The sequence below is a fragment of the Gallinula chloropus genome, assembly GCF_964237585.1.
Source record: "Gallinula chloropus genome assembly, chromosome: 19".
Taxonomy (NCBI): Eukaryota; Metazoa; Chordata; class Aves; order Gruiformes; family Rallidae; genus Gallinula; species Gallinula chloropus.
The window spans coordinates 5,635,863-5,757,874 of NC_140104.1; the positions used below are offsets into that span (position 1 = coordinate 5,635,863).

Genomic DNA, 122,012 nt, shown 5'->3' on the forward strand with positions numbered 1-122,012 from the left:
CATGAAAGTCACTGGAAGGCTGTGATTGCATCCCCTGGGTCCTCTCTTCTCTGGGCTGAACAAGCCTGGTTCCTTCAGCCTCTTCTCATAAAGCAAGTGCCTCAGCCCCAATCATCTTGGCAGCCCTCCAATGAACTCACTCCTTCTGTACTGGAGGCCCAAACTGGACACAGGATTCTAGTCATGCTGCTTTTCCTGCCTCACTCTCTGTGGGAATTCCAGGCTAGGGACATACTCTTTAACTTGTTATTCATTCAGCGAGCAAACATGCTGCTTATTTACACGACTGCTGATGCTACTGACAGAGGATAGCCTTCAAAGCTGCACTTGGAAGGGGGAACAGCACTTTGGAGTTTGAAAAGTCACTTATGAAGAATAAAAAATAACAGATATGGAAGAATGTGTGCTGCTGTATGATAAGGTCAGACACAATAAAGTGACAGATGGCTTCATGAAGTGGCTTAAGTCACAGTGCTTATTCTACACTAAGCAGCCCTAGTACAAATATCAAAGGATGGTTAAAGCGTAATTACCAGGTATTATTATTATCCTTAACAATTTTTATCTATTCCCAGTAGGATAAGAAGCAAACCAACAGTTTCATGCAATCTAAACGTTTCACCTAACTGCTGCAGTAAGGGGGCAGTCGGACCAGAGCCACCAAAGCAAAAGGATCTGATGTAGGCTGTGTGCTTCACTGTTAAGTGACAAAATAGTAAGTATTTTGGTCAAAAGCATGTTCTTGCCTCATCTTGTTTTATGATGACTAATTATGGCTTAGTCATCAGAGAGCTGGCAGAAGGGAAGGTAAAGGGGAATTTTCTGTGACTTTACAGCACTGTCTGTAAGGTAGAAGCAACTCAAGAGAGCCCTCTGACCAGCACACGCTGAAAACCACTGTATTATTTCTTTCTCTCTTCTCATCTGTGAGCTTCTAAGACTTACTGTCTAATAACTCCCCAGAAGAACATACTGTTCATCTTCCTAGTTGGGCTTTTAGGGATCAACATTTCCTGTGTTTCCATGAAGTGTCAAAACCCTCATCCAACACTGCATCTCTGATCCTGCTTTCCTCCCATGCCTTTGCTGTTGAAATACTGTTTCTTTTCACTGAAAGAGCAAATCTGGGTGTATGACAGACAGATGACTGGTATACTGAAATGACTTCCCAGTGATAAGAGGTAAGTCCTCACAATTAACAACATCTTGACTGGGTAGAGTGACTATAACAGGAACGATCACTTCAAGTACATGATGACACACCCTCAATACCTGATTAAGAAGTGATAGCTCCTATGTGCTTTGGTAGGGTTTTGTATTAAGTTCCTCACCTCAGATCGATTCCTCTCCAGTTAGATGATCATTTTGTATAAAACACACCACCCCATCTCTGATTAATTAGCAGCGAATGTGCCACAAAGAGCGAGTTACCCTTTTCACCAAGAGGTATTCCAGGTCAGGTATTGTATTGTCTTGATCTTTTCATCGGGAGGCATTGTGTTGATACACACAAATGATCAGCAATCCATCAACTCATTTTTAAGCAGACTGCAGGTTTTAGATAAGGTTAAAAACGAGGAAAAGGGAAGGTAGTTCTTCAGCACAAAGACAGCAGCGTGACTTACTTCAGTATTCTCTTTGAGTCTTCCTCTTATTTAGCATTTGCAACTAGGAGTAATGCCTTTGCTTCCAGTCTCCCAGCTGACTTGCCAACACATCCTTGACATCAGACCCATGTCTGGACTACTACAGAGATGACACACTGTAAGACTGGAGAAAGAAAACATTCACTTTTAGTTCTGGTAAACATCATGAAGCATGGTATGTTTCTCTACGTATCTGAGGTAGTGGAGAACATTTTAAGATGGTGAATGCCCACTGAAGTATACAGGAATCTTCCCTTTGATTGCAGCGGCTTTGGCTCAGAGCCCACAAACAGCATGACAAGCAAATATCCTGACAATTTTCTGTAATGCCTTTGTTCTTATAGACCAAGACAGAATTTGATAGAGCATAAAGGCAAGATCTGTGTTTCCCTCCCAGCTTTTCTTTTAACAGGCAGTCCCTGCGAATTCATTCCAGAGGTTCTTAGAGTGCTGGAGTTCTACAGAGCCAAGTTGCATACTTAGGATCTGTGATTTCTTTCAGATACTTATTTAAAACACTTTCTAAATAGTAAATGAAAAAATCCCACACATATAGCACAATAAAGTCAGCTGAATACAGGTTCAGTATGGCACCCAATCTGTTCCTTTCAAAGTGTCCTTGCCAGATAAAAGTTTATGGCTCTGTTCCTTTCAACCAGACATGGATTTACATAAAATTTACATTTTATGCCATATACCACCCATATTTGTGGTGTACATTCTTCGTATTCTTACATCAGCTAAAAAAGTGCTTACAAAGTAACATTGGGGATAAGGAACAAGTTAGAGGGCAAGGATTAGCTCAATTAGAATTTTACAGTCCCAAGTGAAACGCCAAGTCCAGGAACTTCTGTCGGCTGCATTACAGAGTTTGGAGATGTTTATTCTTCAGCTGTGCTTCTCAAACAATTGTAAATAATCATTACCTTTTAGTGTCTTCCTAATCATGCTAGCAGGGGAATAGCCATCTTACTGCTACTTTGGAGCAGAGTCCCAACCAGTCAGAGAGGTGTTCTATGCACGGAAACCATCAGGCTGAAGGAAGATGGTGAACTCAACACCAGGAGTGTTCGTGAGGTTCGATGAGGTTCATGAGGTAGGTTAAGAACCCTCATTAGTTCTTTAAAAAACCCTAACCCAACACTGAGATCCACTACAAGTGTTGCTGTTCAGTCTTTCCCTGCCCATAGCAACCCAACTTTTAACGTCAGCGATGCATCCCCATGTAGACTGAGCCACAGACCCTTGACTGTAATCCAAATGGACAGGACAGAATTGGAAATGCCAGTACAGAGAAGGGATCTTCTTTTCCTGAGGTTATACACAACACAGAGGAATCTGTAAGACTATCACCAAGTGTAGTTTTTAAGGTCTCCCAAATTAGGCACCTAAAAGCAATGTGAGAATTTCTTTTGGAAATCTCAACCGTAAAGCTGTGACATAGTCCATGGGGTGCTTCCAGCTAAAAGAGGACAAATTCTGTAGAGCTCTTTGGGGAGACAAGTCTCCAGAACTCACCAGGTGTCTGCATTCTGTGCTGTGAACTGTGGTTAAACACACCTTTTTCTGGCATCTAAAAAGAGGAGGAGAAAACAGAAAGAAAGAGCAGCCCATGCAGTTGCACAACTGTGGAAGACAAAACACTCCATTTTTAGCTATGATCAGCCCTCAGATTGGTGAATATCAGGGAGGTGTCTCCAGTAAATACAGCCTTTGCTTGTACTCACCATCATGATATAATATTTTCCAGACTACTAACATCTGTTTGACGTTTGTTTTGAAACACTGTTTTCCTTGTTCCTTGTTTCAGGAGATACAGATGACTTTGTGGATGAGAAAATGAAAGTAAGACTGAGAAAATCGCTGATCCTGTGCGATGTTACTTAGCACAGACCATGAATCAAACCTACCAGTTGCAAAAATTCATTGTCAATTTTATATCTTTTTAAATCCATTCTGGAGAACGGCGGGAAATGTTAATCAAAACACCAGCATTAAAAAAACTTCTATCAAGAGGGATACCAAAGGCTGTGCAAAAAATAAGCTGCAATAATAAAGGAGATAAAGTTCACAAGTTTTCAGGCATATGAAGCTGAACCCCAGCAGAAGCAGCCCATGGGTAATGGGCCGGCTTAATCTAACCTTGTGGAGCACCCAGACAGACCTGTCTCAGAAGTCACTGATTAAAAAGTCAAGTTAATCCTTTTCAAAATGGATTAATGCAGAATATGAAGGCAGATTCTTTTGAGGAAAAAGGCACCAAGGTTGACAGTTACAATAAACAACAGTTCCAGAATTGCCCTCTTCATAGATGTGGAGCTTCCTTAAGTGTGCAGGATTACTCCCTAAGTGTGCGATGGCCCGGACCTCTCCCACAGATGATAAACAAACATTGTTAAGCTCTTAGCTGCAAACAGATGCCTCCATCTGCTTCTAAACTTCTAAAAACTATTTTCAATATCAAACACAATTATGAGAACAGAAAATATTCTTCAAAGAACTGCTTTTTCTAAAAGTTACTGTGCCTGCCCTGATTAATCACAAGCTGAAAGCAGTACTTGATAACTAGTCTATACTTCAGTTAACACTATTTCATAAAGCTGTCTTGACAGAAGTAGAAGATAAATTAATCAAATAATACAAAAGCTGAAAGATGCCCGAGCTGGCTCATGCTCAAGCAGACAGTGCCTCGAACAGCAGGCAAGGCTGAGGTGCAGCCACTGACCCAGCGGGCACTGCCGGAGTTACTGGCTGGCCTCAGAACACGGTTCCTGACAAAACCCTACTCACATCTTTCAAACAAACACATTATATTTGGGTGACACTGATGGACACTGCACTGTGGAGCATAAAGCTCTGAAGTTCTTACAGTTTCAAGTCACTGGCTGTCACAATGAGTGGACATTATGATACTGAATGTCTAAGACTCACAGCTGCCGTGCTGCCTCTTTGGTCTGCATCTTAGCAGAGCTTATATAAAGACACCATTTGTAATGCCATGTTACAAGCTATTGACAAAAAAAAGTTTCCCTTTAGAAAAGATCACAGAGAATATTATTTGTTTCTCTCAGAAATATGCACAAACGTGTTTATTATAGTATTACAACGAAGACCACTTCCTTATGACACACACAAGTCAAACACCACAGAGATGTTTTTGTTTAGCATCAAATTCCTAAACTCACGTGTCTCTACACAAAAAGCAATGCCTGTGACATAATGAACCAAGTGAAAAACAGTTCACAAAGTCCTGAAGCTAAAGAATGACTTAAAGACTATTCCATTATTGACAAATGGTGCTAAGCAAGACCTGGCTTGGGATGGCAGTATGCTACTCAGCACCCACAGGGCTCAAATGACTTTCAGTAGCAAGAGTGAACTGAAATCAATAACACCTCTGACATAAGAATGTGATCAGAAGTACATACATCTTTTTAACCATGTAAAGTGCAGAATGCTATTCTGTATCTTAGATAAGCCACAAATTTACAATCTTTTCCATACCAAACCTTGATACCCACAATTTTTTAAAAATGAAAAACGAGGTTCCAAGGCTGGGAGCAGCAAAAGCAGAGCCTTTAATAGTTGTTGGGGGGCTTAAGAACAAGAACCTATAGACTAACCAAAACACATCAACTAATCCATTGGAAAACTGCCTTTGTTCCAGTCCTAGTCACCTCGTCACTTCCCTACCTGTAGTGTACAGACTGTTTCCATTCAATTCCAGCTTTAGGTTCCTAATGTTTTATATAGAGAGAGGGAATCAAGTATAGCTCCAAATTTGATCTTTGGTGGTAAGCCTACAACCAGACTCTGGACTTTTTTCTAGTTTTCCTTACGTAAAATGTGATCTAAATAATCTTTCTCCATACTTCAAGAAGTAAAAGCGAGTCCAAATCTCATAAATAGAAGTTTCTCAACTGTCTTTTCTTTGTTCTCATGTTTGTCTTGCATAAGAAGCCTCCTGTGAAGCTCACTAGCTTAACTGACAAAGTTGTCTGTACACAACCTTTGAACAGTTAATTCCTAATTGTAGAGGAGAAGTTATTGACCCAAGGACTTACAGTAACCAGCTACAAAACTGTTGCTTCCTGAACGCAGCTATTACAGTTGTGTAAACACAATGAAACCCCTCAGGCTAACAAATTGCCAGGTCATACTATTCCACACAAAGTGAAGCTGGTAACTCAGTTCTTCCTACAGTTGTGTTAGTGAGACAAAAGCAAACTGGAGCTCTGATAACTATCTGATGGGCCCTTAATCATTCCATTATTGCAAATATGTAATAACAGTCTATTACTTACCGGAATTGGCATGATGTGCAAGTACAGAAAGGGGTTCCTCATTTCAGTAAAAAGAAACTAGACTCTATGAATAGAATACACTTGTCCATTTTCACTAACAATATCCTTTGTTGTATAAAGAGTTTAATGAGCAGTCAGATTTTTTCTTTTAAACCTTGCAATAGTAATTATAGCATACAACAGTCTCTTATCCCCTATTATTTAATCTGCAACCAACACCTTTCTTTTCAGGTAGTCTGGATGACTAAACAGGGAAACAGATGCACCAATCTTTGATATTGATTACTTTCTTTACAACTGCCTGAGAGCCATGGAGGAGACTGACAACGCCTTCCCCTCTGAGCAGCAGAAGAAAGTTGTGCCAGCACCTGAGTAAGTCTTTCCCACAGTGGGCTGTCGGGAAGTCAGTGAGTGGTAAATTAGAGCAACTCCGAGTTTTCTGGATAATAATAATAATTTTGGTCAAAAGTATTGAAGTTCTTTCGAAATCCCTTTTAGAGCTGAGATTCTCATCAATATCTAGGCAAATATAATGGCTTTGGTCTCAAATTATGCTGCTGAAGATCAGAATTTGTATAATATCTTGAAAAGGTGAAGACCTCAGCAGCATAGCTGAGTCATTCTTCAGGTGACGCATTAGAGAACCATGTCTGTCCTGGTCATTGGGGTTAATTTCACTATTATAAGGAAGTAGTTTGCATCTCATCTGCCTACCACCAAGAAAGTTACTTATTCCATAACAGAGTAAATAAAGTTATCTTTACATTATATATCCAGTCTATTAAAAGATTTATTATTTCAAAAACCAGATTATGTTTGCATGAGGAAAAAGAAAAAAAAAAAAGGCTGAAACTTCTCATCATGCTTTATAGCTGAATCACTACTGTCGAAATATTTAGTCATGATATCTCCTGCCTTAGCAACTGTGGTACCTCCCTGCAGCCTGCCAAGAACTACATGCTCCACCAGTCTCCAAAACCTAAAACACACAGATCTTGTTCCTATCCTATCAGTTACATCTATCATACCTTTGGTCTGATGCTCCCACATCTCAGCTGGCACCTCAGACATTTGCCACAGTTCACCTTCCAGCTCCTTGGTGCTTTCCCTCTCGAACTATCCATAAATTAAATAACATGCATGTAAGAATTATTTAGACACATGCAATTATCTTATTTAGCAATTGAACAAACTATTATGTCACACACTACAAAGAACCAGACAATTCCACCAATAGAGGTTTGTTAGGCACATTATATTTTAAGTTCAGGAAACCAGTATGTTTCCACATGCTGCTAATCCTACTGACTCTTAGATGGGTTTCACTGTTGCACTGATAGAAAGTTCAGTGCATCTTCATGCTACAGACCAAATATACAAAACAGAACTGTAGTGTAGCATGGGTCATGTGCTTGCTCTTCTTGATTAAGAGTCACACAATCAGGTATCTACTATCAGATCTGGTTGAATATTTGTATTATGGCTATTCCTTGTCAACTGCCAATTTGAAGTTTTCTATGCTCTACCTTGCAACAAACTATTTTTGAAAGTTTAAACCAGAATGGCTGCACTTTCAAAAAGAGTATTTTAAGTCAGAAGACAAGTGGTTTTCCTCACAGAAAAACCTTACTCCTATTTTGTCGAGAAACTATTACCTTCATGCTCTCTCTGAAATTATGCAGAAGGATGACCCCAGCATAAAAAGCCAAGTATCTTCAGATGCACCTATTAGAGAAGGATTTGAGGAGGAGAAAGAAGTGGGGTAGAGAGACGAGATGAGAGAGAGGAGAATTAAGGAATGTGTGGAACAACAGAACTTGAAGGTGTATAAGGTGATGTGAGATGCAGAAGGGGAGAGAGGAACAACAGTGGTGATAGCAGAGGACAGAAGAGGGCAGGGATTCTAGAAGAGAAAGGTTTAGGGTGGGCAGACACAAAGGAAACATTGATTTAATAACTGTATGGTATTAAACATTCACCTACAGCCCAATTCTTTTACAGTGCTTTTCAAATTCTTCAACTACTCTGTGCTCGGATTTTCTTTCTATTTCTTTCACGGCTGAATGAAAGAAAGAAAATCTGGTGCCTGAAAGAGATCTGCTTTAGCACTGGAGTTCTATTTTGGCAGGTGAGAAAGCGGAACAATTTGGAAACAGTTAAAAACAAATCCAAGCCCCAAATGCCGGGGATTTCAGACAGGCACCGCAGCAGGCACTGCCACCTCGAGGCAGAAAGCTCCAAGTACAGCTAGAAGCAAAGATGTTTCAAAAGGAAACTTTTTATCTCTAAATTAATTTTATTTAAGATAGCTAGTATTTCTAGGGAGTTTCCCCCGATGAAAGTCTAATAAGAAAGTGAAAAGAGTATTTTAAAAAAGGACATGGGACTCTCATTTTTAAAGGACATTTATTATATGTTGCAAAATTTGTGACGACCTTAACTCTGTACGGACACTGTAATTCATCAGGTATGAACAGACAGGGCACTAGTAATTATTTGCTAACGACATTTTTATTCTCAGTAAGATTTCTTGAGAATCTCCCTGTGTTACTCAAATCTTAGAGAACTTTGGGCTTTAAGCTAAAGTTTGTGATAATGCAAGGCAATGCTTTGAACCTAGACTGTGTCTTTTAATTTACGGACTCAAATAGCTTCAGAAATAATAATTTAGCTTCATGCCATCCTAATGAGATATTACTGTATTATCTAAGAGAAAATTCCAGGCAATAACAGTAATATAGCACTGGGCTTGACTGCAAGTGCTCTAAGGATGTTTACCAGCGACATTCTTGTCTTCATCATTCCTCTTCTACTTCTGTTTATTATACTAAATAAAGAAAAAAGAAACAATTACTTGTGGGGATGAGCACGTAACAAAAGGCAACAGTTCATTCTGACAAGGATTTACAACCCTCTGCGTGATCTACACAAAATTATCTGCTTCCTTTAAGTTAGATTGAAATTTGATAGGCTTTCCCTTTACAGTAGAAAATGATGCTTCTTGGCAGGCACTATGAATCCAATCCTCCTCTCACACAGTCCAATTACCAGCTTTCCAAAGAAGCAGACTACAGTCCTCTGTAGCAGAATCAGAATGTGGCTTTTCATAATTGTAAGGAGAGTAAAATCAGATTCAGGCACAGACAGCTATTTACTAGGCTGTAACTGCTGGGATTTGGCTACTGCCATAATTTTATAATCTATGAGTAATCTGTGCTTTCTCCTGTAACAGTTCTCATTTGGATTTCATGGACTGGCAGAGAGAAGGACTTAACAGTCATTTAGTAAATTAAATCACAGATATTTAGAGCAAGCTGAACTTTTGACTTGTTTTACCATACTCTGAGAAATCCATGTTAATGCATCACGGTCCCAACCAGATTTAAATCCCAGGAAGTCTAGGTGATTCTCAGCTCTCTAGTGGTAAACAATCTTCATTCTTTCATGCAAGTAAACAGTTTGAGTGGTGTCTTTCAGTGCGACGACAGCAGAGAGATGGGTGACAACTACTGCACAAGTAAACCATATTTTGCTGTCTAACCCTGAATTGCTCTGGGAGTTTATGTAAACTGACTAAACAGAGGGTAGATTCCTGTAAGAAAAGCAACTGATGCATACCAACAAACTGACCTCCAAATAACTGTATTTTTTTTTCTCTGTAATAGAGTTTACTAGTCATCACTGATGAAATCTAATATCATTCTTCATGGAAACAAAGTTTTATACAGAGACCAACTGAAAGCATCATTGGTTCTAAAAAATACACTTCAGTTTGTATTGACAAAGAAGAATTTTAAAACTACAACTATCATAATCATAAATCCCTACTGGGTAGTTGTATTTCCTTCAACCTCCAGAACAACAGAACAGTTTGCTGTTCCCAAATTGCTCTCCTATGTTGTCTTCTGTAATCTGAGTGCAAAACTTTGGCAAGCTGATGCACTTACTTTGTTCATGACCCAGTCAGCGTCTTCAATGGCTCTCTTAATAATCTGCTGGATTCGCTCAGGATCGTCTTCATCTGCATGAACTTTGAAACTCTGCAACATTTGAAGCGTTACACTCACTACCCAACAGTTGCCAAAATAAGGATCACCTCTAAATCTCAAAGAATATATTTGATGCAAACAGACTATTGATCTGAAAAGGTCAGAACATGCATTGTGGCACCTCACTGGGCTATTTCCACAACAGGTCTGGTCAAATGTAATTTCACAGTAAGATTTTTTTACTCCTTTCATGCATCACCAGTAAAAACCATCAGAGAACTGCAATTCAGGACAGTTGAAATTGGCTGGTATGTTAAAACTACAGGCATGGGAATACTACAATTTGAACAATCAGATGAGATTTACCCAGTTGGGGGCAGGATATATATATAAATGACCAACAAGCAACCAGTAAGTCACCCTAAAAGATGTGATTAGGTGAGTAAGAACTAGCCATGAAAGTGAAGGAGAACAGAATGTTTCAGATTCAAAGCAGACCAAAAGAAAGGCTCCTACACACACTCTCAGTATAATCCTTCAAAACCACTAGTATTTCAAGCTTGCAGAAGAATATTTTTTAAGTTGGTCCAAACTGTAAGAGGAGAAAAACAAAACCAAAGCAGCCCACTACAGCGAATCCCACCAACAGGAAGGCAATGTGACTCTCACCTGCCTGACAGCGTGTCTGTAATGCTGACGGATATTCTCTTCAGGCAGCTGCTTGCAGCACCGAAGCAGGTAGCGATACAACTGCAACGCGTTCTGAACCAGTTCAGCATTCGGTAGTGGGGCCATTACCAGGCTGCTCGGCTGTTCAACGCAAACAAGTCGAAATACTTAGTTACTGTTATTAAAAACACTGAAATAAAACTGTCATTGTTCAGCCATGAAAACAGGGCTAGCAAATGAAGGTTTAGCAGTGTAACTTAAAGAAAAACACAATAGGAAATGAATGGGAACTCAGTTTATGGACAGATGGGGATTAGTTGTCGTTGCCTGAGGTATCAAAATACACAAGTGTGTGGTTCATGCAAGACCACCACCTTATAATGGCACTGTTAAGGTGTATCACAGTATTACTTTTTTTTTTTTCTAGTTTACAGAAACACGGACAGCATAAGCTGCAGCATCACAGTCCTGAGTTTTCTACTTGATAAACCATGACCCTTAGATTGATGCAAGCTTCCAGTGCTCTCCTTGAGCCCCAGTCAGAGTCCGTCCCCATGGGGACATCACAGAATTGCTACAAGTGGTGGTGGAATTTAACAGTATTTTCTTGCATTGCCAATCTCTGAAAGACACCTTGTGACCAGATGTCAGGCTTTACCTTGCAGTAACATCTACAAATACAGGAGACAGGCGGAAATAGTGAAAGGTTTGAAATTTGCTTTTGCTTTTTTTTTTGTAACAGCAACGGGAAAAGAACAAACCTACAGAGTTTCACCTCCACAACTACACTTACACATTGTAACAATAAGTCCATCCCAGCTATAGAAAGTGCTAATCAAACACTGTAAATGACTTGTCATTTAACAGATGGTTGCCATCTGCAGAGAACTAAATTAACATTTGGAAAAATGCACTTTTACATCATTACTCTTAAGAATGCAGATAATAAGTAACTGAATAATGAAGTAGGTGTATGGCATTATTTTAGAACCCGTTATGATACTTACTCATCATTTGGAATATTGTTTTTCTTTTTTCTTAAGTAATTTGAGTCCTTTGCTCAAATTTATTTCAGAACAGAACACCACAGATATCACATGCCTAGGCTGCATCTTCGCACAGACTAGTGAGAGAACCTCCTCTCTGTGCACCTAGGAAGTGCCTGTCAACAAGGAGACATGCGCTGGTGCAATCTCTATTTTCATTAAAACAAGACTCCATCTCAGTAGATATAAATAAGCATCCCTCTGTAGTGCTAACTAGAGCTATGCTGATTTACAGTAGCAGAGATCACTGGAACTCTGTAATATTTTAGGCATAAAAAGTATGATTCTTCTATGGGAAGAAAAGTAAAGAACTCTATGACAAAACCAGCGTGTCTTATTCTTGAGCCATGGGGCCTCCAAAACATCGCTCATGGCACGAAACCACAGCAGTGTCATACCTGAGCACCTCACAGTACTAGGTTTTCCCCTGTTCATTACTGAAGGATTGGGTAAAATCTATGCTATATATTGATTTTTGTCATGCTATCTTTTGTCAAAGCTCTCGCTGTGTAAAGTAGAGGGAGCTGTTCTGTGGCAGAGCTGCTTGGCGACAGGAAATGTGTGAGAAAGGGCGATATTAGTGCTATTATCTGCACCGGCACTGTGCCCAAACTCTTCGGTTGGGGACTCAGGCTCTGCCCTGGCAGGTACTATATATACAGACATCACCAATGAAAAAGTTTCTGCTGCAAAGAGTTTCCAAGGCAGGCTAGTGACAAGGCATGAGATGAGGCAGAACAAGGCAGATGAGCCAAACAGGTGGGATGGGAATGGGGAGGAGGTGACAGTAATAGGAGCCTGTTTTTGTGTAGCCTAATAGAGCACACAATATAGCTCACCACCTGCTTTGCTGGTAGCAACAGGCAAGTTTTATAACTCTATTTTTTTAAGGACCTGCAGAAACACTGTGAATTACAGCTGATGGCTGTTACGGAAGCCCCTGAGAAAGGCTCTGATGACACTTTGGAAAAGGCTTTTCTAGCCCCCAAGGGAAAAGATGACTGCCTTAGGGAAGTACCTACCAGGGTTACTATCACATGAGCTGATGTGATGACTGCAGTGAGCTGAGGGATCATCCTGGCTCTGAGGGCTTTCATTTGCCAGGATACAGGCAACACTCCAACTAGCTCTCTAGGTGCTTTTCTCGGCCGCTGCAGCACTCACTTCAAAACATGCCAAACATCCAGCAAGAGCTCCCAAGCCAAAGGAGCCAGGACTGAAAGACATACCTGGCCTGACACCTCCCCAGGCAGCCCAAAAGCAGACCCTAGCATCCTGGCTGTCTTCTGTGCATACAGCATCTCCAAACACTACAGCACGCCAATAACCTCGGGAAAAGTGGGTACTTCAGAGTAAGGAACAAACTCTATAAAAGGCCCAGCTTAAATTTCTTTCCCCATTGCCATCATTTTTTGCATTTTTTATCTTTCATGTAATATGCACAAATGTAGATTAACAACAAGATGACAAAAGTGGGCTCATTCCATAACCCTGAGTGTGGGCAAAGTCAGGATCTAGATACTGTATTCACAAATTAAGCTTTCCTGAAGTAAGATAATAATAATTACGAAAAAAAAAAAGTATCTGAAACAACAAAATTCCCTTACTTAGTACAAAGCATTCATGGAAGGAAAAAACTGCTGCAGTAGTAAATTCTACTTCTCAAAACAAGAAATGAAGCTCTACAGTGATGGACACTGTAATCACTTACTGCAACATACCCACACGTAAGTGGTGCTACGAGTGGTCAGAACATAGAGGCTGTGTAAGACGTATGCTAAGCCCTCACTCCACTGCGTGGCAGATCACTATATGCCCTGTATCTACACTCAGCTCTCTGAACTGGGCACAGGATTCAACTTGTTAGTTACCGAGCCTACGTGAACATGGGTTTTTATCATTCAGTACAGCAACCTAGAAGATGCAGCTGGATTCAAGTGACTCTGAATTTAAATTTACCTTCACACATAGATTTTTTTGGGAGCTAGATCCTTAGCTAGTAAATACAGTGCCAGTGTCCCTAAGAAGCTGACCCTGTATTTCACATATTATCATGAAATACATTGAAACATCCCAATTCAATACAGATCCCAAAATATACTTTGGGACTAGAGCCCATTTGTTGAGTTGTTTCCAGGCTTTGATGTGTAAACTCATCATATGTCATTGTGGTCTAATTAAACCTAAGTGGTGCAATAGATTTGCTGTCACAAAAGCCAAGATCCCTCATGTGTTTGGAATGTACAGAACAGCTTGCTTCAGCATAAAGAAACTAAGCAAGGAGGAAAGCAAGACACCAGTCACGTAAACATGGAAGGATTAAACTGATCAATGGAATTGAAAATGTTGTTTCACTACAGATAATTAGGAATTTTCCACTGCAGTAATTTTTCATAGGAAAGTGATGAGCTGCTGAATCCACATCATGCAACATACATTTACACTGACAAATTTAAGACAAAAAAATCCTTTACCTTCCACAAACATTGGGCTTCCTAATAGATTTTAAGTATTCCCCAGGTCTAATTATCAAATATACACTGTACAAGGCTCGCAGAGTAAAAGAATAAAAGGAAATCTCCTCAGCTCTGTCATAGACTCATAGCTGCAAAAAAGCTACAAATGCTGTGACGTGGGTACATTTCACAAGGAAGGTTATCACCAAGGAGCTGTATTTTTCTAAGCACTAACTCCAGTGTTTGCATTGTCATTCCCAGTGAAAACTTGACATCTATTTTGGTAAAAGGCTGTATAATCAGAAATAATCTCATGACCTGACCCACTACAAGGTGAAGGTACTGGGGCGCTGTACAAGTACAACTCAACAGTGAATAAAGCTTGGAAACAGGTAAGGCTAAACTCTGCACTTGTACACACCATGGCACTGGAGAATGTGCGTAGTTACTACTGATAATCTTCCCCCTGAACAAAAAGGACAATGAAACATAGTAAGACTCTACACTATTGCCTTTGTTCTAAAAGCATCCCCCTCAAATCCCACAAATGTTACCAATTTTATCTGCCAAGAAAAAACCCTCGACCTCACAAAATCTGACTAATAATGTAAATCTCCTTCTGATAACTTAAATATCATGCATAGCACAACAACCCAACTATCTAAACCAAGAACTGTTGAGTCAGAAATAAAATAATCTGTTAATTGTGCTTTTCGGGAATGGATGACTGTATAATGTCCTAATCAGAAGGCTGAAATCACATTTGCATTTAGATAAAGCCCCGTTTAAAGAGAGACAAGTATAAATGGAGACACTGAGACTATTGTGGCATTTCTCTGCATTGCATAATCGTTTACATTCCTGATAATGATATTCAGATAGTGCAGCAAAGGCTGACCAAAGCCAATTAATCTTGCAATCCCCATTAGCAAGTTTGCCAACTGACCCAGTGCTCAGCCGAACCCATGACAATACCGACACGGTGCTGCTGCTCTCGGATATTTTTTTCCCGTTGTGACTGCTTTTCAAGCAAATCCCCGTGGTGCCACAGTTAGGATCTCAGTCCCCCCAGACCAGTTAAGCAGCCAAAGCTGGGCTTCAGAGACTAGAAGCGTTAATTAAAGGGCTGCAAGAGTTACCTGAGCTGTTTACAGGCTGGCTCCCTCTCCCCCCAACATGCACACTGCAGATGTGTTTTCTTACTGCTTCAAAGCGTTACATCTTTAGAAGTCTAACTCAGGAATCTGTGATTCCTTATCCTAGTCATACCTTGTGATCTTTAAGGTATTGATTTTACAGTGTCCTAGTAAAGTAGTGCAGTAGCACTGCATTCCTTTTTAACAGCGAGTAACTAAGGCTGGGATTCCACTCCCTGGATTTGGCCACAACGCCAATGCAAAACTAACCTGGAACAGCACTCACTGCCACAGGGCAACAAAGCTCCTAAGCTGCTGAATACCAACCACTAAAGAGTATTCAGCAGGATGGCGCTGGGCTCCCACAGACTGCCTCAGCACTCTGAGCACTGACCCATCTGCCATAAATTTATCTGTACAATCAGGTTCTCTGCTGGGGAAGCATCGCCATTGACCGCTGCCATCCCACACAAAGCCAGCCACACAAAACAGAAGCTGGAGGGAAAAGAAGCTCGAAATGGAGAGATAGAAGCGTTCAATACTATTTTTTTTAGGGTTGTCTCTGTGTTACTGAAGGTACCTCTGGGATGCAAAAGCTGGTACAAGAGGTTGCAGCTGGCTCTGGGCTCTTGCTCCAGACTGTCTGTTATGAGCTGATCGCACTACATGTTCAAGAATAAACTCCTCAATTAAAGAAGACAAACCAAAACCCAAACCATCTCCCTGGGTGATAGTAGGCTGTGTGTGGACTCCATCATAAAAATCACGGAGAAGTACAGAATTAATTCTGCAAATTAAAATTGAGCGACATGTCGCTGCCCACCTAACACAGGTGAGGTGTGAGCAGGTGGAAGATCTGCTTAGCAGGGGGGCAGATCTCAAAGAAGGGGTGGAAAGACTGAGAAGCATTAGGGAGTGTGAGAGGGAAATTGATTGGTGGAGCAACTCGCTGGCATGCCAGAGAGAAAGTCACCAGTGAAATTTTCCCCAAAAAAGCATGGATCTCCAGCCCTATCAGGCAGAATGGGGAAAAGTCAGTGACCAGAAAGATGGAGAACGTTGAAGATAGTCCCAGCTCGGCGCCGTGGGAAAACCTCCTCCCTGCCTACCTTGGTTCCTCAGGTCCCTCTAAGCAATAGGTTTGAGGTGCTGGGAGTTGAAGAGGAGGCAAATGGAAAGGTGTGGGACAATCCCCCTAATAGGAGGCCAAGAGTGAGGAAGTCAACTCCACGCCTCATGACTGACTCCACTAGGACAGACAGAATGGTTATTTTGGTTGAGGATTCTCTTCTCAAGGGAACAGAGGGCCCCATATGCAGGCCAGATCCTACCCATAGGTCAGTGTGCTGCCTGCCTGGGGCATGGATCAAGGACATAACTAGAAAACTTCCGGATCTGGTTCGTCCCTCTGCTTACTACCCATTACTTGTTGTTCACGCAGACAGTGATGGTATCTCTCAAAGAAGTCTGAGAAGTATCAAAAGAGACATCAGGGGTTTAGGGAGGCTGATTGAGGGAGGGGGAATGCAAGTGGTGTTTTCTTCTGTCCCATTTGGGGCAGCGAAGAACACAAAGTGGGCCAGGAAAACAGAGGTGTTAGATAGCTGGCTGAGGGGCTGGTGCTGCCTTATGAACTTCGGGTTTTTCAATCACGGGCTTGGCCTGATAGCAGTGGATGGGTGCCACCTGTCTCCAAGAGGGACAAGAATCCTAGCTCAAGAGCTGGCAGGCCTCATTGACAGGGCTTTAAACTAATTAGGAAGGGGGGAGGGGATATAGTGAGGCTTGCTAGGGTAGAGCAAGTAGCCTCTAGCTTTATACTAGATTCAAAGTGTGAAGACGGTGAAATTCAACAAGATAGAGAAGGGCTTGGGGATGCTGAAATTCTACAAGACTGTAGGGAAATACTGCTAAAGTGTCCCATAGGAACTTCTGGGGACTCCTCAGAGGAGGTAGTATTGCTGACCCCTCTTCCGGAACCTTTTAGTGTCCCTTTAGGAGGCAGTGGGGAAAAACTTCAGATTCCTCCCAGAGGTTTGGGGGAGGGCTCCTCACAAAAGGTATTGAGTCAGAAAGCCCAGCTGAAGTGTCTTTACATGAACACACACAGCATGGGTAATAAGCAGGAGGAACTGGAAACCGTGATGTCACTGGAAAATTATGATCTAGTTGCAATCACGGAAACATGGTGGGATGATTCCCACAGCTGGAATACCCCTGTAGAAGGGTATCACCTTTTTAGAAGGGATAGGCTAGGAAGGAAGGGTGGCGGAGTTGCCCTCTATGTTAAAAAGTGGATAGACTGTGAGGAGCTCTCTCTGAGAAGTGGCCAGGAGCAGGTTGAAAGCCTGTGGGTCAGAATTAGGGATGGGGCTAATAAAGAGCAGCTGGTGATAGGGGTCTACTACAGGCCACCTGATCAGAGAAACTACTGATGAGTGATTTAAGGTAACTTGGGAATTTGCTGTTGAATTTGGGATATCTTATATAGTTATCTTACCTAAGGTGCCAAAATTAATTGTCCTCCTTGAAAACGTAAATCTAAGTGTGCAAAACAAACTCTGCAAAGAAAAGACAGCAATCAGTAGTGAAATAACTATTAACAATTCATAGCCAAGTTCTGTAACCTGACTCATGCTGCCTTCACTGGACCTGCTTTTATTAGTATAAGTACAGATTCCAAAAGTGGTGCTTGTGCAAAATGAGATGGTAGCATTTGCTGCAAAGTAATAATCAAACTGCCAAAATAAGAATTAAATTGGAAGGCTCTTGAAACCTCTCTAACCACAAAACATCTTGGTCCATGTTTTGACATCAGTCCAGGAAGACACCCAAATGGACTGCTGCAGCTCAAAGGATTCTTACTCCTTTGCCTGAGTGGTTGGCTAGCTCAGCCCTCCCTTTCAGGTCTCCCAGGTTCCCAGCTGGTAAGTACAGGAAAGGCGTAGAACTTTGGGCTCTGACTTACTAAATACACTTACAACTTCCTGCAGTGAGCAGCAGACCTCTCCAGTTTCAGCGAACTGCCCGCCTTCTCTGGTTAGTGCACCGCAGTGTGTTTCCTTTATTCCCTAGTAGGTCACAGGGGAGGGCCTGGTTTGCGGTGATGAAGGGTGCACTGTGGTCCTGCTGCCCCAGGCAAACCAGCCCCTGCCTGCCCCTACCAAGTCACATTGGCTCATAGAGCTACTGACTCTTTCGCAGCCCTGGGCAATGGCCTGCCCTGCAGATCTCCCATTCGTGTGTGGGTGAGCATGCACAATGCTGAAGTCCCTTGCTAACAAACACATCTCTCCAGCACGCTGGGCTTTTGTTAAGATCTGCTGTTTTGATGTGATCACTTCTGATGAGCTGTGGTCTGCCATTGTTGTGGATTTTGTCCTTTCTAAATATGATCTGTAAAGCCCAACTGCACGAATGCTGATAGCCAGCCTTGTCCTGTTCACTTCTATTTCTGTCCCTCTCCGCCTGATGCGTGAGGCAGGGCAGCAGTGTCAAATGACAGCACAGCAGCAGCACACTTTAGGGACACAGTCCTGCAGCATAACCTCAGCTTTGTATCCATTACCCAAGCATATAGGAGATTAAGGACTAGCTACACGACAGGTCTCAGAGCTGTGTACCAGTATTAGGCTCGCTGCTATTCAACACTATCAGCAGCTACCTCCACGCAAGTAAAATACTATAACTGGTAAACCTTGAGGATGACAAAGACTGCTAGAGCACTACATGTGGCAATTGGAGGGATTGTGGTACATTTCAGAATGAGTGGGGTCCAAAGTTGTGCCTTAATACAACTGAACTTTACACAAACAATTGGGAGAGCAGGTTGTACCTATGCCACAGGGAGCTGCACCCAGCATCGAATAGTCCTGGCAAAACTACTGGCCATACTGAGCATCAGCTCCCAGGCAGCTTAAACAAGGGAACTAGGAATTAAAAAGCAACATTACCTCTGAAAGTGGAATAAAGCTCCACTTTATTTAGTACCTCCACATTCTTAACCAAAAAGAAAGAAAAAGACCAAGGCTGCCACTCTCACAGCACCCCATCCAGCCCTCAGCTGCCACTGGAAGCCTGCAACAAAGCACCTTCCCCAGCCCAGGGCCTGCCAGCCCAGCCCTGCGAGTCCCAACGCAGCTCCCTGCATCAGGTTTAACAGCACATCATTAAACTCTATGACCCAGCCATCCTTCTGGACCCAGCTCCTCCGGCCACGGGCAGGTGCTGGACAAGGAGCCGAGCACCCCAGGTAGCCCAGGATGCTCAGCAGGGTGTAGGGGAACCGCAATTTCAGGCTCTGAGCAGCACGGTTTTCTTATAAAATATAATCTACATTTGATCCCTATTTGTACTTGCTTTATGAACCCTTTACTGCTGATTCAGTGTAAAACAACTAAGGCAACTGGAAATCAGCCCTATAACGTGTTTTTGTTAGGGGCTGAGTGAAAGTTGAAAGCATACTGCATGGTAACGGAAAACCAAAGGCAGGTATGATCACCGGGATTATGAAAAGGCACAAAACTTCTAGGTTTGGCCTTAAAAAGACATCCAATTCTTGTCATGCTGACGACTGCTTACATAAATGAACAGTGCCCCAGGGCACATGTTTTATCTCACACTCCATATCACAAAGCAGAGCTTTGCTGCACATCAAACCCAGCACACAGCCTGCGCCATTTTCAGTGCTGTAGCACCAGTGGTGCACACCCTGACACCAGATCACCCTGCGCTGGATAATTAATAAAAATGCCCAGACTAATTACAGTGATATTCTTTGGAGCATGCTCACTAAATGCCAAGGCAGCAATAGGGGCATAACACCTGGTTTAGGTGCAATTCAAACGTCTCTACACATTGAGTAGAATGAGTACTTATGAATTGAGTTATCCTGGTGCCTTTAAAACAAAACTGTCTGTTCACTGGTCCCTTTTTTAAAAAGAAAGTTCATTTGGGCATAATATAAGTTACCACAGATTTTCTTAGAGGATGGATACCCAGTTAGCAGCACAAGGTATGACAGTTCAAGCATGCTGGCTTTGATTAATGAAAATACTAATTCTATGAAAGGTGGGTCACAAAAGCACAGGAAGAAGTACCTTACAGCAGGTCCTCCAGAGTCAGTACGTTTTCTAAGGTTCTCATCACAGCTCCTAACTCAGCTCAGGAAGGACTGAACCTGGCTAAAGTTTACTTTACCATTATGCTTTAAGATAGGCATATATTGCTCAAGCAATCCAACATTATTTTTCAAAGGCAAGACAGTAGAGGCACATAATTCAAACCAGCAGCTACTGCTTAGTGCAGAAAGGGCTTTATTTAGGAAGGTAAAGGTACGAAAGTTCAACAGAAGGACAAAGCCATGAGAAGGCAGAGTCAGGTTTTAAAAGCAGCAAAAGAAGTCAGTGTGACCACACTACTGACTAAATATTAAAAAAGGGGTTCATTAAATCAATAACGCCTAACAAACACCTCCTAACACTTCTTTAGTGCAAACAGCATATCCAGCCTACAAGGGAACCAAACGTGCAGTGTAACAGGGCTTTCCAGCACAACCTCTCATCTTCCTGACCTACCGCAGCCCTAACTATACACACATAATCCCTGGGCTAGTGACGGTGGTACTTGTGCAATGCCCTGGTATCTGCAGCATGCCCTGTAGCTGTCCCTCCCAATTTACATTATCCTGTACAGCAGCATCAAGAACCAGTTGCTGTCTGTTATTTCCAAGCCACACTTCCTGAAGTTTAGCATCTTTCCATCATTTGCCCTAAAGCCAGGTAAAAACTGGAGCCAAAACCTTCCCTTGCATAAACCTTGTCCGTAGTGCAATTATCCCACGGATGAATTTGGCTCAGCACATCTCCAGCGAAATACATGCCTGCTCATGGGAGAAACATTTATAAGCAGCAGTATTACAGAACATTTAAGTCTAGGAGCCTTTAGCCTCTTAAGGAGGATTTTAACTTGTACAGTTCACTAATCAGGGATTGTTACCATACCAACAGCTAATCATGTGGGCAGATGCCCACCGCATCTTTGGAGCGTTTCTGAGATCTTAAAGCCATATATCAAGCTTTTCCCAAAACACTACTGTTACTCTCCACAGCCTAGCCTAGCTCAAAGGGAACCTGTTCCATAGGAAAAACCAAGTCTGGCTAGCGTATTGCAAAGGAAGAGTTCCTAGTCCAGCAACTATTTTTTGAGAAAGGACCCTTATCCCTTAAAGACCGGTGCTGCCTGCAGTAAGGTGCCACAAGAGAGAGCTCCTCACACAGCCAGCTGCGGTATCAGACTTGCAGGTTCTCCATGCTTTGGATGGCAAGAGAGTGATATGCTCCCCTTTCAGTGACCATTCTCTTCTACGTGTTATAGGACACTTATTTTAGAAAGTTATAAGATATTCTTTTGAGATGAAAAGCAAAAGACTGAAGGAACTCCATCACCCAGGAAATTGGTACCTGGCTCCAGAAAGGCTACTTAATTGATTCCAGCGCCTCATGCTTTGACCCAATTAAAAGAGGGAAGTAATTAAAACTAGAGCTGACACAGTGATGGCAGATGTTAGCTAGCATAATGCATTTAAATTGCAGGCCTACACACTGCCTGAGCACAGGACTAACTGTGTCATTGCCTGCATCAGCTCAGTCCTTGTTGCTTCCCCTGTTCTGACTGAGCACAGTGTTCCCAAAGGAATCCAGCAGCTCTGCGCTGGACAAGGCCAGTTTGGTACACTCTGAGCAGGATTGGAAGTCTACTGATTGATCAGATTTCTAAGAGTATCAACAGGCCAGCACAGTTCTGCTGACTTTAACAAGCCTGCAGCCATTTCCAGCACAGGATGTGACCTTCCAGGCCCACAGTTGTCCCTGCAGTGCCAAGGGGGCACTGTTCACCCCAGGGTAGAAGGAAGCTGTTTGCCATTTATTTCCATAGCAAAGTCATAGCTGTAGTTTTGATAAGATGAGAAAGTCTATGTTGAGTATTTCCATGTCAGCAGTATGACTTCCCTCCTCCTCCCCATCACCACCTGGATTTAAGTTAATATCAGTTAAAGTCATTATAAAAAACCCCAAATGTACTCAAAAAATTCTTACAGATTTCTATTTCTTATAGATCCTGGATATCCTGTTGCCAGAGTAAGAAAAATCCTACAACTAGGCCATGAGTTTTTCAAATTTTCACTTCCCCTACTGCCTTTTCGCTATTTTTGTCAGGGAGCCAGAACAATGTACATGAAAAACACTCTCTAGAACTCCACAGGACATTTGTTTTCAGAGTTACAGAGACTGCTTTTAACTGATCACACTCAACGCACCAACTATATGAAGTAACTAATTTATAGCTCTGGCTGCAATGAAGTTGGAGTTGGGGGGAAAGGGGGAATGTTTTAGTATCTGTCGAGTTCAAGCCAAAACTTTCGATGTGAGTGTCCAGCTCAGAGCTTATGCTACAGTAGATTAAACCCAACCCACAGCATGTTGCAGAAAGCAAGAGCTGGATCACAATTTTGGTGCAAAAGGTAAAAGCTTGCTTTCACCCTTGGCACAGGTAGAGTTCTTAGTGTCCTGGGGCAGAGATCCACTGCAATACATCGAGACACCAAGTGATTGAACTGTCCCACTGCACCATGCCTAGACCATGGACAAACACGTAGGAAGAGACAACTCCAGCCTCGTGGATCTAAGAGGGAAAATACCTGAGAAAAGAAACTGTGCTCCAGAAAATTAAGCAGCCTATGCAAAGTCACACGATGAGTCAATAGCAGAGCTGGGAATAGAAACGGTATCTTCTGATTCTCATGCAACCACCTTAATTGGAATAATGCCATTGATTAGGTCTTACACAGTGATTCACAACAGCATCCCTAATTCAAAAAGCTATTCTCTGACTCTTTGGAACCTATGCCTCAATTCTTTTGATGTATGTCAGCTAAATCTGATTCAATATTCTCTACATATTTGAATTTTTATTAATGATTATTCTATCTTTCTGGTTTTGACTGCACAGCTCTGGGGTGATTAAAATATTTCCTTTTTCTAAAGTACTGGATGTTGATTGAGCCACAGCACTCCTTCCTCTGAGAGAATGGATGTGGCAGTACAGTCCTTCAACTGGCAAAAGCACTTGATGGTAACGGAGCTGCCTTAGGTTTCATCCACAATTCCCATTTGTTTACATTTTGTGAAACTTCAGGAAAAGGGGGATAAAAGCTTCAGTTCAATTGAAGCCATGTTCTTAACCTCCAGTGCTAATAATTAACTCAATTATGCTGAATTAATTTGATGTAATTATTAGTGATGGCACAAAGACAGTGGCCCAGAGAAAGTTTGAGAGACAGGAGGAACAGAAGTCTTAACAATACAAAACACCCCATAAATAGCATCTTTTTTTTTGCCAGAATGAGTCAAAGACACGAAATTAGTTCATTACAGTTATCTGGCTTCACTCAACCCTCCAAATTACCCCAATACCCAGACAAATCGCTGTGAAATCCAGCAAGTGAACTAGAATTAAAACATGCCCTGACGAATCTGACACAGCACTCAGCACAAGTGTCTTTCCCCATCCTATTATCTAAACAATACACATTTAATAATATATTTAGGAGAGCCACAATGCCTTTCCTTCAACTGAAGACATTAATTAAGAACATTTTCTTGTTGTAGTGTTGTCAGTTGGGTGTTTTTTTGATGAACAATCTGGAGAATGCTTATGGAGTCTTTTCATTTGATCTGCAGTTTTTATCTAGTATTTTCAGACTTATTCAGTTCCAAACAAACAAACCCCAACTATAAAACAAACATCTATATTTCTCCTTCCCCATTTAATATCTCTGTGACTCACTTTGAAAGACTTTAACAGAAATGCATTCTTTGCTATGAAAGGCACATATTTTACTGAGGCATTTTTAAATTTTCCTTAAGTACTAAAAAGTAATTGGAGGAAAAAAAATCAGATGTGATTGTTTTAAATCTTGGGAAGTGGATTAAACAGAAATGAAAAATAAGTAGTTTATGCAAATTAAAGTTTTAAGTACCCCCAGACTCTGTACAGGACTCTGACCTCCTCCCTCCACTCCTCAAGGAAGCCCATCTACACTCCAGCACATGGGCTAGTCAGACACTACACACAAGGGCTGCAGGTACCAAATAACAATCACAGAAGACAAAATACAAAAGGTTGCAGGCAAGCCAACAACACAAGCTTTTACTGCTCAAGCTCAAAGCTGTCAGCAGGAGACCTCTTCTCCCACTTGTGGGCCTGGGTCCCTTGCATGCAGGGACTCCCACACCCCACAGTTGGTATATAAAGCCCAGCGAAAATCTTTCATTGCCTCATTGCTATCAGGCATCACTGTGCATATGGATTTAGCACCAGAGGATGTTATTTTCTTATCATAAAGAATTGAAAAAAATAAGAGTTTAGACTACAGCATCACTGCTGGCCCTGGAGGACCAGCAATACGTAGCCACGAAGAGCTGGGTGCCTTTTCCTGTCTAGCTTCAGTCTGAAACACTACTGACTTCTACTTGTCATAATGCTGTAAATATACAAGCTTCTAAGCTTCATGGCATTTTTATTATCCTTGGTGACAAGAATAAAAGTATTACCTCTAACATCACCAGATACTTCTGAGGAGAGAATCCAAGTGCTTAGCTGTAAGAAATGAATAGTATTTCTCTAATTTGATAAGTAGGTGCTGCTAGCACGCCTACATATCATATCCGCATCGAGAGTTCTGACGATTCTCAAACACAGCTGATCTTTCAGAACTCAGTTTAATTGCCATCAGGCTCTGATCAGACTCATCTTTTCAAAGCACGTTGTATTACATGCATAATTTATGCATTTGATTTCAATAGATCAATTTCTGCCCAGTTCTGAGAGGGTGAAAAAGTGTTTTCATTGGGGAAGCTGCTAACATCTTCTGAAGAACCAAAGTGGCTTTCCTCAAGAACAATTTTAAAAACACTATTTGGCAAGAGACACTACATTTTAAAGTAAATTTAGTGTAATGGATTGTTTGAAGCCTCCTACATTTATTTGGACAGCCACTGCAGACTTTCTCTATGCCTATTTACTACAGTCTATTTAGTGAGCTGAGTGTTATTGCTGGAAGTAGTTAAGGGAAATAAACCGAAACAGTGAATGTTGCCATAAGTAAACTTCTGTCTAACATGAGAACCTGGAATCCTGGTATTGTGTCTGTATCCAAACTCAGTTTGGAGGATTTCATTTTTCTACCACAGCTCCTCCAGGCAAACACCACTGGATACAACATTAAAATCACCACTCCAAGTTCCTGGCTGGTGTAAATCAGCACATTGCTACTGGTTTCTATTGAACCACCAAAAGAAAACCAACCTTATGTAGCCAAAACGTCTGGGCTTGAGTTATGATGTGCAGAGTTTCTCCAAAGTTATGTAGGAGTAAGAGTTGTTCAAGGCAACTGGCTGCTATAGATGACACCACCAATCCTGCAATGTAAGAGCCTTTTGTGGGTCAATTGTATATCAGCACTCTGAAGGCTCGCAAGCCAACTACAATTTAATCCACTGTACAAAGCACCTGGAAATTTCTTTCCATATATTTCACCGTGGTTGATTTTGCTGAATGTGATTCGCAAGTTTTCTATGCCATCACCATGTTTATTCCCTTCATTTCAATACATTCTTCCTTTAACTTTACTATTTGTTTGGTTACGCCACGGGGAAGTAAAAGGACAAACTCAATCTCATCTAGTAAGGTACAACCCTGCAAAACACATGCAAAAATAAGCAGAATTCTGGCAGTTTGTTACAGCGCAACCACAGACACTTAGGACTCTGCAGGTTGAGCCAGAAGTAGAACTTCCAACATCAGCAAATTCAACCACCATGTAACTAGGCAGCACAAAGAACTGGGAACTGAATGTTATGAAGAGAAAAAAAATAATCTAGTGGACAATTATTACATCAAGGCAGCACAGAATTAGAGATAAGTCACTAAGAAGAAAGGTGCATGGTATTTGTGACAATTCCTGCAAGTGGCTGGGGTAAGCCAGGACATCCTAGCAAAGACAAGTCATTAAAGGTTTGGGGGTGGGTTTTTTGTTTTGCTTCCCCCCCCCCTCCCCCCCCCCCAATCTAAATAAGTAGAGAAGCAAACAATGAGTTTGGCTTTGATACCTGAAGGAGATAGTCACAAAAGAAAGGGAGGGTGGCACGGAGGGAAGCATGGCTAGTAACCTTTATAGCCAGCACAGAAGGGACAAGGAGCTGTATGTGGTCTAACATATTCCGAAACCACTTCACACCAATCTGAAAATGCAGAAGGTGTCTGCGTAAATGAGAAGATCATCAGCTTTTCCCTGACACCAGCCCACGTCTCCACCTAGAACTCCCTCTTCTCACACCCTCAGCCCTGCTTTTCATTTCTGTCGTCACAGACTTGATTTTCCCTTTCATGGATTTTTGCTTGAAAAAGCATCGCTGCCTCAATTGTCTATTTTCAGCCTATATTTAAGAAAACCCTTTGGTTCCATTTGTAGCCACATCCTGTCTCAGCCTCCCCCTCTTTTTGTTCCTAAATATAAGGCTGATGCAATTTGATGTGACATGACAAAATAGCACATTTGCATCAGCAGAAACTTTCTCTCAACGGCAATAATTAAAGGGAGCAGATGAGACATTGCTGAAATTGGTGTTTATTTAGCCTGGAAATAAAGGCTTAAAGAGGACTAGAGAGGGATGTTCAAGTGTGTCACGAACATGAAATTCATTGATGAGGGCCTTTTACATGCTTCCTTACTGCAAAACCAAATGGTCGTTCAAACAATGTGATCGATTTAAAGAGATTTTTAAAAGTCAGAAAATTATGTAGACCATATTCCTAACCAGTGAAAATCATTTAATGGGTTTCTTTGGATTATAAATAGTACCAAGACACTTGTGGTTACACATAAAATCATGTCATCGAATCTCTAATTTCAGAGCAGAGACTCTCCATAACTGAGCATGAGAACTGAGACCTCACTGACTACAGTGAAAGTCAGGTGTCAAAATATCTTAACTGCTGAGCTGAGCTGCACCCACAGCAGACAGGCACTTACCTTCCCCTGTAAGACAGAGTTCTGTTAATTGTCCGAGACAGGAGTTCAGCAGTGGCACCCCAGGGCTCTGGATGCTGTGACCTCGGTGGGGTTAATACAGTGGATTGAACACAAATATCTGCAAAACTTAGGAAACAGTTTACTGTGATTTTTTTTTGCTGAATGGATACACTGCAAATGTTTGACAAGATCAGATACCACCAGCTTCCTGCACTGTATTCTGTTATGGCAGACAGCAGTTGAAGGCAGTGGTGGGAAGGAGTGCAATGCTTGCAAGTTGGAGGGGTGTGTTGTTTTCAGAATGTAAATTTAGTTTACTTAATCCAGGTGAAGAATTCATGGAAAGGTCTGATGGATGTTCCACAGGATTTCACAGACAGAATGGGCTTTCAAGTGAAACTTCCTGCTCTCAGGAAAAATCTTCCTCCTCTTCTTGTTCACATGAGGCTATCATTTTAAAATCCATCTGTGATTGGCACTACCACTCTGCTTAAAACTGGCAGACCACATTTTGAGCAGGCTCATTTCCATCCTAACACAGATGGTATCAAGAACAGGGCAGGCCAGAAAAAAATCAGTTTGCATATTATGCTTCAGTTTTTATGGGTCAGATTACCATTCAATGCCATCAAAATGGCAACCCATATGTGATGTGTCTGCCATTGGAACTGAAGTGATACACCATCATAATCTTAACAGGCTTGGTTAGAAAAATTGTCATCAATCAATAGCTAATATTGAAAAGAAAAAAGGTATTTTCCTTTCCAACACCATTTTAACTTTGACAAATCAAGAAAATAGCTTTGGTGAACCAAAAAGGAAAAGACATTATCACATCTTCATTCCTGAAAACTGCATTGGCATGGCTCTCTTGGCAGAAGGTAGGCGAGCATCCACGCCAAACACTCACTTAAAGAGTGAGCCAGGTGCAGATGTTGGCTTTGCAGTTTGCTCTGACTTCTTTGTTTTACATGCCAGAAAATTGTTCCCACAGCTTTGGGAGGAAAAAGAGGTATGAAGAGTTCTTTGCATGTTTGCATTGGTGCAAGATGATCAGCTGTTTTAAAGACACACTTGAAGAAAGAATGTGTCATTAGACACATGCACAAGTATTAATTATAGAATCAGCAGAGTGCTGTATCCTAAGGATACCAAAGGGATGCTGAAACAAGGTCAAAGCCATGGCATTGTCTCTGCAGCCTCCTACCCACATTCTGCCTCCCTGCAGCAGCCTACCAGATACAACTGCTGGATGCCACATCCTGTGGGGGTGTTATCCCAGATGCTCCAGAAGCCAAGCTTCTACACTTGAGGGCTTAAAGAGGCAAGGCTGCTTCTGTGAGAGGTCTGTTAAACAGTGAAAATGTATTTTAAGTCTTCTACTATGTTATCATGGCACCTGACATTCAAACAGCATATTTAGTGTAACAGTTTAGTGCAACAGGGCCAGTGCCCGGTGTCATTACCAATGGGAAAATATTTCACAGATTTTATCAACCCTTCAACTCCTCTATATGACACTTTGGGTAAGATATTATGCTGGTACTTCAGATGTTTATTCTCCACCAAATACTATAGACACAGCAGATTCCCTCCACCATGCTGAGATTACTAAGCTACCTGTCCTGACAGAAGTATGAAGTATGCTTCCTCTGGTATCTTTACTGGCAATGTGCAATTATGGTTCTGCTCCCACGTTTATCAGCATTGCTGGAGCAGGGGTGTTCCTGAATACAAAACGCTGTTTAGAAATATCTCCTGCAAACATGTTCAGGCACAGAACAAACCTGCAGGAACTTCATTGCTACCACTTGTTCGGCATTTTCACCTTCCCCCCACCTCCACCATGTAAAGCAAATAGGCTCCTAAGGATTTCCAGAAAACAAATAAACAAATGACTTACAGCATTCGGAGCAAAGGAACTTTAATTATCTTCACGGATTAGGTCTGTTGAAGTCCAAGAGTAAGCAAGGGAGACCTGTAGAGAAGAATCAATTTTCATTATCTGTTCCTCTTCAACTTGCTAGTTAAAGTATCATCAATAAAGAAATGTGGAGAAGCCTATCTATAGCACGATTTATCAGTATGTAAGCTTTCACTTTTGTCTAACTAGTTACATTAAACATGAATTCATGGCCTTGATACGAATAGGGTATTGCTTTCAGTAATCTACTCAGAAAACACTTTAATAAATATACACTAAAAAAATGAGTGGAAAGAAATTCCAAAGCACTCAGTGGAACTGAACCCTCAATATTTCCTGTTAAGAGTTTCAGAAGGTAAGAAACCATTTAACTTCTTTAAAGAGCAACAGTTTTGAGTATTCAGAATTCTGTACACTGACATAATAATGTCAGAGATTTACATATTTCTCCAAGAGCAGAATGCTGCTTTGGAAAAAGCATTTATCAGCATTAGGACAGCCTGGTAGTTCCTCTGTAAAATCCAAGTATTAGGTTTGGATGATTATTTGGCTTTCCATTCTCACTGCCATAGTGGTGCCATCTCCTTTCAGAATGCTCAGGCACACTTATGTGGGAAAAGGCAAAGAAAATAACTTCCTGACCACCACCCTACTTGCTTTTGAGCCATGAGACAATTGGCCTCATACATGAAACCCCTGCTTTATCAAATACTTTTTACTGTGAGTAAAAGAAGTAAACTCATTCTCTAAACTCAACACCACTTCCTTTATTTAGAACTTGATCATAAGTTTGTTGAAGTCAAAAGAATGGATTGCTCCGACTACCCAAACGTATCTGGATCAGGTCTTGCATCACCTGGTACTTCACAGAAGTTTTCAAAACTTTCATGAGAAGTTTTCAAAACTTTCATGAACAAGAAGTCCTGAAAGACAATAATGACAGAAGAATCTGAACAGATGTATCATGACTCCCTTTGAAAGATAAAAGTCTTTGAAAAATCTAAGGCAAAATTCCAAACTACATTTACAAACATGTGGATCAAAGACAACCGTTGTCACGGGGGAAATTTTTTCCCCAAGTATTAATAGAATCATAGCTTGGCGACACATGATGGTTGACAACAGCTTGGGATGTTGAATTTTTGATACCTAATTTAGGCACTCATAGTTGCCCACTGAAGGCACAATTACATTGGGAACATGGGTTCCAAGAATTAAACATTCAAAAAGAAAATCACACTTTCATTATATTCATAGGACACTGCCACCATCCAGAGTCTCAACAGGGATCTTGAGCATCCAGTGTCCTTTTCTGATTCAGTGTTGTCCCACTGTTTTACCCATGTCAGGCTTCTCTTTGCACTCCCTTACAGCTTCTCCCTTTTACTATATGAACAGAAGTTACTTTCATTTCCCTGTCCCTGATAGCACATTCTCTCCTTACTCATCTCTAACACAGAGATGGGGAATTTTGCCTTTAATTAGCCTACAATACTAACCTCCACCATTTTCTTGTAAAATGTTTACTGTAACCACTACCTCAAAGCTCTCTTCCATGCTGTTCCCACGCTATGGAGGAGTGCTCTGCAAACCCACTTCTGTGTTCTACTTCAAACACTTCCTTATGCTTATTCCTCTTCCTGACGCCTCAAGAATTTTAAGAGCCAATTGTAACAATTAAAACACTAAATGTTTCCCTTCTGCTGGAATAATCACCTGAAACACAGATTATGCTAAAATAAAACACATCTGCTGAGACCACACCAAGCTAGATCTTGTCATATCAAGATGCTCACAAGTAAACTTCCCACAAGAGGTGAAGTAAAACAAGGACCTAGAAGAACAGATTCAACTTTAAAAGATGGCCCTGAGTCTACTGAAGCTTTCCAGCTTTGGTACAAGAACTGAACACTGAAACCTTGTTTTCATCCATCAGCTGATCTTTTTTGAATAGCAGGTAGGACATCTCATATCTACCTTGGATCAGTCCTGCAGAAAACACCTATTATTAAGCATTGCTAATTAACATTTTGGAGGCATACCTGCAGTTATTTTTTCCCCACAAGGAAATTTATGATGCCCGTTCAGAAGTATATTGTCCTTCACTGTTAAGTTGTAGCCAATATCATAGCCAAAGAGCAATGGCTATTGACTTCCCCCATAGGCTGAAATTTAAACCAGCAATTACTGCTATAATTCAATTAGCAGAACATGAGGCACCTTTGCTTAGAAAGCTTTCCAAATCCACTCAAAGTACACCCAGTTGAGCTTTGAGAACACAATAAAATAGTATCAGTCACAGTTATTTCATTGTTTAGCAATAAACACTGCTTAAGGTCTAACTTGAATTTCTACTTTGGAGAGAGAAGTCTTTACACAAGAAGTTAGTTCATGTCAAACAGGGTCCCTTTACGCTGCCAGCAGCGTACATAGGAACACTGATGCGAACATGAACTACATTCCTAACACATTTACGAGCCAGTATAAATTCATTAAAGCCAATAATCTCCAACTTACTCTGCTGTCTATACCAACTAAAAGCCCAGTGTCTTCTCTTGCTGCACTCAATCACTTATGCATCATATAATAGTATTTCTGTTGTTTGAACACCGCCAACAGAAACAGCTGCAGCCTGGAACAATGTCTGCATGGCACCATTCACCTTTTCCTTAAAAATAAATCAAGTTCTAATGTGCCCCTAAAACATGTTTGGGAAAACTTGGGCTTGCTCTCCTTTTGTAAGTGCAGACATACTTCCAAACAAACCTTGGAGCCTGTGTTCCTTCCTGTCTATGACTGAAGAAAACATAATGCTGTTCAATTTCTTATTTAGCAGATAGACACACCTGCCATACCCAAAAAGGAATAGAAAAATGCTTTATGAAAGGCTTTTACACTTTAGTACTTTAAGTATAATTTACTAAATGTAAACTGGCATAAAACTGCTATTTCTAACACTCCAAGAATTATTTATCAGAATGCTTAAAATAAGTGATGGGTGGGAGAGGAGCAGGATTACACAGACATCTACTGCAGTATAAAATCCTAAATTCTGATCCAAAGGCCAATGAAATCAGAGAAAATTGGTAGGGGCAGAACAGAGTTCAAGAATCTGAAACAAACCAGGATGTAGGTACCTTTATACCTTGGGTTTCCTTGAAAACTCTGGCAGAACAAAAGCATTCTTTATATTTTGTTCTTCATTTTTTGTGTTTCCTTTGTCTACGTGTCTTCAGTGGACAGACACAAACTGAAGCCACACACCCATCATTTTTATGAGCCACCAATGTTTGTCAGCCAAATGTCTCCCATTTACTTGCACAATAGCCCCGTTGCTGTATGCCACAGCTCCACTTCCCACTGTTGTTAGAACAGGGGCAGAAGTGGAATGAACTGACCTTCTCCTTTCGTGCAGTGGGTCAGCTTTTACCAAGAAAAACATTTCCATAATAATCTGACAAGACTTCTCCCTCATTTGTTTGCAATGAAAGAGTTAATATCTGTGACCCAAATATGGAGACCCATTTTAAACTTGCTGAAAATTGCTTTTTAATCCTAGCTCTCGAGGATTTTCTTTGAAACCATCTGCCATGCGTGCCGGGTACTCTTTCCCTGTGTATATGCAGGATTACTATAATATGGGTTCTTTTGTATAACTTAATACATTTCAGCATATTAAAAAATTAGTTGAAATTCCCATTCTTCTCTGATTTCAACCATCTACCGTAAAATGACTGAAAAATTCAAAATCAGTGATAAGTTCACAGCAAAGCCAACACCCAGATTTATCTTATTTACTGCAGTATTTACACTGCAATTCTAATACATTTAGTCAGTCTAACACTGGATAGGATTTAAGCAAATAGTTACGAGTCATTTAACTAATATAACTTATGCACATGCTTAAAATTAAGCTCAAGCATTTTCCTGGATAGCAACGATTCAAGCATGTGTTTTCCCAACTAGAACACAGTTTGAACACCGTAAGGCACAGTTACACATCAGAGATCAGAAGAGACCTCCAAATACAAACTCATTTTTATTGGTAAGTTTTTTCTATTTTCTTGCTCTGAACTTTTATGCAGCTGTGTTTTTATAGTACAAATACTAAGGAGAAGCAATAAAGACACACTCCCAAATAAACTAAATCTTAAAATTGGCATGTGAGACTGCATATATTTCAGCGATCATCTAAAACATAAAACAAAGAAAATATATTCCTTCCTATCAGAATAATCACAGCCAGAGCAGTCGACCCAGCAAGCATTCTGTAAGAGAGGATTATAATCAATTTATTGGATCAACCCATGAAGTAAAAACAAAATCCCACCACACTTAATGACCATTTTCAACATAGAATACTTTCAAAAAATGGTGATCTGCCTGCAAGCATTCTGAGAAGAGAAAATAAGGAAAAGTTCTTGCACAGTTTCAATCACATCAGGCAACACTAACATTTCAGAAGACACAGGCCAGGGCCGGTGAACTTCTTTGTTTCACTGTGCATGGGCTTCATTCTAGCTCTCTGAGCCCCCCTTCACGTTAGTCCATTTCACAAAATCTACCAAAATCGAATGGTAACACAAAATCCCACACCAAGACATTCCCCCACAGACAGAATTCTGTACCCCAGGATGCATTTCCCCTGGAAAGGAGCAATGATAGATATAATTAATATACGGGACAGAGCTACACATGCAGATGTTGGAAGAATGTGGAAAGGAAAACACAAGCAAATCATTTTGTTTCAGCAACAGCAGATGTTGGAGCAGCATCCTGCAGACACGTTACTTTTAATACAAAAGTGCTCATAAAGTGAGCGCGGGGGTGAAGACAGAATCAATGCCCAATTACCCAGTTATTTCAGTGTCTACATTTTAATGAGCTTCCTGTATGATTTTGTCTTTTCAATTTTCCTTCTCTAATAATCCTATCAAATTAGTTTTGTCTTAAACATCAGTGAATAGAAATTCAGCTGTCTAACAGAAAAAGTCCTAAGACAACTTGTAGTAGGTACTTAAAAGCGACGTGTTATACTGTCATTGACTACTGTACAACCCCAGAGCAAGCCACAAAATCCCATGGCACTACCTGGGATTAGATTTGGGCAACTGAGGACAGTTTCATCTGCTGATATGGTAGATGGATAGTAAGAGACTGTAGCAGTGCTATGGCATCTGCAGATACATCAGTGCTGAGAAAAACAACCAAATGCATAATACATAGATTAAAACCACCTTTCCCTGGCTAAGGGAGGGATTAACTGAAGCCTGGTCTGCTTTCCAGCTGCAGAGCAACCTGCTTTCTCATTAGATTGCATTTGCCAATCACATTATCAATACAGCACTGCAGTCTCTTTCCACTTTCTTAAACTTGGTCAGTGATGTGGAGGAGCTGGAGACACACCAGGGATGTAAGCAGTGCATGAAATACCACTAGTACATGCCAGGTCTCAGCAAGTCTGCCTCTTCACATGCAGCACAGAAATCCCGACAATAAATACATGGACAAAGGATGTAATGAATTACATCAACAAGGCTGGCAGACAAGGGCAGCAGGTGCCCAGTATGGGAAGACGAAGCAATCACTTCACTGGTAAAATCCCAGTCCTCTGCTGAACAACAGGAACACAAGTAACATCCAACTACTTATCAGAAGCAATTCAGAAGAGCTTACATGTGACACATGAAAACTTTGATGCCGTACAGACCCTCTGGGCTCTGCTGGACAGCACAGCATCACACTGCAGAAGTGAGGCTTAGCAGACATTGGAGTCAGCCAGCCAATTCCTTCATCCAACACACCGGCATACAAACCCACAGGAGTGGCTCCGGAATTGTGACTTAGCTCAGATACAGTGTCTCTTTAGACAGCACCCCCTTCCTTTTAATGCCAGGCTGCTACCATGTCACTCCAAAGTCTCATCTAGAGAGTATTTACATCCCACTTCACAGCGAATTAAGTTGAACATCATGAATACCATAGGACAACAGAAAAGTTTCCAGCAGTCTTTAGGAAGTGTGAAATTCAGAGGGACACATTTACCAGTGCCACTGCAGTGGCAGCAGGCACACATACACGGACAGGGGACTTGCACAACAGCTACAATGACTGCAGGACTCGGAGTGCCCTGTATTGCTTGGATGACACTCTCCAGCACAAGTACTTTCAGAATAAACTTGCTTAACATGGCCCCTCATTAGCACTATCTGAAATCTGCAGGCAATTAACGTCGCAAAAGGAGCTAAAGCTACCCTTCATGCCCATGTATAAATCCGCAGGCTTTCAGCAGCTGCCATTGAAGAGATGGGTGTCAAAGCAGGCAAAAGCCCACACCAGGAAAAGGAAACACAATCCCCCAACAGCCACAACTGTACAAAACAGCTTTCTTACAACTGACTGGTCCACCAGTGCCACAGAAAGTAGTGACGCATAACTAATTGATACAAGTCTCCTGAGGGGAGTATTGCTGCTGGTTATCTTGGTAGGAGAAATTTAGTCCGGAAGGATAGATTGGATGGACAGCTGAAAAGCTTCAGTTCTAGTAGGAAAGGAATTGATCTGGTAAAGAAAGCCCTTAAAGTGATATTGTGTCAAAAAGCAGGATTAGGAAAACATTAGTGGTCTCAAAGGAACTGCATAAACTTAGAAAGCTTTGTGTTTCAATCAGTAATGCTAATTATTGCCACCATCCCACAAAAGGTGAAAAATTGAAGATGTCAACCCTTTTATGAGTTCCTAGTTACACTTCTTATATGAACATAACTATGGAACTGTTTGCTACAGAGGTCCATGTTTTTCAGTCAGCAATTTCATTTTAGCATCTAATACTTTCACTTATCAGTTCTTCTTCCACCAAGTCCAAGACAAACGACCATCTGGATATTCACAGACCTGTAGAAGATTCTCTGAGTTTCTGGCAAAATGTTATATCAGCCTTTTACTGATCAATTTTACTGCCCATTCCTACACAAACTACTCAATTCCATAAGGAAGATAGGTACTCCATTCATTACAATAATTTTTGATAAACAAAGCAGCAGTTTATACATATTTTACACGTGAGGCATAAACTTTCTGCTCTCAAGCGCACATAACACAAGATTTAATTTCTTCAAAGCCATCAGATTTCAAGTAAAAGACTATGAAGCTGCAGCACTACTCCTCAGTTATCAGGATGTACTGTACATGGAGCAGGGCTTCATCCATACAACCTGTGTAAAGTAAGTTTCTTAGAGTTCAGAAGGAGAGTACTGCAATATACTGAGAGAAAAGAGAACTAATGCCACAGCCAAAATAGCTCAGCCTATACCTGCTGCTACGACTGAACACTGATGGGCTCTCCTGAGGCTAAAGGAAATCAGACACCCGAAGCTAGCTGATCATTTGGATGGAAAAGTATCAGCAACAGCTCTTAAAATAACAAATTTTTCCATGTACAACATAATGATTGTTGTCTAACCAAGAGAAACAGACCTTCCAGTCACCTGAACCAGTAATTCCCAGGTTACATGTAAATGAAGATTATTTCCTGAGCCTTTATCTTTCTTAGCTACTAGGTTTGAATCAAGACAGCAACTGAATTGCATGACATGTAAACTCAATACTGAATTAAGCAAATGTGCTCACCCAGCCTAGAACAGAGATGTAAATTATGCGATTACCATCAGATTTGTCCTGACTGATAAACCTCCTGATCTTTGCCTCTATGCCCAACATCACGCTGATCATATTTGAGAGCACCATAAACAAATTGTACCCATGGTCACACTGCACCAATTAAAGAATCCACTAATATTGGAAGTATGCTGCAGAAAAGCGAATCAAAAGCACCCAGCAGCAACAGTAGCCCAAAGAACAGACCCAAACTCTAACAGACTGCATAGGGCAGGAACCTGGTCAGTTTTATTACCACACACAAACATATCCTTGTTTATCATAACATATCCTTGAGGGGTTTGCCTATACAGAGTATTTTACATTGCAATAGCTGACAGTTTCTGCTAGCCCTAGAGGCCAGGGGTGCCCAGATCCTCACCTAGGCTAATTCAGAGCAACTCCATTAAAGTTCTTATCTGGTGGTGTTTTCAGCTAGTTTTCACTCCAGCAGCAGTGGATCATATAAAAAAACACAGTCACTAAACATGTAACATGTTTAAACAAGAAGCAAATGGTGTTGCAACTCTTAGAAAACTAAGTAAACGTACTGCCACACATAGATTGACATCACACAGTGTTTTTTGCCTGGAGAAACTGGATTGTTATTAACAATACTGTGGAAAAAATATGGTCAAGGTAAAGAAGTTTTTGGCTTTGCATTTCTTGTGATTACTTGTGATCAGCTATATGACATTCCATTGAACAGATCCTTTAGTAACACCATAGTAGTTAACATTCCTTAATATCCCTACACATGAAATACTTTCCTGCAACAGATACGAGCTCCAAGCACCAAAAGGTATGTAAACCTATGGTAAAAATAACTGAGTTAATAACTTGGGCAGGTGGTCCACCAGCTCCACCAAACACAATGGGCTCAGTAATAGGGGCAAGACCACAGGGACTGATCACTACTTTGTCCCTCAGCGTTGCCTTCTCAGAGCTGCCCTGCTGCAATGAATGGGTGTGCTGCTGCAAAGGCCACGATTTGGAAATTACTGTTCCAGCATTTCCGTAACACGTTGTCCTTTTTTTTGATACTGAACACATATGGTCTATTGCAAGACTCAAGGAACTCTGACGTGGTGAAGGATTTAGGAGCTATTACGTTAGACAAAATTAGTCATTGCATGAGAAAAGCTATCCAAACTGGAAATAAAGCAGGGTGAAGAATAAGAATCAGGCTGGACTTTGCACTATCATCATAAAGCTAGAGCAAACAAAACTAACTGGTATTTACAAATACATCATCATCTGCAAGGCTTTAACAACCTGAAGGTTTAATCTCCCTCCAGGACTTCACTGAACACTGGGCAAAATACAGCTACTCTGTCATAGCAAATTGATGCAAGCACTTGGTTTCAGTATAAGTGAATGCAGGATAAGATGTAATCATGACCATTAGCCATGACGTTGCAACCAAACCCTTAGCAATAGGCAAACAATCAGAGATCCAGATCAATGTCACTGCTTTATTCAGTTTGTTGTCACTGGCATCAATGACACAACAAAATGGGACACACAACTCTGGGGCAGCCAGTGCAGGGAGTCAGGTCTCTGGAAGATGGTGTTTCCAAAAATACCAAGACAGCAACAGTATCTTCTAGTCTGACTAAATCTATAATCCAGAGAATTCACCGTAAATACTGGTGTCATAGCCTCCTTCCTCCCTCTCCAATCACTGAATAAAAGATACAGCAGAAACACAAAGTGCTCACGTATTATTGTACCTATTTTAATTTGGAGGAAAGAGAAATAACCTGCTTTTCCCCCAGACCAAAATATGCTATTTAGGGATCCAGCTCAAACAAAAACAAGTGGCTCGTGATGGAGTTTTCAATTCTCCACCTTCTAGGGAAGATAGCATGCAGTGGAGCTATTTTAAGAACATCTCATTCACAAAGGTCTCCAATTCAGTCTTCAGAGACAGAGAAGATTTTCTTGCTGTTTCAACATCTTTACTGGCATGACATTTGCTTCAGAGGGAGTTCATTTGCTGTTCCAACATCAAAATGGAGCAAGAGCAGCTGCTAGGAGAGGGATAAAAGGAAACACTGGTGATAAAGAGCAGCAGGGTCATTTCTGGTGCAAAGAAACACAGAACAGAGAGAACTGCAGAACTGTCACTTTCTCCTAAAAGCTGCAGGGGATAAAACCCTCTCCTCTGCCTCCTGCAACTGGTGTTTAGCAGCAAGAAGGAAAACAAGACCAAAAGAAAACTAAGCAATCAGGCTGAAGTCTTAAAATGGCAAATTATTACAAACCAAGTTTCAGCACCTGAGCACTCCCCAGTTAAAGCCAAGCTCATCCTTAAGCTCTGCTGTGAGCAAAGAATTCAACAGCTATTTCAGAAAATTCAAAAGAAAACAATTTTTGCTAGAAAGCACTACAGGGTATGAGTTCAGTGTCTTGGAGGTGGCAACATTCAGGATGAATTCAAGCCTGTGCTAATCATGAGCATATTTGTATATACAGTATGCTGAACAACTTTGAGGCAAAGCTGTCAGCTGGTACATAACCACCATAAAAACTACATGGCACGAGCCACAAACAGGGCTGACAGGCCAGTGAAGCAACATAAGTGCCTGTAGAGTTCGATCTCCACCATCGGGGAGATGCACTATCTTCGATGACACCATCTGTCATTTACACCAGTTGTCCCCTACCCCATCTCTCAGATCAGCACAGCCCTGTTGAAGCACCATTCCATCATTTCAATCAAGTCTAAAAGAAGCAGCCACATTCCCACCCTGCTGCTTTACAGACAAAGATGAGGCTCATCTTGGGCAACAGAAGCTTATGCTAGGTCACCCACTTTGACTACTTGATTTCTGCCCCCCATCTTCTTAAGACACTGCTCAGAGCAGGACAGACATTCATCCCTCATTCAATGAGATCAGCAGAACCTCGCCCTCCTCTTAAAAGTATTGCCATCCTTGCAAACTTTAAGACACAAACCTTTATACATACTCAAAGCTAAACCAAAACATTCCTTTCCCCCTGCTTCTCACTGGATTTTATTAATAGATTAATTTATTATTTTTTCAGTTTTGCAGAGAAAAAGATTCTTCAATTGGAAAAATTATTCTTTGCAAATTAAAGGACTAATATGCACCAACAGAAACTTTAATCTTACAGATACATTGTGTATATTGGTGTTTGTTCTACTGCATGCTAGGACCACAGGTTATTTAGAACATGACATTTATGTGACTTAGCAAACCCTCAAATTCACAGGCATTAGCACTGTGTTTATGACACCTTAAGGGCTTCAGCATTAGGATTTATGAATAAAATATTACCAGTGTGTCACAGCACACCAAGGAATGTATCTGCAGAGTTGTATATCAAGTATGCGTGGGACTGTCAAACACCCACATGATAAATTATCAATAGTGCAGCTCGGAGTACCCCCTTCGTGGATCAGATGCAGCTCCACACAAGCATTTTATTATGCCTTGTTCCACTTAGGTTCCTTTTTCCTGCACTAAAGGGTCACAGAAACCCTACATGCATAAGTGCTGAAGGACATTTATGCACAATACTCAGCCATGACATCAAAAGACTTATTCTAATATTCAGAGTCTGTTTCCACAGCTAGTTCTTGCGGTACAAGAAAAAACCACAAAGCCTATGTCTGGAGCTGGACCATAACATTTTACACCGTGCAATATGATACAATCCTTAGTGGAGAATTTTAAGGTTAAAATACTGCTGAGGAGTATCAAAGCAATAGAACTGGCTGATTACAAATTGTCTTCCATCCTCTGCCCTTATGCAGAGTGCTGTCAAAAAGATTATACCTCTGCAAAGCAAGTGGCACATTCAAGGGGAAAATAAATCTCTCAAGAGTCAGAAAAGACTAAACTTGATAGACTTTCAAAAAGGGGGGAAGTCTACACCCTGCGTTTCTACTGTGCACTGTTTACATCTATATCCAGTTTTTAAATGAGTTTAGCTGAGAGCACCTGACAAATCTAGATGCACTAGCATTCTGTGCTTGATACTCAAACAGCAGACTTGCTACTGCTTTACAGCACTCTCACTGTGAATAAAATCCTAAGAGACAGATGCATGTCCCCATGAATAACTGTCTTCACCAGCAAGAGATTAGAATTGATCTGTCATGTTTCATCAGCAGTAGTCACCAATCGCATATCTCCATGCATCACTGGGGATGACAAATTAGTTGCAATCAAACTGGGCTTTGGCAGGATCTAGAGCAGCATCTCTACCTGCCCAGTTTCAATTACTATGGTTACATTTTGCCAACTCACTCATCAAGCAGCTCTAGCTCATTGAACTGCTCACAAAACGCTCCTGCTCAAAGTTATGAGCCAGGTCTATAATGAGCTCCCCTCAGCAGCCACATGCCTCTTATACAGCAGCAGTACAACACAAGGAAGCACTGACTTACAATAGTACACTATTAATTCATTCTGCAGCTCTAAGCAGGAGTGATTCATACAATAGGTAACACTTTCAAGTAACAGATCTGTACTGAGGAAACAAAGGTCTAATACAAGTTGAGCACTTTTTCTGTTTCATGTTTCCTTAATACTCTTTTTAAAGGTTTTTTTCCTTAAATACATCTCTGTATGAATCATATGGATATTGTGCCCCTTAACTTTCATAGCATGAAGTGCCTAAAAAGCAGCTGAACTGACAGTCTTTTGCTCCACAGCATGACAGAGGCCAGGGACACCAATTAAATGTGTTTATAAACCCAGTGTGGAAGGACGATATACTTGTTGGGGTGGGTCATTTGACACTGGCATCTGACTTTACTCCATGTGGATGCACAAGATAAGCGTATCCCTTCAGCTGCCATCTCACCAGCCTCTCACCTCATTGAGAGGAGCTGGTTTAACTTCAAAGGGCAAATAAAAGATGGATAATACAGCTGTAGCATTTAGGCAAACTAAAATAAAACAAGCCTTGGGTTTTACATACAGGCTGCAGACATGGAAATTGGAAAATGTGGGTTGTAATAGTCTGGTCGAGAGCTATAAGGAAAACTAGAGACAGTGCCAGGACTGCAACCCAGTTCATTTTTGCTCTCACTGCTGAAAGCTGATCTACATGCAGTGTCTAACAACGCTTTTAGAGTGTTTCTATGACACTTATTTACTCACACACAGCCAAAAATGAAGTCACCATGGATTTGATTCTCTAAAGGTAACAGAAAATAGTTCTACAACACATCAATACAAAGCCAGTAAGTTTAGGCAAAGGTGCACATGGAGGAATTCTTTACACTGGATACAGTGCTCTGGTTCAGGCAACTAACCCTACCCACCAAAGAGTGGCCAGAGGAGCTGCCCCAGATCACTCCTGGCAGTACACAGACAAGCAGTCAGGCTGAAGGCTGGCTGAGCTGACAGAACTGGTTAGTTTTTCTCTGTCCAAAAACTTGAGACTATTGATGTTTGATGATAACTATAAAGGGGATCAGTAAACAATACAAAACTTTTCTAAACTGGTGGGGTTTTTTTCAAGTAAGTCTGGGTTTGATAAGCTGCACATATGTAACACCCTCAACTACAGCAGAGACACTGAGTGCAATCCCCATTGTGCTGATCCTTCCTTAAAGTAATAAGGTCAAGGAAACAGTGTAAGCTTCAGTTGGTACTTCCCTCAGGTTAATTGGCAACTGGTTTTCTCATGGGAAAGTGTAAACAGATGCTGCAAACACTAACGAGAAGGGGATCCAATTCCTACTAAGTATTGTGCCCATGAAAAGGTTCTCAGGGACACAAGCTGCTCCGGGGGAAAGATGGCTATACAAGGCATTAAATATGCTACCAGAGATCTAGACCTGAATTATTCCCTGTTCACTGCAAAAATGAGTAGGAAAAACCACCCTGCTTAGTATTAAACATTCTGTTCAGAAGCTTGTCTCTAAAGGGACTGGGTAGTCAATGGGGAAAGAAACATGAAGGTGATGTGCAGACACACGTGAAGCAGACTCTTCCCAACGGCAGTGCAGGATACCTCCTTACCCTTCAACACTAAGCAGCCTACAGAGATTAGGCTCCGAAATTAGTCACCAGAACTGCACACTGCTATAAACACTTTTCCATGTGCAGTCATCACAAGACTTTCAGGTTTTGCAAGAAAAAGGTTAACTTTTTCCATATCACTGAACACTTTCTTTACAACCCTAAGTTCAACTATAGCCCCGTGGCAAGAACAAGATAAGTAACTTCCTCCTTCCCAACATGCAGCTGAAGATGCCTGACTTTCAGCAAATACGACAGTAAAAACTAAACTCTACTGAAAATCAATTGTTTAAAGACATGAGATCCAATTAACGCAGTAAGGTACCTCCCTGAAAAAAAACTGGGATGATGCTCTGTATTTGGACTTGAGCAATGGCACAGAGACATCAACCTGCACATACACACAGAACCCAAGTTTCCATGCAATGATGACTAGGCAATCGCTTGATTTTTCTACTTGAAAAGATGCTATGGTAAAGAAAAAAAATGTCTGTAATGAAAGCATGTGGGAGTTTTAAAAGCCTTCCAGCCCTCAGGGCACTTCCCCATGACCAGGCCCAAACAACCTATTCCATATCTGCTTCCTCCCATTGTCCCACCCCCCACACCATAGCCCTACAGAGGTCAAGGCAGAAGCAGGGACCAAGAGAATCCTTGGAACGCACCATGTTTGTGTTCACATCAACATTTTATCAACTTCAATAAAACCTTCAGATGGACATCTAGAAATACAAGTTCTAAATAAATACTCTGTCTCTTCAACACTATAAAACTACTGCAAGTGAAGTCTACTCTCACTTCCTTTAATGAAAAGTCTGTTTTTAAGACTGTGACACAATACCAGACCTCTATTATAATTCCAGACGGGAACATTAGCTAACATTTCAAGTGAAACAGAAAAGGTTTCAACAAAAACCTCATCTTAATTCCTGCAAGGCTTTTCTCATTCACATTGTCAAAGCACAGACAAAAAGCACCCAAAGCCCGTTCTTCGGAAGAGTTTGCACCCAAGGCTCAACTTGGAGCTCCAACAGGCTTTCACACCTACAGACCCCTCTTCCCCACGCTGCACCAGAGTTCCAATGATGTTGCTCAGTTTTGAGGGACATACAGAACAAATAACAGTACTCAGTCCTGTGCCAGCAGGGACCTGCTGGTAAAACTCTGGTGAAGCAGCTGTGCCGTCACAGGTCTGCTAGCCCTGTCCCCCAGGTTTGGGGAGGGACTAGAGGAGGTAAGGCTGCCAGTTTACCTGAAAGAAGGGCACATACAATTTCACAGCCAGCCCTTTACTTCTTCAGAGCTGCTCACCCAACTTACAGTGGTTGGAAGGGAACTCCAGAGCTCACTGAGTCCAACCCCCCCTGCCAAAGCAGGGTCCCTAGGACAGGCCGCCGTCCAGATAGGCCTTGAACATCTCCAGAGGAGACTCCACACTCCCCTGGCCAGCCTGTCCCAGTGCTCCACCATCCTCACTGTGAAGTCCTCCCGCACATTGGCGCGGAACTCCCTGCGCTTCCCCCTGACGGAACCTCCAGCCCCCCTCACAGGCGATTCAGTCGCCGCCAGCGCGGGCAGCGCGCTGCGGGCCCGGGGGTTCCGTGCGGTAAAGCCGCTGATGAGGTATGGCCGGCAGCCACGCAGGACAAGGAAAGCGCTAAACCCGTCGGGGGGTTGTTATTATTATTTATCTCCCGCTCAGGGCACGCCTGGGCGTTACCGGGCTCCGCACAGCCGCGGGGTGAATGGCCTCAGGGAGCCGGGAGCCAGGCCCCGGGCCGCGAGCGGCGCGTCACGGCCCAGCTCTGCGCGCGACGGCGCAGGCCGCAGCCCGCGGGCAGCGCGGGACAGGCGCCCTCGGGCTGGGGCCGGAAGGGAAAGCGCTCGCGCTCTGCCTGCCGGCCTCACCGGAGGCAGACGAGCGGAGCCCAAGCCCAGCAGCGCAGCCGCCGAGCCGAGCAAGGCACCGCTCCCGTCAGGCACAGCCCTGGGCTCCTCTGGCGAGCTGCTACCTCAGGACACCGCGCTGCTCGGCCCTCAGGTGGGGCGGAGAGAGCCGCGGCCCTGAGCCTGTGCGGCCCCGGGCAGCCAGACCGATGGGCCCAGGGCAGGGAACAAGGACACACCCGGCCCGGCTGCCCACAGCCCAGCTCCGCTCGCCGCCACCCGTGAGCGCCCTAAGCGACCTCCGCGCCCCGCCGCGTCCTTATCTCACCCCGCCCCGGGAGCGCTATTGGCCCCTCCCGCCGCTCGTCAGCCGGCTCCCCGCCTCCCATTGGCCAGCTGCCCGCCCGCAGACGAGCGCGCCAGCGACTTCCTCGTCCGTCACCCGGCGCCTCGCGTTGCGATTAGAAGGACGAGGGCTCCTTTGGCGCCCGCCGGGGCTACTCACTCGTGAGGAGAGCTGTCAATCACGCCGCCGCCTGGCCTCCGAGTACCATTGGCCCAGTAACCCCTTTTCGGGCTTTCATTTCTCCTCATTGGGTAACCGGATCGGATAGGGGGTTCCGATTGGGCAAAAAGCTGGCCTTGGGGGCGGGACTTGACTTAGAGGGAGAGTCAATTGGCCAGAAGGCCGGAGCGGCAGAGTGTGATTGGCAGAAAAGGCGAAGAAGGCGGGGCCACCCGAGGTGAGGGTTGTATGAGGTGAGGGAATCTCGCGGGGTCTTGCTAGCTCTGGGCGCGGAGGCGCGCGGTGATTGGGCGGCGGGGGTCAACGGGGCGGGACCGAGTCGGGGAGTCTCAGCGGCGGCCGAGTCCTATGGGCCGGCCGAGCTGGGTCCCGCTCGGTGATTGGGTGGGGGCGGCTCTCGCGGAGCCTGGTGGGCCGGGTCCGATTGGCTGCGGGCGGGTGTCGGGCGCGCGCCCCGCATGGGGGCGGGGGGGGCCGGCGGGGGGAGGGCAGGCCGGGTGCGCGTGCCCGCTGTGCGCTCCGCGCTGGGGCTCCGCGAGGAGGTGAGTGGCGGCGGCGGCGGCGGCGGGTCGGGCAGCCGAGGCGGCGGCGGCCGGGGGGCGGAGCGGCGCTGCGCGGCGGGGGCCTGAGAGACCCGCCGCCCCCCCCCCCCCCCCCCCCCTCCCCACCTCTGCCTGCCTCACGCACGCAGCGGAGACCCCCTCCCCCCACCCGGCCCCGGTCCTTCCCCGCCCCGCCGGAGGGGGGGCTGCAGCCGCCAGCGCCCCCCCCCCCTCGCAGAGGCGCTGCCCGCCGCCGGCGCCGGGTCAGGCTGTCAGGGCGCCGCCGCCGCCGCAGGCGGGTCCGGGGCGCCGCCGCCGTCCCTCGCCGCCGCCTCCCCCCTGCCCCTCTTTCTCCCGGCCCCGCGCTCTGCCCTGTCATTCATTTGTCACTCCCCGCTCCCATTCCCCCGCCCTTCCCCCTCGTGCCTCCCTTGTTTTCTTTCCTGCCCCGTCCCTTTCTCTTCCTCCGTCTATTTTTGCCCCTTTTTGCGTCCCAAACGCCCCCCCCCCCCTTCCCCGCTCCCGCCCCCCCTTCCTCCTCCTCTGGCTCCTGCCGTCCCCCCTCACGCTCTCTGGGTGCTTGTGTGTGTTTCAGGCCTTCAAGGAAAAGTTGCAAACTCCCGAGTTGGTTGGTTTTTTTTTTTTTTTTTGGTTTTTGGGGGGTTTTTTTGCGCTATTTGAGGGAGCAGGTGTCGGAAAGGAGGGAGCGATGTAGGAGGTGCCTGGGCGCTCAGGGAGCCTTCGAGGAGATAAATGGAGAGGATGTGGGAATGGAAGGGGTAGAGCTGTCAGTCCTCTCAGGGTATTGCAGGGAAGAGACTCCAGACCCTCCTTCCGGAGGGCAGGGGGATCAGTCACTGTAGTTATATTTTTTTTTGCTTAAGAAAACAAAAAAAAAAGTGAAGAAACACCCTCCCCCCCGAAACAAAACCCACCCCAGTTGCGCAAGGATGGAGCTTCAGTAGCCGACCACAGCTGGACTCTTGGGGGGAAGAGGGTTCGTGCACTCTGGCTCATGCACACATGAAGAGATTCGCCAAATTGCTTGGCTTCACCAAGAGATAAGGCCAGTTGAGCTCGATGTTTTTCAAGGTGGGCCGTGTATGATGAAACCCAACTTCTTTTAAAGTGTAGCAGATTTCATTTTTGTGGCCAAATGACAGCTTGACCCAGTTGTTATCCAATCAAAGGGCATTTTTTTGAATGTCTCTTTGTGGCACAACAGCCAACGCAAAAATGATGGCGGCTTACAATGGCGGTACGTCTGCAGCAGCAGCAGGTCACCACCACCACCATCACCACCACCTTCCTCACCTCCCTCCTCCTCACCTCCATCACCACCACCACCCTCAACATCACTTGCATCCAGGCTCTGCAGCTGCGGTACATCCTGTACAGCAGCATGCCTCTTCGGCAGCTGCGGCCGCGGCAGCTGCGGCCGCGGCCGCGGCGATGTTAAACCCAGGGCAGCAGCAGCCATATTTCCCATCACCGGCACCGGGTCAGGCCCCTGGACCAGCTGCAGCAGCCCCAGCTCAGGTACAAGCTGCAGCAGCTGCTGCAGTTAAAGCGCACCATCATCAGCACTCACAACATCCACAACAGCAACTGGACATTGAGCCGGACAGACCTATTGGATATGGAGCCTTTGGTGTTGTCTGGTGAGTAAAGAAAAAAAAAAAAACAACAAACCAACCGCTTTTTCCTTTTCATTTTTTTACCAGATCATAATTCATTCTTGGCTTTGTCATTTGAATCCGAATGCGAGAAAGCTGCTTACTACAAATCTTTTTTTTTTTGTTTGTTTGTTTTTGCTGGTTCTTCTCTGTTCTTAGAAAGTTGGCTTCACTTGTTTTTGTTGGCAGGAGGAGGTTTAGCGTGGCGAAGAGCAACCTCTGACTAACAGGCCGCACTGTCAGGCTCTTTTGAGACAAATGCAACCTGTTTGTATACCTTCTGCGTGTTTTATTAGCATATGCATGCTGTGTAGCTACGCTCAGCTTCCTAAAGTTTCAGGTTAACAAATGAGCATTAGAATATATGTTTTGACCTGACCTAAGAGTTAGAAATTCAAAGCATATGAAAATGCCTTCCTTTTTCAGTCACCTGCCAAGATCTTTGTCTGGGAGGCTGTTTGACCTGCAGTAGAATGCTGTGTGCTGCCTGAAACAGAGTATCTGAACTTTGCTCTCCTCTCATAAATGTAAATGGGATTTTCTCTCCTACTGTAGTACTGCCTACAGTCCCTTTATTCCCCCAGCCGCTTCTGCAGAGGACTTTGTCAGTGGAGCATAATCTCTTCTCATATATTTTGTCACCTCCCTAACATAATGGATGTAAGTATCGCTCGTCAGGATCGCTGGAGCAAAGCTGGCATGATTTTTTTAAATATTACTTTAATAATCAGCTGTCGGGTTTTGCTGCATCCCAGAGTGTTCATGAGAAGCATGGGAGATGCTGTGGCAGTTTGGAGAGCAGGCGCGTAGCCGCGCACTTCCCATATCACATGCACAAAGTTTGGAGTGTGTCCCTGCGCCGTGTCCCCGTGCGGCGTTCCGCGGCACTCTGTGGACAAGACTTTCCGCGGTGCGTCCGGAGCTTTGCTGTGGGTACTGCCCCGTGTTTCTGTCGTACCCAGAGGCAGGTACAGTGTGACCAGGTTGCTGTCTGCACCTATGTGCAGTGGCTTTGCCGGACGGGCCTGGCAAGAGCAAAGCGCTTCATTTCTTTGTCCCAGCCCTTAAAGTTGGCTGCTCACAACCGGACCTGTGTTCCTAAGGAACTCCTTTTCTCCAAGGTGGCTGCGCACGCAGGTTCATGCTTTAGTGATCGTGTGCCTCTCAGCTCAGGCTCCTTGGGACCAGGGCTTGGACTGCTGGGCTGTCAGAGGTGGGGGTGCCACCATGCAGCTAGCACTGTGCTTTTCTCGCTGTGGTACGGTACGGAAAAGAATGAAAACTGACAAGAAGTCTGCTGTAAAAAATTATCCGAAGATGATTTCCATCTGTTCATGTATTTCTTGATAAAGCGTGGAGTTTTTTTAACTTAATTGCTACGGGCTTGCTTGAATTTAGGTTGTTATGTAAGGCCGGACCTTGTTGTCCTTTCTCCGAGCGTTTTGTTTACCTGTATGCCTCTCCCAGGTCTTTATTTTCCCGTCTTTATTTGCAAAATATTAAGGTGCAGAGAACGAGATCTGCTTCCATCATATTCAGCAGAATGAAAGGTCAAACTCGCATATTTAAATAGAATAGTGTTAAGAATGCTGAGGGGGGGAAAAAAGTGTCGGAGAAGGGTCTGTCCTTGGCCGACACCGGGAAAAGCCGTGCCAAAACTGTCTTCTGACCGTCCCGAGACCCCTGACCGTGCAGCCACATCCACGCAGGCAGGCATTACCACCAGCGGGACCCCACTCGTGCAGTTGTGGCCACAGCTTCTCCTTCCAGGTGTCGGCAGCTTAAAAAGGAATAAAAAAAAGAGGGGGAGCATGTTGAGTAAAATTAAAGCAGAAGCTGGGAGGTGGGATGGCTTTGGCCGAGCCGTAAGGCATCGCAGGGTGAGTGCTGGCAGCTGAAGTTCAGTTCCTCCTTGCTGACACGCGTGTGCGTCGAGCGCTGCTGTGAGGCTCTTGTGTTGCGGGAACTTCTGCGGGGGGACGTGGGCTGGATCTGGACTCTGTGAGCAGGAACTCAACAGAAGTTTACACATCGTTCTAAACGCGAATGAATCCCCTTGTCACTCAGGCCGGGTGAGAGAGCACAGCTGAACGTAAAGATGGAGTTGGATATTTATAGCTTTAAGTGGAAACTATAGTTTTAGACGTGGTAAATGTGTGCTTTGGGGCGAGCGCAATGCAGGATCTGCGGCTGTGCCAGGCCGAAGCCGGTTTGGAATAAGGATTCTGGTGCTTATCTGTGTCGCTCTTGTGAGCGTGCGCTGGCACCGATAGATAACCGAAAAGTTCCTGTCCGTGTTTGAGGGAAATGGATGCTGCTCTGCCGACAGGCTGAGCGTTTGAAGCAGCAGTCTTTCATCTCGCTGCTCAGATGTGTCGCTGCATTGTCTAGAAAGATAACCAGTTACCCTGCAGTTAAGTTTAGCTCCTCAAATAAGCGATCAGTCGCGAGGGGTATTGAGTTTCCCGTAGCTCGCTGTTGACTTGGCAGTTGAAGTAGCGTTTGTCATTAGTTCATTTGCCTGGTGCTTGACGATGGTTTTGGGTAGCTGACATGCTGCTGGAGTTTTGCACTCATCAAGAGCCAAAGCGTCAGGCTTCAGTGTTTTCGGTATTAACTCATGCACGCTCGATTGCTGCTGCTGGTACCCGTGTACGCAGGCGGGATCCTTGCTCACGTAGTCACCATAACGTTTGAAATCAGCTACCCTTGGCAGGTCATCTCCTCTGACGACGCGTGGGTTTTAAAGTGAACTTGACCCAAGCTGGCAAAGTAGAAAAGATTCTCTCCAGCGATCAGCATTAAACTGCTGCATTCATCTGTTTCCATTGAGCTGTGACATACAGACGTGCAGTTTAACACGGTACCAAAGGTTGGTGTTTGTGAACTCGGACGAAGGCGGGGGGAGTTGCCGAGGCAGGAACAGATGTGTGGGTACCATCCCCCGGTTCTGCAGGTTTGCTTAACCACGCTCGAGCTTGGCAAAGGGCCACAAACCAAGTTCGTACCGAATTTGCTGAAAACAGAACAATTCGCTGCTAGCATCTTCTCCCAGTGTTGAAAAAAATCCGGGTTTTCGTGTCAGTGACAACCTCTGCCTGTGCCCCGTGGGTCAGACCGTGTATCTGATTTTTGGAAGTCTTGTGTGTATTCCAGGAATAAGGAGCTGTCCTCTGCAGAAGTGCTCCCAGTTTTGCTGGGGAGACATGCTGCTGCCATCTGGTGGGATTCTTAAAAATCATAATAAAAATAATAATAATAATAAAAAAATAATAATCAGACGAACCTACCAAGACTCAAAGGTTTGGGACTGAAAGGTGAAACCTTAATACCTCTGCGAGAGGCACTTGTGCTGTTTCTGTGTAGGACTCCTGGACCAGGGGAGGGGAAATATAACTTCTCTGGAGGTAGATGGGGAATAATGGTTTTGGTTCCTGGTTCAAAGCTGTTAAGGCTTCAGAAATTGTATGGAAATGTCTCTTCCATTGGGATGTGTCCGGTCCCAGGGATAAGCAGCTCTCAGTCTGTAAGGTGCATTTGTCTTGCACGCACCTCGAATTTTGTAAAGTTATTGCCATTCCTCAAAGATGGTGAAATCCAGCAGTCTGTTTTGTTACCGTCACAGCTATTTTAAAAGGCATCTCTGTGGGACATCTGTTACAAGTGACAATAGAAACACGTGTATTTGTTAAAAGTCCCCGTTTACACAGTTTTAATTTGCAGTGTGGTTTAAATGTATTCACTTCCAATACGTTCTGTTCAGTGAGTCCACCAGCAGTATAGCCTTCTGAATAGCTTGATTGTTGATGTTGGGGTGTAGGACATCATGTGCAGGCTGCATATACCTTGTAAAGGCAGAAACAATTCAGAAATCTGCTGTTCATTCCTGGCCTTCAAAGACCTGAAATCACAGAAGTCTTTGCTAAATAAACCCCGAAATAATACTGCCTGCAATTGATTGTTGCCCAGACCCCAGAACTATTTTAAGAGGGTTTTATCACTGTCCTGATACTAAGCACAGCAGCAGGAAAGACGTTTCTAGGATAAACGGATAATCTCCTGTTACTGTAAAGGAACGTGTCATGTGGAGCAAGTGCAGTGTAGGTAGTGTAGCAAATCACCTGTTGGGGAATAAAGAAAGATGTTAGAGCTTTGAGAAAGTTTGAGTTACAGCAGGGTGAGTTCCCCTTCCCATGCCTGGTACGGCTGCGAACCACAATGATGTTTTGCATAGTTAATGCAAATAATAATGCACAAGTCCAGCCTGGTAAGTGTGGAACATTTAGAGAAAGGTAAATTTGATTTATGAAACCCTTTAGGAGTTTTGGTAGTTCTTTTCCCTAAGCTGAAGTGGTTTGTATCCGGCTTTTTTTCCAGTCCCTCACAACTCACCTGTTAGTGGCAGACAGTTCTTGAACATGAGGAAAGTGTCCCGTGTTAATTAGCATTTAGATGGACAACTGTTTGCTTTGATTTAAACTGTTTCATCCAGCATTTTGTGTTAGGCTGAGATGATTTGTTGTGGGATTGATCAAGGCAAATACAGAAGGACTCTGAACTTGATCCTGGAGCTCTCATTGTGGATGAGACCTGTCAGCAGGAGGGGATACCTCTGGTAGATGGAACAGGACATGGATGAAGGGGCCGTGGAAGGAGTCATCCCAAGCTGTGAGGTTATCTGGAGAGAGAAGGTCCCCAACGAAACATGCAACCCAAGCAAATCCAAGGAGCCTTTTAAAGTGCTGATCTTACAGCTGGCTCTTGTGTCGCAGTGGGAGTAAGCAGGAAGACAGCTTGGGGCTTTTCTTGGAAGTGAAAGCCACCTAGAGTGTGCTGTGTTCATTTTTGGTGTGGTGAAATTTGCTTTTAGTAATGGGCAATGGAAATGTTTAAAATTAATAAATAAGCTGGTCAGAAATAGTTTTACAAAAGGCGGGGGGGGAAGAAAAAAAAAAGGAAAAAAAAAAGATCCATCCAGGATAGTTGGAGCAGTCAGCTGGCTGTGCTGAGTGGTATTTAGCAGTGCTGATCTTCACTTTAGGCTGATGAGAACCTTTCCGTTCAGACCTCCATCTCCTCATCTACATGGACCGCAGTGGAAAAAGCTGAACAGAACTTTCCAGTTAGAAAGCTTGGGGCTGTCGAGGTCTCTCCCATCCCAGTATGCAAACACTTTCCGTTAGAAGCTGTGATACCGATGTCATTACAATTTCCTGACTTCTGGGTGAGGTTTTTCAATGCCGTCCCGTTCAGTGTTAGCTGGGCAGGATCTCCTTTCTGCTCGTGGGCTGTGGAAGGGGCTGTGGGTACCGGACAGAGCTGTTCCTGATGCTACATCCTGACGCTGCATCCAGTGCTGCCCTTTCGGTTTGCCACTTTTTGCCGTGTACTTCAGTGAGTTTTTCTCTGTCTGGAGGCTGATGCAGACAGGCAGCGATTGCCTAAGGAGGAGACAAGTCGTTTTTATCCAGTTCTTTCTTGGAGGAAACCAAGAGGATGCCTGGGGCGAAAGAGACGATGCTGGCAATGGGCACATTACGGAGCAGAGCCTGTATTGTGTTTCACACTTAGCTACACAATTTAAGGATCTGCAGGTGATTATCTTTAATAGCTCAGTGTTTTGTAAAGGATTGCTTTATCTAAATTGGATTCTGACTCTACTTGTGAAGAATGTAGTAGAAATATCTTAGAACAATGACATTTGTTTTTTTTAATCTGGAAAATTCTGCAAAGCTTGTATGTTTAAGAGGGTTGGTTTGGGGTTTCTTTTACCAAATTTCACGAGAAGAAAAATTGTGTTCACTTCGAAATGACTAGTCCCCAAGTGTGCTGAATTAAATGAAATGGATATAACGGCTCCTTGCATTTACATTGGACATCGGGAATTAAGTGAAATTCTATCTAAGTAACGTACTGCATTGTTCGTTACTGTCTTGCGAGATGATGCAAGGAGGAAGGAATGTGGATAACTTTATTTTCTCCCCTCAAAGTTGGCTGAGGACCATTTTGTATGAATTAGTTGACTGTAAATTATGCCAAGGTCAGTGTTTCCCAGGTTGCCTGAGATGCCCCGTCTTTGGCAGCACCTGCAGCTCTCCGGAGTGTTTGTTTCCTGTCCCGCTGCCAGCTGACACCACGCTGGAGCAGGGTACCGGTCGGTGTGATCTCTTCCCTCTCAGTTCTGCAAATGTTAGAGCAGAACAGCTTGTGACTGGACCTACAGTCTAGTCCTGATTTTCAGAAGACACGTTTTGGATGTGCTTTTCCCCTCCCACGCCCACGTACTCTGTCACCTTTTCTTGAGTGAGTCTGTAAATGATGGATTTCACTCATCCGAACCCAGAAGTGTGTGTGATCGGGTGAAGGTGTGAGCAGTCACCCCACTTGTATGTGCTCGAACCGAGTCGCAGCTGAAGGCAGTAACAAGCGTGTGTGTTGTATGAGGCTGTTGGATTTCTTGGGGAAGCAACAGGACTGAGTGTGAAAATAGCTTTGGGCAGGTACAGCAGAAGGAGGCCTTCGGGACATGTTTGAAGTGGCTTTTGATGACTTGCACTGGTTGTATCTGGGTCTCGTGTACCTTTAATCCTCTGGACAGTTCTGCCTTCTAGTCTGGCATGTGTAAGGTTCAGCTTTTCCTAAGAGAAAAAGCTACCTTAAAGTTGTATAGAGCTTACTTAAAGTGACTTTGTGTTTATTAAAGCAAACAGTAATTTGTTAATATAATTGGTAATGTTTTTTAAGATGGCATATTAAAAAAAAATCCTCAAAGAATGGTAAATTAAATTTTAGAAAGTAAAAGGGTGAAGAAGCTGTCTTAGTCTGCAAAACTGAGTGTAGATGAATGAGTTTTATGATGGAGGGACATGTTTGGGTGAATAATACCATATTTTAGGTTAAACAATTCCTGTAGGCTCCAGTATGTAAGTAGACCTGTCTGCTCTGTGTTTGAGGGTTAGCTTTTGCGGTCCTGTCTCTCTGAGTTGTGTGTAAGCAAGCCCTAAACAGAGGCATTGCCCCCAAATCTGCTGTACCAACGAGATCGAGCTCCCAGGGGCGTTTATCTGGGAGATGTGGTTACCTGAGCGCAGTGTGCCTTTGGCTTCTTAATTCGAAGAGCTGCCATGAAGCAGTCGAGTCCTCTTTTTACACAGAGCATGAAAAACATTCCCCTCTGGATTTTGAAAGGCTGAAATGGCACACAGGGAACACTATGGTTTTCTTGCTGCATCTGGGGATGATGGAACTCTGTGGACTTTGCAGCTGGGTAGCGATGTTTAACCAGTTCACATCTGGTTTCATGGGGTCTAACAGAGGTTCTGCATGCTGCCTGTGCGCTGGCCACCCTGTAAGCATGTGGGGCTCACCATTGCTCGGTGTCTCATGTATCCTCCTGTGGTGCTCGGTTTAAGGGGCACCAAAGGGACGTTAATTGCTTGCTAGGAGCAAGAATCTGTTCTAGGACTGTTCAACCTGGTCTAAATAGGGTTTCAACTGAGACAAACCCGAAATTATTCTCTTTCTGCCTTTGTTGGTTATATGTTTGCTCTGTTTAGATTTCTGCTGGTCTGATTTCCTTGCTTGTTTCCCAACTCTGAAGATTTCCTGAGAATAGAGCTGGCTATTTTGTTGAATTCTTAGAAAAATGAAAGTTCTTGGAACAGAGAATAAGGTGATACAGGGGCAACTTGGATTTTAAAGCCCTTCTGGAAGGTGAGAAGTATTGTAAAAGGTAGGATCTGTGCTCAGAACAGCTTCCAGGGGATACTGAAAACCCATTTGTGTCTGGTCAGAAGAACTCAATAAAAAGAAGCTTGGCTTAGTTACTGCAATTTCCTCTGTAACCTTTAGAATGTAAGAGTAAGCACTTGATTAAAGATTAAGTTATAAATATTATCATGAGAGTAATGTACCTGAAAATGTTTGGATTTTGCTTCTGAAATTCAGGTTAGTTGTGTGCCTGGTACTTGCTCAGTAGCTGATGCCCGCTTTAAACTTCTGTAACTGGTAGCTGTAACCAATGCCTGGGGTCTCATTGTGTAGTACCAGGTATTACAAAGATATAATTGCTTTCTGCAGACAAAATATTTAAGGTTTCCAGGCTGTAGGATTTATGCCAGTGAGTTCATCCTAATTTACCCGTGAGGTGGGGAAGTTCTTAAAGTAATAAGTAATGGGTTGAGGTACCGCAGCTTTAGTGGCGATGCCACTGGTAGGCTGGCTCATCAGCCCTGGTGGGTTGGGAGTTCGGTAGATCTCCTCCTGTGCTCCCAGTTGTGGAAAGAACAGCGAGTGGTGATGTGTTGGAGATAGGTGGGAGCAGAAGCCTATGGAGCTGAGGAGAGGAAGCTTCTAGGAGGGGAGAAACTTGGAATGAGGGTGGGTTAACTGGCCATGCAGGCTGGAGGAATGGGAATATCCCCACTGCAAGTGAACTAGCCCATTGGCTGGGGCCACAGCAGCGTCATCCATCTGCCACTGGTGGCATTTCTCAACACTGGGGAAGCCTGATCGCTCCTGAAGCTGTCTGACGTGGAGGTAGGCAGCAGTTCTGCTGACAGTTGCATGCAGTCTGTGTGGACGAAGCCTTGGTGTTAAGATTTAAAAATACATCCCATAATAGATGCTGTAAGTTTTGCTTCGTTGTGAGTCAAACTAATTATTACATCCAATTTTGGAACAGTAGACCCCTGAGTGAGGTAGTAGATGCTTAAATGAAAGTGGCTTATGACAGGCAGTACAAATAGGTACATAAAGGATAGAGGTTTGTGGCTAATGCATTTATTTATTGATAGTGGTATTTGGCCATAATAAGGAGTAACAATGGAACAGTGAATGCGAGTGGTAGTGGGTGGAGTGGGTAGTGAATGGGGTGGTAGCTAAAGGTGCCACAAGCCATAGCAATTATCTGCCACCTAAATATAGAGAGGTGATAAAAATTAATGATGCTGTAGCAATAAGCCATGCTTTAAAAAAAAATAACATAGGTAACATATTTTCTTTTCTTTTCCCTGCTGTGTTCTGACTGTCCTTTCGATCGGTCCCACCCCTTTTCCTTATTTTCCAGTACTCCCTGCAGTACTTGGTATGAAGTGCAGCTTGTCAGCAGCATGTTTTAATGAAGACAATCAAGTTTAGATGCAAGGACTAAATCGTAGAAGGTAAATACTGCTTCTCTGGAAACCACTGGAGCTCCATCCATAGTGCATTGTAGGAGTAACCTGGAAAAGATCAGTTTGCTGCGGAAGCAGTTGGTGTTCCTTAGGATGCCAGATACGCTGCATGAGTGAGCCCCAGCCTGCCCTGTGGATGTAAAACCTGCCAGGTTTGTGGTGCCAGCGTGTAGACACAGAGCTGGGTGTCTCTTAGGGCAATCTCCCCTATGGTCAGAAATGCCCTAACTTGGCCACAGTAGAATATACTGCAGTTTTGAAGGCACTCATACTTTTTGTATTTGATTATATATTGTAGAGTACGCTGATAACCATGATCCATCAGACTGTCAGCACATTTTTCTGGGTTTCAGAAAATTCTCTACCGGGACTTTCAGTGATCATGGCAAAATGTGAGTTGTGTTCATCATAACTGGGGTGTGTAAGGTGTGAGTGCGTGCAGCAGGGTGCAGGTACAGTGCTGGAGTGCACGAGCGCATCAGCTTCACAGAGAACAGGAGAGGAGACAAACCACATGCGGTGAAGGCAGCCTTTGGCCCGAGCGCATGGCTATTCGAGATGCCAAGCCACCAGCGAATCTGGACTTCATTTTAATATGCAATGCTGTGTCATTTCTAATGTTGTTCTATGCCAGTGATGGGGAAATGAAGGGAGGCTCCTATCAGCCTTGGTATTAAATAACTGCGTGGCTGGGGCCGAGTGGAGCGTGGCCGTGCACGGCGGGCAGAAGTGCTTACTAAGAATTTGAGTGTTAATCCCGAGGGCTGTGGCAGAATCAGTGCGTTTGGGTAGTATCATTCTTTAAATTCCTCATGTGGAATCTCTCTGTAATGGCTCGGAAGCCTGTGTGTGTGAGTGGGATATTTATGCTGTTGGATATAACACCGGAATGGTCAGCAGAGTCATTTTGTTGAATAATTTTGTTGATAAATTATCTTCTAATATTTCCTTAATTTTCTCAGAGGGTGCTGTGATGGTGTTCATGTGTAGGTTGTAAACAATGAACTCAGAGCTGTCTGTTCAAGAGCACTTGCAGGAAATTTTGTGGAAGAGTAAAACGCAGTGGAAGAGGTAGGACTCCTTGGACTCTAGACAAGGATTTGCTTTCCCCATTCTCTTTCACATGCAAATACATTTAATAGGTGCAAGAAAAATACGCTTGCCAGAGAACCTGGTGGTTTAGTTTCCTTGGCACTTCAGTGCAGTGCTATTCCAAATTTTAATCCTCAATCTATTCCTGGTGTCATGACAAGATTTTTCTTCACCATCCTGGCCGCACCAGGAAGTGCCCAGAGCCCTGGAAGCCAGGCGTATGGTCAGAGGCAGAGCCTTTGTATGATGGGACCAGGAAAACTGAGCTGTATGGAGCTGATGACTGAGTAGTTACTCTGGCTTTCATCCACAGAGTTAGTTGCCTTTTTTCAGTTATTTTTTTTCCCCCAAAAAAAGCTGCTGACTTTCCCTTCTCTCTTGAAAGTGCACACAGAGCTTTTAATTTCAGATAATGTGTTTTATTATTTTATTTGATAGGAATTCTTGTAAGCATTGAAGAATGTATGTCTGTGGATCGCAAAACATACTCTGTAGAGGTAGCAGCAGTTTTCAGAACTGAGCACTGTTCTTCTCAGGAGGTAGTCGCTGAGATCTGGATCACACTCGGGCTCTGCTTGTGGGACCTGGGAGCCAGGCTCGTAGGTGAGGAAGGAGAGAGCCTAGACTGGGGTCTGGGTCTGTGAGGTCTGTTTCACTGAAAACCGTTTTATTTTTCTTTTAAGTCCCCTGGTTCCTAAGTAGTAGGTTAAGGTTTATTACAGGACAGACAGGAAGAGTTACATCACAGTCCATCTTGGACCCTTTTCATTTAAGTACAGCACTTCTGCGTGGAGTGGAAGCTCCTGGTGCACTGACTTCTGAACAGAAGTGTATGTGTCTGTTAGCAGAGTACCTTCCTGGCTTCCTCCTGCCTTTGTTTGTAAAGGCCCTTGACAACTGATATGAAACTATTTTGAAAGCCCTAAACAAGAGGGTTTTTCCCCCAGAGATTGCACAGTAAGCAGAACGAAAAGCATGGTTAAAAAGGCCGTTCTCATATAGCAGTGTGACTTCTCTTTGGATGTTTCTGCAAATGCTTGTTGGCTCATTTACTTCAGATCTCTGATTTGGAGGGAGGATATCATGTGGGTAAGCTTTATGGAAGAAGGAAGAGAATATATCAGTGATTCTCAGACTGCTTCTGACCCAACTTTATTAATTTTATCAGTTCCTAGGCTAACATTCTTAGGTAAAGTGAGCACGAGAATTTACTGAATCTCCTAGTGCTTTCGGAATCTGCTGTGTTCTCCCCAAGTGCTTTTGAAATCCTCTAGACCAGACCTCCTTGATGTTGATTTGTAGCTTGTGGGGATGTTGATGAAGCAAAATTATTCTTTTTGCTATTGTTCTGACTGACTGAAGGGGCATGGATCAAATGGGTCATGGAAAGACACGGTATTCCCAGCATTAGTATGCACAGTGTAGTACTGCACAAGGTTGCAGATGTAGACTGTATAGAGTACTTGGCGTCCAAGCATGCCTTAACTTCAACAGTTACGTCTGGTTTCAGCCATGCCAACAGTTCAGGAAGGTCCATCTGCAAACCACCTCTCAGCATGTGTTAAAGAAAACCAACCAGCCACTTGGAACAACACAAGAGAAATTTTGTGGTTTTGTTTTTTTCATAATAGTGAGTTTTCTGCTCAGTGAGCATTTTTTTCAAGCCCTCATTCCTATTTGAGTTGCAAGGACGTGTGCAGAACACACAGACACCAGCCCAAAGTGATGTCCTGGGCAATGAAGATCTGCCAATAGTTTTGTTAAGGGCACGTGTCCTCCAAGTCATGGTTCCAGACACTGATCTTGTTAACTTGATGTAGGGTTAAAGGACAATGGAGATTAATGGTTCACGTTTTCCCGTAGCTCAACGTGTGCAAATGAAAGGAAAGCCCAACGCCCAAACCAGCCAAGGGTTGTATCAAGAGAAGTGCCTAGCTCTGAAAGGGAGATAAACAGAAGGAGTAATAAGAAGCATCTATCTTATTTTGCTGTCAATTCAAATTACTGGGGAGAGATGCTTGCCTATAACAATTGCTGTTAAATTAAATAGGGAAAATTCTACTTTTCCTCGTCCTTTATTCCTTTCGCTCTCCTGAACTGACTGAATGGATTTGCTGTTACTGCCCGTGATGTAACGTGCCTCATCCTTGCTGACAAGTACAGTAAATATCCCATTTGAAAGGCTCGGTTTTACTTTGGGAGCAGCAAGGGGTTAAGGATGGAGTTTCACAGCCCCCCCCCCCCCCACTCTGCTGTGCCTGGGACGTGTCCTGAACTGTTGGTCTTCTACTGTGGGCTGCTTCTCAGCTGAATATTCACATCATGAACTGGAACAAAAGAATACCAAATTAGACCTGCTAGAATTCTTTTCAGGTTTAAATCCTAAAGCCATTAAATCTGTCGTTTATGATCTGGCAGAACAAGATGTTTATATTCCCCATATAGATCCAGACTGCTTCTTGAGACAGCCACCGCGCAGGTTTTGTGGGGTGCTTGTGTGTCAGTGCTAAAGAACAGCTCACACAGATCCTGCCTGCTGCCAGTCTTGATGTGTCAGTATTCCAAGGAAATGGCATCAAGCAATACTGATAAGCAAGAAAAAAATTACAACACAAAATCCGTTCTACTGTCGGTCACCTTCATTCTAGTGGATAAGAGTTCTGCCTGACAGCTTAGCTAAAAGAAGTTTTTAAAAGTGGAAAGAAAGTACCTTTTATTTGTTTTTTAAGTTGTTACAGGTAGCTCAAGGTACCAGAGTGCTTTCCAGAACGTATTTGCTTGTTGATTGTGTTTGGAAAGTCAGGATTAAGGTTTTCCACTGTGCTTTTGATGCCAGGGCACTGACACACTTACCCAAGCCCGTAATCCGAATTGCAGCTTTCCCCTGCTGAAGGAGTAAAGCATTTATTTCTTTAGATTTGGATTGTTTATTGTTTTCTGAAGCAGTTGAAGAAAAGTAGGTGAATGTTGACAGAATTGGGACCAGCCTTGACCTACTTGTGGCTTTTTCTCTGATCTCTGTCTTGGGCACGTCACCTTATCGTTTTTAAGCTGCTGTTTACTCATCTAAAGCCTCATCCAAAACATTAAGAACTGACAGGTGTTTGGTAATGTGAATATTAAGTGTCTATATCATCACTCCCACAGTTGTGCCCAAGAAGATTTTGTCACCGATCGTATGACCCAGTAAAGGGAACCCTTCTGAAATGGTTTTTATTTTGCACTGAGCTGTTAGTTGGACTTTGGGCTTGAAGTGGTTTAGAGCTGTTAATTCCATTCCCCTTTGAAATTCTGGGTTTTCTTCCAGGGTCTGTATTTTGCTTCAGAATGGCCCAGGACTGGAAGTACACCAGCAGGAGTGATTTATGTTGTCACGAGGCTTTTGGCTCGCTCAGAATAGCCAAACATATATTAGGGGGTTTGGGTCAGTTCATGGAGATAATTTAAAAGTAAATACAGCTTTGCAACCAGGAGATTAGACAAGGGCCCTGGAGGTCTGGCACCAGTGTTTCTTCAGATGGAGTTGGGGAACCAAAACAGCTGCTGTGCAGGATGGAAGTTACTTTCCTTTGTAGCAGTTCAGGATGGTAGTTTTTGCTGGGTTTTTTGAGTGCAAGGAGGAAACAGACTTTCCTTGAAGTTCTGGATTATTTTAAACAGTTATCTAAGATTTCATGTTGTGGGCAAGTTTTAAGGGGGAAATGAGGAAAGCGGGACATAGGCTGAATATCACTGAAGCTCTTCTGTCTTGGGAAGTGTTACAGAGACAGAAAGTTAAGGGTAGAAGACTTGAACTTTGACAGCAGCAGTACCGACTGCCAGATGCTTGGTATCCAGCAAAAAAAAAAAAAAGTATAGACAAGAACTTACTTTTACCTGAAAATTTAGATTTTACAAATTTGACAGTGCTCCAGCTGTTTGAGTAGTAAGCCAGATGATTTCTTATGGAAGATGAGAAATTGCATTGGCTGCACGTTCTGCCCATCACCGTCGTGGAAGAATTGTAAAACATCTTGTATCGCTCTCAGCAGGCTGTTAATTCCAAGGTAGTGTTTACCTGTCTGGTTTAGTCTGTCACTCTAATATCTTAATATTTCTGAAATTGCCTTTTGAATCTAATAAAAAAGGAGTGGTTATGGCTCCAGTGCAATTAAGACCGTCAAGGCAATAGGTGGAATTCCTACAGCTCTATGAGCCTTGATGGTATGTGACAGAGGATCATTCACTTCACTGGTCCCTGGTAATGGGAGACTGATGTCTCATTAAACTCCCTGCTCATAATTATAAACCTGATTTTAAAATCTTTTTTTTCCTTCTTTGCAAGATTGTGGATCTTTCTTAAATCTTCATAAACGTGTACTGAAATAAAAGCACTTACAATGTTCCAAAAATTTCCCACAGCCCTGAAGCATCTTCTGGTTCGTAGGTTATGAGTTTATTTCTCGCTTTGTGTTTTGATGTGTCCCTTCTGTTCCCCCAATAGCTGAAAGGAAGGGTGGCTGTGGAGTGGTGATCACATAGAAATCCTTACATGGGGGGCAAGAAAGAAGTGGCCGTTACAATAATTTATGTAAAATGAAGAGAGGAAGCATCAGAAGAGCTGATGGCCGATACCTGTGTGCAGCAACTGCGAAGCTGCTGGTCATGTAGTTGGGCACTTTAGGAAGATATTCAAGATGTAGGAAGGATTATCTTCAGTTTGAGTTGCCATCGTGAGAACAAGCTGCATTGTCGCTGAAAGAGCTTGTGTCACCTGCACTGTTGGGTTTGCGTCTCAGCTCGAAGTTGGGGTTCATTCAGTAGAGGAGGAATTGAGAGGTCTGGTGAACATGTGCTTCGGCCATTGTTCAATGTTGGTGTTGGGAACTGCAGTACCCTATCAGCTTAATGTGTTTTTTAAGTAATATTTTAAGGTTCTGTGGTTCTGATCTCCATTCCTGTGCAAGACAGGTAAATAGAAATGCTCGTCTGAAATAATTTCTGGCAAAGGGAATGGAAGAGAGAGTGGCAACCAGGAGGTACTCAGAGCTAAATACCCGTATCGTAATACGGGATGGGCAAGATTTAGGATGAGACTGGAAAGGTCAGTAAATAAGATTTGCCTTTCCCAGGTAAAAAGCCTTGATGGATGTTCATAGATTTACCGTTACTATAGAATTTGGGGAGATGACTATAAATAGCAGTATTTCATAAAATTAAAAGGTACCCTGAGCCTCATACAACAAATGTATCGAAGTCCTGAGGCTTAATACTTAACTGGCAGATAAAGCTATTTCCCTTGGTGGCAGCGGAGAGCACTGGAGTGTAATTACTTTGAAGTTCTGTGTTTCAAATATTTGTTGCAGACTTTGGTTTGAATACTCTGCTGATTTGTCTTCCGATGCCGGCAACCAGCCAAACGTGACAGCGGTGAAAAACGGCATGGCTGGAACCTGGGAGGTTTATCCTGGGAGGCGGGGGACTGGGGCGTTGAGATGAGGTGCAGTGCTGGTTCGCCGTGATCGCTGTGTGGCTTCACTGGAGCCATGAGCAGGAGGGGAGATCCGTCACCATTTCTTCTGTCTTGTGTTGTCCCTGTCCCCCCACCCTGAGGGAGTGTCACCGGGAGCCTGAGAGGTGCCGGGGAAAGCTGGTGGCAGAGCTTTAGCGCTTGGGGATGATCATTGCGGGAAACTAGGTATCTGTCTAGGGACCGTGACCGGAGACTTTATTAACCTACTTTGCTGTGGAGGTGCAGAAGTGATCTAGGAAGTGTGCCAAAGCCTGGAGGCCTGTTGGACACAGAGAAGGAGGTTTCTCACTTGGGTTTCCTGGGCTGGCTAGTGGGAACGGGAATAGAGGTCAGTGAATTGGGCCAGGAATGTAGTAGTTCACGCGGTTGTGGTATATACGCTTTAAAAATGGAGAAGTAGTACAAAATACACAGAGGTTTATATGTTTATTGGGCCTGTTAGTTATTTATGACCATCGCAGACCTTACAGGGCTAGACTGGGGGAAAAAAGAAAGCTTTTATGGCAGTAAAAATATATATCCAAATAAATGTCCTGTATAGTCTAATAACTTATCCTAGCTGTGGTTCGTGTAGGCAGTTCGGAAGTAAATAAAAAGGTCTCAAGCATAGCAGGAAAATTTTGTGTAAATGGAGAAATAAATTTGATTTGGAAAGCAGTTTCAGTGTTAAGCTTCCATGAAGGAAGACAAATTAAACATTTTTAAAGATATTAACCATAACAGTATCCCTTTAATTTTCCATCCTTTCTTTTAAGTAAGATGCTCTGAATCAATTTTTGTTCAAGGAGACAGATTTCTTGCAGTAATCAGTTTTGCTTTTAGCTCTGATTTTTAAAGAATAAGTGATAATGGCGCACATGCTTGAGGGTGTGATTAGAACGCAGCATTAAAAGGCTTTTTAGGACATCTCTGGTTGAAAAAGGAGCTCCAGAGAGGTCTGGTTTGGCAGCTGAGCAAGACAGGAATAAAGCATACCTTTGAAGCTGGTATGAAGAACGAGTCGCTTAACCCTTTCACATAAAACACCTTTTGGTGAAAGTTAAATCTGGGTGTTTTCTCCAGGCTCACCTGAACACTCAGCATTTAATCCATTAGCTTCTGCTGTGTCCTTTCTTCCCCTGAAAGAATCCTGTACCTCTAGGAAGAGCCCTGTCAGGAGCACATATGGGAAAGCTGTCTGGAGTAACTTACACAGCGGGTTTTCTGGAGTGCCTCTGAACAGTTTTTTATTACCCTACAGCATTCTGTGGAGTACGTTGAGAAAACTTAATGAGGTGCTGAGAGTGCACGTTGGTAGCACGTTAATTAAATTGCCTTTTTTTATAATCTTCTTAAGGAACTGATTTTCTGTTCAGTGTCTTTAAAATGCATACAAACTGCTGTTCAAACACAAATGCCTGGATGTGAAACCTACTTCACGTGCCCAGGTTTTAGGAAAATATCTACCTGATAGAATATATTTTGGTAGGTTCCCTGAAAGTGTAAGAAGTTTATGCTTTTGTGAACAGCTTCACGCAACTTTTATTAATCTGCATCAGTCTGCAGACAAATTCTGTGTTCAATACCACGTGATATGTTGTGTGAATGGGCACTGACCTCCAGAGACAGGTAAAATAGGAGGGCTGTTTGTCCCTGAACTCATTGCTGGGTGCAGAACTCATCAGAGTAACTCTTGGAACTCTGATTTATTGAAATGGGAATTGGAAATAGGTTTTTGAAAAGCTTTTGTTATCGCCATTCATAAATCAATCACAGTGTGTTTTGTTTTGGTTGAGTAAATAACAGCTTCCAAAATATTTTTCCTCCTTGATGCCCTTTTCTATGCTTACCTGTGAGACTGCTGCACATCTCACCCTCTGCATCTTTAAACTTCTGATACCTTCATTTCGCTAGCTGAAAGACTAACTTCACTACATCCCTGCTTTTGAGAAGAATAAAGGCTCTGTATCATACAGTTAACTGTTCAAATTCTGTTTACGTGTTGCAGGGATGGAATGTGCCGTTGCTTTACTGTCCTTTGGCAAGCTGCTGCCCTGTGTTGCAAAGGTTATTTTGCAAGAGTGAAATACACTTCCGAGAAGACAGTGGGTATTGCATTTCCCAGTGGCAGCAATGCTGCTGCATCCTCCAGATCTGTTGAGCTCTTACCTCTGTCTTTGTGCTGGCTGCATCATCCCTTATTACCTTTAGACTGACTGGTCTTTGCATGTCTGTGTCTCAGAGTTAAATCTAAGTGAAATCAAAGTTTTGCTCAGAGGTGTCTGCTATGCTTTTTCAGTTTGCTTTCATACCTTATCTCTCAAAATAATTCTTTTTACCCACTGTTAATATTTCATTTTAACATCTTTGAAGTGTTGCCAGCTGGAGACTGCTGCAGAGCAATAGTGACCTGGAAATCATTAACAGCACATCAGTTTCTTAAATATCTGAAAAAAATAATAACTCTTCTTTTTGATAATGTCTTTTAACAATGAAACTTTTTTCTTAGTTTTTCATGCTTGTGTGCTCAGAGTTCTGCATCATTACCAGCTCTTACTCAGTGCATTCTTTCAGGCCGTTAGAAATAAGTTAATCTGTGCTGCAGCTACTGGGGCTCTCTGCAGGCAATGGTTTGCAGCAGAAGCACAGGCAGATTTTGTGGAAACTTTTTAAGTCTGTGAGCTGCTGGTGAAAGAATGTGGCAATGCTTTGTCAGTGTTGGGTACACCTGTTTGTCTTGTGGGCCCTGATTAGCTACTTAGAGTAAGCAGGTCTTTGACAACGCTTGCAGGTAGGACAGTAAGTAATTGCCGTTTATCCTGAGCCTTGTGTCTCTGGCCACTGTATGAGTACTGGATTGCTCCAGGATGTAGTCATCCTCAGGTTTGGTGTGCTTCTCCAGCTTCTCATCCTTGCTGAGGAGGCTCTGACTCTCTGATAAGTTGGTTTCCATGTGTTTATTCTCCCTGAGTGCTGACAGACCTTGTGCTCTTGGTTTGAAACTGCCTTCCTGAGAGCTCTGGTCATTGTAGTCAAGTGAGGAAGACTGAGCACTACACTGTGATATATTCCTCCTCCTTGTAACTTATCTGTGTGTGGCTTTTCCTTTAAAAATTATAGCTAACATGATTATGGATATCTCCTTAAATGTGATTATATCAGCTTTTGCATCTCTTAAACAATGTGTGTACAGCCAGAGGGTAAAACACATTATAATAGCATGCTAATTGCGTGAGCGTGTATGCTAAAACTCCCTTGTTGTGAGAAATCCAACAAAAACAAAGCCTAACTCCCTTCTACTGATGTCACTCAGTTAGCCACTGCTCCTGGTTCTCACCGCTGGGCAGCTCGGCACCCCTGCTAATTGGACAGGGCTTGATGTGTCCGCAGCGCTGACCCAGCTCAGGCCTGGCACACAGGGGAAGTAAAGGCCCCAAGGGTCCTCAGATCTTCGGTCACCTGTGAGTGAGGCTCCAGTTTGAGCGTGTTCTCTGCAGGTAACTGGAAGGGTGAGGCATTTCTGGAGAAACAGTTCGTGTGCCACGTCAGAGCCCTCTCAAAGAGATTAATCCCACCTATCCCTCTCCATACTGACTAGACAGAGCCAGCGTGACTGACTGAGATCATATTTGACATATGCTTAAGCTGTCATTGTTACTGAAAAAGCAGTCTGTCTGTCTTCCCCTTTGTCTCAGGGATGTGTTTTCCTGCTCTGGGCTCTGTGGTGCCAGCGCAGCTGCGTTTGGGGTGGCTCAGGGAGCCGGCTTGGGGAGCCCAGCTGCAGCCACCCAGGTTAGGCACGCTGCACTCAAGCCCGGGACTGGAAAACTGACTTTAAGGCCGATGAAGGCAAAATCATTTAGCATTTGAATAATTTAGCTCCCATTAAGAATTGTCGCAGAGCTTTAAAATGTGTTTGATACGTGTTGGTGAACGCTGATGGCGGTCAGGAGCCCTTTTGGAAGGTGAACTCTTCAGTCTGTGTTCAGAGAACATACTTCTGTTCCTTCAGCAAGGTCACTGGAGAATCTAGAACATGACCATTGTCCTGACTCACTTGTATTTCAGCCTTTATTAGTACAATTGTTAAACAGCTGTTTTGCTTTGCTTAAAACCTCAACATATGTGTGTGTATAAATTTCCTGGTTAGGCTTCAAGAAGAAACCTGGTTTTAAGTGTGCGTCCATATACTGGTTTATTTTCTTAATGAGTTTGCACATAGTGTGCATGCTTTCCTCACCTCTCCCTCTGCTACCTAATAGTCCATTAAATGTTGTTGAACAGTTTTTGTCATGTTTTGGTGGGGCTCATCGCCTGCCCATAATCCTGCGGAGAGCAGGTCTGCCCATTCCTGCGTGTAAACATTAGGTACCCAAATCAGATGTTCCCCAGACAGGTGGTTTGGTAACAGCACATCCTCGCCCAGCACATCCACTGTGGTCTTGGGAATCTTTTGAGTTTGTGAACTTTGCTGAAGGATTTTTTTATTCCATCCTGTGCTCAGATATATTTTGAGATATGCAGAGATGTGATTGATTGCAATAGTGTGCACTGAAAGGGTAATATATTGGGTGTCACACGCCCTTGAGTGTGAGCTGTGTTATTTGTCTGAGTGGTGTATTAAATATGCTTGGGCGAGCAGCTGAAACGCTTGTGGGACCAGGTTTGTTACATATCTTAGAGCAAGGCTTTCTGAAAGAAATCTGCATGGTGAGAGTCAAGAAACTGAGGAAAAAAGTCCACTGCCTAATAAGAAAACCTTGGGAAGTAATCCTATTGAGTCCCCCACTTCTGATAAGCCCTGATGAAAATTTATAGGTATTCTCAGTTAACTTCCCTCTTAGAACAAACTCAATCAGCAGTTTCCCACACTGCCCCTGAGAACATTCTTTCATTATCTTGTTTCTGTGTAATAATTGCTTGGAGTAGTCACAAACTTGTTTTTCTACCCGTTGAAACCATAGAACAATGTGTGTGCGTGGAGCTGGATTTGGAGAGGGAAAAGTTACTGTTGGCGTAGTCTCCACCTTGAAAATTTGCCATCAGCGTGGTACAGAGTTGCTAAAGACTTAAAATGCGTAATTGAAAAGGCAAACTGCCTGCAAGGATTCTTTGAGATAAGGGTTGTCTTTGAAAGCATTTTAACTAGCGGTCTGGATCGTGTCCTTAATCCTTTCTGTAGTTCTGTTGCTCTTTAAAATTTTATCATTTCTGGAGTGATTAGTGTGCAATGTCAATAGAAGCTACAGTTCTTGTAGTATCTTTTTTCTTGCTATGTCTTATTTCAGACTCTTTTTTTTTTACAAAAACACCTTCTAATACAGTTCTTAAATGTAACCAAACATCTCTATTTATCTATAATCAGGAGAGAAGCCCGTGTTTCCCTGTGGGGAGAGGAATGGCCCTTCTCCTTCGGGCACTCAGCTGCAGTCAGGAGATACTGTCCCCATTTCGGCTCCATTCGTGAGCCCGGCCTGGGAGAGCCCGGTTTCCTGCCATACCTAATCTGGTGTGATTGCAAACTGCTTCCCAAAGTTCACACTGCCTCACGCTGTGCCCCAGCCGTGTGCTTGCACAGCTTCCCCTCCGTGGCATCGAGGGATCCTCTGGCTCTGGGATGGCTTCATCCCATCACCACGTGGCTAACGCCGAATCTGCCTGCACGGGATTGCTGTGCTGAATCGACTCATGTCATGGGCAGCTGTCAGCTATTGCCAACACTGCAGGAGAGTGAGAACCAGCAGTGGGTGGGAGCTGGACCCCCTCCTCCTGCAGCAGCCTGCGGTTACACAGGGTACTATAGTGCCAGGAAATCACTCAGACTAGTAGGTCCTCATTTAACTCGCCTGTTGGAAAGATACAACTCTTTTACTCGGGGTAGTACTGTCAGTTTTCCTGACTTTCTTATGTTCTCCTGAAGTACTGAACCACTGGGCAAAGTAACAGGGAGAGCATCTTCCAATGCGCTCTTTGGAATTCGACAGGCTACATTGTTTGATATTTTGGCAACGTCATACTGTGCCGCTGGGGTGTAGGTGAAGTGAGTGTGAGGGGCAGACAGTGGATGCTGCTAGAATCCACAAGCTGGGGGGATGCTGTGAGGGGGGTGCGGTGCCGCTGACAGCCCAGCAGCCCGGACACTGGGGTGAGCACGAACCAATTGCAATGAGAGATTTGGGGTTGCTGTGAGAGCAAAACATGGGGCTTGGCTAAAGCATATTCAAAGCAGCTGTTGGCCACGGCCTGTATGGTACAGTAAGGAACCCATCCTGATGGGGCACTCTCTCTGAAACATCTGGAAGCCTGTAACTCTTCAAGGCATGATTAATGCCAAGCTAGATAGTCCTTGATATCCTCCCCCAACCCCAGCCCAATTATATTTATTAACTTACTTTGTGTCCCGTACTTATATATAATCTTTTTGCAAAGTTATTTTTAGTTTCAGTCTTGGTCTCTCTTTTTATCCCCAGCTACAGCTGATGCTTAATAAGTGAGACCTTTGCAGTGTTCAGTAGGAGCTTGAAAGAGCACCCCATTGACTGCGCTGGGGCGGATAGATTCCCTGCCCGCTGTTCACTTCACTGTGCCGTTCACCCAGGGTGTAATATCCTAACAAAGCAGCGGAGGGAATTGAAGTGTGTTCTGAGAACAGCAGTGAGGAGAGCTGCCTTTCTACTTGGTCTCTCAATTAGCTCCTCGGAGATTTTCCTGCTTTTCTAGTTTCTCTTGGGCATATGTGACCTGATAGCATATTGCTATAAATAATTATTTTACTGGTACCGAAGTAGGTACTGTGCACAGACACAGAGCAGCATTCTCAGCATCCTTACTGGATGCTGTAAATTCCAGGTTTTCAGACAGGCTTTTCTCTTGCTTACTTTTTTCTGTCCTCCTTCGGATTACAGTCCTGATGCTTCTGATCTTTATAAGTTTAAGTATGTGCCTTCGGTCAGAGAGGAAAAGGGATATCCGTTCCTGGGGTTTGGGATAGTGGTTGAAAGGATTTTTAGGCATTTGGGAGCTACCTCCGTATCTGTATAATCTTTCTGAGTTGATTTTCATTTTGGAATGTTTCCTATAATTGTTTTTGAGTTTCTGGTTTCGTTTGGGTTTAGTTTTTTAAAAAATTATTATTAATAAAGGAATTGGGAACGAGGTCAGACAAGGTACTGGCATAGTACCAGTAGGAAAAACAAACGAAGTTTTGCAGTTTGTATTGCTGCTCATGTGTAATTAGCACTGATTTATGAGAACTTTAATTTAAGCAACTGTAAACTGCGTCATGACTTTCTGCAGAGCAGGTAGGAACTTGCTCAACTGTAAATGGTCACCATTCATGTCCTAAAACTTACTTTCAATCAGAACTAGTCTTTGTAAAAGTTGACTCTTGGCTCCTTGTGTTTGTGTGTGACTGGTGTGATTTTGTAGCGGGACAGCTGAAGGAAGGGAAATCCATCCAAAACCCTGTTTTAGGTGTCTTTTCACAGTGACCTCCACATCAGACTCTCTGGTTTTCACTTCTTTAGCAGGGCCCCAGAGATGTCTTTCTCTGCATTTGAGCCTCAGATTCAGGTTTTTAGTGTTGCATGTGTACCACTCTCACAGCCAGGACCTGTATCGACTCGGTGGCCACTGGTACCACGGCTTGGGGATGGCTGGAAGAAGCAGGATGTGTGCATGTGGCTGTGCTTTCAGCATGCAGATGCCGTTTGATTTGGATGCTGAGGTCCAGCTGCTTACTGTAAAAACCATCACACAGGCACAACTACAGAGGCAGTGTAACTGAAAACCAGCGAGCACAAGGAACTCTATATTTGATGCTATTCTGTACTTTAAGTGTGAGAGGAGGACTTTGTTCTTTTACAGTAACGTCTTGAATTTCAGACTGCCTGAAAATGGTTCGGGTCATTATTCTAAAACCTTCTTCTGTTTTAATATTTTATTAGAATTGGGAGTGACTATTTTAATCTATAACTCAATTAAAAGGACACCTTTTGAGGTCTGCAGGTAATTCTGTGTGGCTGTATGGCGCTCACAGGAGTTCGGGTTGTTTTTCACAGTTTGATTGAAGACTAATAAAATTAAAATATTAGCAGTTTTTACATGAGGGCTGTTTAAATACATACATTACAGTAAAAATCTGATGTTTGTTCAGGATATGTATAGGAGCACACCGTAGGTAGTAAGTGATTTACGTGGAGTTGAGTTTGACACGTAACTCCTGCTGGGGCAGGGGATTTGCTCAGGGTTCTCCTCACTGGGGAAGGTGTCCTCAGAGCTGGTTGTTACCTGGGCAGCCCGGGCTCCTTGGCTCATACATCAGGCTGCCCAGGGGAGCCGAACCCAGCCAGGTTTCCACAGGGGAGGAAAAGCATTCCCCTGCCAGCGCTGCTCCCTGGCACTGCTTGTGCCACACGGCCCCAGCTGCTGCCCCCAGTTAGGGGAGAACAAACTCAAGGTGCGTGAAATTGCTGCACTTCATTAGAGTTACAGTGTTACCAGCTATGGGCTATGGGCATGACTGGTCTCCGCATGAATAACAAGAAGAAATGCTATCTTAAAACATTAACAAGGCACAAGGCAAACTCTGAAACCCTGTGTGTTAGGGTCCCTCTAAGAAAATGTACAGTTGTGTTTTTCTTGTTGGCTTCTGGAATAACACTTGGAAGAGGCAGATAGGATGTTTACAAACAGCAGCGCAGTTACAAGGGGCCTTTTAAAGGTAACTCCCAAAGGTCTTGGTGTAGGTTCCCGGACCTGTGTTGCTGCTACTGAAACATGGAGCCTCTGTGAGGTTTGTTGTGGGAGAGGAGAACCTGGCCCCAAACCCTGGGCACCAAGCAGGTGATCCCCTGGCTCAATTAGATAAGAACAATAATGCTGGTGGCAACTTGGTTTGGTATGTAGTCTGTCAGATGCTCATCCTGCCTGCTGACAGGTTGGCTTTTAGAAGTGCCTCCATTGCCTGCCTTCAGTTCAGCATCATCATCTTGGCACCGCTGCGACACTCGGACACGGACATGGCTGAAAACCCGCCCTGTGCGTAGGTGTAGCAGCCTGCTGGTACCTCACTGGGCTCAAACCATGGTACCTCTTGTTTAAAAAGCTTTGTGGATGTTAATAGTAAGGAAACACCGAAAGGGCAGATAGTCTCATATGTGCTGTGACAACAAAATGGGTTGTCTTACAGTCTTTTGGTCCCTATTAGTCTTCAAGCCCCAAGCCAATCAGTCCCTCCTCTTTTTGTATTAGTGTGGGTTTCGCTGATTAATTACTGGCATGTTGTTCAAGCACTTTCGCAGTTTCACACAGATGTGTGAATCATACTGCACACCTGACCTGTTTATAAATACCAACAATTCCAAAGCTGCTTCTGATACCCGGAGTTACCTGCTTGTTATCACCTACAAAATGGCTTGTTACTCGATGACTCATCTGAATGGTCTTTCCGTAGTGATGGAACTCAGGTTCAGAGGCTGATCGCTATAGATACAGCCTGAATATGAAGTGGGGAGTGTGAAGAGCTCAGAAAGCTTACAGTCCCTGGGGCAAGAGGCAGAGTGCTTAACAAAGCCACAAGCTGTCTGCAACCAGTTGTATGGAAACTTCCTCTTGTAACAGTCACAGCCATGCACAGGCCTCAGGCGATGTGCAGGCCTCAGGTGGTGGGTTTTATCCCTCAGGGAAGGGTGCCATGCTTACAGCTCTGTCTCCAAGCTGTCGGTGACTTGGGTGGGTTAAATCTGTCCATTGAGGGTTCTGTTAAACTTGGGTAACCTGAGGCACAAAGCAAGCAGGAAACCTGTTGGATCTGTGGCAGCTGATGTCTTCAGACCCGCAGGCCAGGTGCCATTGTTTTTTACTGTGAGCTCTTCTTGTGCCACACAACCCCTGGACATGATCGGTGAAGGCTTTTTAGCCTTCTTTAGTGCACTCTCTTGAATAAGCTGTCTGGATCTTAAGCATTCTTTTATCCCATCGTCAAACAAATGAAAACAGTCTTAGAGAATTAAATTGTTTACCGTGTAAAATAGCAATGGTATCCATTTAAAGAAAATTCTTTTGCTGTAGGTATGGGTTTTAGGTATGTTTCTTAGGAAAAATAAGGTTTTAAATGGAATGTTTTTCACAGCCAAGATAGCTGTTGGCCTCTTGGATTAACTGTACTGCTGAATGTAACATGGATGGGAAGATGCTTGTGCTCTGGCTAGATACCAGTGGTCATAGGTGTGGAAATGTCGTGTTCTCAGAGGTCTCACTTGGGTCTTGTGTCTGTAGGATGTGTTGCTGCACACGGGTAGTTGCATCATTACACCCTGCTCCTCGAATTTCCTCTTGATAGCTGCTGTGTGCGTGCAGGGGTCAGCGTCAAAGTCCCAAAGAGAAAAATAGTAATTTGGTAGCATCTTCAGTGCAATCAGTGAGGATGTTTGTGAATAGCAGTTTAAAACATTGTTTTTGGGGCAAGAATGTACGTATTTAATTCCCACGAGTCAGCATCTTTAATGTTTTCCTTTACAGGTCAGAGGGTTGGTGGCTTGTGTGTGGTTTGGGGGGGGGGGGGTTTAATCTTTTTTTTTTGTTTTTGAAGTTGGCAAAAACTTGCCAGGTGCTAGAAATGCTGTCTCAGAGAGAGAGAACGCTGCTAATTAGCTGGTCAGTGGTGCTTGACCCTGTGAGCAGTGGGAGCTCTCAGCTCATGCTGGGATCAGATTTATATGAATTTGTGAGCGCTGCCTGGTGCTGGCCCTGCGGTGTGCCGTTCCCAACCCGCCTCCGCTGTCACCCGAAAGCTGCGCCCAGCCCAACTCATGGCCTGCCCTGCATGAATGGTACCTTGTTTGGGGAACAGGCTGGCTGAGGTTAGCCCTGGCCTGTGAATGAAGTTACTATACAGCGCGAGGGAGGGTATTTTGCTCTGGCCCGCGGTGAGTGCTGACTTGCATTAACAGTGGATTTTCTGTAGCTCTTCCAATTTTCATTGCCTTTCATTCAAATTTAGGCTAGAGGCAGGAGGCAAAGGCCCTGGAGAAAATAGAAGCATACTGTGACTTAGAAGACCTTTTCAAATCCTTTTCAGCTCTGTGTTTCCCACCGTAGAAGTAGGCTGGTACCAACTCTCCCACTCCACCCCTTGTTTAAAATGCAAGTACTCAGTGGCTACTGCTAAGTGTTGTAGCTGAGCGGGGTGTGGATGGTTCTCCCTTGACTCCCAACCCTTAGTGCCAGTGGTTACTCTGACTTCTTGGATGGATTGGTTTGCATTTTGAAGTTGACCTGGTGATAAGGCAAATATTTAATTACCCCACTGTAATTTTTTCTTTCACTACTTGAAGCAGCATGGACCTGAGACAGAAGAAGCAGCAGCGTCCCCTGTCACCCGTGGGAGAGCCACATGATAGATGGAAAAGGCAGCAACTGTTTAAAGACAAATGTAGTCATCATACGTGATGAGTACATCGCAGGGTACATAGCTGGATGTAGATGCTTATGTGGCAATGGCTTTTCACTGCAAAGAAAGCTATTTTGATCATCCCAATAAAAATAAGAGAAACAAAATGAAGGTTTCCTACCAGCTGGAGATCATGAAGATCTAGAAACCCTGTTTGGAGTGAGGTTTGAGAAGCTTCACCTTAAAAACCATGATTGGGAATTGAGGCACCACAATCTCCTTGCTCTAGTTTTATGGTTCTCATTATAAAATTCTATTTTCAGAATCTAATTACTTTAAATTAAAATACTTGCCATGTGCAACGCACCTTGTAATTTCTGAACTACGGTACTTGCATCCCATAAGCTCTGTGGGAGAGAGACAGCTATCATGCCTGGCTTACATTTGTGGGAACTTTGATACCATGTGCTGTTGCTTCTCCAGATGAAAAGTGGTTTGGTGATAGATCACTAATAGTCTGACACTTGCCAAGGTTCTGTCAGGATGGGATTATTTAATTTTGCCCTCTTGGGAGAGGAAGAAGGCAGCGAATCAAACCTGTGTAACAGAGAAAATGTTTTGCTCTTAAGAAGGTCTTTTTTGAGAGGAGATGGTTGTCACATCCACCCCTCAGCTCAAGGGATTTGGTTTGAGCTCTGAGCTACAGTGCGTGGCAGTGGCCACGGTGTGGGTGCTGATGTGCAGGGGTCCAGCCACCAAGCAGCTGCCAGGTTTGACAAGGGATGTGTGTACTCCGACCAAAGAGCGGTCGCGCTGCCTTTAACAGAGACACTACAGGATAATGCCCTTTGCTTAATAATTTTTTCCCTAGAAGTATCTTGACGTTGTTTTGACTCACCGTCTAAGTTGAGAATGATGAGAACTCTAAAATATTCTTTTCTGATTTAGAAAATTCATCTAACAGTAGTATGTGATGTTCTAAATCTTTTATTCTGTAGGTCAGTAACAGATCCGCGAGATGGAAAGAGAGTTGCACTCAAAAAGATGCCCAACGTCTTCCAAAATTTGGTCTCTTGTAAAAGGGTCTTCCGGGAGTTGAAGATGTTGTGTTTTTTTAAGCATGACAATGTAAGTAAATTCAAAGTAATTTTGAAGTCTTTGATAAAGCCTAATTGTAAAATGGAGCTGTCTATAAGAGAACTATCTTTGAAGTTATAGAGTATCAAAAATGCTGTTAAAGCTCTTTAATTTTATGGTTATCAGATTTCCTGAAAAATCAGATATTACTGTTGCAAATACTATAAAAAATGAAATTGTCAAGAATCTAAGGGTATTCATAATTTCCCTTCCAAAACGTTTGCAAATAAGCAGGCAACACACTTCCACCTAATCTTGCCTTAGGCTTTAGATAAATTGGAGTCTGCACAGAGCTGGAGATACTTTCGCTTCTGGGCCCGTTCCTACTCCAGCTTCCTCTCCCCTTCACTGGAGTGTGTTGCTCTCAGTTTCCTAGCAGAGTGGTCCTACACAGGCTCCCAAGTCTCCCTTAGGTAAAATCAGCTAGGTTAAGTTAAAACATTAAAAACATTATTTGAATTGACCCATACAGTGGCTGAAGGGAGAAAAAAAAGCTTAGAGAAACTTCCACAAGTGTTGCTGTGGATGTGGTCACTGCTCCCATTGAGGACCAGTAAGGAGAACGCTGGGAGTACTGTCTTCTCACAGAATGGGTTTAGGAAGTGGGTGTCTGTTTCAGAACCTCGTTTCATTGCTTTTTAAAAATCCTTTTTCAATCTGAGGGTGTCGTATCCAAGGGAGCTTTTATTTGTGCACAAGCACTGGGTTCAGACCAGGGGTGCTGTGAGCGGGGTGCAGAGGAGGTGGGCTGCCTGGGAAGCTTGTGTGGGACTGTGCAGTCCCCCCATCTGCTATCACCAAGCCATGAGAGATGGATTTCTTTTGAACTGTTACCTTTAACTGCTTCTCACCAGGGTCTTTGTTAAGGAGGAGACTTTTCTGAGGACTACAAAATTAAATAAGCAGTCAGGAGTTGAGCCTGCTAATCACTGAAATTTGTGTACATCTCCCACACACTGTAGGTATTCCTAGGGCAGGATCTAAGGCTACACCAAGGCAGTATTTTTTTTCCTGTGAGAGGTTGTAAATTCTGCTGCTTCTCTACTCTTTGCTTTGCACAGAGAGCTGAGCATCTGGTTCAGAATGTGAGCACCATTGGGTTTGTAATTCCCATGTGGAAGCAGTGTATCACAAAACTCGTAGAGATGAAAGGCAGAACAAAGTGCAATATCTTTTGCTTTTCCATTTCATTGCTAGAATTACTTCTTTCAAACGTTTTATGATTACATATATATTTGAAATAAAGCAGTTTTTATTGGGTAGATAAATCTATGCTATCAGTGGGGAAAAGTTTCTTGAATTTAAACAAAAAAAAACCCAAAACCCCTGAATGTACAGAATATCTGCCTTAGTGGGCTGCTAAATTCATGTATCTCGTGAGACAGATCATTGGGCTGCCTGTGTGGGACAGAATAAAGCTAAGCTCTGTAAGAAAGATGCACTCTGTCTTTTTGGAAGGGGTTTGGTTTTGTTTCACCGGGATAGGTCTTGATCTTGTGTGGTGTTTCCTAGGTACTCTCTGCCCTCGACATACTCCAGCCTCCACACATTGACTATTTTGAAGAAATGTATCCTAAATATAAAATAGAGCATCTTAATTGAGGTAGGTGTCATTTTCATTAGCTCAGAAACTGCAAGTAGTTGGTGGAATCTGTAAACCAGACCTACGACACCCTTGAGCCCGTGTCTGAACAGTTCTGTGTGAAGATGTGAACCTCTGCTATCAAGAACTCTGGGTTACTGGTAACATGGGAGGTGCAGTGCTGTGGGATGGAACGTGAAGCTTTGAGTGTGTCAGAGCCAGGAAACACAGGGCATTGTGCTGCTTGCCAACAGGTACTGCTGCCACTAATGGTGATTCCCCAGAACATGTTACTATATCCAGTTACTAAATTCTTGTCAGTTTTTAGTACTTTAAAATACTTTCTGGTGTTGTCAGAGTACTGCTGTCACATGCTTTGAAACCGTGACTTGTCAGAGGTGTCTGAGCAGCCTCCCTAAGTTGTGGTTTTCTTGTTCAGCCTCTACCTTGATCAAGGCAACAGATTTCACACAGATACTTGTGCTGTGAAACGTGTCGCTGCTGTGAAGGTACAGGCTGTCTGAGAGTAACCGTGTTGCTGTGTCCCGCTTGACAGGAGAACGGTGTTTTCCTTCTGCAGGCTTCACTTGGCTGATCTCCTGATTCTGGGGTTGGGAATTTCTCCATTCTTACATACTGGAACATCGTGGAGCTGGGTGGCTCTTTCTGACCCTAGTTGGAAGAGAAGTTTTGTGACTCAAAGCAGGTTGTTTTAGAACTTACTCTAGTTTTTAAATTGCTGTAAATTACTTTACTGCAATGAGTACACATTGCCATGGTACAGAAAGTATCTAGATACATTGTAAGATCTAGAATATTTTTTTTTTTAATAGGGCCAATTCTGTTCTCTGCAGAGGCTTTACTAGCTACAGACCAGGAATCATCATAAAGACTCTCTGCCTGGGTCGGTCCCACTGTCTTTTCTCTTCCTTGTGCTATTTTAAGAATTTAACATGCCAAAATCCAATTTTTGAAAGAAAAAAAAAAAAGCAAATAAAACCAAACTTGATCATTAATACCGAATGAGATTATTTGTTCATATTTTAATTTTACGTGGGTATAAAAAAGTTCTTCCCCAGACTCCTGCCCACAGCAGGTTTAAGACTAATTTGTAGAGTTTTGTGAAGTGTTCAGGTATGTTTTCAATGTGCTGTCAGTAACAAAATACCCTTTGTAGACATTAGTAAAAGTGGTGTTTTGAGAGCTGATAACCAAGTATCTGGACATACTGCCATTTTCCATTATCACATGAGCATTTCTGTGCAGGGGTCTGCCCTGCAGCTGAGGTCGGCTCACAGGCTCTGTGGTTTGTGTGGAAAGCCCCAAAAGCAAACACTGAAGATTAAACTCAGTGCTGAGTTCTGGAAAGCCAACCCTGGAGTCACGGTGCATTCAATTGTGTCATCTCATGATGCTGCTCCTTCCTCAGCTTTGCTCACAGGCTTTCAAGTTTTTAATTCACAACAAAATGAGGCAAGTAAAAACTTCCTCCCAAACCCCAAACTGTTACCAAAATCTTGTAAATCAGGCAGGGCATCATGAAATACCTGTTACAAGCTTATGTAAGGCACCTGCCAGTCAGTTTTTGGCTGAACACGTATGCATACACATTGAGGAGCACAGAGAAAGTGTTCTCTTTGAGGATCTGGGTTTGTTTTCTAAGGTTACATGGGAGTTACACCATCATACTTGGAACCTGAGAGCTTTTCCTGTTACCTGGATGCAGAGCAGTGATTGGGTTTAGAACCTAAGGAGTGCCTTGTCCCCTGGATGCCCACCTCAGTGCTGATCTTAGGAGTAGCTTTGTTACACTGGGGTCGGGCTGCAGTGCAGGCACCTGAGCTTTGAGGGCACCAGCTCACCCTGATGGTCAGACTTTGGAAGGTTGCTTCTTAATTACTGATGGGCCTTGGCTGCTTTGCTGTCTGACCCCCTTTACCAGACAATTAATGGCTGGAAAATTGTCATTCGTTATTTTTAGATAAACGGATCTTTGTGAAATACGGTTTGATCTATTTATAATGCCTGGAAGTGATTGGAGCACAGAGTGGGTGTATCTTAAACCTGGTGAGTTTACCCAAAGTACAGCATGATTTACTGATTCATAAAACCACAGCAACATAGAGCAAAGAGCATGGCCATATTTCGGGCCTTTTCCTAGGAACATTAGGTAAAGCTCTCAAATTTGCCTTTGCTATTTCTCTCATGTGCACAGCGTGTAAATAGTCTTCAGAAACCGGATTTTGGTTGTTTGCACTAGTTCGATGCCCTCGTTTTATAACAAGTCATATGAGTTACAAATCAGATCTAGGTTAAGGATTACTCCTTCCGTGTAATTGTACAACCAAGAGTATTTAAATGGGATAAGCTTACTTTTCTGAGCTTAGCTACTGCTAAGTTTTGAATATAAACCCAGAAATGATAGTTTCCTTCATGGTTAACTGATTTTAAGTCATTCTGACTAGTATTTTATAGGGCTGTCTTTTTTTTTTAAATTTGTTTTAATTTCTTGGCTCAATATTGGCAGCAGAACACTGTTTGCTTTGTGTAGTCTTCTCTCTGTGAAATAATTGCACTAAGTGCACTTATGACCCTTCAATTCATTAGAAGAATGAATAAATGCATAGGTGTTTCAATTTATATGCACAGTTTTAATTGCATGTGCTTGTGTTACTGTAGTATGAGGAGAACTTATTTCAGATTTGTTTTAAGAGGATTGGGTAATTATATTCCATCTTTGGGGACGTAGGTGTAAGAAATTCTTTTGTTGATTCACTAGTAGAGTTCCTAGAGATGCTGTAGAGATGCTCTGGTTTTAGTGTCAGGTGTAAGACTGAGTTGGTACTGCTTGATTTCCTCTGCTCTTCCAAAGGAGTTGTAATGCCCTTTTTGGAAAATGAAACAAACAAAATAAGAGTGTGACTAAAATGGTTTGGATGATGAGCAGCAAATGAACTGGGAGGGTTAGTTTCAGTTAGTCCCATAGGTACTGGCAAGAACTGCAAACTATTCTTTGTAAAGAGAACTCACTGTGAACCTGACAAACTTTGGATGATAAAGATTTTGTAGTAAGCTGGTGATGAATAAAGAAATTCTAACCTAGTGAGATCTTTGGTTTAGAATCAAAATTCTTTGCAAACTCTTAGGTTGAGATACAATCTATATGTATAATCAGGTTTTAGATAGAAAAACCTTTGTGAGTATTTAACATCTTACAAGGGTGTTGGTATTTTTGCTGATATCCCCCAGCTCAGAAATGAATAGGTGATGGGGCAGGTATTATTCTGTGTGTCTGTCATGAAAAAATAACTGAGAGAGGTGGTTGGTGAATTTAGGGGCTTTGTGTTCATAGTTAAGTTCATGGTTAAGCTTAAGTTGAAGGCTTTTCCCTGCAGCCATCAGCTTACCTTGGTGGAACAGGAGTCAAACCCCTGACACACAGACTTGGGTGGTAGTTGGTTCTGTTGTACCTCTTGTCCTAGGTGGACTGACCCAGCTCTAAAGCACAGCAGCTCCAAAGGTAATTAGAAACTCACAGATTTTGCTAAAAAGAAAAAAAAAAAAAAAAAGAAAGCTTTTCATTACAGTTAACGTATCTGTTAATTCTTGATTGAACTGGTTTGGCAGGGTTAGGTTGGCAGGGTTAGGTTTACAGTTGGACTCTGATCTTAAAGGTCTTTTCCAGCCTAAAGAACTCTCTGATTTGTAGCTCTCTTTTTTCCAATTAGAAAATCTTCTGCAATTTGTTGTAATACTGAGTTCTGGAGATACACAGATGTTCTCATGTATGAACTATCCTAAGTTTCTATAGTAACTTTAAAAAAACTTTTTCCATTAGAGTGAATATTAGAAGCAGCTGAAAAGACATCAAAGCAGCACAGGGGGATGGGACAGGGGTTGTGGGAAGTTCATCACATGTTGTCTCCTTTGCTCCCTCCGTCTCACACTCCTGCCCTGCTCCACTGTTGGGTCCCTCCCACGGCAGACAACCCTCCCTGAGCTTCTCCAGTGTGAGTCCTTTCCATGGGGACTTTACTTCTTTACCAACTGCCCCAGCGTGGGTCCCTTCCATAGGGTGCAGCCCTTCCATGGGCTCAGCCTTGGGCAGCAGTGGGTCCGTCCCAGAGCCGGCTGGTGTTGGTTCTGTCAGACATGGGAGAAGACTCTACTGCAGAAGCCACCCCTGCAGCCCCCCGCTACCAAAACCTTGCCAGGCAAACCTGGAGCATTTACACAGAAGTAAGATTCAAGTGGAGTTTCAGTCTTTTCTTCCTGGTATGAAAAACTGTCTTTTTTAGTTTTCCCCTGACTCCAATTCCATGCCCCTCCAAAGAGCTACTCCTCCTTTGGCGTATGCCATAGATTGCCATCTCTACATTGCATATTTAGAGGTGGCTTGATGGAAATATATGTAATAATTTTAACTATAGCAGGGAAGTCAGGAAATATTAAACATAAAAGTAATTTAAATAAGCATTAGATGTATCTTTTTTTCTTTTTTTTAATACTTGTTGCACTGTTTTTACATGGACTTGGTCTTTGTTTTTCATGTTTTGGGCATAGATATGAAATGAGGATGCTAGAGAAAACTTTCTACTAGGAAGCTATGAAGTTTGCAGAGAGTTAGAGGAGAACAGAGGTGGCATCATAAATTAAGCTTGATAAGATCCTACCGTAATAACAAGTATATTTGAAGTTACTAAATTAGGAGAAAACGTCATGTCCTGATTTTATAGAAAATCTTGAAATATCTAAGAAAGATTTTTGTCTGGTTTTAAAAAAGCATGTTTCTTGCAGTACCACACAGACACCTCAACTCCACCGTGAACGTCTGGCTAATCTACCTACCCCAGAACTTGCTCACAGTTGGCCTCTTCCTGGAAAGCCACCCCATAGATTTGCCTTTTGCAGTCGCGGAGACCTAACAGAGAAGCATCCAAGTCATTCGGAGGATGCCACATCCCAGACTGAACTTTACTTCTCAAAATTTGCCCCTTGCTTTGTAAAATTTACCAACTCAGCAGGTCTCCCAGTCAGCAGAGTAAGCGAAGTTCTCCCGTGCCATACATTTATGTCTTGATAATTATTCTGAAGCAAATTGGTACATTTGTAGTTCTAATTTTATACAGCTACTTAACTAATTACTGCTGTCAGTAGCAATTTTTATCTGGTAGTGAGGTTTGGCTTAGCTGTGTATTGCAGCTCCAGTGACCACCTCCCAGCCAGCACGTTCTGTGGTTGGACTTAAGGAACCAAACCCCAGGTACCTGTGTGAGTAGATGATTGCAATCCCATGGGGGTTCCTAGTTTGTTTTTGCTAAACATTTCAAGTGCCGGCCCGAGTAAAGTCATTGACCCACTTGGGTACCAGCTGTTTAAGAAGCTGCCACATTTGTAAAAGGCAGAAACATCAAGCAAGTGCTGCTTTCGCTCTTGTTTAGAGACCCTCATTAAATTATCTGGAGACAATAATCAGATAGCTGCTGCTCAAGTTAATGGCACCTCTGAGCCCCTGTCAAGAGAGCTTTATTTAATGCGCAGCAGACCTGGAGTGGTGCAGGTGCCATTTCAGGCCCTCATTTAATTTAAGCTGCTTTAGTTGGCATGGCAACTAGTTGAGACATCTGGGAGACATTATGCTCGGGATTGAGATTTAGGAGGATTTGTGGCGTAGCAAAACAAAAATCTTATCATAATAAAGTGCAGAGTAATGCTTTTGGTTTTTTTTTTTTTCAAAATATTTTACATTAAAAATGTAATGTAAAAATTTGTTGGAGCCATGAGGTAAAACCCAAATTTTCCCAGGCCGGTATCATATTTAAGGGGGCCTTTGCGAAAGGAGAAGGCAAATGAGAGGACTGGAAATTATGGTGCTGTGAGGTTAGGCCTTTCCTTTATGAGTTCTTTATGAATGCAGTTTTAATTTGGCAGGGGGTTGGTCCAAAATTAGGCAGTCTTTAATTCATAAAATTAATTTTTGTGTGGTGTGCTGATGGCAGATAATCAATTTGGCAGATAGGGATTTGGCCGGGTAGGGTTTGCAGAGCAACAGATGGAAGGAGGGCGTTGATTAGGTAGAGATGAAAGAGAATCTAAGTTTTCTCTGGGTGGTTTTAAGTGCAGATTGACCTATGCCAATTAACTGGTGGTAATGGGCAGCACAAGGAGAAGTTGCTGCTGAAGCTGACTTGCTTACTGTGCTCCTGAGGTAAAGCTGGCTATAAAGAGCATTGAACCAACTGGTTGGGCCCTACGGGATGGGTGAGATTCAAAACCATCCCAACCCCTGGCTGCTGACCTAGTTAGCTTTGCTTCAGAGGGAGGGCCAGGACAGCATGCTCATAAAAATACCACTGTGAGGTCGATGAGTTCATGAAATTTTGGAGCTCATGCGTGGCAGATATGGAGGACAAGTGGGACAGAAGTGTGGGACTGGCTTATGTACAGCAAAGCCATTTCTTCCTGCCGAGCGGCTGGCAAAGTGATGCACGTTCCTGTTCCAGGAGTGCCCAGGCGCAGGAGAGACACGGAGCTGTCACTGGTTCCACCAGATGAGCAGTTTGTGGTTTTGGAAGGCTGAGAGCTGACTGGTGCTTTACCTACACTGGGGCCCAGGAGATGCAGGTTTATTCCTCACTCCTTGATCTGTTGCCTGACCTTGGCAGTGTGCACCACCTCCCTGCCACACTTTGGGCAGGTTTGAACTTTGCAGGGCTTGGTGGGACTTGGATGCTTGGTGCCTGGTGTGGGGGTCTCAGTGAGACTGCTGATACCATGCTCTGAAGTGGAAGTTCAGTTGACATGTAGCTACCGTGCTTGACCTTCTTCAGCCACAAATGGAACAAAGTCAGAGATCTTTGGTTCAAGTATGACTGCTAAAGGTGGCTTTTAAAACAACAGTGTTTCTTAATTGCCAAGCTTACATGTAAATTGTAATGTTCTCAGCATTGCACGTTCCATCCTTCCTCAGAGTTGGGGTGCTGTGAGTTTGGTTTGGGCTCTTCTGGACCACAGCCCTGAATCAACACCCAGATTGCCAGTGGTGCTCATGAGTGACACAGAGCAGAGCAGAGGCAGCTCCTCGGCACCTTGGTAGGCTCTGCATCACCAGGGATAGAACAACTGCCTGTCCCTGACCGCCCAGTGCAGCTCGTAGGAGCCCGTGTCTGTGGTATCTGAGTACTGACAGCAATGTCCACTGTGTAGACACTACTTTTAGCAATTTCAGGGGGAAAAAAAAAAAAAAAGGTTTTAAGATGCCATTAAGCATATTAAAATTGTATTTTCTGAGCCATGATTTGACTTTGGAGTAATTTTGTAACAAATACCTCAGTGCAAGCACTACTTTACTGAGTAATCCGTTTTCTTTCACAACCTGTTTTTTGTTTTCATTCTTGTAAGAGTCTGGAGGCTTGACCTCTGAAGAAGCTTTGTTCTTTTTTGCTCGATAGCTCTGACCTGTAAGAGCTCAGGTCTCTAGGAGTTAGAGTAAATGTTTCAAGAGATTATGTGCTGGACTTTCTGCTTTTGCCTTAACTAATAAATTGAAGATATGTTGTCACTGAATTGATGCAGAGTGACCTCCATAAGATTATCGTCTCTCCTCAGCCACTCAGCTCGGATCATGTCAAAGTTTTTCTTTACCAGATTTTAAGAGGTAATTTTTCTTCTTTTAAATTCAATGACAATTATGTAGTAGTAATAATTTTATCTCTGTTTCCTTAATGTTTACTCTGAGACATCTTTATCTTGAATAAGTTTCCCATGGAAACTTGTTCTTTTTATTTCATATTATGAATGAGCAGCCTTTCATTGAGTGACTGTGTACTAGACACTGGAAGTCAGAATCATATAAAAATGAGCCAATGGCAAAGTCTTATCATTGCAAGACCTTCCAGGGAAATATTGTCAGCCTTAAACTTCTTCTAGAAGGAAAAAAGGTATTTACTTTAATTTCGTTTAATATTTCAGGTCTGAAATATCTACATTCTGCTGGCATTTTACATCGAGACATTAAACCAGGGAACCTACTTGTGAACAGCAACTGTGTTCTTAAGGTGCTACTTACGTTTATTGAAAATGTCCTTATGTATGTGCTGTTCGTGATAACTCAGTTGTTATTTTGTGAACAAAAGCCTTTAACATGAACACTTTTTTAAACGAAAAAACTCCACAGACTCTTTGAAAGTGATAAACGAACCAGACCTCCCCTGTTCCCCCTTTGTCCCTACCTCTCCCCAAATCCCTGAAAGTGAGATAGATGGGATTCTTTCGCTTGACTCCCATGGGATCTCTTGTGCCCTCGGCAGCAGAGGAGGACAGGCAGCTTCCTTGGGTACCACAGGGTTAGTGCCAAAGGAAGGGCACAGATATGGAGTGCCTGGGACTCTCCCAGTAACCTCTGAGGCACATGAAACTTTGGAGAGCTTTGGCATGTTATATAGCTATGCCAAACACCAAAACCAATGTTTTCTTCCCAGTGCTTTGCTAAGCATTCCCACTGTGAAAGTTCTGGTCTGTTTTCTCACCCTTCTGGCTTAAGAAATGTTTTAAAATCTCCAAACCACAACGAGTGGAAGGCTTTAACACATACAGTGAACAAACATGATGTGGTTGGGATGAGATTCTCTGTGCCCAGAGGTTGGCAATATGTTTCTTTCATTTAGTGCAAAGTTTTTAAATCTTCTGGATTATAAACATTGCCATGCCAACTAAAAATGTACTGTGATTTCAAATAAAATCATAGAAAGCTTACATGGATGTGGAATAAATAGCATAATTTGTTCCCATTCCCCTTTCCCTTTGTGTATGCAGTCACAGCAGATGATCTGGCTTACTTAAATGCTGGTTTGGAATTCCCTGCTTCATTTACCAGGAGGTTACCTATTTGAACTGCATTAAGTGTTTTGGTTATTTTAATTTTTTTATTTACCTTCTCAATTTAGATTTGTGATTTTGGATTGGCCAGGGTGGAAGAATTAGATGAATCTCGTCACATGACTCAGGAAGTTGTCACTCAGTATTATCGAGCTCCAGAAATCCTGATGGGCAGCCGTCACTACAGCAATGCTATTGACATCTGGTCTGTAGGCTGCATCTTTGCAGAATTACTTGGGCGAAGAATATTGTTTCAGGCACAGAGTCCCATACAGCAGGTATAATTAAATTTCCCTTTAAAACATTTTCTACTGTGTAATTTCATGGAATCAGTTCTACTGATGCATTTTGAACCTCAAACTTGCTTTTGTTTTACTTGGTTTACAGGCAGGCAAATAACCAAGCCGTTTTGAAATGCTGAAATGACAGCTACCAGGCAATATTAAAAGTAGTGGTTATTAACATCAGCTTCTGAAATGTGTATTTTTTGGTAACCCTCTGTCGTTTGCTGCAACACTGAAGCCTGCCATAGCATTTTATTGAGATATGGTAAAGGTGATATAACTGGGAGCAAGCTTTTTCTAACACCTAAAGGGAGAAAGTACAAAGTTTTCTGTCAGTATGTAACTGGAGATACAGAATTGCTGCTTGAACAATTTAAACTGCCTGTCAGTATTGCTCAGACTGCTTCATTTCCCCAACACTCAGGAGTGTAAGGAGGCATCCAGTGTTTCATACACTGTATAACCGTGGCTTGCTACTAAATCTTGAGATGCACCAGAATGTTTCACCACTCTGGCAGTAAGGAAACATATCTAAATATACTTGTGTCTCTAATAATCTTGAAGTGCTGTTTTTACAATAGATAGAAAATAATGTCTGGAACAAGATACTTGAGGTGGTTATACTTCTACCTAGGAGAAGGAACAAGATGGGCCAACATAAAAATGTCTGTCTTTAATGTTGCTGGAATTCATCTATAGATTAGAAACTACATGGCATTGTACCTGCTGAGGTTATGTTTACTGACTGACAAGAAGTAACCCCAGGTTCCAAACATCTGCTGAAGGTTTCATTCCAGACCCCTTCCTTCCCTTGTGCATTTCCGCACACCATGTTTTCGGGGAGCTGGGAGATGGTGGCGTTAGCCTGTTGTTCTCAACAGCCACGTATTTAGAATGCTGTTGAGTGTGTACTTTTCCTGGACAGTCCCTTGGGCCAGTCAGTGTCCTGGGCTGTCCTCATACCTTTGTTGTGCCCCTTAGCACAGGCTGTAGATGAGCGGTTGTCCCTCAACCCCGTGGAGTCAGCCAGGCCAGCAAAGCTCTGATGTCAGCTGAGCTGTCATCAGGTGGAAGTTTTCCTGGTAGAAAAACCAGGGAGGAGATCATTTTAAACCAAACTCTGCTGGAATTTTAAACTCAGCTTTGTGATGAAGAAAGTGGCTAAAGCTTTACTTTACAAACCAGACTGAAACTGGTGACTTTGGCATTTCACACTAAAGATAGTACCATGTTGAAAGCGATGGATATATGTAAGGTGCTTACACAGGTTACAGTAGGTAACTTTTGATAAGGATTTTGTGGGATTTCTTAGGAAAGTAAGGAATGAGATAATCTGTACTGGCCGATAATCAGAAACACTTTCAAATTAGCATTTCCCAGCACCTCCTGTTGCCTTTCACTGATGCCATTTAGAATAGTTCACATTTTTGTATGATACCATCTTTCTATTTTTGTTTAAAAATGCATTTTCACAGTTGCAAATACAAGTTATTTTTAGCTATATGTCCAGATAAAAGTAATTTTATCTTTCAGTACATCGGTGGTGCAGGAAGGGTGATCTCTGACTTTTTGACTCTCTGTGGAGCAAATGACTTTCTCTGCTTGAAAGACTAGTCTGTATTTGGTAAAAGGCAGGTTAGAGAGTGCCAAGTTTTAACCACCTTCCTGGGTCAGCCAGTTCCTCTAGCCTGATCTCGCTGATTATTTTTAATCCTCCTTAAAGATAACCAGTCACATGCCCAAGACAGTAAGCAGGATCTGTTCAGGAGGATCAGAGTGTCAGGAAGAAAGGAGAATCGGGCAGATGCTGCCAGCCCAGTGTAGCCATTTCCCGTCAGCTGGAGCACATACATGAAGGTGTGTTTCTGGCACGTTGTGCAGCCAGCCTTTGACCTGTCAGCACATGGATGTGCGGAGAGGAGAGGCTTCCTGCTTCACGTGGCAGTATACTGAGGGGATGCTTGCTGCCGGATCCAGCTGTGTTCACCTGAGCCATTGGTGCAGTGCGAGGCAGTCAGTGCCCTGGACCTTACACCCCTCTTCCCTCAGCTCAGAGCCCAGATGTGCTTGGGAGTGGAGCTGCACTAGTTGTGCAGCTTGGATGCCTGATGGCAGAGGAAGTGCCTTGGGATGTCCTCATGAAATGCAGCCCCCGTTAGTTCTCCCTGCAAGGAGCCCGGTGCCTCCGCTCTGCTCGGTGCAAGCCAGGCACAGGCAGTGTCAGCTTTGGGGGTGCACTTCTGACCTAAAATAGTCATAGTGCTGTAGTGTAGACTTGAAACCATGCAACTGAGGTCAGCTGAATTCAGAGTTAATGTTTTGTAATACTTTTTCTTTTCTATTTTTACACTAAAATTTCAAAATATATTTCATAAGACTCTAGAACAACAAGGTTGATGGCTGATGACCTGTGTAAATGGAATCAGGCCTCTTCACAACACTGCTGCGAGCCTGTTGAAAATACATGGGGTTAAGACAAGAGAATTTCCATCCCGAGAGATGTTCAACATAAACTTTCAGGAGATCATGATGAAAATTTTTCACGGTGTTTTTTTCTTGCAACCATTAGAATAAAGTGGATGTATTTATATCCATATCTATATATATAGATATCAGCGTATATTAACATCTCATTGCTGTGTGCTTCAGAGTAGTTGCCTGAAAAATGGAGGTGTTTATGCAGTCTACACTCCCTGGCACGCTGCTACAATTTATTACATTATTTTTTATATTTTGTAAGTACGTTGATCTCATCTTATATCAGCTCCAGTCTCTATTCTCAGTTACGTATTTCCCACCTCTAGAAACCCCCAGATGTAGGACTTTTTCCCCTTCCCAAGCTGATACTAATGTAGGCACCTTGCTGTCACTCCTCTGGAGCTGTGGTGGCTCTGGCCATGCCGTGACAAGGCAAATGGGAGGACACGTACTCAGTGCAGGTTGCATGGACCTCAAGGCATGGGGCAGACCAGTGCAGACCAGTGCAGCTGCTGGAGAGCAGGGAGAGCACAGCAGCAGAAGAGCTGTCTGGAGCGGTGTGTATGCAGCAGGGCCGCCCGCAGCCAGCCTGTGATCTCCATGCTCCCCAGGCCTGGGCAGCGAGGATAATGGGCTTATTCTGGGAGGAGAGCGCTGCGGGCGCTCGTAGCGCGGGTGGCCGGGGGTCACAAGGGAACGCTTGGAACCGGGTGCTGATCTCACCGCTGACGAGATCCCTTTTTCTGTTTGGGTTTTTTTTTGCTTGACTTCTGCAGGGTGTTTTTGTTCATCCGCTGTAGGGGTGTACTTACACACTTTGGTAGAAATCAGGCTGGACTTGTCTGTTGCTTTCCAAAGTGGAATTGGTGAACAAAGTGTCACTTCATTAAAGTTGAGGCCAGCATTAAATTCAGCATCAGCTTTGCTCTTTTTTCAGTAGCCTTTTGTTTTCTACTCCTTTTCCTTCCTCTGGTGCCAGACAGATGTTTTTTGTAAAGAAATGCTTATTTTCCTCATACATTAGAATTTTTTCTATCGTACCTTCCCACTGTAGTTCTGAGGTTTTCTCCATTTTTCTGCAGTTTTATTCCTCTTGGTGGCAAAAGACACTGTGTAAAGTAGTAGTTGGTACACAATGATATGTTGGTACACAATGCTGACATTCAATTGATAGCATTTGGGGTTTAGAATGTGTAATACATTGTTAGCAGTACTTAATGATTTTCTTAATGATGTAGAATTGACTCAGTAAAATATTTTACTAAAGTAGTAAACAAAAAAAGCTCCCAAACTCGAAAGTTGGCTTCTTCAATGAAATGGCAAATGTTTGTATATGCAGCCTGCTGAACATAAAGGTTAATACTTGTAATTTACTATCTGTAAAATAGTGGGTTTGAACTGATTCATACCTTAAATGTAATTTACGTTAGCTTAAGAGCCTGCTGTCACAGTTACTCTCTGTCTGAGATCTCAAATGTCTGTGTTCTGTACCTGCAGCTGGATCTGATCACAGACCTGTTGGGAACACCATCGCTGGAAGCGATGAGGACGGCTTGTGAAGGCGCCAAGGCACACATACTCAGGGGTCCTCATAAACAGGTAATGCCAGAGCTTGCTGGTCTCTCTGTAGGCTTGGTCATGACAGTCTGTCAGTCAGCCCCATACATCAGGATTTCCTCAGCACAAGGTGCTGCCGCTGCTTTCACTCCTCCAGTGAATTCTCACACTTGTGCTTGGTCAGGCACTTCATCTTGGAGTGTCCCTGCGTGTGGCTGAGGCATCACAGGCAGCTCCGCTGTGGCAGCAGCATGTGCCAGAGGAGCAGCTGCTCAAACTGCTGTTGAGCCAAGGTGGTTTTCCACTACTAGAGCATCTTTCTGGCCTCTGTCCTGTTCCCTTGTTTGGCTTGATAATACAGGGGGAAGTCTCCTTTCTTGAAGCCACAATGTTTTGGTAGGTAATTAAACAGAGATGTGATAATATTGGCAAGAGACATAAATTAAAATTGACAGTGGAGCCCAGAAAGCGCAGGGGGGACTCCAGTACTGACAGGAGCAAGAGTGTTGGAACTGGAAACCACCCGCTACCCAGACCTGCGTTCTGGTAGCTTGTCACCAAAGGATCCCCTCACACATCCATGCACTGACCCCAGCTGCGTGTGGAAGGCTTGGCAGGGTACTGAAAACTGAGATACAGCATCCAACGTAGCTGAAGTAAAAGTTAATTTAAAAAAAAAAAAAAACAAAAACCCAAACAAACCAGAGGAAAAAAGGCAGGCTGATGTCATTATGCTGACTGGACAATAAAAAGGGCAAATGAAACGTGCTGTTAATAGGTAGAAATGCTTATGCAGGGATCCACAGTGTGCTAATAAAGCAGTATGTCTGTCCAGTGTGGTCATTTTTATGGTTGCTAGATAGTAAAAATTAAGAAAATTACTAATAAGATCTAATATATCAGATCTTTCCAGTAGTTAAGTTTGCATCTTTATTTTCTGCATGTTTAAGTAATTTCTCAAATGTCTACTCACAGTAGTAGTTACCATAGAAATGAGCGTTGAATGTATATTCTGCTATATTATTAACAAGTGGGAGTTCTGCCTCCTTGGCACTTTTGATTCATTACATCAAGATGTCTCTATTCCATTTCATGACAGGGTTTTATTTAACATTAATAATAGGAGGATTTCCTTAAGACCTTATCAGTTTTAAAACAAATCAAGTCTGTTTTTTGTGCTGTCACGTGGTAGAAGAGTTGTAAGTTCGAAGCGTCTAGTCCTGCACTTCCAAGGTCTGAGGGGTTTAAAAAAAAAAAAAAGCAGCTTTACAGTGATCAAAGCTGGGAGAAAAACATCCACTGTGCTTATACATGAGAGGATTTAACAGAATACTAATGCATCCAGATACTTTATAGAATACACTGGGTTTAAACTTGATAATTTGATGATCACTCAGCATTTCCAAAGTGCCGCAGTCGTGTGCTTTGGAGCAGTAAGCAGTAAGTCTGGAATCTATTTGTTAGCCTGGTTCCCTTTGTTAAACCAGGTTGTTTTGTTGAGCCTTGACGCAGGTACGAGCACCAAGGCTGTTCTACAAGCCCAACACTCCGTGTCTCCACCCATTCAGTGATGGGAGCTCTAAGCAGCAAGCGATGTGAAACGCTGTACCGAGTTTCCAGCACAGATTGACTGTCCTATCACCACTATGCCATAGGAAATAAACCATGAGCAGTTCACCCTGTGTCTTGTGAGAAAACCACCATCCCTTTCCCACAGTGTGCCGCAGAAGCTGGGCAGGCCCTGGAGCTGGTGTGCCCGTTGGAGTGTGGGGGTACGGGGTGACAGTCCGTCAGGTTGATTTCTTGAATGACGTTTCCCTGTTGTCATCTTCAAGCACACTTCATGTTCCAATGCAAATACAGGGCTTTTCATCCTTGAAAATGGAGATTTCACTGGTTATAAATAGCAGAATGTTACTGGCTTCTTAATTAGATCAATAGGGAGAGAAAGCTGAGGTAGGAACTGGTGATTACTTTGCCGCACAAACTATTTTTAATGGGTGTAGGTGAGCACAGTAGGAGTGAAGGGGTAAAGCAGTTTGCTGCTTTAGGTAAAAATAGATGCGTGCACAAAGTCTCTGGATAAGAAAGCCTCGCCCCGCTGAATGTTGGCATCAGGAGAATTTACATACTGCGTAGACTTCTTCATCAGCCTGGTATTGAACAATTCTTGCTGGGGTCCTTCGTCCTCAGGGAGAAAGGGATCCAGGATGACGCGTGTTACCTGCCACCAGAGCTGACCGTTGGTTCCATGATAAGCAAATCTCGCAGCAAAAGTTTCTACCAGTTTCTTCTGCCCTTGCAGAAGCACTGGCGAGTTTACAGCAGCCAAACAACGTTCATTCATTTGTTTTGCTGAACAGGTAAAAAGCCCCCAGTGCTGCCAGTTGCACACCAGTTAGCACCCTGGGTAGAGGTAGAACCGTTCTGGAAATCCTGTGGATCCATCTGAGTGCACTCTGGGGCTGAATTTGCCAGGGAATGTTGTCCCAGGAACACGCCCGCTGGCTTTCAATTGATTGGTCCCAGTTTATGCAGAACGTCAGAGTCATTTCTGTCAGCCTGGTGGGATGTTCTTCCCACATCTTGGTGGTGATTAATCGCTGGTGCTAGTGCAGCACCCCGTAATTCTTCCTGCCCTAATGGCTCTTCCCAGCACCTCCACGATGGGGATGCTGTGAATCCTCATGGGACTGATGGTTTATTTCCTTGGTGGGGGGAGAAGGAAAAAAGGAAAGAAATTTTAGGTGTATTGGACTTGGAAGTAACATGCTTCCCAATAGGAATTTTCTTGGCAGCAGTGCCTGCCCCAGTACCTCTGGGGCTCTTTTGTCCTTTGGTTGGGGTTTTGATTTCCTTTTTCTGTAAGCCGGTCATTTTGCTTTCCTTTAAGTGTGAAGGCTGAGACTGCCTTTCCCCATCTTATTTTTTGTTTGTTTGGTTGATTTTTTTCCTTCTTCTTGCTCTTTCCCCATCACTCCATGTTATGTGACACTTTATTTATTTGAGGACTAGCTCTAGTGAGCTCTACTGCCTTCCTTTGACCTAAACAGGAATGATGTCAAGCAGGAAAATATTTTACTTGATTTTATTAAGTACCTCTTCCCCCTGTTAGCAGTGTGGGGCCAGGGCCTGTCTTCGCGTTTCCCTGCCGTGGTGGGAACATTTACTCTCGTCCTGAAGAAGATGTTCAGCTAGGCAGTACCTGAAGTTACAAGCTGTGAGATGGAAGCCTCACCTACCCAGTGAAATCCACTTGTCCAGTGGCAGGGCCAGCACTGCGAGGCGAGCTGTGCAATCCCCTGTGTTGCTGTAGGCTCTGGACCTGCCCCCTGGGCCGTGCTGGTGGGGAAGGATGTGGGTTCCCAGGAAGGGCTGGCTGTTGCCCAACTTCCCAGTCTCTCTTAACACAAGTATTCATACCCCAAGGCTTTTTCCCTCTCTACTAAAGCTGGAAGGGTTGGGAACGGTCGGGCTGCTGTGCCTGGGAGTGTGTGGAAAATGGGGAAGGGCGGGAGGAAGAGGATCTTTGTGGGGCTGTCGGGAGCGAGAATCCTGCTGCTGCCGCCAGCTTCTGGGTTGCTCCAGCTTTTTCTAACCATGCGGTTCATGCCCGAGAATGCGCCTTTCCCCCTCCCCCAGCCCTTCAGGCCTTGGTCGTTGGCCTATTTATGTAAAATGCTGTATGCCTGAAGGTCATTTTAATTGTACTGGATGTCACTGCCAGTTAGATATGGATCGCCTGGGTAAGGAAAAGCAAAATAATCCATAATTTGGCAGTGATTGAGATCAAAAAAATGAAATACTGGAAGTGATGCGGTTAATCAGACCCCCATAGCAGCTCAGTTTGCAGTGAGGCCTATATAGAACAATAAAGAAATACATTTAAAAATACAGGTTTGTCCAGGGATTACATTCAAGCAGAGGAAAAACCCAATCTAGTCGTATCTCTGTTAGAATTGCTGATCTTGTGATAGTGATTACAGTCTTGTTGGGAATGCGTTGGGTAGTGCACGTCCTTTTTAACAAGAAGTTTGTCCTTGGTAGCTGTAAAATAATGCATGCTGTAACAGTGTTTTCTTGCTGATGGATCTGACAGGACAACTATCTGTACTTTTCTTTCCCTATTTCCCCTACAGCCATCCCTTCCTGTCCTATATACACTTTCCAGTCAAGCTACACACGAAGCAGTTCATCTCCTTTGCAGAATGTTGGTCTTTGATCCAGTAAGTACAATTTACAGTTATTTCTAATCCTTTTTGTTTTTAACGGGTTGTGTTGTCAGCTGCTTAAATGAATTTTGAGGAAAGGACTGCTTTAACTGGCTTTCTTCTGCACTGTGTTTCAGTACTTCAGGGTATGTAAAAGATTCATCTTATAATTGGTCAATTAATTTCCCCCTGGAACGGGGGTTTCGCATTTAAAATCTAGTGGGCTTTTGAAGAAAGCCACGATAGGGTGAGAAAGATGAGGGTGTTCATGAATCATGCTGTCTTTTCCTAGCTAGGTGTAGGTAGCAGAACATCAGATACTTTGAGGCAGTTCTAATTAGAGACACGTGGGTGTTCATGGTCTCGCAACACACAAAAAATTCCTTCTGCATCCACACAGTCACATAACAGGATCTTTTTCCCACTGAGCATCTGTTTTTCTAATAAAAATTTGCTGCTGTGGATTTTGGATTTCATCTCTTGGGCTTAATGCACAAAACTGTCACCAGAAGATCTGCTGCTGAATCTTCACAGGAAAATCCCTAACGTTTCAAATGGAAAACAGACAAATTGACTGACCTGCAAAGGAGGAAGCTTCCCACTGATGAAGCATTCCGAAGGCAGTACCATCTGTGGGGTTTTTTTTAAACCTAAAAAACATAGAAATGGTAAATCATAATTTCCACTTCAACTTCATTTTTACCCTTTCAAACTCCCTCAGCCCTCAGCACGCTGCTGTGCCCAGCTGACATTTATATCAACGTGGGGGGGGTTAAGGAATCGGGACAATCCTGCGCTGAGGTGATTGTAATTCCATCTGAGAGATGTGTTGGGAAGTGGGACACTTGGGCTGTGCGCCGAGCTTCGCCACGGCTTTTGCGCTGTAACTTGGAGCAAGTAACTTGCTTCTGTTTGTTCCAGTGGGGTTTTGGGGGTTTAATTCACCTGTAACAACTGTTGGAGGCCGAGTACTTTGACTGTGCAGGTGCTTTGGCAGTGTGGAAGGAGCCCTTGGCATTGCAGCCAGTGCTCTGACCACCTTCTGCCCGGTGCTTCCTTTACCACTTCTGTTGGAACTCCATGTGTGAAGTATTTCCCAGAACTGCAGATGCCATACCCTGAATTACTCTGTTATCAGCACAGCTTCAATTTGTGTTTTACTTTAAATATGTACTTAAGGACACATTAAACACAAAAAAAAAGAAGGGGGTTTGTAGAGTACAGACCTGCAGAATGACGTATCTGTTAACATTCAGTTGGGCTTATTTTGATTTGTTGTAGGATTCGAGATTTTAAGTTTAGCTGGAGAACGTAATTATTGAAAAACACGGTTCTAAAATCGTTTGTGAAAGTCGCGTTAGCAGCATTTTCTGTCGTTAGCAGCATTTTCTGTCGTAGCTGTGGCAGTGGAAGGTCAGTGTCATCGGCAGTGCTGCTTTTTTAAGGACAATCTTCCCCCTGGTGGCAGCGATCGCGGATCTCAGGCGTTTCCCAGCCTGAATCTAATCCTAGGAACCTATTCCGAGATAACTGAGGAGTGAGGATTCTTCAAAGCCTCTGAAAACATCCTAACCGTTGTCTTTTTTTCTCTCTCCTTATTCTCTTTGAATGCTTTATTTCAGTCCAAAAGAATCTCCGCTAAGGATGCCTTAGCTCACCCCTACCTGGATGAAGGGCGGTTGCGATACCACACTTGTATGTGTAAATGTTGCTTTTCCACATCCACTGGCAGAGTTTATACCAGTGACTTTGAACCCATCACCAACCCCAAATTTGACGACACTTTCGAGAAGAACCTCAGTTCCGTTCGGCAGGTGAAAGGTGAGTCGGGGTTCACCTCCGCGCCCGCGTTTGGCTTCCCGCTCCGTCCTCCCGTGGCGTGTGGTTTGGGTGTGCAACAGCTGCTTGTGAATGTCCTGGCATCGTGCAGTGCCATGTGTGTGCACTGGCACGCAGAATTCTGCTGGCTCCAGGTGTGAACAGCGTTGTTCTCTGACGCCGGCGCTCTCCTCGGGCCTCTTCTGTTGAGGGGTTGCACCAGGAGGGAGAGGGAAACCGCGCAGGGGGACTCAGTGAGGCTCAGCAGTCTTGTTCTCCTGCTTTGCTTCCTGCGGCCCGTCGCAGTCTGCTCACGCAGATGCATGTGTGCCAGGTGCCTTCACAGCAGCTCAGTCAGCGGGGCCAGGCTGTGTCCCTGCCCAGAGCACTGAGGCTGCGTGTCACGTCACGCTGTCAGGAGAGAATCAGTCCTGCTGCCGGGGACGGGGAGCCACGGCTGCCGCGGGTTCCTGTGGGCCAGCAGTTCCCATGTGGCACTAGAGATGTGCAGCCCAGCTCCACTGTAGCAAACAAGCCCCAAACTGGACTTTGTTTCTTTTGACATGGGATGTGGCCAGGAAAGGGGCCCTTTATTAGAGCTGTGCAGTGGGAGGAACAGTGGGAGGGCCTCAGGTTCTGTTCCACTCGAGCATCTCGAGAGGAAGATGTGGAAAAGGAACATGTTCCCTCAGCAGCTCCTACCAACTCATTCAGCCATGTGGGACAGGGATTCTCCATGATGTTGCCACAATAACAGGACCCACTTTCAGTAGATGCTGCCCTTGCAATTCTGAATTTCCCCTGTATAGGTCCTGTTCTCTTTTGATGCTGTCACTCCCTCTGTTTCCCTCCTCTTTGGCCATCACACATTCAAATTGAGTTCAGGTTGAGAACTCTTTGTTTTCCCAGAAGTTACACCCCAAAATTGGGATTTAGTCTGAACCTGGTTATGATCAGTTCGGCGTTAGAGCGGTGACCAGGGCTCTGTTCTAAACACATGTATTTCAGTTCTGTGGGACTTACAAGGTGCAGCATCAGGTCAGATGTAGGGAAGCTCCTAGGGAGTCTCCTTACTGAAACGTAGGAAAAGAAAGGAAGCTGCCGTTTCCTCCTCCAGTCTGTGTTGCATTGTCCTGAAGCAAGAGGTGTTAACGGAACGTTGTCTTTATATTTTCCTCCTGTGTGCAGAAATAATTCATCAGTTCATTTTGGAACAGCAGAAAGGAAACAGAGTGCCTCTCTGCATCAACCCTCAGTCTGCTGCTTTTAAGAGCTTTATTAGGTAACTGTATGTAATCACTTCTGATCTTCATTCACATTTCTTACTAGTACAGAATTCACACCTCCAAAATGTTGTTGTGTTTTAAGTTACTGAGGGTAGGAGAGGCCTGCAGGTAACTCCTGCAGACAAGGACCTTACGCCACGTACGGTGACGTCCCCAAAGGGCAGTTACGAACTGTTCCGGCACCTGAGTGAAAGGTGCAAAAGCTCCGAGCCGTGGTTCTGCCTCTAAGTAACTAGTCAGGCTGAAAATCAGAGCTGCAAGCCTGGCAGGTGAGCTCTGGTTGCAGAACTGCACTGCCAGAAGGCAAAAAGTAACGACTTGTAGATGAAGACTCGTTAACAAAATAAGTAGATAAGCAATAAGTATAGCCCTTTGGTAAAATAAGTAGGTAAATATAGAACATATATATATATAAGTAGCAAAATAAGTAGGTAAGCTATAAGTATAGCAAAATACTCGCTGTCCGTGGTGGTAGTGCTGTCGGGGGGTTGGGGTTGGGGTTGGGGGGGGTTGTGTTTCCCCGAAACGTTCGTTACCGGTAGCGCATTAATTTCTGGCCCATGAGCTCTTGCAAATGAACACTGATTTTCTGTATCGCCTGCCTTCCAGTTCCACGGTTGCTCAACCATCTGAGATGCCGCCATCTCCACTGGTTTGGGAATGAAGTGGAAGATAATATACTACTGAAGATGTAATGTAGCTTTCCACTGGAGTCTGGGATTTGCAATTCTGGAGGTTAATCATGCTTGTACTGTAATTTTACTAATGAAGTTTTAAATTAACAACCACTACTTGTACAATATGAATAATATTTAGAAATGTACTAGACTTTTAATCTTGTAAAGTGGTTGTGCTTTTAGAAGAAAATATTTTACCCAGAGTTGCACGTGTTTTATGAATTCTAGTGCAGCTGTGATGGCTCAGCTCAGAACAAACAGAATTGAACCAAATTTGGGGAGGTTTTTCCTTTTTTTCCTTTTTTTTTTTCCTTTTTTTTTTATTGAAGTGAGATTGTACAAAAAGATAGACGTACATTTTGATATTGAGCCATTCCTGAAGATTTTGGGTTTTCTAAAACTAAGGAATACAGAAAACTTGACTGCGACCAATCATGAGGTCACGTCAGATGACAGTGACCCCAGGAAGTGGGCATGTCACCTGATGATCCAACCCTATAAATAGCTTCTCACTAGAGCTGTGATGGTGATGTGTGCTGTTCTAAAATCAAATGTTGTGAGTAGAGAGAATGAGTTTGTGACTAGGAGAGACTAAACTTCTGTTTCCTTACCCAGTATAAATATATATATATATTTAATCTATTTTTATTAGAAGTTTTTCTGCTCTTTCTTACATAAAACCCCCCAGCATGCATCTTCTATGTGTGTAAATAATTCCATTTATGGGCTAATTTCAGAGATCCCTGACATCATTGCTGTATAGAGAGAAACTAGCTTGCACATTTTAGGTCTGTGAAATTTTGTGAGAACTTTTTCCTGCACTGGACAGTTGAGAGAAAAAAAAAAAAAAACAAAAAGCAAAAAAAAAAAAAAAGCACATAGGGAATTATGTTAATTGTGTTCGTGTCCTTAGGCAAAGCTGTGGAAGTCTTGAAATGTCACAGTAGTAAATAACTTTTATTACTTTTTGGCTAATTCTTTTTCTGTTGGAACACTGAATTCTGTGCATATGTATATATGAACACAAATTGAAGGCCTCTACCTCCTGGAGTATACAACTTGGTTTGTTTACCTCCACATGATTTTTTTTTTTTTTTTTTTTTAAGTTCAGTGTGGAGACTTGAAACTTGAATGTCCGTTCCAACTTTTATATTTAAAACAAGACTAGAAAATTGAAGACTGTTTTTCACCTGTACAAAGAAAAATACTAAAGGGTAGTCTTAAAATTTGAGCATTGGTCTGGAGAAAAACCGTGGTGTTTGTTATGGACAATTAACTGTTAAAGTTATTGTAAGTTATCTGTATTTAGCAGAGTATTTTCAACAAGAGTGATCTGAGCTGAAATTGGAGACTATTAGTAAGTTATGTTTGGAAGTTTTAACTTCAATGAAGTAATTATTTGCTGTGAAAGAGACAAACATTGAATAACTGAACAAAGATGGTGCAATATCTTTGTTTTTTATGAGGCTCCTGAGAATAAAACCAACTGAAGCATTTCGATTCACTTGAATGAGAAACATGTTTAAGTAAAAGAGCCCCAGAAGACACTGGTATGAAAGGTAAAATCTCAGAGGTTGGTCCGTTAATGTGGCACACTTGCTGGTCACTTTGTAAAATGTAGATTTGAAGTACAGTGGTGAAAACATTAAATGTGACATTTGACAAAGAAGTGGCGTTCTCTTTCCTTCCTGCCTGGTCTCCCCCCTGTCCTTAGCAATTCCTGGGGTGCTACAACCCAGATTAAGTACTGCCTAAAAGAATACATGTAAAAGAGTTTGGAGCATCCGGGTTTGGGCACAGTTTTGATTTTCACACCCTCATGTGTGCACACACATAGATACAGGCACGTATGTATGAACTCTGAAACAAACAGGCATGTACTCCTTAAGCTCCATCCTGGATAAAGGCAAAACCTGCTGATTAAATCAGAACAAGCGATTGACTTGCACTTTCTTGGGAGCTGAAAGGCATCCACTCCAGCATGGGTTTCACGTAGTTTGCAAAGCTCACGTCATTTTTTTCAGCATAAACATTTTCAGTGTTTCTGTAGTCCTTACACAGAGGTCCCAGCGTGCAGGGGTGTGCCAGAACACGGCCAAAAATGTTCAGGATTTATGAATATGGCCTTTCTAACGATCAGACAAGTCAATGTGCATAGTTGGAGCCTTCAGACCTCAGAAATAGACTGATAAAGGCTCTCAGCATGTGCTCCCTTGCCGGGGCTGGCACAGATGCTGTTCATGACTCAAGTATGTGCTGCCTCTTCATACCTCCCCACTGTTACGAGCTAAACTTTGTGTTTTAGAACCAGTGGTGTCATTGTTGCTTCATGGTTGTCTGTTGCTGAAGCAGCTGCCACTAACTCGCTGCCATTCACTTCACCAGCTGATTCGAGTCTCCTTCAGCACGTGGCTGTGGCACAAATGAGCAGTTGAGTTGTTGGATCTTCTTTTGCTGACAGTTCCACCAGGCCCTGAGCACACAGTGACACAACCAGCAAGGGCTGCTTCACGCGTCGGTGCTGATTTGGGAGTGACTGCTTGGGGTCTGTGGGTGAATCTCCTGCACAGGCACAGAAAGAACAAAACATCTTTTGGACATTCACCTTTCAGGGTGTCGTCAAAGCAGCGTGGGCAGGGCCCTGTGAGTCACTGGAACTGCCACAAGGTGTAACTACTGCTGTGTGTGCAAAGACAGACCCCGATGCTGGCAGCGTTTCCTGTCGCCTCGACTGCATTTTACATGTTTAATGTAAATCAGTTATGAGGAAGGTGAGAGCTCGAGAGCAAAGACAGTTCCATTGCTAACGTGGGGACACGGCGTGTGCACTGAGAGTGACCCAGACGTGAGGCGAGCAGGAGAGCTGCTTTCTGTCCCAGGGAGGGTCAGTCTGGCGTGTGGTTTTCAGAGCTGTGTTGTAATCAGGTTTAAGCTCTGCTGGGATCGATGTCAAATGAATTACAGGCTGAGATCGTAAGGCTGAAGCTCTCTAAAGGCAGTTTCTGCATCTCCCTTTATTGACTGTGCTGTGAGAGAACAGAAGCAGAGTGCAAAGAATAGCACCAATGGTGGAAGGAACATCCCAATAGGTGAAGGTCTGATGCTTGTGTGTGTTGTGGAGGTGATGCAGGGGGCTAAACACCGCCAGCCACGGAAAAGGTGCTGAGATGCCTCTCCTGCTGTAGGGCGAGATACGACTGAAATCGGTTAATCTGTGAAATGCGTTTCTCCTCCAGCCGGTTCACCAGTGGCCGGCCAAGGGCTGGGTCTGCTCCGCGGGCAGCGGGTTCTCTGATCATCCCCTGACCCCCTGTCTCGGTAACAGAGACCGGGGCTGGTTGTGACTCTCCCAGATCCCTCCCTCCCGCGGTGCAGGCGCCGTGCGCCGGGTCTCGCGCGCCGCGACTTGCGGCCGGACCCGCCTGAGCCCCGAGGCCGGGGCCAGGATCCCGCGGGGCGGAGAGGCCGCGATGCCCCCGCGGCAGCGGAGCGCGCCCTGGCCAGGGGGGCAGCGGCGGGGGACGGGGCGGGCGGGGCCGCTGCGAGCGGGGAACTCTGCGGCCCAGCCCCTCCCGAGCGGCCCTGGCAGCGGCGGGGCGGTACCGGGGCGTGAGGGGCGGTGCGGGAGCGGGTGCGGCGCGAGGGGGCGGGGCCAGGGGGTGGGGGCGGCGCGCGGAGCGGCACGCGGGGAGGGCACGGCGATGGCGGCGGGGCCGCGCTGGCGGGAGCGGCTCTTCGCCCTCTACTTCTTCTCGCACATCCCCATCACGCTGCTGATCGATCTGCAGGCGCTGCTGCCCGCCGGGATCCACCCGCAGGGCGTGAGCACCCCTCGGCGGGGCGGGGGGCGGGCGGGAGCGCGGGGCCGAGCTGGGCCGGGGTCACTCGGCGCGGGGGGTTTGAAGGGACGCGGCCGCCGCGGAGCCGCCCGCCCGACCTGGCGGGGACGCCGGTTCCGCCGGGCTGAGAGGGGGGAGGGAGAGGGGCGCCCGAGAGTGCTGGCGGCGGCCCGGAGCGGAGCGGCCACGCGTGCTGGCGCGGGCTCCGCGCTGCGGGGAGCCCCGGCCCCGGGAGGGAAGCGGCGGGCTCGGCAGCCCCGCGGCTGTGACGGCCTTCCTCTCCCAGCCGGGCGGCGTGCGGGGCCGTGTGCGGGGCAGCCTTCGGTGGGGTACCGCAGGCCCCAGGGAGTCTCTGGGGCCGGCCGCCGGCACAGCGGGCGCGGTGTCCGCAGGGCCGCGCTGGTGGCTCCGTAAGCCCGATGGGCCTCGTGCCCCCGCCGGAGCCGGAGCCGAGTTGTTCCCGCCCGGCCCCCGGCGCCAGAGAAAGTCTCTGGTGTGTCGGGGTCGAGTCCGCTGCCGTGAGACGGCCGCGGTACCCGAGCCAGAGGAACGGATGGGAGGATGGAAGGCGAGCAGCTCGGCTGCTGCCATTGGGATGGGACCGGCCGTAAATTCCTAGATGAGCTTTGCCATGAGCAGATTAGAGCTTTGCCATCGGAATTGCCCCAGGAATTGCGCTATTAAATAGAGACACGTTTCACTTAATAGTTAACCAGCAATCTCAATACATATCTCTCCGCTCAAAGTCCACCGTGCAGCCATGCTGGAATTTACATTTCTGTCATGGAGACTAATTGCAGCTCGGGAGCCAGGATTCTCCTGTGGAGCTGTTTGAGCAGCGGCCACCGGCTGCCAGCCCTGGGACCCGACCGCGTGATGAGCTCCTGTGCTGCCCAAGGCCTTGGGGACGCCCGTGGGTGCAGCTCCCGTGGGGTCACCTCCTGCTTAGACATGGGGCCTACAAGTGTTTGCGACACTGAGCTGGCACTGGGAGGGGCACAAAGAGGGAATAACCTGTACTGATGTCGAGGTGCAGATTCGTTGTGGTGCCGGCTTTTTCTGGTAGGAAAGGAAATAATCTCAGAAAATAGTCTTTGCAAAACAGCTGCGCTTAATGCTGTAGGAACCCTAAAACTGCCCGCAGTGCAAACCCACTCAGCTTAACAGAAAGGGTCCGTTGCTTCGAAGACTTGAGAAGCTTGGTGCCCCTTGGGACTGAACTGTGGCACGAAGCCTCATGCACCGAGGTGGTTTTCCCACCACAGGGGTGCTTCGTGTGACCGCCTGACAAGAGTCATGTTTTTTCCACTGCCGTGGCTGATGTTCAGTGTGTTCACCTGTTGTTTGCTCTTTTCCTGAAGCTGACAGAGTTGTTGGAGTGGTATGTGACCACCTTCAGAGACCCCCTGATGCTCCAGCCACCAGAGTGGTTCAAGGCGTTTGTGTATTGTGAAGCCTTCCTGCAGTTGCCTTTCTTCCCTGTTGCAGGATACGCCTTCCTGAAAGGTTGGTATAAAACCAGTGTGAGGATGGGCCCGTGCAGCATCTCTGCCTAATGTTCATTTTCCTCTGTCATGGCGAGTTCTCAGAAAGCAGCTTCAAATACGGTCTTTTGGATACAGACCCGTGGCTACAGGCCCTTTCCCACTGCAGTCAGTTACATGCAACCAGCATCAGTGTTTGATGTCTGGCACGTTTCCAGGGTAGATGAAGTTCTGGGTCAAGCCTGTGTGCTCTTTTTGTTACTTTAGAACTCTCCTGACCACACCACTGTTCTGAATTCCCACAGAAGTGGGTAATTTTCCTGGGTTGCTACCAACAACTTTTGTTTTTTTCCTACCACCTGTTTAAGGTGACTCAGGGCTTCCCCTGTTGGAGCGGTTACCGATCTGTTTCATTTAAATGCCACCGAATTTTGCTGGCTTCAAACTACTCAATTATTTGTTTGCTTTTTGCTTCTGCCCAGGCGGGTGCAGGTGGATAAGGACTCCTGCCATCATCTACTCCACCCACGTGGCTACCACGCTGTTGGCCATCCTCGCGCACGTCCTGTTCCACGACTTCTCGAAGTCCGAGCTCTTGGGCCCTCGGACGCTCCACGAGCGCCTGACTCTGCTGTCCGTGTACGTGCCGTACCTGCTGATTCCGCTTCTGATCCTTTTTACTATGCTCTACAACCCCTACTACAGACACCCTGAGAAAAGGAAAAGGAAGTAGCCCGCTGCGGCGGTTGTAAGCACAACACTCGCACTGGTTTTGGTTCAAACCCTCTGGGATAAACGTGTCTTGTGGTGTTGCCAGAGCATCTGGCTCTTGCAGGGAAAATCTGAATTGGTTTTTGAGTTTACAGCTCCCTCTCCTTGTCAGGAATGGCTTTGGGAGGCACCTGTGCTGGTGATGCCCCAGAGCTTCTGGGTGTGGGCAGGTGAAGGGGCCTCACTCTTCTCCCACCATCCGCTCTGTGTGGTGGGTCCATCACTGGGAAATGAGCTTTGACCTGTTTCTGTGCGATGTGGGGGAGGGGAGGAACCACAGCAGATGCTTTTCTTTCTTTTTCTAAGATGACTGTTAGAAAACCACTTCAGCAAGAACTTTGTCTTCCAAGAGCATATTCTGCAAAATCCCTCCTGCCTGTGTCCAGATTTGCAAAGCTGTGCTTTTGAAACATCTCAGATTGCATCACCGGCCTTTGCTTCCTCCTTCCTTTAAAATTTCTCTTTCCTTTGCTCTGCTTCAATTTTGCCTAATCATGAATGTCTGATCAGCGGTGAATGTGCCCAGACCTGGGTTTCCAAATGCCCGAAGTGAACTCGGACAGTAAGCAACTTCCTACACGATTCTGAAGTACTACAGGAATTCTAACCAAGGATTTGTAAACTTCTCCCTTTCATGAAATCACTAAATAAATAACTAAACGCATGAAACCGTGTTTAATCTTCTTCAGGGAATGACTGGAAGGAACTTAAAAGGTTCATGTGATCATAGGTAGTTCCCATGGTAAGGACCTGGGTAAATCGCAGCAACTAGAACCCACCATGGAGGGAAAGGCTGGGGTGGTTGGGTGTTCCCTGCACTCTGAGCTGCCAGGGTCAGATTGCACAAGGCTGTGGGTCCCCGTCACTTCCTGGCTATAAACTCTTCACAGGCTGTGAAGAGATGGGCAGTGAGACAGATGTGAGCTGCCTGTGCTCGGCTTCAGCACGAGGCTCGAGTCCGCAGCACAGGCATCCAGCTTCTAAGTGTCACAGCCGTGTTTATAGTCTGTGTACACTCCCAGGGTCAGGCTGCGCTTACAGAGGTTTGTCTTGTGGGCTGGCAGTCTGGACTAGTGATGCTCGTGGAAGAGCTCAGCCCCAGCCCCTTTCTGCTCCATTTTCTGCTTTTTTTGGGTCTGGAATTGGTCCATTCAGTTACCCTCAAATTTCTGTGCCTTTTCCCCTAACTTTTGTTTCCTTTAATACAGGAAAAATAATCAGTTCAACAGAGACTGAAGTTACCTGCTGCTTCTGTGCCTTTACAGACAAGAGAAATAGCACAAAATAGAGGAAACCCCCTGAGCCCATCCAGGGAGTTATACACTCTCAAGCTCAAAAGTAACGTAGCAGAAGCATCTCATTCTGGTGTAGCCATAAAGTCTGAAAACAATAATTTATTTCCTGATTTCTTTGGAAGAGCTGTACAATTCAAAAAGTGAGTGCCACAGCATTAGTATCAATTCAACTATAATTAGAACTACCGATTGTACAAAATTTTTATAAAATCAAAGGACAGAACAGTCTTTCTGCCTGTTAGAAAGCCGCCTTATTGCCACTCGTAGTGTAACTTGCACAGAATTAAGAGACGTTTCCATTTGCACAAACCATCTCAGTCACACACAGTGAAAAATTGCATATTTCTGGAATTCTCAAGATGCTGGAATGGTCAGGTTTCTGAGTTAGTTTGGTTTTAATCCTAAAATCCTCTATTTCTGAAAAATGAATTGGTCAATGAATTCGTTCTGGTCTGCTTCAATCTTACACAGAGTCTCGTACTCTATTCGGTACCTGAAAGAGAGAAAAGGAAGGAAAAAAATGTTACCAGCTACATCCAGTGCATGTGAGATGGTTTAGTACAACCTTCGCTGGCCTGTGCCGAAGGGAATTTGGGCTACATGTTCTGATGTGCCTCTGCATGCCCAGACCTGTGGCAGCTTTTAAGTTTTATTCATCCCTTCACTGTGTGGTTTCATGCCGACTCCATTCATTTAGCCCCAAGGTCGGCAGAGATGAACCATTACTCTCAGGTTAAGTGTAGGCATGTGGCTGTGCGTGGTTCCACGTGTGCTTTGGGCAGGAGCAAAGCCCTTGGCTGCAGGCGCGCTGCTTGGACAAGCTTAGGATGGTGTCCTACAGCCAGCAGATGCGAGACTGCCCTTCCCGCCCAGGCGATGCCCCAGGAGCCTTTAACACACAACTCACCTTTCCAGCTGCATCTTTTTCTCAGCTATTAAAGCCCGAAGTTGCTGTTCCTGAGCTTCCCTTTGCTTTGCTATAGACTTCAGCAGATTCCGCGCGCCGATGGCCTGTCAAGAGAGGACAGTCAGCAATGCAGCCGTATCGGGACTGCTTCATTGTTTTAGCCCATCACTACTCGTGGGTTGATTCTGAGGTGTTCCAGCTGTTCACTCATAACATCCCGAAACACAAGTCACCAACTGCTCTGGAAATACAACCCAATCTCTGGTGAACAGTCCTACAGACAGATAATTTTTTCCCCTAAAACAAATAGGGAAAACTCGCCTACAATCACACACTAAGCTTTCATCTCTATTCCCACTCTAACTCGTGAAAGAACCGGGTGCTGCTGGGGGATACGCAGAGATACATAAGGAGGAGTTCAAAGACAGCTGTGGAGCTGTTCATTGACCTGGTCTTCAGAAAGCCCTCCCATTTCTCCTCCTCCCAGAGCCTCTTGAGGACAAAATTCTACTAATAGAAGGAGCGATTGGAAACATGTAGGTTGTATTTGTGTGTGAACACAGAGATAAGGTGCAGCTGGGCTGTTAAGCGCAGGAGTGGACAACACACCGCGTGCTGGGCCAAGCCTTGTAGGCATTTGGGGGATTAAGAACCCCACACCCTCGCTCGTGGACGGACAGCGGTAACGCCACAAAGTGCCTGGGTGAGACCACGGAGTGCGACTGTGCCGTCGGGGAGGGATGGAACCGGGTGCCCGTGCGCAGCAGGGGCTGTACCTTCATCTTCTCACTTTCAGCAGCTTTTGCCAGTTGATCAACGAGTTCGATGAGGCCGCCCACAACCTTCTGAAACTCCGCTATTCCTGCAAAGGAGAAAAGCAAAGCGAAGTGACGCTGGAAACACCCCCGGGCCGCCACCGCCCGTTCCTCTCGGGGCAGCTCACCAAGCGCGGCCCGGGGCAGGCGGGGCAGAGTCCTGATCAGGGCCCAGCCCTGATCCGGGCCCAGCCCTCCCAGCCCCGCTCCGGGCTGCAGCTCCGCGCGAACCGCCTCGTCCTGGAGGGCGCCGGCCCGCCCCCCCGCCCTGCCCGCCGGGGGTCCCGGGCCCAGGGGTCGCCCCCGCCGCCCGCCGACTCACTGTCCAGGAAGGCCCCACACTCCTCGCGGAGCTGCGCCGTCTGCTGCGCCACGGCAGGGTCCAGGACCCGCAGCTTGTTCAGCTCGTCGAAGTGCAGCCCCGCCGCGCCCAGAGCCGCCTGCTCCATCTTCCGCAGCGGGCGCGGAGCGATCCCCCCGCCGCCGGCCCGGCCCTGCCGCCGGCCCGAGCACCAGTCACTTCGCGGCCCTGCGGCGGGGCGGGCTGGGAGCTGTAGTCCCGGCGGGGCCAGCTGGAAGCGCTTCCGGGTCGCTGGTTCCCAGCGGGGCGCAGAGGAAATGAGCTCAGCCGGGGCCGCGGGGCGGCCGAGCGAGCGAGTGACTGGGCGAGTGTGGGGCCGCTGCTCCCGGTGCCGCGGGCGGTGTGTGTGCCGCGCCGGGGCCGCCTCTCTCCGCTTTTCCAGGTGCCAGGCCGGGCCCAGGGAGGAAGCGCCCCGGCGGGAAGGCGGCCGGCGTGCGGGCCCCGGCGCTGGGGCGGGCGGAGCCCTCTCCGCGGACGTGCCCCCGGTGCGTAAGGCCGCGCGGCGCGGCCCGGGTCTGATGGCAGCGGACGCCGCGCAGCTCCGGCCCGCGCGGGCCTGGCGGGGGTCGCGCCGCGGCGGGGCCGGGGTGACCGAGGGGCCTCTCGGTTCGGCTGGGGAGCTCGGGCCGGGGGTGGGGGTCGGGTGCGCCCCGCAGCCGCCGAGCGCTTCCTTCCCCCGGCAGTCGCAAAGGCGGGCGGGGAGGGGCGCCGGGAACTCGCCGCATTGAGCGGTAGTTAAAGGCTGCCGCTCTTCACGGCGAGAGCCTCGCGGCTTACTGGTCAGCGAACGCGTTGGAGGCGGCACCGGCTCCCTGAGTGGCAGAGCTGCGGGAAAACGCGGCTCTGGTGATGCGCTGGGGAGCTCCCGCTGCTCGGGACTTCCACCTCCCTCAGCCTGGCCGTCTTCAGACACGGGCTCGTGTCCTCGGGACGGGACTGCGGGGAAGAAGTGAGATGGGACATTGAGGATGGGTGTGCGGACCCGAGGCGTTTCTGCTGTTAACTGTGAGACAAGGCGCAGTCCCTTCTGCCCTCGGTTTACTTATGATGGGAGAGGTGTTTACTGTTGCCGATCACAAGTACACCAAGGCCTGTGTGGTAGCAGTGCCTGGACAACGTCAGACCGATGTCACTGTAACCCTTACTTAGCTGCTTTGCTTGAGCGATGCACTTACAGAACACCATGACCGTAACACACGAGTTTTGGTTGCTGCTGTCTGCTCGCAGTCAGGAGTTACTGCTCTGGGCAGCTCTGCATGTCGTGTGCAGCTGCCTTTGGCTTCGATTTGCTCATGCACTGCTTGAGTTGGGTGATGTAGTTGGAAAAAACTCCGCCGTGCCCAGGTGTTGGCTGAAGCTTCTGTTGTGTTCTGTGGTGATTAATCGGAAGTGAAATAGTGGCTGCCAGTGGGAGTGCCAGTTAAAGCATTCCTACATGAGGAGTTTGGCACTGAAATTCTTTGAATTGCTTTGTGTCTTGATGATCTGCTCAATATGTGTATTGCTTGTTATTTAGTAAGGATCGTAGTGTTTGCTTTATTAGAATGATTGAGTTAGGAACGCAGAATAATGTTGGGTTAGGTGGTGTTCTAAGCTCAGTAGTTGCTTAGTGCGCTGCGATTTTAAGGTACTGCCTGTAGCTGCCAAGTAAGCTGCAGATGGCTGGCTGTGGGGTTTCTCTGCTGAAAGCGAGGTGGGAGGGAAGAGGGAGGTAGGAAGAATACCAGTATAATTAGCAGGTTACTGTACTTATAAAAGGTTACCCGCCTGCCACAGGCACAGGACAGAGAAGGGAGGAGATATTTGTTGACTGTCAAGAGTTTTTAAAAACAACAGCAAAACAGCAACAGTACTTGTTAGGAGGCGGGTAGGTGAGAATCCTGCACGTGTACTTTTCTGGTGAAAGAACTTCAGATCCAGCCCCTTAGGTTCATTCTTTCATTCATACCCATTTTGAACTTATTGTTGATGGAAGGATAGGCATAGGCAGAAGGAAGCAGTGAATGTCTGACAGGTGTCCCAAAGACTTGTCGGGGATGATGGAGGTGTGTTAGAATTTTTCTTTTTTAAAATTAAACCTACATTGACTGCTCAGCATTCCAGGAAGGAGGAAGAAGAGTTTTGAATGAAAGGAGTTGGCAGCAGCCCGAGAGCTCTGAAAAGCGGCTAAATCTTGTTTTGTCAGGATGCATGTGGTCATGTCCCTAGGAATCAGCTGAAAGTGTCTCCTCTTTAGCGTAAGCTTCAGTTTTGCTGTGACTGGAAACTCCAGGCCTTTGTATTGATCCTGTGTGTCTCTGTTTCAAGGGCCCGGTGGTTATGACTGCTTCGGCCTCGCGCACCTCGTCTGGCGACTCGTGACTCTTCACCAATCACGGCGGAGTCCATCAAGCCCACGCTCTGCAGGGTTGTCATCTACCTACAGAAGGAGATGTCGGGGGACACGTGTCTAACCACCACCCTCTGTCCGGCTGCAGGGCCCAAGCCCAAAACCTGCAGCTTCAAAGGGGGCAGCCTCGGTAACAAGTACGTGCGGCTAAATGTCGGGGGCTCTCTCTATTACACCACAGTGCAAGTCCTGACCAGGCACGACACAATGCTCAAGGCCATGTTCAGCGGCAGAATGGAAGTGCTCACAGACAAGGAAGGTAAGGGGCCATCTTGCCTTGCTGTGGAATTCATAGAGGTGGTTGTTGGTGTTTTTTTTAAATATCTTAAAACTATGCTCAGTGAAAAGAAAGGCGTAATCCAAAAATAGCTTGGAACGTGAAGCAGCCAGCTCCCATTTGTGCTGACAGCCCTCTGTGCTTTATAAAAACGTGTTCTTTTGTTACTAAAATTAATGAGCGGAAGGACTGGTTCTCTTTCCTACAATCACAGCTGGTATGCAGATTGTTGATGTTGCTGCGAAGACTGAGCAGACAGTCTGTGGGTTGTCATTTACGTGATGTCATGCAATGGTATCATTCGAAATGTGTATGTGAGGAGAGACATTCAGTCCTCAGCTTTAAAATTCAGAACAGCCTTGCTTTCTCTGTTGAAAATGATTGGTTTTCCTCCTCCCAGAAGCATGTTCCACTTGTGACTTAGGGTGCTGTGACAGCATTCAGCTGTCAGTCAAGTAGTATGTCACCTTCTGCCGGACACTGAATATTGTTATGATAAAGATCCATAATAAATTATAGAGTAGAACAAGAAGACCAGTATCAGCAGTGGCTATGAGTGCTCTTGGTTTCCTGTCTTTAATAGTCCAGGGCAGAACGATACTGTAGGAAAGGGGGTTGTGGTGCTGTGGAGAGGAAGCTGAGAGAGGATGGCAAGTATTTAATTCCTTCATGTTTCTGAACTCTCATATGCAAAAACTCTGCTGCAAACCCAGGTTACATCACTTTGACCTTGTTGCACACCAGTGTGTTTGCTTAAACCAACACAACTCCTTGTGAGGTTTGTGTGTCATTTAAAGCAAGCTCCTCCTGAGCAGGCTAGGTCTTGTTGAGTGATGCCTACAACTAAATCCGTTTGGTCCAGTGGTTTTGTGCAAGAGCCCCAGCCTGAACAGAGAAGGCTCGTTTTCTGTGAGCTGCAGCTGGAGAGTGTACCAGTTGTTCAGCCTGCCTTCCTGAGTTGTTCATTTGGGATCTCGGTGCAGAAAACACCTCCTTTTGCCTACATTTCACCTCGTGGGAAAGGGTTTGGCACTGTACTAAACCCTCTGCCCGTGTGTGTTCTGTGGTGCTATTGTTTGCCTGCGAGTCAGACATCCTGTTTCCTAGAGAATGTGACTTCAGGGATGTTTTAAAATGTCAAGAGCTGTCTGTCTGCTGCTGTTTCCTGTGCTGTGCCCCCTCTCATCTCCCCTTCCTCCTGATCTCTCTCTGTCCTGTTCCTGTTTGGAGACTAGAACGGCCTTTTCCCCATGCTGGGTTTTCTGGGCTGGTCTGCCTTTTAGCATCTTCAGAACACTTCCCTCTCCTTAACTCCAAACAACAGCAGATGAGGCAGTTGGAAAACTACCAGATCCTTCTTGTTTGGCCACAGAACTTAGCCCAGATCTACTGGTTGCAAACATTTATGAATCCTCTCTTGTAGTCTTGCCTTGGCTTTCTTAGCAAGACATTTCTGTTTGCCCAGCATTACACTGCTGCAGTGGTTGCTGCTTTTATTCCCATACAAATACAACACACCCCCTTTTTGCTGGGAATATGACAAGCCTCTAAGTAAAAGGAGCAAACTACCTCAATAAGCGTGATTTTTTTCCCAGGTTTGAATGGCTTGGACAGTCAGTTAAATAGATGTCAATAGTGAAAAAGTCCAATCCTGTGATCAGAACCGAATGCAGAAAAGGCAAAGCACAGGTAATAGCTGCAAGCCAGGCAGCCCACTGACTGATCCATTGATACAGTGTGGTCAGGTCCCTGCAGCGATTCTGGATTGCTCTGATGGGAAGTACTTTTGGCTTGAGGCTTTTCTTTTGGTGTGCTGGAAGGCAGTGAGAACATCCTGGAGGTACCAACAGGTTGTGCTGTCTGTTGCTGTTCTGAACCAAATTTGGTGCGCTCAGAGTCCACAAAGACTGAATGAAATGAGAAGAGGATCACGTGCAGTTTCAGGAAACTTTAACATCTCTGAAGATGTTTTTCTTGCCCTCTGGTATTGAGGTGATTGAAATGATGTGGTGGGTGTTTTTCAGGCTGGATCCTTATAGACCGTTGTGGGAAGCACTTCGGAACAATTTTGAACTATCTCCGAGATGACACGATTGCACTTCCAAAACACAGACAGGAGATCAAAGAGCTGATGGCAGAAGCCAAATACTATCTCATTCAGGGCCTAGTGGACATGTGCCAAGCAGCCCTGCAGGTAAGTAGAAGTAGCTGGTAAAGTGTTTGGTGTGAGTGGGTGCATTGTCAAGGGAGCAGTTTCTCTGGAAGTTGAGAAAGATTGTCCCTTGGTTTGGTTACATGGATGTAGAATGTGTTGGATGTGGATTCAAGTTCCATCATCTCTGAGAAGTCCAGTGTGATGATGGGTGAATCATTTCCCTTTGTGCTTCTGTTCAGCTTCCCCCTTGGAATGGGGATGATAGCAGTTCCCTGCTTCACAGGGATACCAGGAGGATGGAAAAAGTAAAACCTATATTCACAATTTGTCATTTAAATAGAGGGACTGCTGCTTCCCTGTTTCTAGTTTTTTAATTGTATTTAGGAAATAGATTGTGAATGAGTTTCCTCTGGTGTGAAATGAAATAAAAGCCAGAAATTTCAAGGAAACTGACTGAATAAACATTACTATTTTGGGCATATGTTTTAAAAGGCCTTCTGACATTTGGCTAAATTCCCTCCAAGTTGTGTCACTTCTAATTAGATAATATTTATAGGCAGAATGGGTTTGAATCTTTGAAAAAATGGTAACTCTTTTTCCTAAGTTTGAATCTTAATGGAGAAAAAGACCCATATGGGTAAGTCTGATTACTTGGAGGACTTCTCTTTGTATCTGTTTACTACGGCTCTTTGCAAATAATACAAGCACACAGTAGCTTCATTCACTCTGCTGGTTCCTGTGAGTTCAACTGATTGAAATCAGCTTGTTCTGCCAACTTTTTAATAAGGTTAGCCCAGATGCAATATATATAACTTATTATTAGTCTTAAGATGGTGAAATGAATGTTTCCTGCAGGACAAAAGTTAGTAATTAATAAATACCTCGCATACTGTGCTCAGTATACTCTGTGTATCCGCAGAAATGAGCGCAAAGCCACACTGACAATCTTCCTTCTGGTTTGGAATGTAAAGCCTTTCCTCTAAAAACAAAATGTTCTGAGGCTTTCCTATTAGCTATTGAGCTTTCCTTAATTTGCTGCATGAGGCATCTGGAGTCACAGACTGTACTGCACGCTCTTGACTGTTGCTTTTGTATCACAAGGGGCTGCAGCCCATTTTGGTGACATGCTGTTCTTGCCAAATGTTCAGTTCACAGTGGCTGATCCCCCACATATTGCTGTGTTTTGAGTTGATTAGGACTAGTGCAAACTCTTACCGTGCTTTCCTTCAAGGATGGCTTGAGCTCAGAGCCCTTGCTGTAGCTAAGGAGGACATCTGCCTGCATCCCAATATTTCAATTACTCCTGACTTCTGGGGATAAGAAATCTCTCTGCTGTAGTTCTGGGTAGCAGAGCGAGGTAACGCTGTGTGGTTCCTATGGCAACACAGAGCTTTTCCTTTGCATCACAGGAGTGGGAGCATGGCTGGAGAAGACAGCAGCAATACACATTGGTTTTACCAGTTATCTCACTTGAGTTTATTTCCTCTCTTCTTTCTTCAAAACAGGACAAGAAAGACTTGTACGAGCCTGTCTGTAGCATCCCTATCATCACATCTCCGAAAGAAGAAGAGAGGCTGATAGAATCATCAATGAAAGTAACGTTTTTTCACACTGTCCACTGAGAAACTGAATTGCTGCTAAATGTATTCAAACACAGAACTTACCTTTTCTGCTTTTTTTCCTTTCTCTCCCAACAGCCTGTTGTTAAGCTGCTTTATAATAGAAGCAATAACAAGTACTCCTACACCAGGTATGTCAGGTTTTTTCCCCACTGTAATGGGAAAGTTTTCCTTTGACTGTGGGTGTGGAATAAGATGTGGTATGACCTAACTTTTGGTTGGGTTGGGGTTTTGTGCTGACAGTGGTGCTCTTCTGTGGATTTGGGTGCAGCTATTTGTGATTGATTTGACTCTAAACAGGGCAAGAACACAAGCAGCTGTGTCTGTTGGTCTGGTGTACAGATCAGTTGTGTGAGAAAGATGAACAGAAACAAAGGACAAGAAATGCCAACAATGAGACTATTACTGTTGAGTGATGCTAGGTGTAACATAGGTAGTACAACACAACCTGGTAACCAGAGAGTTACCTCATCAGTGCAAAGCTAATGCAGCCAGGATCCCTGCCTCATCAGTTTAGCTTTACTTCTGAGTCTGCATACACCTCTGCTAGCACTCTTCTGACCTACAGAAATTCTTAATGTGCCAGTGCATCCAAATGAATGAATTATTTGGTTACAAAGGAAAGTATCTGTTCTGCTCAGGAACAACCCAGATAGGGCCAGAGCAAGAATTTCCTGAACTTCCTCCTATATAAAGTAACATTATTAAGTTTTATGCTGTAACTGTCCTGATCCCTTTGTTCTGATGCTGTCAGAATGCCTTTGGATTTCCCCCAACCAGTCATTGAAGCGATAGGAGTAATCCTTTATGCTATGCCAAATCCTCATTTTCAGCCTTCTTAGTCTGAGATGCAATCTTGGAAACTTTTTTCTCTAGACAAACGGATTGTCTGTCTGTCCTAGAGATGGATTCTGAACAGTCCTGGTATCTCAGGTGGCCAGGAAGTGCTGCGTGCAGGAGTGCTGAAGAGCAGCTTGTTTTTCAGCAGACTGCATTCTGTACTGCACTCCTCCCTGCGTTACCCTTCAGCTTACGGCAGCAGAGCTAAAGCAAGCACAGAATAGCATATTAGTCACTATGGGTCTGGAAATACAGACATACTAGTAAGGAGAGCAGCAGAATCCTGGATACCAGGAGGTGCTGGTATCTCAACTAGCTGTAGGGTTCTAATTATCCCTTGCACATGGGTCTGCATGCCTGATGGCGTTTAAATGAGGTATCTTCATTTAAAAGTCCACACTGGCTACTAGCAAGTAAAGATTCTTTTTTCCTTCTATTCTTCCTAATCAAGAGCAGAAAAGGAGCCTTCTCAGTTACGTTGTCTGTGTGGCTTAATAATGAAGACTCAGGATATTCTTTCCCTCAGCTCTTCCACTTGACAGAACCTGGGACTTGTCACTGGCTGAATCCCAGATTGCTGTATCACATGATTCTTGCTCACTGAAGGCTTTCTCTGGTTGTACATAATGTTTTTTTGATTTAGATCTGAATGGAAATACTTCTCAGACTAGGTGTTTTAGGTAAAGCCCAGTCAGCTGTCCCTCTTCACAGTATCTCAGTTCACAAGTCTTTCACAGCCTTCCTGGACCACTTGTAACAAGTGAAGTTACTGCCTGTAAAAGTACGATGTCATGTCTCTGGGTAGATTCTTGTCAGCAAGGTGTGAACCTTGAGCTTCTGGGTCCAGAGAGTAAGGATGCCTACTGTTAAAGCTAGCAAGGGTGATGTTGTTATCTAGGTAATAATATGTTCACTACTGTCCACATATCCATATGTAATTTCCCAGCCACCTACAAAAAGAGACAAAGAGGAATTGACACTAATGTCAGGGAGGTAAGACTTTTATTTTGGTTTTTTTTTTTTACTTGATCAGATTGGACATTTGTTGGCCTTGGTGGTGTTACATTTAAAATTTTATGAATAGCTGTCAGATAACTCTGATGGTTTTTAAGCTAGAATGTGGTGTATATTTTTTCTCTGGAACATCTAGATCTTGCTTGGTAAGTTCCTGCATCGCACTGGCTGTCAATAAAACTTAGTTTAAGTAATGTGTATCTATCCCTACAGTTACGTGCAGAACACCTTGCTTTTTAGCTGTCTTTTTAGCTAGCTGCCTAATGTGTGTTGACTCTGGACTTTTGCTGTTACTAAGCTGAAGGGAACTGCAGTTAGCATGTGATTTAATTGTCTTGAGCGTCAGTCAAGAAATAGTTGCAGATAGTTGATGTAATGATTTGGGAAATTGTGCTGTCGTTATTAATTATATAACTTGACCTCTAAAGGCTGGTGTGTTTGCTCATGGGGATCAGAGCATCTTATTTGTATCTGAAATTGGCTATTACCCTCTCTTTTCTTGGCAGCATATGGCAATGAGTCACTACTTATTTGTATTCTGCAGTGAGATCAATGCTTAAAACTGCAGTGGAACCGGCATATAAATTCTGTAGAGATGTCCAGTGGACAACCCACAAAACCCATATCCCTTCTTCTGTTGCTTTGTTTCAGTAACTCAGATGACAACTTACTGAAGAACATAGAACTGTTTGACAAGCTCTCTCTCCGATTCAACGGCAGAGTTCTTTTCATTAAGGACGTGATAGGGGATGAAATCTGCTGCTGGTCTTTCTACGGACAGGGTCGGAAACTCGCTGAAGTCTGTTGTACCTCTATAGTGTATGCTACAGAGAAGAAGCAAACCAAGGTAAGGGAGTTGTACCCTCCTGCCTCTTGCAGTTTAAAAAAAGAGGTTGACTGCAGGAAGATAGAGGTTTTGTGTAACTTTAACCATGTTGCTAGGGGCAAGCAATATCACTTTTGGAAAAGCTTTGATGCCAGCTCTCCTGAATGTGGGCTGGAATGGTCAGTGGCATCGAAGTGGGCAGGGTGGCTTGCTCGCTGGAGGGCTGCCAGAAGAGCTGGTGTGCTGGTAGATGATGCTGCTCGCTAGACAGAAGCCGGAGAAGACTAAATATGGCAGCAGGTTTGAGGGAGGAAAGACTTGAGAGTGGTGATTCTGAAAGCACCTCCATTTTAGCACTAGTCTCTTAAAGTTGGTGGACTTCACGTCCCTAATGCATGTAAGTGCCTTAACATTCTTTTCTAATGAAGTGAAGATCTAATTCTGCTCCTACTTGTACCTCCATAAGTTTACTTCATCGCAGTTACTTTGTACGGCGTTTCACTTGCACTGGTGTAATCGCTGTATGTAATTGGACTAAATGGTGGTCTCTGGGAGTATAAATTTCACTAGAGGGTGGGAGGACACATGCCAAAAAGGAGAAGGCTGAAACTGATCTGTCCCAATCATAATAACTGAAATGGATGGGATGAAATTAATGAAATGAGCTCAAACAGGGTTTAGAAACCCTGTTTCTAAATTTTCATTATAATTGTGCTCTTATGTGCAGAAATATAAACCACCTGCTTAAAAACAGTTCATCAGGAGTGCAGATTCCTGATTATCGACCTAGCATATTTCCTCACGTTTCCAGCGATCCTTCTCATAGACTTCCCACCTTTGATTTTGCAGTAAATAAAGACTTGCTCTCAGGCACAGTGCATCCTAAAGAGATGAGTTGCATGAGAATATGATAATGATTAGCATGACAAATCTACACTTTCCCTGACTTCAGGAGTTAACTTCTCACTGGCAGTGGTGTGGGTAAGGTGACCAGAGTCCAGCATTAGCACCTAAGAATTGGAAATGCTCTATTCCATTCTAGAACAACTAAAAGAAGAGGTGAGGTAGGTGAGCTGGTGGTGGGAGAAGTCCTTTACTATGAACTAGATTTCTCTGCTCATCTTTGTCATGTGCAATTGTTTTACTTCATAGTGTATGTGTCTCTCTAGCTCTTTACTTATAGGCATGTGTACCAGTTGTGTGACCCTGTATGGATCAGGGAAAGGACTTGTGCTGGTTTTTTTTTTAGGTTGAATTCCCTGAGGCACGAATTTATGAGGAAACACTAAATGTCTTACTGTACGAAACACCACGGGTTCCTGATAACTCTCTGCTGGAAGCAACAAGCAGGAGCCGGAGCCAGGCATCTCACAGCGAGGATGATGAGGGTTTTGAACTTCGTGACCGAGTGCGCCGAATCCACGTGAAGAGATACAGCACCTACGACGACCGTCAGCTTGGCCACTAGCCTGTCAGTCAAGGAGGGAGGTCCTGGTGTCAAGGCTTGTATCGGTATTCTTTGAGGGAGGTCAAGAAGTAGGGAGGGATCAGTTGGACTCTGGATTGATCTTCGTTGGCTTCTTGGTTTCTAGAGAAGCAAATGGGCATTTGTGCACACAAAGCAACACTAAAGGCCAAGGGCTTTGAGGACTAAGATGTTGATTGTGCACTGTGTGCTTTAAATACAGACTGTCCCCTTTTGATGCCACAAAGAATGGAATTTGGAACACCAGTTTTGACATGCTCTTACATGTCTAATGACTTGCCAGTTTTCTTACTTCCTGTGAGAAGTACTGCTTCTCCCAAGTAAGGTGGTGTGATCTGAAAATCTTTTTCTAGATGTCCCCCCACCTTTTAGGGATTTTATAATGGAACTTCCTGCTTTTAAATCAAGATACTGAAGAGGGGATGGAGACAACTTGAACGTGACTACTAGCAAACACTACATCTGTTAGTGCCCAGAAGAAGTGGTTAGCTATCCAGCAGTCAGGTGCACTGCACCTGTGACTTCTCCCACCTCTGTCTGCCCATACACATACAAAGGTTTGTGTTCCAAGATAGCTGTCTCTTAAAACAAATGAATTCTAAGGCAAGCTCTTAGAAGAGTCAGGTCATCAGAAAGCCTCCCCCTGTGAAAAATGAGGAAACTCTGAAATATTAAATATATATGTAAAGATTTGTCTTAGGAGATGGAGAATTGGTGAAGGAAGAAACTACTTGAAGTAAGAAAACTTCAGGAACTGGTTGTGGCAGGGTTGCTGTTGTTTAGGCTTGTGATAGTGTAATCCTGTTTAAATAAATGACGGCTGTGTGGGGAATTGGGCCTCAGGAGGAAGCTAATATAAAACCAAAAGTGCTGTTGACGATGTTAAATTTCTCAAGCAGCAAGGGAAGAATCGCAGTGACTGGGGAAGTACAGGCTAAACACCACCTCATAGTGCTAGACAATGTTCATGTGCTGACAGCTGCATTCGACTTTCGTGTTCAGAATCCCTTCTAGAGCATAGAAGTTGAAGAATAAGAATAGTCATAAAAATCTTGTAGCATGAGACTGCAAGAAGCTTTGGACACAGGAGAGAGGTAGCTTCTACTGAATTTTAAACTAAGTATTCACTTTTACCCTGAGTGTTTGTTTGGCAGGTGCTGATTGCAAAGGGCCTTCCAGGAGGTTGGACTCAAGGGGCTCTGCAGATCGGGTCCTGGAAAGAGTTTCAAGTGTGGTCTGAGAAGTTGTCGCTGTCTTTTTAAATGTTTGCTTGTGTGTCTCAGCTGTAGGTTGCAGATCCAAATTTTACCACTGGCATAAACAGTTATTACTTGACGGCTGTTCGTCGGCAGCTATGGCTGTGTGACAGCAGTGGAGCCTCCTCCACAACCGCTTTCATGTGAGCACGGAAGGATCAGATTCCATGGTGGCTAGTCTGCAACTGCTTTGACCAGTGCCAAATCTACCTATAAGTTTTAAGGCAAATCACTGCAAAAGCCTGACAAGAAAATAATCCCAAGTTAATACAGTGAAGCCATAACGAGAAGTGAGGTGGTGGATGGTTTGGTAGTAATAGAAGCAGGATAGGGAACAACAAAAAATATTTCCACTCGATTAGGCTTTTGGATAGGAAATTGTTTTGCTGGGTAAGAGAACACTACTGGCTGCAAACTTTGAGGATTTTATTGTGTAGCCAGACCTCACGTGTGGCAGTCTTTCACTTAATTCTCACATTCAGGAAGTAGCGTTGCCACAGTAATGCACCTGCCTTTTTGTGAAAGGCCTCTTTAAAACCCTAATAACCTCTTTTCTTTGCATTTTGCTTTCTGTACATAGTTGTTTTCCAGCTGGGTTTTTTTTTCTTTGTGCTAGTGATAATACAGCTGCTGAGATTAGTTTTGACAAAGACTTTGGGTGGGGGTGTGTGTTCTTTAATTCTGTTAGGGTGCAATGTGGATTTTTCATGATTTTTTTTCCCCTTCCACTGATACTATTTAAATGACACAGTGGTGGGTGCTTTGAAGCTACCAGCAGAGCCTGCAATGATAGGGTCTTTATGCTGTACTCAACAGCTTCAGTTTTGTCTCTCATACTTTTTTCACCTTGTAACAAATCAGACTGTCATGTAAAATCCACGTGTGGCACTTCTGTTTCTTGGCAAATGATTTATATTTTTTTTTGTACTATCATAGCACATGTGAATGGATTAAGCAATGCTGATAGCCATGCAAAACTTTGTTTAAAGTAAGTTATAAGCAGAAAAATGTCACATTTGCATTTCTCTTCTCAGGGGAGTACAGGTATGGGCAGGAGTGTGTGAAAGAGAACGAGTGTCAGATCTGTGTGCTAGTCCAGAGCCTTTCATTAAGTGCTTGGATTCTGTACTCCCGGGATTCATTAATGACATGGATTTTAACTGTGAGTTATTACACTGTAAGAAGCAGAGGAAAGCTGGTGTTTTGCTTTAGTTGGTTTTCTTTTTCCTGATTCTCATTGCCAACAAGTAGTATTAATTTCTGATTTGAAATCAGATTAAATTAATCATGGAAACAAACGGTTTTGAGAACCATCTGGGTTGTGAGAAGCTTTTAAAAAGCAGAAAAGAACTTCTTGGTATTTGTGGTATGTGGCATGTCATAAAAATTGTAAGCAGATAGGAATGTTTTTAAAATATGTACAGATATCCTTTTCTTTTCACCATCTTCTCTTCCCCCATCCTCCCTTCTCTACCCCCAGTTAATACTGATCACAAAGCATCTGCTTTTAGATCAGGGCTAGAACTGGAATGGCTTGACTACTGTGGACAGAACTCTGGCAGTATTTAAGCTTTACTCAGAATAATACTCTTGTGCATAAACACTAAAGTTTTGCCTATTCAGAAGATGTTTCAAGACCATGGTCTTGATGTTCTTCGTCCCAGTAAGGTTTCCAGGATGTTGCTGAGAGCGCCCAGTTAAAGACCAGTGGCTGGGCTTGACTAGCAGTTCTGTAGTTCCCTCCACTGGTGGACACCAGGAATGGGAGACCACTGGAAAATCCTTGTGTCAGTGTGTTCTGGGACCTGTGCTGTTCAGCCATGCACAAGGCTCAAATGGTTGTTGCACTAGAGATCTCCTCCTAGATGGGGCTGCTGTACTCAGCTTTCTGATAAGATCTGGAGTGCCCCGGGTCATTTCTTACCCAGTGCTTGCTGACGTAATTGGATAATTTACATGAAGTCATCTAAATATAGATGTGGATGCAGCCATCGGTTCATGGGGTGAATGTTTTTCTAATCCAGTAGGTAGAACACTGGATTTTCTCCGAAGAGCCCTGTCTGGAAC

General features: G+C 44.4%; 5 protein-coding genes across 7 annotated transcripts; 3 read left to right on the top strand and 2 right to left on the bottom strand.

Moving 5' to 3' along the window:
- Window positions 1-8,357: 8,357 nt before the first annotated feature.
- On the bottom strand, window positions 8,358-45,408 carry LYRM9 (LYR motif containing 9). Of its 2 annotated transcripts, XM_084273267.1 has the most exons (5): window positions 45,318-45,408; window positions 29,244-29,318; window positions 10,609-10,749; window positions 9,898-9,990; window positions 8,358-8,777 (listed from the first exon to the last, which is right to left on the bottom strand). In XM_084273267.1, exons 3-5 carry the CDS (start codon window positions 10,732-10,734, stop codon window positions 8,760-8,762), a joined length of 237 nt encoding a protein of 78 aa, XP_084129393.1. In that variant the 5' UTR covers window positions 10,735-10,749; window positions 29,244-29,318; window positions 45,318-45,408; the 3' UTR covers window positions 8,358-8,759. The 2 variants fall into 2 exon arrangements, with proteins under 2 accessions (XP_084129393.1, XP_084129394.1); XM_084273268.1 differs by lacking the exons at window positions 29,244-29,318; window positions 45,318-45,408 and adding an exon at window positions 25,615-25,736.
- A 1,574-nt stretch (window positions 45,409-46,982) lies between these two features.
- Window positions 46,983-100,280, top strand: NLK (nemo like kinase). Its single transcript, XM_084272861.1, has 11 exons — window positions 46,983-47,541; window positions 75,703-75,832; window positions 77,354-77,409; window positions 84,974-85,080; window positions 85,395-85,480; window positions 86,369-86,578; window positions 90,560-90,661; window positions 94,759-94,845; window positions 96,453-96,651; window positions 97,837-97,930; window positions 98,544-100,280. The coding sequence occupies exons 1-11, from the start codon at window positions 47,084-47,086 to the stop codon at window positions 98,596-98,598; spliced, it is 1,584 nt and encodes a 527-aa protein (XP_084128987.1). The 5' UTR covers window positions 46,983-47,083; the 3' UTR covers window positions 98,599-100,280.
- A 2,020-nt stretch (window positions 100,281-102,300) lies between these two features.
- TMEM97 (transmembrane protein 97) lies at window positions 102,301-106,078 on the top strand. 2 transcript variants are annotated; one of them, XM_084272976.1, is made up of 4 exons: window positions 102,301-102,432; window positions 103,812-103,956; window positions 104,417-104,573; window positions 105,914-106,078. In XM_084272976.1, exons 1-4 carry the CDS (start codon window positions 102,313-102,315, stop codon window positions 105,939-105,941), a joined length of 450 nt encoding a protein of 149 aa, XP_084129102.1. In that variant the 5' UTR covers window positions 102,301-102,312; the 3' UTR covers window positions 105,942-106,078. The 2 variants fall into 2 exon arrangements, with proteins under 2 accessions (XP_084129102.1, XP_084129101.1); XM_084272975.1 differs by lacking the exon at window positions 105,914-106,078 and having other exon boundaries at window positions 104,417-105,374.
- A 3-nt stretch (window positions 106,079-106,081) lies between these two features.
- On the bottom strand, window positions 106,082-108,252 carry IFT20 (intraflagellar transport 20). Its single transcript, XM_084272978.1, has 4 exons — window positions 108,045-108,252; window positions 107,684-107,769; window positions 106,908-107,011; window positions 106,082-106,493 (listed from the first exon to the last, which is right to left on the bottom strand). The coding sequence occupies exons 1-4, from the start codon at window positions 108,169-108,171 to the stop codon at window positions 106,412-106,414; spliced, it is 399 nt and encodes a 132-aa protein (XP_084129104.1). The 5' UTR covers window positions 108,172-108,252; the 3' UTR covers window positions 106,082-106,411.
- Window positions 108,253-110,514: 2,262 nt separating this feature from the next.
- On the top strand, window positions 110,515-118,671 carry TNFAIP1 (TNF alpha induced protein 1; the record flags this gene model as incomplete). Its single annotated transcript, XM_084273164.1, has 6 exons — window positions 110,515-110,731; window positions 112,774-112,943; window positions 114,410-114,499; window positions 114,602-114,654; window positions 117,029-117,224; window positions 118,453-118,671. The coding sequence occupies 6 exons, from the start codon at window positions 110,515-110,517 to the stop codon at window positions 118,669-118,671; spliced, it is 945 nt and encodes a 314-aa protein (XP_084129290.1).
- Window positions 118,672-122,012: the final 3,341 nt, after the last annotated feature.

Bases quoted from the DNA above. Each gene is read 5' to 3' on its own strand.
- IFT20 (XM_084272978.1), bottom strand. From the start codon at position 108,171: ATGGAGCAGGCGGCTCTGGGCGCGGCGGGGCTGCACTTCGACGAGCTG. The intron at 107,770-108,044 runs GTGAGTCGGCGG...TCTCCTTTGCAG, and splicing joins GTGTGGGGCCTTCCTGGACA to GAATAGCGGAGTTTCAGAAG. The intron at 107,012-107,683 runs GTACAGCCCCTG...CTCTCTTGACAG, and splicing joins CTGAAAGTGAGAAGATGAAG to GCCATCGGCGCGCGGAATCT.
- TMEM97 (XM_084272975.1), top strand. From the start codon at position 102,313: ATGGCGGCGGGGCCGCGCTGGCGGGAGCGGCTCTTCGCCCTCTACTTC. The intron at 102,433-103,811 runs GTGAGCACCCCT...CTTTTCCTGAAG, and splicing joins CCGGGATCCACCCGCAGGGC to CTGACAGAGTTGTTGGAGTG. The intron at 103,957-104,416 runs GTTGGTATAAAA...GCTTCTGCCCAG, and splicing joins AGGATACGCCTTCCTGAAAG to GCGGGTGCAGGTGGATAAGG.
- LYRM9 (XM_084273267.1), bottom strand. From the start codon at position 10,734: ATGGCCCCACTACCGAATGCTGAACTGGTTCAGAACGCGTTGCAGTTG. The intron at 9,991-10,608 runs GTGAGAGTCACA...CAAATGTTGCAG, and splicing joins ACAGACACGCTGTCAGGCAG to AGTTTCAAAGTTCATGCAGA.
- NLK (XM_084272861.1), top strand. From the start codon at position 47,084: ATGTCTCTTTGTGGCACAACAGCCAACGCAAAAATGATGGCGGCTTAC. The intron at 47,542-75,702 runs GTGAGTAAAGAA...TTTATTCTGTAG, and splicing joins GGAGCCTTTGGTGTTGTCTG to GTCAGTAACAGATCCGCGAG. The intron at 94,846-96,452 runs GTAAGTACAATT...GCTTTATTTCAG, and splicing joins GAATGTTGGTCTTTGATCCA to TCCAAAAGAATCTCCGCTAA.